This window comes from Erpetoichthys calabaricus, chromosome 18, assembly GCF_900747795.2.
Source record: "Erpetoichthys calabaricus chromosome 18, fErpCal1.3, whole genome shotgun sequence".
Lineage (NCBI taxonomy): Eukaryota > Metazoa > Chordata > Cladistia > Polypteriformes > Polypteridae > Erpetoichthys > Erpetoichthys calabaricus.
Window position 1 is genome coordinate 65,715,308 of NC_041411.2, and position 134,731 is coordinate 65,850,038.

Genomic DNA, 134,731 nt, shown 5'->3' on the forward strand with positions numbered 1-134,731 from the left:
TCGCATCACTTGTGTTATTAGTGGTTAAGAGGCTAAGAGAACCATTCTGGGCATCTCTCTCCTTGGAGGATTTATTTTGCCAATGTGCTCACATCACTTGTGTTATTAGGAGCTAAGAGGCTAAGAGAACCACTCTGGGCATCTCTCTCCTAGGAGGATTTGTTTTGCCGATGTGCTCACATCGCTTGTGTTATTAGTGGCTAAGTGGGCTAAGAGGCTAAGAGAACCACTCTGGGCATCTCTCTCCTAGGAGGATTCATTTTGCCAATGTGCTCGCATCACTTGTGTTATTAGTGGCTAAGAGAACCACTCTGGGCATCTCTCTCCTAGGAGGATTCATTTTGCCGATGTGCTCGCATCACTTGTGTTATTAGTGGTTAAGAGGCTAAGAGAACCATTCTGGGCATCTCTCTCCTTGGAGGATTTATTTTGCCAATGTGCTCACATCACTTGTATTATTAGTAGCTAAGAGGCTAAGAGAACCACTCTGGGCATCTCTCTCCTAGGAGGATTTGTTTTGCCGATGTGCTCACATCGCTTGTGTTATTAGTGGCTAAGTGGGCTAAGAGGCTAAGAAAACCATTCTGGGCATCTCTCTCCTAGGAGGATTCGTTTTGCCGATGTGCTCGCATCACTTCTGTTATTATTGGTTAAGAGGCTAAGAGAACCACTCTGGACATCTCTCTCCTTGCAGGATTCATTTTGCTGATGTGCTCACATCACTTGTGTTATTAGTAGCTAAGTGGCTAAGAGAACCACTCTGGGCATCTCTCCCCTAGGAGGATTCGTCTTGCCGATGTGCTCACATCACTTGTGTTATTAGTGGCTAAGAGAACCACTCTGGGCATCTCTCTCCTTGGAGGATTCGTTTTGCCGATGTGCTCACATCACTTGTGTTATTAATGGCTAAGAGAACCACTCTGGGCATCTCTGTCCTTGGAGGATTCATTTTGCCGATCTGCTCACATCACTTGTGTTATTAGTGGCTAAGAGAACCACTCTGGGCATCTCTCTCCTTGGAGGATTCGTTTTGCCGATGTGCTCACATCGCTTGTGTTATTAGTGGCTAAGAGAACCACTCTGGGCATCTCTGTCCTTGGAGGATTCGTTTTGCCGATGTGCTCACATCACTTGTGTTATTAGTGGTTAAGAGGCTAAGAGAACCACTCTGGACATCTCTCTCCTTGGAGGATTCATTTTGCCGATGTGCTCACATCACTTGTGTTATTAGTAGCTAAGTGGCTAAGAGAACCACTCTGGGCATCTCTCCCCTAGGAGGATTTGTTTTGCCGATGTGCTCACATCACTTGTGTTATTAGTAGCTAAGTGGCTAAGAGAACCACTCTGGGCATCTCTCTCCTTGGAGGATTCGTTTTGCTGATGTGCTCACATCACTTGTGTTATTAGTGGCTAAGTGGCTAAGAGAACCACTTTGGGCATCTCTCCCCTAGGAGGATTCGTTTTGCCGACGCGCTCACATCGCTTGTGTTATTAGTGGCCAAGAGAACCACTCTGGGCATCTCTCTCTTTGGAGGATTCATTTTGCCGATGTGCTCACATCGCTTGTGTTATTAGTGGCTAAGCGAGTTTTCTGTTTCCTCAGAGGCAGAGCTCTTACCCAGACTCCACCTCTCACTTCCGGGCCAGACACACTTCCACGCGTAAACGTTTATATATAAGATTGGTTAAATTGCTTTTTGGCTTTTTGGTTTTCCAATTGAAGCACAGGCAGGTCAAGTGACTTGCTCAGAGTGACACAGTGACAGTAGCAGGATTTGAACCCAAAACCTCAGGGTTTGAAGTCCAACCACCACATCACAATGCCTGCCATAACTATTGTGTTTGTTATGGGTAAGTTGCAGTATACACCTTCCATATGCACTGGGATGCATCATCAGTAAAGTTCCTTGGCTCTTTAGGTGTTTCAGGTCTTTCAGTATCATATAACCTCACCCAGGTGGCCCAGCTGGGGTTGACCACACGCCAGCAGTAACCTCCCATGGATTAGCTCTCTTGGTCCACACCTAATGACTTTCTCTACAGCTTCTACCACTGCTCTTATGGACCTTTGCAGCCCACCATTATCCCCAGTCAAGATCCTGCAGAGCAACAGCCTGTGAAGCCCAAACAGCCCATTTCAGACAGCTTACAGACAGTCTGACATCCACTAATCCGTTACTTTGCTACAAGCACCTGGCATTTTTCTTTCTTTCTTTTATCATTTTCCTCTTCCATTAGTTCTCCCCAGGGCATTGTGAGTTTGAGTACGATCTACTGTTGGGTGGTCTCTGAAACAACGGCCATGTCCAGATGGAGTGTTGTTTGTGTGACATGGTCTCGAAATCTTAGCTGCTTGCCAGGATCTACACTTATCTGACAGTCTGAGGATGTGGTGAGGAGACCAGTCCTAGATTGTGACTGAGCATGGGGGATTCTCTCCTGTCTTAATGAAGGAGATAGTCTTCTTCAGTGGACAATGGCATCTGTTGATGTGGATTGCAGCACTTAATCTCTTCAGGAACTGCCTATAGCACCGGGTCATGACAGCAACACTAACAGCCTTCTCAAAGTGACATTGAGCAGCTACCAAGGAGGTGTTCTAATAACCTATTCTCAGCACAACAATGGCAAGCAACTGTCCCACTTTCCCTGAGATATGGAGGTTCAAAATACTTGGTTTTGGCATTATAAACAACTTTGACAAAAAATTAAATGAGATGGTGATGGGTCTGCCAGATTTTCCCCAGTTTAGCCAGAATTAGAGAGCACCCTCCCAACTTGTCTGTGATCCCACACTCTTACTTTCTTGTTCTTCCTCTGCACCTGCTTGGACCTGAAGAAGATGTGGTCTTCTTTTGCCTTGGATCTTCTCTGCCCAGGTGTTAGGGAAGAGACCTAGGGCAGCCCTCCTTTTGCCACTGTTCCTACTAGAGCTTTCAACTTTTAGCAAAATTCTGCCATCGCCACTGGTCATTTCTTGCCCATTCATACTTCTTTTCCAGCTGACGATACCTTCAAGTCCCTGGAATATGTGTACTGAAGTGATTCCCTTGTTTGTGCCACCTTAAAGTGATGCTCTCCTATAGTATGAAGCTTGTATTTTGTGGGTGGTACCCCAAGAGACCTAACCCTAACCCTAATACTGACATCACCACTTCTGAGCCCTCCTTCTGGCTGCTTAGGTCAGAGCAGAGGAAGCCCAGAAGTGGTGCAGTGACATTTTCTGGAGCGAATGCAAGTATCATGTTTTCAAAGTCAAAGTCAAAGTGAACTTTATTGTCATCTCAGCCATATACAAGTATACAGATAGACTGTATATTGTGAAGCTCAGGGTCCACAGTGTAACAACATGACGTGCAAATAATAAATTAAAAATAGAATTAAAATTTAAATTTAAAATTAAAACACAAACAAGACAAGACATTGCGCAAAGACAAGACAAAGACAAAGAAGTAGCAGCAATATTGATGTGTAAGATATGTAATATAATAAATAATAAATAATAGATATAGATAATACAGAAATTATCAGTGTATGATGATAGTTGTTTAAGACGTGTAAACAATGACAGGTCAGAATGTTTCAAAGCAGAAGGATAACAAGAGTGTCAAAATACTTAAAGGTCAGTATGAGATCTTCAGTTCTTCTCTACTTGCACACTCGTCTTTGCAGGACAGTGGCTCGCATGTATAAAAGTTCTCTTTTTCGTGGTGATTGAAGCCGTGTGGAAGGTCCCAGGGGGCAGCCTGGTGTTAAGGAGTCTAACAGCTTGGGGGTAAAAACTCTCCTGCAGCCTGGCAGATCTGGCTTTGATGCTGCAGTATCTTCTCTTGGATGGCAGAAGTGTGAAAAGTTCATGTGAGGGGTGTAAGGGGTCCTGCACAATGCTGCAGGCCTTGCGGACACTGCGTTTGTACAACCCCAAATCAGAAAAAGTTGGGACAGTGTGGAAAATGTGAATAAAAAAAGGAAAAAGCAGGTTATAAATTCTCCTCAAATTTTATTTCATTGCAGACAGTATGAACACAAAATAATTCATGTTTTGTTTTGTCAACATCATTTGATTTGTAAATAAATATCCATTCTTGCCATTCAGGCTTGCAACACATTCCAAAAAAAGTTGGGATGGGGGCAATTAAGGGGTAGTAATGAGGTATAATAACTAAATAATGATGTGATTTGAAACTGGTGATGTTAACAGGTGATTGCAATCATGATTCGGTACAAAAGCAGCATCGAGGAAAGGCCTACTCCTTTAGGAGCAAAGATGGGCAGAGGATCGCCAGTTTGCCACCAAGTGCGGGCAAAAATCTTTGAAATGATGAAGAAAAACGTTTCTCAAAGACAGATAGGAAGAGATTTGAGGCATTTCTCCCTCTACAGTGCATAACATAATGAAAAGAATCAGGGAATCTGGAGAAATTACCGTGCGCAAAGGCCAAGGGCGCAAGCCTAAACTGAATGGCCGTGATCTCCGAGCCCTCAGATGGCACTGCATTAAAAACCGTCATTCATCAATAAATGATATAACTGCGTGGGCTCAGGACTACTTCAGGAAGTCACTCTCAAGCACTACAGTACGTAGCTACATTAGGAAATGCCAGCTAAAACTGTACTGTGCCAAAAGGAAGCCCTACATAAATAGTGTCCAGAAGTGCCGTCGACTTCTCCGGGCTCGGAGGCATCTGGGATGGTCCATTGTGCAGTGGAAACGTGTATTGTGGTCAGACAAATCGTTTTTTCACATCTTTTTTGGAAGAAATGGACGCCGTGTGCTACTGACCAAAGAGGAAAAGGACCATCCAGACTGTTACCAGATACAAGTCCAAAAGCCAGGGTCTGTCATGGTATGGGGTTGTGTCAGTGCCTTCGGCAAAGGTAACTTGCACTTCTGTGATGGCACCATCAATGCTGAGAAGTATATCTCAGTTTTGGAGAAACAAATGCTGCCTTCAAGACGACGTCTTTTCCAGGGACGCCCATGCTTATTTCAGCAAGACAATGCCAAACCACATACTGCGCGGATAACAAAGGCATGGCTGCGTAAGAAGAGGGTGCGGATGCTTGACTGGCCTGCCTGCAGCCCTGATTTGTCTCCTATAGAGAATGTTTGGCGCATTTTGAAACGAAAAATGCGTCAACGAAGACCCCGTACTGTTGCGCACCTCAAACGTTGTTTGCAGGAAGAATGGGACAAACTAACACCTGCAACACTTAGTCACTTGATTTCTTCAATGCCTAAACGTCTTTTAAGTGTTGTTAAAAGACAGGGGAACTGTACAAAGTGGTAAATGCTGTACTCTCCCAACTTTATTTGAAATGTGTTGCAAGCCTGAATGGCAAGAATGGATATTTATTTACAAATCAAATGATGTTGACAAAAAAAACATGAATTATTTTGTGTTCATACTGTCTGCAATGAAATAAAATTTGAGGAGAATTTATAACCTGCTTTTTTCTTTTTTTATTCACATTTTCCACACTGTCCCAACTTTTTCTGATTTGGGGTTGTAAAATATGTCCTGTGGTGAAGGGAGAGGCACCCTAATAATGTTCTCTGCTGTCTTCACTATCCTTTGCAGGCGCTTGCGGTCGGATATGTTGCAGTTGCCATACCAGACAGTGATACAGCTGGTCAGAACACTCTCAATGGTGCCTCTGTAGAACATGGTGAGGATGGAAGGGGGAAGTGTAGTCTCTGCTGGGCTTTCTTGATTAGTGATGAGGTATTATGCATCCACGTAAGATCCTCAGTTATGTGCACACAGAGGAACTTGGTACTCCTAACAGTCTCCACATCTAAACCATTGATGCTGAGTGGGTTGTGGGCAGGACGTGATTTTCTGAATTCCATGATTATCTCTTTTGTCTTGTCGACAATGAGAGATAGATTGTTGTCTTCACACCATGCGGGCAGCCGTTCCATCTCATCTCTGTATGCTGTTTCATCATCTTTGCTAATCAGTCCCAGCATCGTTGTATCATCCGCAAACTTGATGATGTGGTTGGTGTTGTGCGTGGCTGTGCAGTCGTGAGTCAGCAGGGTGAACAGCAGTGGACTAAGCACGTAGCCCTGCGGCGCTCCAGTGCTCAGTGTGATGTTGCTGGAAGTGTTGTAGCGCATCCGAACTGACTGGGGCCTCTCTGTCAAGAAGTCCAGGATCCAATTGCAGAGGGTGGTGTTCTGGCCCAATCTGCTTAGTTTTACAACCAGCTTTTGAGGGACGATTGTGTTGATGTTTTCTTTGATTTGAATGTTTGGCTTTCAATCTAATCTGTTCTGGACTTTGAATTCTGCTTAGGAGTTGTGTTTTTGAGACTGGAGACAACTCATTTTACTGTTTAAGCAGTTTTACTATGTTTTCCATCCATCCATCCATTTTCCAACCCGCTGAATCCGAACACAGGGTCACGGGGATCTGCTGGAACACAGGGCACAAGGTAGGAACCAATCCCGGGCAGGGTGCCAACCCACCGCAGGACAACTATGTTTTCCTATTCTTAACAAATCTATTTGTTTATAACAATTATTTTGTGAATTGCTTCTCAGGAGGCACTTTGAAATTGTGAAACAATTTGATTATTTTATTAGAGCTAACCCCTTTCAGGATTGTGTAAGCCAAAGCAGGACATCAAGCTATGTGGGGATGTAGGGTTAGGCATGTTCTAGGCAGGCAATGGAAAACTTGTCCTGGTTTGTGGAGATGAATGCCTCACCTTCATACTGACAAGTCAGGATGTGTCAAGCTGATAGACACTTAGGGCCGGGATATATTTAACGCTACGCAACACGTACGATTATGGACGCTAGTGTTATGCAAGCAGTGTACAGTCTACATGTGTGTGTGTACTTTATGAAAATCTGGAGGATTTTACCAGGTGGCAGTACGAGACATCATTGTGGTAAGAAAACAACATCCAGTTTCGCTGTGTTGTAAGCTGAAAGATGAAAGGTGTAGAACATATAAATTCTTTGCATTCTGATGCTGTTGCAAAGGAGCAAAAAAAACCAGAAAAGACCACAACAGCAACACAGAAAATGGTATGTGAGACCTTTAAATATACCACGTCATTTCGGTGGGGAATATGCAAGTCTGCAGATTTGCTTCACCACATTGAGCCACTCATCAAACATTGAAGGAAGTGCATTATTCCTGTTGGAGCTGCAATGTGGCTTGTCATCAATGTTACGTTATCTTACAATAGCCAAATCCCCGCTTGTTTTCTTGGACATTTTCTACTTTGCATGGACATATCTGGCTCAAATTTGCCATTTTTGTCTTACACATTTTTACATCCATTTTGAAAGAGCTGGCAATTTGATACCAGCTGTTCTGACAGGCATGTTTGCCTGAGTTATTGATAGTAAACAATGAGGCTGACAATGTGAGTCAAAACTTGAAAACGCATGCCACCCAAATGTTTGCTGGTACTGTAACTCACGCACACGTTGCGTTAACATCAAAAGAGCGCTGGGAATGCGTAGCAGCCATGATGCATGCACATAAGCATTCTGAGCATTCAGTATATACCGGATTTACCCAAATAGACTGAGGGTTGTAATAAAGTCAAACGGTGTTTCAACAAACATTTGCATACTTATGCATTCAGGTTTTTTGTTTTTTATAATATTACCACTAACGGTGCACTACACGAATACACTTGACTTGAGCATTCCTAGTCTTCATCCTCTTTCTCTGTACACTTAGCATTCTTTTGCTCAGAGGTTGATGCGCTTGCTGCTTCCTGAGCAGCTCTCTTCTTTTCTCCACCCTGGCGGCCCGCTTCTTCTCTTCTTCCGTCTGCATTTTTTCCGTTAAGATTCATTGAGTCAATTACTTAGTACATTTTCTTTAATTTTTAACATAAGCTGGCACTTGCGTCTTCAATCTGCCTCAAGAATGATTTAAGATATGACGACATAGGGGAAGTGACGGCGAAGGAGGTAGGGATGAGAACGGCGCCCGTACACATGCACCACACGGCCGCCCTGCTGCCCGCTGCTGAGAGTTGATTCTACAATAAAATAAAATAAAAAGAGGAATAACCTTGGAGGTCAATCATCACCCCGATAGTAGACGTCACGCAGTACATATGTACCAAATTTGAGGTCAATAGTTAAAACTGCTGTGGTGGGTTGGCACCCTGCCCAGGATCGATTCCTGCCTTGTGCCCTGTGTTGGCTGGGATTGGCTCCAGCAGACCCCCGTGACCCTGTGTTTGGATTCAGTGGGTTGGAAAATGGATGGATGGCTAGTTAAAACGGATTGCGAGTTACAGGTGATTTAAAATCCTGGACAGACAAACGAACAGCCACGGTAGCGTATTATATATACAGATTATTTTTCTAAACAGTTCCTGTATTCTGCGGTGGGTTGGCACCCTGCCCGGGATTGGTTCCCTGCCTTGTGCCCTGTGTTGGCTGGGATTGGCTCCAGCAGACCCCCGTAACCCTGTGTTCGGATTCAGCGGGTTGGAAAATGGATGGATGGATGGAGTTCCTGTATTGTTTTCACCTTCTTTGTATAGATGTCAATTTCACAATAAAGGTGGAAAAAGTTCTGTTTTTATATCCGCTGTAAATTACAAAGTAGTGTGGTGGAGACTTGGACTTTAGGGACTTCACATCTCAACGTGATGTTTTTTTGGACAATCCAGATAAACAGGATGGTTGATCTTCTTAGGATAAACAGCCTGTTCACTTTACAATTACTTGAATGTTCTTGAATGACACAAAACTTGTTCTTTGCTCACTAAACATTACAGGTCTTGTCTCCAGAGCAGTAAAGTGGTAGCATGAGCCAAAATATGACCACAACATTTTACTTTTACATTTTAATTCTTATTATACTTGTAAGAGCCATTTCCTAGTTATATAAGATTCATGAATGTTTTACTAGATGATGATGCATAATCTATGGGAGGTTTCTAAAACCCCCATAAGTTGAGTAAAATTAGTATATTCTAGCTATTTCTATCTGTGATGATTAAACATTAATCTTCAGTTAGTGACCAGCCTTGCCATGTGTAAGGCGGAGAGGGCACAAGGTTTTAAAACGTGCCTGTGCCTACGGGCCTAAGGGCCTATGGACCTTTTGAGTGTGTGAAGTAACATGTAAGAAAATAGCACTTATTTAAGTGCAGGACCGTACGCTTATAGTTTACAGAAGAAGAAACTAAGAATCTTTAAGTATATAAGAAGTTAAGAATATTTAAGTACAGAAGAAGAAGTAAAGAACCTTTAAGTACAAAAATAACTAAAGTTTCTCAAGAAAAGCTAAGTTTAGAGAAGATATATTTTTGTGTAACTACTTTTTTCTTGTATGGATTATTTGCTTTTAATTTTCACTAAATATTTTTTTTTAATTTTATTTATTAATTTTATTGTAATCATTCCATACAAATAGATCAATTTATAACAAAAAAAAATTGAAGACAAATCAAACCCCACCCCTGAGAAGGAGAGCTTAGCCAAAGGAGAATTGCTTAGGGGGCGGCACAGTGGTGCAGTGGGTAGCGCTGCTGCCTCGCAGTTGGGAGACCTGGGGACCTGGGTTCGCTTCCCGGGTCCTCCCTGCGTGGAGTTTGCATGTTCTCCCCGTGTCTGCGTGGGTTTCCTCCGGGTGCTCCGGTTTCCTCCCACAGTCCAAAGACATGCAGGTTAGGTGGATTGGCGATTCTAAATTGTGTGCTTGGTGTTTGTGTGTGTCCTGCGGTGGGTTGGCACCCTGCCTGGGATTGGTTCCTGCCTTGTGCCCTGTGTTGGCTGAGATTGGCTACAGCAGACCCCTGTGTTTGGATTCAGCGGGTTGGAAAATGGATGGAATTGCTTAGGGCTTTTTAATAAGGCAACAATAAACAAAAGAAAGGAAGAAATATATAAAGGTAAATAAAAAATGGAGAAGGGAATTAAATGCGGTAATAGTTACTGTATTTCTCTTATTCTAAAATAATATTGATTAGATCCTGCCAGGTTTTAAAAAAAATTCTGTACAGATCCTCTAACTGAGAATTTGATTTTTTCCAATTTCAAATAATATAAAACATCGTTTTCCCATTGACTTATCAGAGGAGAATTAGGATTCTTCCAATTTAACAAAATAAGTCTCCGTGCCAAGAGTGTAGTGAATGCAATCACCGTTTGCTTGTCCTTCTCCACTTCAAGTCCGTCTGGAAGAACACCGAACACAGCTGTTAATGGGTTAGGAGGGATTGTGACACCAAGACTGTCTGAAAGGCACTTAAAAATTTCAGTCCAAAATGATGTTAGTTTGGTGCAGGCTCAGAACATGTGACCCAGTGAGGCAGGAGCTTGGTTGCAGCGTTCACAGGTTGGATCCTGCCCTGGAAACATTTTGGACAGTTTTAAGCGAGACAGATGAGCTCGATATATAATTTTTCGTTGAATAATTCTATGCTTTGTGCATATTGAGCTCGAGTGAATTCTCTGCAGTGCTACCTTCCACTCCTTTTCTGATATATTGATTAAGAGATCTTCTTCCCAATGTCCTCTTGGGTCTTTGAAAGGTAGGGACTCTAATAAGATTTTATGTAATGCAGAAATGGTGTTTAATTCCTCAAAATTGAGCAGTATTTTTTCCAGCATGGTGGAGGGTACGAGGTGAGGAAAATCGGGCAATTTCTGTTTAACAAAATTTCTAATTTGAAGATAGTGAAAGAAATGTGTAGCTGGGAGGTTGAATTTTCACTAAATATTTTTAAAACAAACTTTTGGACTGAGAGATTTCTTTCGGCGTGTGTTTTACCTGTGCTTGATCTCGCCTTATACTTCGGCGGCTACAATACTCGTATTTATTTTTAAGTCCATCCATCCATCCATCCATTTTCCAACCCGCTGAATCCGAACACAGGGTCACGGGGGTCTGCTGGAGCAATTCCCAGCCAACACAGGGCACAAGGCAGGAACCAATCCTGGGCAGGGTGCCAACCCACCGCAGTATTTTTAAGTCTTAAAGTGTAATATACTCCTAAGGGTTTGTCCCCAACAAGTGTACATTGTAGCATTATTTAAAATCATTCAGTGATTTATCTGTTATGTCAAATGGGAAATAAGAAAGAAGAACATAACATTTTCAGTAAAATGAGACATTTAAATTGCAACAAATAAATCGTTGTAAGATATACGCAATACGCTCCCACTATCAACATTAGCTACTTTACAAGACTAGAATAACAACTGTAATAAATCTCACCAAATAAAACAAAGCCAATGATGGGCATCACATTTATTATCAGGGACCCTTCCAAAGCACTTAGGTTCTGTATAAAGTGAATGTAAACTGACAATGAAAAGTAGCTGAATATGAATAATTCAGCTTCCCACACTTGCTAATTGGTGCCACTTAGCATAAGATAAGCGCTCTAACATCTTACATTTTCTTATTATTATTTGTAAGGCAGAGGAAAACAAGTAAAAACTCTGACCCTCTAATTATTCTCCTTCTATATGGTGTTGCAGTAAAGCCATTATGGGTACTCAAGGTCAGTTGTTATTTAGTTTTATTGTATTAATCACCTGAACATATATTGCCATCTTGTGGCACCTAGCAGCTAGGATTCTGTTCACATACAGATGCTGTAAATTTCAGTGATATGGTGGTCTACTTTTTCTTTCTCTCTAAGGGACAATTTAATGCATCAATTAACTAACAGAACTTTAAATGAGTTGGAGGAATCGGCAAAGGAGCCAGGAGAAAGACCAACGGAGGAGATGATGAATGACAAGAAGATGACATTGCACGCAACACATGAGAGAAAAGGCACGCCCTCATCGATCTCTATAAAAGACTTTGATGAGAAATGGACAATGCAGAAGGGGAGTAAAATGAAAAAGAATATTAATCTCATGTGTAAAACATGCTTAAAACAATGGTGCTGGCAAATACAGTTAAGAACTTGGAGTGTCAGTAAAAATCTAGTAAAGGTGCCACAATATTAAGGCTCAACCTTGTGGTACTCCATTAAAATAATAAGAATGTAAGAAATGTTACCAACCCGTCCATCAAGCTTAAATGGTGAGTTGATTGCTATGTTGCCCTAACAGCTCATCTGGGCATTTTCAGGGCTCCGCTTGAAATGATTGACTACATAGTACTGTATCCTTTCAATTTCCTTTTCCCTTCGTGGAAAAAATCTCCCTGGTTTCCATATTGGGCATATCTGTCCATCTCTCCATCTTTTATCTTATGAGCTTAGTTTATTTTAGTTTATCGTAGAAGGTGGGAGGGCAGAGTATGTCCAAGCAGCTTAAGGAGCAAGGAGGGAACCAACATTCAGATGGGGTTCATCAAATTCACACACAAATTCACAGTAACTACCAGGCCACTTTACAGATGCCAATTAACCTAACATGCATAACTTTTTGAATGTTAAAGCAAGAGTGGGTGGCTGGGGCAGACAAAACTTCACACCAACACAATGAAGATGTGCCAACTCTTTATAAACAATGGCCAATGTACTGAAAGCATTTTAACTTCAATTTACACCAGTGTCCATGTGATAATTTACACCAGTGTCCATGTGATTTGGTGATTAACTGACAGAATTTTGCTGGAAGGGACATATTAATTCCTTTGAGGTCTGGTTAAGCCCCCCCATGCACCCTCTTATCTTTCAGACTGAAGACGTCTCTTAACCTACTGTGCTAGAGTGAAATATTATGTCCTTCATTGTTTTTTCTGCACAGTTTGTAATATATTTTTTTTGTGAACATGGCAACCACATAATAGAGTCTGAAGAACAGAACTTGAGTATAATGTCTTCTGATTCATGTCCAACAGGTTTACCAATAAAATGTAATGTTATATTGGCTTTTTCAGTTGCTAAAAAGTGGAAGTTGATTACTATTTTAATGTGTTAACACAGGCAAGGCTTGTTGCCCTCAGGTGGAATCAGTTTAAAACTTTACAACCACGTGCAGACCAGTTGGCACATTCCTTTTAAAAGCTGTTTGAATGTTCATTTTATATTGAAGCATTTGCAGAAAGGAATGGTTAGGATGCCACGACAGTAGAATGCTAAACAAGATCTTTGAACATCTGGAGGAAAGTCAAAATCTAGTCCTGGTTTTGTTTACGGACGGACGTACTGTATTAGCAGTGCTTTCACTGCTGTTAATCTCCATCTGTTCACTGACAGCTTTCACGATTCCTTCCTAGGCTCATGTTTGTCTTGTTTTTAATTTTTTATTCATTATTTTTGAAACAATTCTTTATTAATTTTCTTCACTTCTGATCGCCGCTATTTTGTGACTTTTAGCTATCTAACATCTGTGCTTGCTATTGACAATGATCCCGGTATTTTTGTAAATTACATCACCAGCGCGACGGTTAAAGTTTGGTGCAACAGTAATAGTTGAAAGAAATGAATGCAGCGGTCAGCTGTGGTGCTTTCAGTGCCCTGACTGTTTTCTTCTCCAAATGCTGTAGGCAGAGCCGGACTGACGTTAACAATCAGCGGGGGCTCTCACGGTGCCCTGCTGTCTGGCCCGGCCTGGCATTCAGAGCAACCGGTGAAATAAACTAATGGTGAAATTATATAATGTGATTATACTGGAAAATGAGCCTGCGGTGGGTTGGCACCCTGCCCTGGATTGGTTCCTGCCTTGTGCCCTATGTTGGCTGGGATTGGCTCCAGCAGACCCCCGTGACCCTGTGTTCGGATTCAGCGGGTTGGAAAATGGATGGATGGAAAATGAGCAGGCGTTATTGCTCTGTAGTGGGCACAGATCCTTTCGGTTTAACATTGGAGGGTTTCTTTTCTGGTTGGATGGTTTCTTGTTTTTGTTCAAGTCTTTATGTGCGTCTCACACTCTGACAGTTAAACAGGAGCGCTATGATGAGAGGTGCGTATGTCTGGCGCTTTTGCGATTAAAGTTATATATGAAGATTGTTTAAAAGTTTATAATATATGGATATTGGGTGATTTGTGTGTTTAAATGTACCTGTTACTCTTTATTAGTATTTGGATATTGTATGGGTTTTGACATTTGTATGTATTTTGTTTCATTTTTGTTTCAAATTATAATGAAGTTAGAGTTAGGGTTAGGGTTGAAATGAAGTGTAGAGTATGGTCACTTTTTTAACTTTTTTTTCCATTATTCCCTTAGAGCACAGGTGTCAAACTCCGGTCCTCGAGGGTCACAATGGCTGCATGTTTTCATTCTAACCATCTTCTTCATTAGTGAGCCGTTTTCACGCCTAATTAACTTCTTTTGCTTTAGTTTTAATTAACTTGACTCAGGCCCCTTAATTGTTTCTTTTTCCTTATTTAGTAGCCAAACAATACTGAGACATCAAACAAGCCACCATATGACAGAAAAAACAGAAAAATCAACAGATTTGGAAATGTCTGCTGTGGCAGAATGAGAGCAGCAACAAGCCATTGAATTAAAAAACGGGCTTAATTAACAGCAAGAATCAGCATCTCATTAAGAGACTGGTTGGAGTTTGAAATCCCAGTTTAGCTGGTCATCTGTTGATTTGTTTCACATCTCATTTCTGTTTGGCTGCCATTTAATGAATAAACAAATCAATTCAGAGCACTGAATCCTTAAAAACAGGGCTATGAAAATGAATGTAAAAGGAGTTAATTAGCAGTGAAAACTACTCACTGATTAGGAAAAGGGTTAGAATGAAAACCTGTAGCCACTGCGGCCCTCCAGGCCCGGAGTTCGACACCCCCGCCTTAGCGTGACTGACACGGAAAGTTTTATTTCATTATTTTATTAATGAAACATGTATGTGAGTGGAATGATTTGTGTGTTTAAATGTACCTGTTGCTCTTTATTTCATGATGTTTGTTAATGAACGTGTCTTGTTATTTTAGTATTTTTAAAGTGCGTCTCTCACGCTCTGACAGTTAAACCTGATGCCAGAGTGACTGAAAAGGCTGCGCAAAATGTTTCATTGTTTTTTGATTACTAAGTGCATTCTTTAAAAAACGCTAGACAGAATTCTGTGGCACTGAGACATTTTTTTGAATATTTTGTCTATTGAACAAATTCAAAGTGGTCTTTTTCGACCAACACTTCAAACTTTGTGGACGAGTATTCAGCATTACCATCCAGACACGGACAGCGGCACAGCTGTGGAGATTCCAGACTCCCAGTTGAAACTGCACACATAATCTATGGATTCCATTGTGGATTCCACTGACAACTACTTTTTGTGGTTCAGTGCTTTTTGCACATTTGTTTTGATATAAATATTACAGAGCTACATTATTTATTTATGGAGCGTTTACATTTAGGAAGTGTTGTTCCACACTTTATCAGAGGTTGTCTCGAGACTAATATTTAAGATTGAAATGTATGTGTAAAAGCTGAATCTACTGTCTCCTAATTCATAAAAACTTCCAAGACAAAATGGTGTTTGTTGGTTTTTTGAGTCTGTGCCTGTACAAGAAAACTGATGTATCTCGTGTGGCCTGGCCTGGGTTAGACTTGGGATTCATGGCCTGAATAAGCTTCCCTGTCTGGCCTTGGCTGTAGAAGTGCGTAGAGCATCAATTCAAAAGTCCCAGTGTCCACGGCTGTCCAGAGTCCAAAGTATGGTAACACTTTTTGTAACCTTAAGATAATATTTATTTGGTACAATAAACCATCCATCCATCCATTGTCTTCCGCTTATCCGAGGTCGGGTCGTGGGGGCAGCAGCTTGAGCAGAGATGCCCAGACTTCCCTCTCCCTGGCCACTTCTTCTAGCTCTTCCGGGAGAATCCCGAGGTGTTCCCAGGCCAGCCGAGAGACATAGTCCCTCCAGCGTGTCCTGGGTCTTCCCCGGGGCCTCCTCCCGGTTGGACGTGCCCGGAACACCTCACCAGGGAGGCGTCCAGGAGGCACCCTGACCAGATGCCCGAGCCACCTCATCTGACTCCTCTTGATGCGGAGGAGCAGCAGCTCTACTCTGAGCCCCTCCCGGATGACTGAGCTTCTCACCCTATCTTTAAGGGAGAGCCCAGACACCCTGCGGAGGAAACTCATTTCAGCCGCTTCTATTCGCGATCTTGTTCTTTCGGTCACTACCCATAGCTCATGACCATAGGTGAGGGTAGGAACATAGATCGACTGGTAAATTGAGAGCTTCGCCGTACGACAGACCGATGCAGAGCCCGCATTACTGCGGATGCTGCACCGATCCGCCTGTCGATCTCACGCTCCATTCTTCCCTCACTCGTGAACAAGACCCCGAGATACTTGAACTCCTCCACTTGGGGCAGGATCTCGCTACCAACCCTGAGAGGGCACTCCACCTTTTTCCGGCTGAGGACCATGGTCTCAGATTTGGAGGTGCTGATTCCCATCCCAGCCGCTTCACACTCGGCTGCGAACCGATCCAGAGAGAGCTGAAGATCACGGCCTGATGAAGCAAACAGGACAACATCATCTGCAAAAAGCAGTGACCCAATCCTGAGTCCACCAAACCGGAGGTACAATAAACCAATCAATGTCTATTTAGGAGGTTATTCAAGCAAAGCCTATTAAATACACAGACCTCAGTGATGCACTGATTATTGCTCTTCACTGCTGCCTACACTTCTATTCTTGGAGGTCGAAATTTTGGAAGGGAAGTACCATTGGGAAATACTGCTACCCCTTGCTGCAGATATTAAAAACTGGCCTCCATTTGATAAATTGTATGGTGGTCTACTTTCATTTTGTATCCCTTTCCTTCCTTACTGCCACATGTCTGTCCTTCTTGAAGTTCAGCACTCTGTAGACGTGGTGAGCCTCCCTGGAAAAAGAGTACAATTAAAAGTGTGCTTTATGCTTTTTGATATTGTTTTAAATCAGTCTTTTTCTTAATTTTCTTTTTACTGTTGAAGATATTCATCCAGTTTCTTGCATATTTTCAGCCACTTAACAAATAACAAAAAGCCGACCGCATAACAACTCAACTGTGACCTCACGCCTTTCTGCAACACTACAGAGGATCTATTACATGCTGCACAAGTGTCTCACTCCCCTGAGTCTTTTAATATAATGTTACCCTTTGTCATACACATGCACATGTGAGGCAGCTGAGGGACCAATCAAAGGTAATTCCACGCCAGGCCAGGGGACAGCGAGGTGCACTAATCTTTCCTCTGATATTTCTGCAGCCCTGAGTCTGGCCCCAAGACATCACTTCCGGTCCCGACCCCAATGTACTCGGTTCTGTTTTGGACTCGAAACTGTGCCCTTTTTCAACCAGGGATTAAGTATACGGGTGGCTGCCCCAAACTGTTTTCTGTGTGTTAAGGCTGATTATTTCACACCTTATAAAATATGAAGAAAACAATTTAGGAGCTGTTCTTATCCACCTTCTAACTCGTAATGTTGGTGAGTTCACTTTGATTATTGCTGTTCTTTTTGTTGACTTACTGGATTTTTTTGATTTTTCTCTCTCTCTGGATTTGCATATTTGGGATTTGTTTGCCGCTGGATTGTCTGTATTTAAAGCAAATCCTTCTGTGCCTTTTGTACTCTTTGCAGCTCCTTTTGCTACAGACCGTATTTTTACAATACACGTCATTTTACATTTTGTTTGCCTTTTATGTTAAATTTGAAGGTTGACGATGACTCTTCCTCTTGTAGGGCTTTTTGCAAATGTTTTGGGGACTTTAAAGTATTTTGGCCAATTACTCATTTTAAGGACCTGCACCTCAGCTACTTTTGAGGTCTCAGTTTGGGATTTTGTTTAGAGGAACTCCCCAGATCATGACACATGATTTCAGAGATAATTGTCCTGTTTATTCTGTTATTATAAGAAATTCTAAATTGTCTGTATTTTGCTCAAGCTTTAAGTGCATAAGTTTCCTTGGGCATTTTCTTTGAGAGTTTGCTCACTCAAATGTTCACAGTACTGAATCCTAAAGGGGGTGGGGGGGGTATTACTTAAGTGGCATATTAACATGTCTGTTCATTGGTAAGGAAGATTCTTATGGAGCACAGAAGTGAAAATGCCAGTGAAGGAATTGCTCCCATTTTGCCGTCAGTGTCATTGGCACCCACGTCTCCGCACTGCTCATTGTTAAACATCAACATTTGGGTTCAATAAAGGGAACAAATAAAAAAAAAAGTTTATATCTGCCTTAATTGTGTCTACTGTATTTGTCTGTGTATCAGTGTGTGTCCATTGGTTGCTATATCTTTGTCATTCCAGCAAATGGTACATCACAAATATTGCTTTTACAAATGTCATACTAAATGGCATTTAACAGAGAACATTAGAACACTCTAGACGAGAACAGGCCATTCAGCCCAACAAAGCTCGCCAGTCCTATCCACTTATTTCTTCCAAAAAAACATCAAGTCGAGTTTTGAAAGTCTTACTGTCTACAACACTACTTGGTAGCTTATTCCAAGTGTCTATCGTTTTTTGTGTAAAGAAAAACATCCTAATGTTTGTGTGAAATTTACCCTTAACAACTTTCCAACTGTGTCCCTGTGTTCTTGATGAACTCATTTTAAAATAACAGTCTTGTTATTGCATGTAAAGCACTTTGAGCTACTTTTTGTATGAAAATGTGCTATATAAATAAATGTTGTTGTTGTTGTTGTTGTCTTGACCCACTGGACTAATTCCCTTCATAATTTTAAACACTTCAGTCATGTCTCCTCTTAATCTTCTTTTGCTTAAGCTGTAAAGGCTCAGCTCTTTTAATCTTTCTTCATAATTCATCCCCTGTAGCCCTGGAGTCAGCCTAGTCGCTCTTCTCTGGACCTTTTCTAGTGCTGCTATGTCCTTTTTGTGGCCTGGAGACCCAAACTGCACACAGTATTCCAGATGAGGCTTCACCAATGTGTTACACAGCTTGAGCAGAACCTCCTCGGACTTGTACTCCACACATCATGCTATATAACCTGACATTCTGTTAGCCTTCTTAATGGCTTCTGAACACTGTCGGGAAGTTGATAGATTAGAGTCCACTACGACTTCTAAATCCTTCTCATAAGGTGGACTCTTGATTTTCCGACCACTGATTGTGTATTCAGACCTAACATTTTTACTTCCTATGTGTAATACTTTACATTTACTGACATGAAATTTCATCTGTCACAAATCTGCCTAAGCCTGTATGCTATTCACGTCATTCTGTAATGATACAACGGATTCCAAATTATCTGCTAATCCACCTATCTTGGTATCATCTACAAACTTAACCAGTTTGTTACTTATATTCCTATCTAAATCATTTATATATATTAAAAATAGCATTAGCCCTAGCACTGACCCCTGCTGGTCACCACTCTTAACATCGGCCAGTTCTGATGAGGTTCCTCACACAATCACCCTCTGCTTCCTGTGTCTGAGCCAATTCTGCACCCATCTACAAACATCACCTTGAACTCCCACTTCTTTTAGTTTGATGCCCAACCTGTGATATGGCACCTTATCAAATGCTTTCTGAAAGTCAAGATAAATAATATCATATGCTCCACTTTGATCAAATCCTTTTGTTGCCTCCTCATAGAATTCCATCATGTTATTAAAACATGACCTCCCTCTTCTGACCCCATGGTGACTGTTCAGAATAACTCATATCCTTGCCAGGTGTTGCTCAATCTTATCCTTATTAATTCCTTCCATTAATTTTCCCGTGATGCATGTTAAGCTTACTGGCCTATAGTTGCTTGGATCTGCCCTGTCATCCTTTTTATATAATGGGATGATATTTGCCATTTTCCAGTCCTTCGGAATCTCTCCAGTGTGCAATGACTTCCTAAAAATATGTGTCAAGGGTTTATACAGGGTGGTCCAGATCTAATTATCTAATTATGCATTACATGTAAAACATTTTTAAACCTGTTCCACTGCTTCTCGACTTATCCCAGTGTATCCTACTTAGACATTGTCGCATCTGGTCAAAATTAGCCCTACCAAAGTTCAACTTAATAATTTTAGTCTTTGCATCTGCACTCTTACAAAATACTGAGAATTGTATTATATTATGGTCACTTGACTCTAGAGGTTCAATCACCTCTACACCCTCAATTCTATCTTGATTATTACAAAATACTAAATCCAGACAGGCTTCACCCCGTGTTGGTGCTTTAACATGCTGTGTTAAAAAACAGTCACTGGTTACTTCTAAAAACTCCTGCTCTTGTGCTCCTCCATCTGCAAGGTTATCCCAGTTAATATTTGGATAATTAAAGTCTCCCATGACTATAATATCTCCCTGTAAACTTGCCTTTTTGATATTACTAAAAAAATGTGTTTGTGTGTTGAAATTACTGTCTGAATTGGGTGGTCTATAACACACTCCTAAAATAAGACCTCTTTCCCTAATATTTTCCAGGCAAAGCCACACGTCCTCACTAAGATGGGGCTCATCATCCAACTGAAGAGGTCTTGCATTTAAATTCTGTTTGGCATAAACAGCAACCCCAGCTCCTTTTCTGTTCTTTATTTCGCCTTATACAATTTCTTGTATTAGGAAATTGTTAGTTTTCGCATACCCCTTGGGGTCAGAGCGCAGGGTCAGCCATTGTACAGCGCCCCTGGAGCAATTACAGGTTAAGGGTCTTGCTCAAGGGCCCAGCAGAGTAGGATCTCCTTTGGCAGTGGCAGGGATTCAAACCAGCAACCTTCTGGATACCAGCGCAGATCTTTAGCCTCAGAGCCACCACTCCGCCCAAACTGTTCTGATAGACTGTTCTCTCTATCCTTCCTAAAAATTGTGTATCCCTCTAAAAAAAAAAAAAAAAAAAAACACGAATTGAAAATATGAAAAATACTGTACATCTATTGAAACCAAAACAAATTAACTTAAACTACATTCTGATACTAGAAAAATAAATATAGAGTTAGATAAATGTCGATAAAAGTTAAGTAGGTATAATAAAATATGCATCTACGATATATCATTAATTAAAAAAGAACAAATTGATATTGGTGGGCTCCTTTCAAAAAAATGTTAGGGGGTCGCGATTAAAACTGTTATGAAAACTCAGGTCAAAAATACTTAAAGGTTGAGAAACGCTGCATTAAATTGTGTCTTGTCTTCTTTAAACTCAGTAGAATATAAGGATTTACAGTAGTTTCTAAATGTCCATCCATCCATCCATCCATCCATCCATCCATCCATCCATCCATCCATCCATCCTCTTCCGCTTATCCGAGGTCGGGTCGCGGGGGCAGCAACTTGAGCAGAGATGCCCAGACTTCCCTCTCCCCGGCCACTTCTTCTAGCTCTTCCGGGAGAATCCCAAGGCGTTCCCAGGCCAGCCAAGAGACGTAGTCCCTCCAGCGTGTCCTGGGTCTTCCCCGGGGCCTCCTCCCGGTTGGACGTGCCCGGAACACCTCACCAGGGAGGCGTCCAGGAGGTATCCTGATCAGATGCCCGAGCCACCTCATCTGACTCCTCTCGATGCGGAGGAGCAGCGGCTCTACTCTGAGCCCCTCCCAAATGACTGAGCTTCTCGCCCTATCTTTAAGGGAGAGCCCAGACACCCTGCGGAGGAGACTCATTTCAGCCGCTTGTATTCGCGATCTTGTTCTTTCGGTCACTACCCATAGCTCATGACCATAGGTGAGGGTAGGAACATAGATCGACCGCCACCTTACCGTGGTGGAGGGGTTTGCGTGTCCCAATGATCCTAGGAGCTCTGTTGTCCGGGGCTTTATGCCCCTGGTAGGGCCACCCAAGGCAAACTGGTCCTAGGTGAGGGATGAGACAAAGTGCGGTTCAACAGACCTCCAATGATGAGTCTCTAAATGTGTGCATTATATTTTTATGGTCAATGATTTTGTCTCCTTTTGTGTAGGTGATTGCTGGGATTGCATTGCGAACTTCTTGCTTGTGGATTTGTTGAGATAAAAGCTTATTAGCTTTCTCTCCGTGTTCATAGTAATGATGTCTTAATTTAAAAATGAGTTATTCAGTTTCTTTAGTTGTTAAGAGGTTGAGTTCTGAATGCAGAGCCTGCCTTTTCCTATGAAGAGCCTCACTTGGACACCTGGCATGTTCTTGATCTATTCTAGTAATTTCGCTGGTTAGCTCTGAAACCTTCTTGGTTTCTAATTTATTTCTGTAGGAAAGATATGAGATAATCTGTCCTCTTAAGAAGGCCTTCAGGGTTTCCCAGAGTATTCCTGCAGAAACCTCTGAGGATGTATTTGTCTCTAGAAAAAAAATGATTTGTTTTGATATAAATTCTGTACAGTTCTCGTCTGTTAATAAAAGTGGGTTAAGAAACCATCTGCGAGATGAGTATGTGGGGCATAATGATTTTATCTTCAAGATCAGAGGGGCATGGTCAGAAATAACAATAGTGTCATACTTGCAGGATTTAATCGTAGGCAAGAAATGGTTATCTACAAAGAAATAATCAATTCTTGAGTAGTAATGATACACTTGTGAGTAGCAGGCATATGTTCTTGAGTTTGGGTTTAGAAATCTCCAGGGGTCTGATAAGTTGTGGTCAGTTATAAACTGTGTAATTGTTTTTGCAGTGTTAGATGTCATCACCCCTGTGACAGGAGACCTATCTAGGTCTGGATTTAAAACACAATTAAAATCCCCAGCCATTATAATTTTATGAGTGTTCACATTGGGAATGGATGCAAATACATTTTGGATGAATTCCATATCATCCACATTAGGTGCATAAACATTTATCAAAATCACTTTACAATTAAATTAATTACCCATGACAATCATGTACAGTTAGGTCCATAAATATTTGGACAGAGACCACTTTTTTTCTAATTTTGGTTCTGTACATTACCACAATGAATTTTAAATGAAACAACTCTGATGCAGTTGAAGTGCAGACTTTCAGCTTTAATCCAGTGGGGTTATAAAAATGTGAGGCAACTAAAGCATTTTTTGAACACAATCCCTTCATTTCAGGAGCTCAAAAGTAATTGGACAAATTAAATAACTGGAAATAAAATGTTCCTTTCTAATACTTGGTTGAAAACCCTTTGCTGGTAATGACAGCCTGAAGTCTTGAACTCCTGGACATCACCAGATGCTGGGTTTCCTCCTTTTTAATGCTCTGCCAGGCCTTTACTGCAGCGGCTTTCAGTTGCTGTTTGTTTGTGGGCCTTTCTGTCTGAAGTTTAGTCTTCAACAAGTGAAATGTATGCTCAATTGGGTTAAGATCAGGTGACTGACCTGGCCATTCAAGAATTTTCCACTTCTTTGCTTTCATAAACTCCTGGGTTGCTTTGGCTGTATGTTTTGGGTCATTGTCCATCTGTACCATGAAACGCCACCCAATCAATTGGACTACATTTAGCTGGATTTGAGCAGACAGTATGTCTCTGAACACCTCAGAATTCATTCGGCTGCTTCTGTCCTGTGTCACATCATCAATAAACACTAGTGTCCCAGTGCCACTGGCAGCCATGCACGCCCAAGCCATCACACTGCCTCCACCGTGTTTTACAGATGATATGGTATGCTTTGGATAATTAGCTGTTCCACGCCTTCTCCATACTTTTTTCTTGCCATCATTCTGGTAGAGGTTGATCTTGGTTTCATCTGTCCACAGAATGTTTTTCCAGAACTGTGCTGGCTTTTTTAGATGTTCTTTAGCAAAGTCCAATCTAGCCTTTCTACTCTTGAGGCTTATGAGTGGCTTGCACCTTGCAGTGCACCCTCTGTGTTTACTTTCATGCAGTCTTCTCTTTATGGTAGACTTGGATATTGATACGCCCGCCTACCCCCTGGAGAGTGTTGTTCACTTGGTTGGTTGTTGTGAAGGGGTTTCTCTTCACCATGAAAATGATTCTGCGATCATCCACCACTGTTGTCTTCCGTGAATGTCCAGGTCTTTTTGCGTTGCTGAGTTCACTAGTGCTTGCTTTCTTTCTCAGGATGTACCAAACTGTAGACTTTGCCACTCGTAATATTGTAGCAATTTCTCGGATGGGTTTTTTCTGTTTTTGCAGCTTAAGGATGGCTTCTTTCACCTGCATGGAGAGCTCCTTTGACCGCATGTTGTCTGTTCACAGCAAAATCTTCCACATGCAAGCACCACACTTCAAATCAACTCCTTTTATCTGCTTAATTGATAATGCAATAACGACGGACTTGCCCACACCTGCCCATGAAATAGCCTTTGAGTCAATTGTCCAATTACTTTTGAGCCCCTGAAATGAAGGGATTGTGTTAAAAAATGCTTTAGTTGCCTCACATTTTTATGTAATCGTTTTGTTCACCCCACTGGATTAAAGCTGAAAGTCTGCACTTCAACTGCTTCTGAGTTGTTTCATTTAAAATTCATTGTAACAATGTACAGAACCAAAATTAGAAAAAAGTTGTCTCTGTCCAAATATTTATGGACCTAACTGTATGTCCCTTCAGGATCAGATACAACATCTGATACTAAAAATGAGACAATTCTATGTATAAGAATTCCCACACCTCTATTTTTTTTTTGGCAAGCTGGAATGGACATTTGGCCAGTACAGTCTTTTGGCAGCCGGAACTAATCCTTGCTTAACCCCTTAACCGCCCTCTGCCGGATATATCCGGCACCGTTGTTTTAAAGCTAACGCCATACTGCCGGAATTATCCGGCACATTTGCCTGTGGTTATATGAATGCCTGGCAAGTAGTATAACTGACGGTTTGGCGTGGGTATTATTACTACATTGTATTTCGACAAGTCTGTGGTTGTTTTGGCCGGTCATGTGACGTGATTCGCATGTAACAGCTGTGAATATGGCGAAACGTAAACTGACTTCAAGTGAGGCTTTGCAGGCGATTTTGGACAGTTCTGATCATGATTGTAGCAGTTCTGAAGAAGATTTTAGTGACAGTGATGAGCAGCAACGTGCGCTGCATGATACTGTGAATGAAGACGCATCGGATGACGGCGCTGAGTGGGTGTATCCCCAGCATCTCAGCTGGGCTGCTGCCCGTGGTGAACTACCTTTTCTGCATTCGTTTGAGGGAACATGTGGCTTTATTGTTGATGTAAACAATTACACTGCTGAGCAGTTTTATGAGCTGTTTGTGTCACCTGATTTGATCAGACATTTTGTTCATCAGACAAATCTGTATGCAGCACAGTTTATTGAGAAAAATCCCAATTTACCTCCACATTCCCGTGTTCGTGCTTGGTTTGACACTGATGAAAACGAAATGAAAAAATTCATTGGGATTTTGATGTTGATGGGAATAATCAGAAAACCAGATATTGAGATGTACTGGTCTACAGATCTTATGTATGCAACACCTATTTTTGCAGCTGTCATGACACGTAACCGATTGTCTTTGCTGCTGAAATTCTTTCATTTGAATGACAACAGAAACGAGCCAGATAAGAAAGATCCAAACCGCGACCACTTGTTCAAGCTACGTCCTTTGATTGATCATTTATTTGAAGCATTTCAGTTGCCCTACATGCCAGGACCGTCAGTTGCAGTTGATGAAAGTTTATTGTCGTGGAAGGGCCGCTTACAGTTTCGACAGTATCTACCATTGAAAAGGGCACGGTTTGGTATCAAGATGTTTTGCTTAGCTGAGAATTCAGGTTACATTTATAGATTTCGTGTATACACTGGCAACTTGCACAACATTTAGTGGTCAATACTGCTTGAATAAATGTAAAAAATGTAAAAAAAATGTAAAAAAGTAAAAAAACGAAAATTGTTCAGATTTCGCCTGGCGTGGGGAATATTTAGGGAGTTGGCGGTTAAAGGGTTAATAAGTGGGTCTCCTGTAAAAATACTATTTTAGCGTTTAGACCTGTTAGGTGAGAGAATACTTTCTTTCTTTTTAATTCATGATTCAGGCCTTTAACATTCCAGCTCACAAAGTTAACTGTCCTGTCTTGGAGACATTGATTCTGAATTAGTGATGTCATTTTGTAGTCTTAACTGGAAGTGAGACAGCTTTGACCTTAATTTCCAATTTTCCCAGGGGTTATTGCCATGCAGTCTATTGTTACGTTGGTAATTGTTACGTTGGTAATTACATAATTATAAGGATTAAAAGGATAGATTAGAGATAGCTTGATCTCTTTCTCCCCCCCCCCCCAGTCCCCCCACCCCCCTGTTTTGCCTCCCCACATGAGGCTGAACCCCACAGTCACAAAGTCCCAGTCCTCTGACATGCCTAGAAACAGAGCACGTCCAAAACAAAACAAGCCCCCCAGCAGCAGTGTATGTGAATTAAAATTGAGATATCTATTGCTAATACAGTCTAAATACTATAAGCATAAAAAAACAATCAACAGTCTTGAAATGTTAAGATATTAAACCCAGGGAATGGTGTTAAAAAGTGGCCCTGGATAAGCATAGTAAACCCTAATACAATAATAACAACAACAATAAACCAAGGGTATGATGTTTAACAGTCTCCTTTAGAACAGTAAAAAAAGGGTTACTAATTTAATTTCTTCCACACATACATAAATAAACATGTATAATTGTGTATAATTGTAATCAAAACAAAAACAGATAGTGACCGAGAAGGGAAAAGGATGTATAATTACGGTACCAGTGTCATTGCAAGTGGATCAGACAGCCATTGATATCTTCTTTACGATACCATGACTGGGTGCGACTCATGATTGTATTTCAGGAAAGTGTCGCGATCAGCTTTCTTAACTCTATATCTGCTTCCTCCGTAGTGGTAAATATGTAATGTTTGCCTTGAATATCCACTTTCAGTTTGGCGGGATACAAGAGGCTGTATCTGACATCGGCTTTTCGTAAGTGCTGTTTAATATTATAAAAAGAGGCACGTTTAGCAGCTGTTGAGGGTGAGAAATCAGGGAAAATACGAATGAGGTTTTTTTCAAATATAATCTCGTTTCTGTCTGAGAAGTGACATTACATTTAATTTAGATTGTAACTTCTCGAAACGCACATAAAAGTCCTAGGTTTAGAGTTGTTCAATACCCGTATGTGATAAGCTGCAGCTATCTCGGTGTCTGATTTAAAGTCCTCTCTAATTATTTTGAAGAATAGTTCAGCTACGAATTTCACTGGGTTTGGACTTTCACGATTCTCAGGTAGACCTTCAATTCTAATATTATTCCTTCTGCATCCATCTTCTAGAGCAGCAAGTCTGTCTCTGAGTTTTTTGCATTTGGAATTCGCAGCTGTTGCTTTTCCATCAGTGGTGGATGCTAAATTTTTGGCTGTTTGAATTCGAGTCGTGAATGTCTGCTTAACGTCTTCCAGCTGAGTGGCAAGTGCTCTCAGTTTAGACGCATTTTCCTGAATGTGCTCAATTTTTTCTAACATACATTTAAAGGCCGCCTCAAAGCGATTATATACATGTTTCTCCGAGTCTTTATTATCCTGCCGCAGCTCTTGCAGCTCCCGCCGCAGCTTCTCACTTGCCTTGAGCATACTATTTATTTCTTTCTTTATATCTTTCTTTATCTCTTGCTTGAGGTAAGCGATCATCACCTTCAGTTCGGACAGATCATTTCTGCTTTTGTGCACTGTAGGTGAAGTGGTGGGCTCTATTATAGGCGATGTTCCTGGGACGCGAGGACTAGGTGAAAGCATGGGACTGCAAGGTCTTTTCCAGTTTCAAGTGATCTTCTGGAATCGGTGAGCTACCGTGACCTGCATCACTTGCACATTCGCTCCCATTTTTGTTCTCAACTGGAGACGATGCAGCGGACCGTGGTCCCGAGGAGTTTGGGATTTCACCTCTCTGCTTTAGGTCAGTCTCTGATAGGCCGTACCTTGAACTTGAACTTGGACTTGCCTGTCTAGGCTTGGATGTAGCTTTAGGTTTCATTTCTGTTTCTTTCTGAGCCCCTTTCTTGCCGGTCATGTTTATTTATGCTTGCATATACTGTAATAGAACCCTCGGGTTGGGTAAATACAGGATAACTCAGGATAACTTGGAATAATAAGAAATAATAGAAAAAATAACACCGCTGCTAACGGAGCTCGGCTTGAGATGTCCATCTCCTGCAAAGGACGAGATTAAAACCTGTATTTTTTTTTAATAAATCTGCTAATTTTTTTTTTATATACAGTACATTTAAGGCACAACACTGGAAAAGCTAGTAAAGCCGTAACACAATTCATTACTCAGTAATCTTTACTGTTGGCACAATGTGTTCATTATTAATTGTACAATTAGTCTAAAAACATTTAACTACATAATAAGTACCTTCAACATTCAGTCTATCATGACTATAATTATCCTGTATATCTATTTGTAAGGCTTTTTCCTCTCTTTAATCACAATTCAGTGGGTTGAATATGGCATATCTTACAGAGTACTGCCCCCTTCAGATAATTCAGGTGAAGAAAATATGCAGCTGGGCCCTCAATGAATAGCAGTAACATTTTAAACTTCACAAATTCAGTTTAAATATATTTAAACTGATGATATATATATATCGGAAGTATTAAATGAATATTAAAGGTAAAATTTAGTGATTTTATTTTACAGTATTTAATACTCTGTGTATTGTGGATGAAGAAGCTGACAATTTTTTTCTGACATCAGCACTTCAAGCTAATAAAGGTTCTAATCAATGACCCCCCCATTCTTACCCTCATATTTCCTATTCTATAGCCAGTGACACTTTCATGGAGTCCATGTGCTTTAAGTTAGCTTATTTAAAATATTTTTGCCCAGGGCATCACACAACTTTGCCCATTGCGCTAATATCTCACATTTGTAGCACAACTATGCCTCATGTCTCAGATTTTTAAATGATAAAGTCCAAATCAATGCCCACTTGATAAAAACTAAAGGCATGTTATAAAGTACCCAGGGTTCAAATGGTTGACATGAATTGGACAGGGACAGGGCCTCAGAGGAGGGAACATACCGTGTCCTAGCACTGATGATGGAAGATGTCATCCCAGTGTAAAGGAAATAGGACTACCAGTGGGTAGTGTAGAGTGGTCATACCTGTCTAATCGTACTCAGTGTGTTCATCTAAAAAACTCTCGATCACGATCCCTCCTAGTCACCATTGGTGTTCCCCAGGAATCGGTGCTTGGCCCCTCACTGTTTTTAATAATATCTACTCCCTTTAGGGGGCATTTTTAAGAAATTCGGAATTGATTTTCATTGTTATGCAGATGATACTCAGCTCTATATATCTACAAAGCCCAAATCTGTCCTTCCTCCTTCCTGCCTCAATGACTGTCTATTTGAGACAAAATCTTGGTTTTCCTCTAATTTCCTCCAACTCAATAGCCATAAGACAGAGGTTCTCCTCATTGGCTCCAAGTCTGCTGTATCAAAATCTAATAATTTTTCGCTTAATATTTATGGTACATCAGTCTATCCCTGCCCTCAGGTTAAGAGTTTGGGGTCATCTTTGACAGTATTCTGTCTTTTGAATCCATTTCAATAATGTTTATGGTCATCTGTTTTCTTCTCTGTAGCACTGAACGCCTGTGACCCTCCCTCACACTAAATAGCACTGCCATCCTTACTCATGCATTGGTCACTTCCCATATTGATTATTGTAATTCTGTTCTCTTTGGTCTCCTACATAAGCTTCTCCCTAAACTCCAGCTTGTTCAGAATTCAGCTGCCCGTATTATAACTCAGACCTCTTCCATGCAACACATTACCCCATCACTTAAACAGCTTCATTAGCTTCCTGTAAAATTTCGCATTGATTTTAAAATTCTTCTACTTACCTTCAAAGCACTTCATAACCTTGCTCCATTATACCCCTCTGACCTCATACATGTTTATACACCTAACTGCACTCTCAGATCCTCTACTTCTGGTCTTCTCATCACCCACCCTGCACGTCTGATCACTGTGGGTTCCAGGGCATTTAGTCATAGTGCTCCTCGTCTCTGGAACTCACTACCACAAAACTTTCAGGACACAGATTCCCTACCTATTTTCAAATCTCATCTTAAGACTTATCTATTTAGAATATCTTACACTACACGACCGTAGGCTGTATTCTTATTGCTGTATTTTCAGTTCCATAGATATACAGTAGGTATATGTATATGTGTATTTGTACATTTATATTTTTGTTGGTTTTATGATTTTATTATCTGCACTGTGTCCTTGCATGTTTAGAAAGGCACCTGGAAATAAAAATGTATTATTACCAGCATGCCCGCGATTCTCGAAAGAATCGCAAATCCAAGAATGGCAAGTTCCCTACGACACTTGGAGGGATGAAATATCATGGAAGGTGGGTGCGTCCTGGGAAAGTTCATTTAATTAAAAAAAACATATTTATTGGAGCTGTGACTCAGTTGTAGGTGCCTTCGTTTATTGTTTTTAGCCATGCAGTTTCGATTTTGTGCTTCTATGGCTGTGTCGTCAGCGAGAAGTTGTTTGCTGACGGCGGCGGATTCGTGTGCTGAAGTGGCCATGTCGGTGAGCTGTTTCTTTTTGGAGCCGTGACTCCATTAGCTATAAGTCGTCTACTGTTAGGAATTATAATCGCACTTACGTTTAATACGGAGAATTTGTTTATTGATCCATCTGGTGTCGTTTCTGTGTTTTCTGTGGCTGGACTGTTAATAATGTACTACTGTAATACTGTAATGTGATTCAAATATGCTGTGTAGTCTGGACCTTTGTGGATTCCGTACTGTAATACTGTAACGTGATTCAAATATGCTGTGTAGTTCGGACATCTGGGGATTCAGTACTGTAATACTGTAATGTGATTAAAATATGCGCTGAATCGATTCATTTTTGTTTTCTCTGTGGCTGTGTCGTTAGCTATGGGCTCGGATTTGTATTTCCGTTAGTTGAGCTGTTTCGTTTCTGAGCCGTGACTCCTCTGCCTGTGGTGTTTCAGAAGCGCGTTGTAGGCAGCAGTGCACGTGCGCTTCAAAGTCTGGACGTCTGGGGATTCCGTACTGTAATGTGATTCAAATATGCGCTGAATCGTTTTGTTTTTGTTTTCTCTGTGGCTGTGTCGTTAGCTATGGGCTCGGATTTGTACAGCCTAAGCAAACGGCTGGGTCTGGTATATCTAATCTGTGTTTTCTGTGGCTGTGTCGTATGGCTGTGTCGTTAGCTATGGGCGGGCTCGTTGCAGTGCGGCAGTGCGCGTGCGCGTGCGCTTCGATGCACCCTGCGTCCATCCGGTTTACAACCTTCGGTTAGTAATATGGATTATAATAATATATTATATTAATATTAATTGACATTAATGCGGAAGAGAGCCAGGGAGAGTTGTCCGAGCCTGTCAGGTGTAAGCAGGGCTCTGTCACATAGAATAGATAGGTCCTTGCTGTTTGTTATGAATAAGGCAGTGCAAGAGTCACCACGGATCTCTTCCCTTTTAACTTTGCATTGGGAATGTAATACAGGAATACTTGAGGCTTTAGGAAAATGGCTCCACTGGGGCATGGGGGCAGGCAGTACCCCACTTTCCTTTAAAACAGGGGTGCACAACACCAATCCTGGAGGGCCACAGTGGCTGCAGATTTTCATTCTAACCATTTTCTTAATTGGGGCTAATTTTTACTACAAATTAATTTAATTTGATTGATTTGCTATTTTAGATTAAGACCATTTAAATCAGGGCTGAGCAGCATCGGTCCTGGAGGGCTGCGACAGCTGCAGTTTTTTGTTCCAACCTTTTATTGTTGATGAAGCACTTGTTGCTCAAGTGACATTGTTCTACTTCATTTTAGTTGTCTCACTTGTTAAGATTAAAAAGATGCATTTACTGGCTTTTAATGACTCCTTATTAGCAATAAGATACAAATTAACAAATATTTTCCATCAAACTTGTCTCCATTTACACCTGTGAGTATTCATCGCGCACTATTTGATTTAATAAAATACTCAGAAGGAAAAATTGCTCATCCGTTTTAGGCTTCAGATGATTCGGATGATGTATTAGAAAGGAAAAAAAAAAAACTTGGATTTAAAAATGTCCTGACATTGCAGAGTTAAAACTCTAATAAATCATAATATTAAATAAGACCTGTTATTGGCAAGGAATGTTTTCTAAGTAAGAGCAGCCACTGAGGCCCCTCCAGGACCGATGCTGATCACCCTTTTCTTAGAGGAATACTCCACCCCAAAGTGATCATTATTTTATGTTACTTACCCCATGTTGTTTATAATGATGGCTGAGGAAAATTTGCAATCTCAGAGAGAGGGGAGATTGAGATGGTTTGGGCAGAGGAGAGGTGGGGGGTACATTGGGAAAAGAATGTTGAGAATGAAACCACCAGGCAAAAGGAAAAGAGGAAGGCCAAAGATGGGATAGATGAAAGTGGTGAAATGGGAGCAGCCGAAAGAAAAAGAAGAAGTTCAGTTCAGGAGAATGCCTTTTTTCATGGGAATTTCCAGTCAAGTGGGTGTTTTGAGTTTTGCAAATGTGTCTACAATGGTTAATTTCTAAAAGACTAATTGTATTCTTGGCCTGAGGTTCACTATATCACCATCATGACAAACATTATGGTTAATATAAAACCTAAGTGTCTTTTACTACTTAGTATGTTTCTCTATTATAAAAAAAAATCTTGGGAGGGGGACTAGGGAGATGAGATGTGATCTTCTTGGAAGACACTTTAACGTCATGCAAGACAAGGCAGTGAGACAACATTAAAAACAAGTTCATGGACATCTAACCTAGCAGTTGTTGGAATTCTTTTGGCTCCCAGCTCTTAAAACAACGACCACTCCTCCATACTGTGCATTAAGCCCCCACCCCTTCTCAACGTGAGCGGCAGAGACGCGAAGTGGCAAAAAGACAGCTGCTGTGCAGGCTTAGAAATGATCGATGCGCAGCGCGACAAACAGAACACGCAGCTTGTCAAAAGTAGCAGCAGAAACAAGCCAGCAGATGATCCAACCGCTTCTACTTAGCGTGCGTTCAGACCCCCCCCCACCCCCTTAACAATGCGAGAAGTGTTATACGTCCTGCGAGAAAGAGATTTAACCACGCCCTGGGCCGGAAATAAAGGACAAGTATTGTTTTTACAAAAGTTTTAAAGTAAAAGTGAAAATAATGCATATGTAACAATTCCCATGAAAATAACAATCTCTTTAAACCCAGGGGTGGGCGAGCGAAGTCAGCAGGGGGCGAAGCCCCCTAGTCTCTCAATAAATTAATGATTCTGAGTGTATCGTTAAATATACTTTTAAATTATAGAGAATTCTGCAGTGGGTTGGCACCCTTCCCAGGATTGGTTCCCTGCCTTGTGCCCTGTGTTGGCTGGGATTGGCTCCAGCAGACCCCCGTGACCCTGTGTTCAGATTCAGCAGGTTGGAAAATGGATGGATGGATTATAGAGAATTCAAATATATTTTTGTTTTCTTAAAATATTCTGTTTGAGCTGTGCTATTAGTTATGTTTTACATTTTTAGAGTGATGCAGTTTTGTTTTCCACTAGGCACTGCCATTTTTCCCTGATGCTATGAATTGTTGCTAGGGTGCATATAATGGTGGTACTAGTGCATTCATTGTCTCACTCAGCCAGATGTATAATATATACGTCTGAACAGAACCATAAGTAAATTTTGCTCAAAATTGGGTGGGAACAATTAGACAGCTCACCAAGTGTCACATTTCTCTACCAATCCAACACTTCAAGAAAGTGGCAGCGAGTTTAGAGAGGAGATTTTTGGACTGCAAAGAGCAATGGTGCTCTTATTAAGCTGCTCTGACAGATAGCAAGGTTCTATTACAATAAACTGTATCCAGCAAAAAAGACTCCTGAAAAGAACCCTATTAAACATATAAATGTGTGTTGTGTGTGTGTATGGAGTGCACACTGCTTTCTGTAAAAGACATTAATGGACTCGCGATAAAAGTGGTCAATATGTTGTTGCTGCTGTGCACAGTTATGAAAATAAGTGTCATATGTAAGGCTGAAAGAACTGGCAGCTACATTCATGAAAATATCCATCCATTTTTCAACCCGCTGAATCCGAACACAGGGTCACGGGGGTCTGCTGGAGCCAATCCCAGCCAACACAGGGCACAAGGTAGGAACCAATCCTGGGGAGGGTACCAACCTACCGCAGGACACACACAAACACACCCACACACCAAGCACACATTAGGTCCAATTTAGAATCGCCAATCCACCTAACCTGCATGTCTTTGGACTGTGGGAGGAAACCCACGCAGACACGGGGAGAACATGCAAACTCCACGCAGGGAGGACCCGGGAAGTGAACCCAAATATGAAAATATGAATAGCAAAATATGAATTCAAATGAAACATTGTGTCATACCTCAATAACAGGAGATGAACAGGACTGCCGTTAAGAGAGTGCATAATGAAGAGTCACAGAAGTTGCAGATTTCAATACTCAAAACACACAAAAATATGTCCAACGACACGGACACCACTCCAGCAGAACTACAGATGAGGTTGCACAGCATTCACCTTCTAGACCACAATGCTCATCTAAACTCTATTTGCTGTTATTATACCATATAGTGAAGCAATACTCAAAATGACAGAAACACAGCAGACAGAAGCCACTTCTTAAACATGCAGTAGTCCATGTCAGAGTGTCTGTCTCATCTGTTGCCATGCTCATTACAATATATAAATTAATTATTATGTTTCAGTTACCTTGTGTTACTGATTTCCAGGATTGGTAACAGCAATCTTACCTTTCTATATGCCCTCAGTGTCAAGTATTCCGGTCAGTTTCCTTTTCTTCCTCCCTGTCTTTCCACAGTTATCTTACATATTTTTATAATACATGAAATGGGACACTGCAACTCCACTCTAAACGTTTAAAGTGTATGGACTGGAGGAAATAAAGGGTGGGATTTTAGGAAGAAAGCTTGTAGGCATACCCTTTTCAGCAGCGGATTTCACCGCTATTCACGGCAAACATTTTATCAGTTCTCTCCAGATGCATATTCTCTCTTGAGAAACATATCTGGGCCTGTGAGTCTAGTGCAACTATATAAAAGTGTACTAGGCACTTTGTAAAGTATTCCAGAATTTTGGTGCATTGAAACAGAAAGCTACATCACCAGACATGTACTTAAAAGCAGAAACTGAATGAGATATTGGGACAGCTTAGCTATTAGTAAAACAAGTAGGCTTAACGGATTGAATGGTTTCTTCTAGTTTTTTCAAATTTCTTACGTTCTTATGTTTTGAGGATTCCTTCTGATTGTGCTGGAAAAAAGATCAGAAGTTTCAGAACTGCACCAAGAGTGACATCTAGAGGTTTACAGAAATCATAGCAGCAATGTACTTCAGAAGGTGGAGGAAGCACACCTACAACCCTTTGTTGATTGCAAAGTTTCAATCGGAAAGGTGCAGTCAAAGTCAAAAAATGCTCTGTGGGTTCATTTTGATCTCATAGTAATCACATTGTCATTGAAATGATACAATTAATGTACATGTTAGTATGCTCAACAATTTTCTTCAACTAAACAATGTCAAAATGTGTTGCCCTAAAGATGTTATTTACTTCCATTACAGCATCCTTCATGAATAAATTGTAAGCCACCACTGAACAATAATTATAGGCCAATTTTTTTGCTGGGAGGCAAAGTGAAAGATGAATATTTTTCCATCTGGGTTTGGGGAATAAGAGTGCTAAGGGGCAAAGAGAATCATAACAGGGTTTAGAGAATGTACTTTTTCAACTGGGCAACATAAAAGAGGATTTAAGGAATGTGCCTACAGTATTAATGACACATTTGTTCCTCTACAGAAGAATAGCATAGTATTTACCTTATTGTCAGATAACAGATGAAATGTTGCCACACTAAAGATCACTTTTGACCACTTCTAGACTCCATATTTAGTCAACATTGTCTCCTTATAAAAAAAGTCCAATCACTAGTCTCCAATTCTCTTTTATAGTTTCTGGGGTGTATGATGGATGATAACTTCAAAGCAGTCAGAGTTTCTTGCATTTCAGACATCAACAGCCACATGGTAATGGGCATCTGATACAAGCTTCAGTACACTTTTCTGACAGCGTGCAACAGTAAAGCATTAACAAGCATCATAGCCTTCGAGTCAAACATCCCATCCCTGTACTCCATATGTAGTTCCACTTATCCATTCAGAACAAGCTCCTGTAAGCTGAATGATGTAGTAGTTTTGCAATTACTCTATAGCCAAAATACATTTCATTAAAATTAATGTGAAGGGATTTGTATATGAATAAAACCTAGCATTTGATGTTTTATTTAGTAATAAATCTTTGATGTAATATTCTGCATAAAATGTCTGAAAAAAAATTCCAATCAAGAAAAAAATATAAAACAGATAGATAGATAGATAGATAGATAGATAGATAGATAGATAGATAGATAGATAGATAGACAGATAGATAGATAGATAGATAGATAGATAGATAGATAGATAGATAATGTGTCCCCAAGGGGGAAATTAAAAACCTTAGAGAAGGCAGTAAGATGTTCATATCTGCCCAGATGCACCACAGATTTGCATTTAAGGCATTAATATTTCAGTACAGCAGGGGCCTCATGTATAAATGGTGTGTATGCACAAAAATGTTGCGTAAGCCTGTTTCCACGCTCAAATCATAATGTATAAAACCTAAACTTGGCATAAAGCCATGCACATTGTCACAGTAGCTCCAACCCTGGCATATGCAAGTTCTCCGCTCAGTTTTGCAAACTGGCGGCACCCAGCGTCAAAGCAGTGCTACTGTTCCAATGTGGTTTCCCTTTCTTTTTTAGATCCACATCCCTGACGCGGCTTTATAAATACACTGAAATTAACCGCATATTGTTTATTAGTTTGATGCATCTGATTGTAATTAACCTGTAACAATATAATGGTCCATAGAATGGTCAAACTATTCTAAATACCATAACTGCTTTAGCGTTGTTACTCTCACTGCACCTTCTTCTTCTTCTTTCAGCTGCTCCCGTTAGGGGTTGCCACAGCGGATATCTTTTTCCATATTACTCGCACTGCACCACTCGGAGTATTTATATCACTGTATCCGAGTGTGAATCACGGATCTACAGCAGATGATTGCAAAGTAGATTATTGGTATACAGCATCAAGCACATGCTGTCTCAGCCATGCTGCCTATTGAACTGCTCTCGTACGGCAAACGCTTCAGAGCCTTTCCTCACAGTTCAGAAACAGTTTCACCCCAAGAACTATAAACACAATCAATCGGTCCATCAAGTGCTCCTTGTGGAACGCTTTCTACTTAAAATTATAATTACCTCACTGTAAACTTGCGATACAGTTATAATATTGCACAACCTGAGCCACTTTATAAAGCGCGTATTTACATATCATGACGATATCATTTTTAAGATGAAATGCAGGAAAATATGTTTATTATATTATACAGGTAAAATGTTAACATCATTTAAATAATCTATATTGTTAAAAATTAAACATGTGAGGACACGGTGCCGCAGCGCTAGCGAGGAGCTGGCACTCCGTTCACAGATTGTTCCTGCCTCACGCTGTATTCTTGCTGGGGCTGGCGCGACACTGGAAGGATAGAAGGATAGAATAATTAAACATGTACTATGAAGATATTTCGATGTTCCTTAAAAGTTTTGAAGAATGCACCATTTCTACAATATATAAAATTTTATTAGAGTCCCTTCCTTTTAAAGATCCAAGAGGACAATGGAAAAAAGATCTCTTAATTAATATATCAGAAAAGGAGTGGAAGGCAGCAATGCAGAGAATTCACTCGAGCTCCATATGCACAAAGCATAGAATTATTCAACTCAAAATTATATATCAAGCTCATTTGTCTCACTTAAAACTGTCCAAAATGTTTCCAGGGCAAGATCCAACCTTCGAACGCTGCAACCAAGCTCCTGCCTCACTGGGTCACATATTTTGGGCATGCCCCAAACTAACATCATTTTGGACCAAAATTTTTAAGCGCCTTTCAGACAGCCTTGGTATCACAATCCCTCCTCACCCACTAATAGCTGTGTTTGGTGTTCTTCCAGATGGATTTGAAATGGAGAAGGACAAGCAAACTGTGATTGCATTCACTACACTTTTGGCACACAGACTGATTTTGTTAAATTGGAAGAATCCTAACTCTCCTCTAATAAGTCAGTGGGAAACCGATGTTTTATATTATTTGAAACTGGAAAAAATCTAATTCTCAGTTAGGGGATTTGTACAGAATTTTTTCAAAACCTGGCAGGATTTAATCAATAATATTTTAGAATAAGAAGAAATAATTATTTCCGCATTTCTTTTCCTTCTCCGTTTATCTTTTTTTTCCCTATTAAACTCAATAATTTAGGCATGTTTACAAGCCTTAAGTATTACTCCATTGGCCATGCTCTTCTTCTCAGGGGTGGAGTTTGATTTGCTTTCAATCCTGTTTTTTGTAAAAATTGATCTATATGTATGGAATGATTACAATAAAATTAATAAAAAAAAAGTTTTGAAGAATAGGCGTTCGAAGCTTACAGATGGCTTAAAATCTATTACAGATCGGATTGTGTGGCAGTTGGGTATTTGGAGAAAGAAAAGTAAGGACAGGAATTGGGGGTTAATACGTTGAAAGAGACAGTACTGCTGCAATAAATTATTTCATCGAATGTTGTACACGGCGCAGCAAGCATCTTACGTGAGGCAGGAACAATCACTGCGCCACCGTGTTCCCATGTTTAATAACATGCTTTAACTCCTATCATCATGAAAATGACATCAAGTATACATCTCAGAATTTTAATTATTCAGAGAGCTGTAATGTCACGAATGTAATGGATTCTGTGTCCTGTCGGAGGAAGAGAAAGCCCATTTAAGAAACACATAGTGATTCACACACATAGAGCACATAAAAGAACACATACAAAACAAAGCATTTAACGTGGTACTTTTGCTACGATGGGATTTGAGAAACCAGTAAATTAAACGATTTTAACATGAAGTTTATGATGTTCTACTTTAATGACAAAATAACTACGTGATTAAAGTGGAAATTTCTAGATTAAAGTTGACATTTCGTGCTTTTTTCCCCACTGTGTGCCTATTTTTTTTCTCTGTACCTTAATAAGCTTTCATATGACACTCAGACGGTGAACTACGACTCGCCTTTTCACGGCGACTTTCTTTTTTATTTCGGGCACTGTGTGACTTTGTGAACTTGAGCTTTCAAGTTTCTCCAACACTCTGTCACTTGATCAACTTCCTTTTGTTGATTATATCACTGTTTAAACTAACAAATAGTACGTTTTTCCTTGCCTCCACTTGGCATTCTCTGAAATTCTTCTACTTTCCCCCGTGCTTTTGCCATTGTCTTTTCACAGAAGGCTGAGCTTAAGGGCTATTTATATTGAATTGCATATTCAAAGAGGCATAATTCTGAGAGGAATTGGGGCGGGTCAGCAGGCGCATGCACGTGCGTTGCTTTTCATGCTGACCGGGATTTATGTAGCAGAAGAACGTGGAAGTTAGCGTTCGCACAGATTTATGCATCTGGATTTTTTTTGAGCGTACGAACATTTCCGCTTTTGTCCGTATGCCATGTTAAAGTGTGAATTCTAGTTATACATGAGGCCCCCGGTACGGCTAGTTGTGTCCACAGGAGGAATATGTTTTTGGAAGCTCCATCTAAAGTTGCTTGGCTGAAATCTCCAGCACTCATCTTTACTGTGTTGATAACAGATTGAATCATTTCTGTTGATGAGTTTAAAAATAAGCATATAGAAATAAAATCCTGTGGTACCTCTTTATATTCCTTGCTTTGTACCGCAATAAATACAAATCATCGCCAATATACTAACAACCCAATTGTGCTTCACTCACTCAGAATATGGAACCAATGAAGGAAGTAATTTAAGATAGAGAAGCTTGTATCTGTGGCACCTTTACACGAGAACCACCTTTTATCCATCCTCTCAAATGTATGCAGTATTTAATGTCTGGAAAACATCCTGGATTAATTCACTTAGAGATCTGTACATAAACAACGTCTTTATATCCTGCGAACAATTACACTCCAAATTTAACTTTCCAGCAACACATTTCTTTCACTACCTTTAAATTAGAAACTTTGCTAAACAGAACCTGCCCAATTTTCCTCACCTCCCACCTACTTCTATGCCAGAAAAAATATTGATCAGTCTTGAGGATTCAGACAGCATTTCCGTAATATATAAAAACATTTTACAGTCCCTCCCTTTCAAAGATCCAAGAGTACAGTGGGAAAAGGATCTCTCACTCAACATCTCAGAAAAGGAGTGGAAATTAGCAATGCACAGAATTCACTCGAGCTCCATATGCACAAAGCATAGAATTATTCAACTCAAAATTATATATATTGAGCGCATCTCTCTTGTTTAAAATTGTCCAAAATGTTCCAGGGCAAGATCCAGCCTGCGAACGCTGGAATCAAGTTCCCGCCTCACTGGGCCACATGTTTTGGGCCCGCACCAAATTAACATCATTCTGGACCAAAACCTTTAAATACCTTTCAGACAGCCTTGGTGTCACAATACCTCCTAATCCATTAACAGCTGTGTTTGGGGTACTTCCAGATGGGCTTAAAGTGGAAAAGGACAAACAAACTGTAATGGCCTTTACTAGACTACTGGCACGTAGACTTATCTTGCCTCTCTTTCATTTTTAATAAATTTGCAAAAATCTCAAGTAAACTTTTTTCACGTTGTCATTATGGGTTGTTGTGTGTAGAATTCTGAGAAAAAAAAATGAATTTAATCTATTGTGGAATAAGGCTGTAACATAACAAAATGTGGAAAAAGTGATGCGCTGTGAATACTTTCCGGATGCACTGTACTTTTAGGCGGGCTTTTAAACTTTGCACTTTCCTCTATCCAGTGATGTGGGGAATGTGTTCCTGTCTTATATAGTTTGTTTGAAATAAATTTTTGAAATCTGCTCTTTGATTTTGAATAGCCCTGTATTAACATAAGGGACACATTAAATTTTAAACTGTGTAAAGTTAGCCATATTCTTGAGACAATTTACATTTTTGAGTGTGGAATGTACCATAAATAGTAAATAGGTTTATGAAATACCATTTTTTATCTTCCACATTCTTATTATAAAAGAACATAACATCTTTATCTGTGTCTTGCCATTGTCCAAGACCACTTAATCCTGAGTAAGCAGCCTATCCCAGCCATTCACAGGATGCAAGGCAGGAAAGACTCTACTGGGACAGCAGGACAGTTAATCGCAGACTGAGCACACACACATATAAGGAAATGCCGTATTAACACCGGTATTCATCTTAAAAAAAGGTTCAAGATTGCAGCAAACGAATTTTAGGGAAAAAAATACACTAGCAATACATTCCCCTTCAAAGTATAAATATAAATAAACGGGTTAAATCGATATCCTTTTTAAACCTTGCTAGCACCTGGTTAACAGGATGAATAATTTTGAAAGAATCTCTCAAATTTTATTGGCAATACAGTACCTTCTTGTGATATACATACATTTCCTTACAAGTAATATCTTCAGATTGAGAAAGCCGGATGTTTTTGGTTGAAGGGACTATACGCTTCTTAGAATTTTTCCTATGATAATTAATTTGCCTTCCGTGCTCATAAACGGTACTGTCAGAGCTTGTGACGTCATTGCCAGCCTCCCACACCTGAAGGCCACTAGCCTGTTCGGGATCCAAGCTCCTCTAAAAGTCCAGTCCACCTTTCACCTCCAACTCCGCTTTTCCCGTTCCAGGCCGGGAGGGCGGGGCCGGCGTCTGTGTGTTCCTGCTACAGGGACACCAAGATGGAAATGCAGGGGCTCTTTGCGGCCCAAAACACACAACATCAACAACATGGCGTCTCCTGCAGGGAGAAGCTGTCTCGGACAGCTCGCGATGCATCTAGACCGGCGGAAAACGAAGCGGATCTGTTCCATCGGGGCCCCCTTGGTAAGCAGTCAGTTGAGCCTCTCTTTCGCCCGCTGACGCAACATGGCTGCAGTGGTTTGTTCTCAACTCGGGGCAGCTGTAGTAGTGGCAGCGCGGCAGTACAAACCTACGCGGCGATCGGCCTGCGAAACGTGAATGCTTTGCCGTTGCCAAATGGTAAAGGACGGGAAGAAAAAGAGGGTGAACTGAAGGCGGATTTTGACAATGACGATACGGGAATTCAACTGGCTTTTCCTGTGCTGCTGGTAGAAGACGGCCACACGCAGTCACAGCAGCTCTTACGGCAGTTGCAAGATGGCGCTCCGTTGCCTTCCGCGCAGATACGCGAGAGTGCCGTGGCGTTGACTCCCATCGCTAAGGACAATGAGGAGTTTTACGTGGTTGTTAATGTGGTTCAGGAGGGAGACCGCAGCTACAGGAAAGAAGCGGGACGAGGGATTCCTAAGGTCAAGGATCCTGTCGCAATGCACGATGTGTCGAAGGATGTGACAGAAGCGCCCATAGCGGAAATTAACTCGGAAAGCGAGGCAGTAGACTACAGACGCGGACTGGGCTCGGTCACCACTTCAACCTGCCAGTCCAGCAGCTCGGAGGGCAGCCGGGACACAGCAGTACAAGGACCGCCCTTCAAGCATCGGGCCGGCTGTTTTGTCTTCGCGTCTGATTCGGTGGACAGCGATCTTACCGCCAGTTCGCAGCCCAGCCCGTTACCCGATGACAGCAGCAGCAGTCGCAGCCAACTGGAAATCCCACCAGACTTCCAGCAGACCACGAGTCGCTGCCGGGGAACAAACTCTGCTCTTGTAGAGCCAGCTCAGAATGGCAATCAGCTCTATAACACATTCATGGAGAATAGTCCGGACACCGGCATGCCAGATTATCCGTCTCCCCAAACAGGGGACACCTTTTCTGGCACTATCGCCATCAACAACCAGAACCTCGTTCTTACGATAGAAAACGGGGTTCTGACTTTATCCGCATCTCCGGACGGTGGCGTCCACATTCTGCAACAACATCATCAATTGAAGGAATGTGCCCAAATTAAGGACCAGCTACTACTAAAGAACGAGCGACATCCCGGTGACAGGGACACGAACATCAAAGTAGGTGAGCAAAGAAAAAACAACGAATGTGGTGACAGTGCACCTTCTGGGCATGACTCTAACCCAAACGTCAATGGTGACTCGGCCTTCTCTGATTCCATCGCTACCAAGGCATCTAGTAAGGAAGTGCCAGACGGGACTTTATTCTGCGCCCTATCGGAGTCCGATATGATCTGTGCAGAGGCCAAGGAGGACCTACACAGCAGTTTTGTCCTAACAGAGAACGAGGAATTGCAAATGGCTACCATGTCCAAAAAGGGGGTCGTCGTTCTGTATCACTGCACACAGTCAAACTGCAGCCTGGCGTTTGACACGAAGCATAAGTTGAAGCTTCACCTGCTTTCCCACACTGAGGATAAGAGACCCTTCAAGTGCACCGTGGAGGGCTGCAGCTGGTCATTTACTACGTCGTATAAACTCAAGCGCCACTTGCAGTCCCACGACAAAACGCGACCCTTCACTTGCGATTGGGACAGCTGCGGCCGAAAGTTCACCACAATTTACAACTTAAAGGCACACGTGAAAGCCCACGAGCAGGAGAGTAACTTTGTGTGCGACGTGTGCAGCGAGCGCTTTCGCACCTCCACCAAACTGACCATCCACCATCGGAGTCACTTTGAACCAGAGAGGCCTTACAAGTGTGAATTTCCAGGTAAGGTGCTGGTGTTCTCAACCTTGTGCATGTGTGGTTTTATTATATTTGATTAGCCAATTGTAATTGGGCATTTGATTCAGTGGACCCATTGATCACAGTGTTACAGTTGCTTTCACTTGTACAAGTCGAGCACATGTTAGTTGATTACTTGGAGCTGTAGACCAAAATCGAAGCAACATCTTTTTGATTTAGAGACAGTCATCGAATAAAGCGAACTGATAGCAACGTGTACTGAGAGATCAAATTAAAGTTAATTTAACTCAACATGATCATATTTGCTACAATTATGTGGCTATTGTTTTTTTTTTTTTTTTTCGTAAAGAACCTACCTTTTATTCCATTGGGGTGCAAGGGATCCCAACCCCTTTCTACAACTGGAAGAAAAGCTAAAGACTTTTAGTAAATTTGTTTGTAAATGCTTGGGGAATTTGATTCATGATACCTTTTTGATATACTGCCAAACTTGTCATCCAGCCTAAGTCACAAAAGCATTTTTTTTCTTTACTAATACAGCAGGTCAGTTTATTCAAGGTTTAATAATAATAACAGTACATTTTATTTGTACAAAAGGTGCAGGCGATGAAACTAAATCATGTTTATACAAGATTGTGTGACCTGTTGCAATTCTAACAGAACATTTGTCTGTTTTAGTGCTTGGGTTGATAAACTGTATGTGTTATTTGTAATGCATCAATTAATTGAGAATAACTATGGTTCTTATATTTGAGTAAATCGAAGCATTGTTTAGCCTCACATTAATTTACTGATTATACAAGTTACATGAACCCCTATTAACATGACTAGATTATGCAATTCAAACATTATATTTTTTTTAGTGTAGCTGTGGCCTCATGAACTTGTGTCATTCCAAATTTTTTTTATTGGTTTTCTCATGTTACTGGTGGTATGGAACATTTTAAAGATCAACATTGTAATTACCATATTTGAAATGTGTGGTGGTTTAATCTTTACTAGTGAAACACATGGACCTATGGTCTTAAATTCTACAAAAAATTAAATATAAACAACCGTAAACTCTCTGTCCATAGCTTAAAAATGTAACAACACTTACTTGATTATGAATTCTGAACATGCATATACAGTGTCTGGGGATTTTCAATAGATTGGCTTCTGGGGACCATGCTTTGATTACAGTAATCTTTCCTGCCCACCAGTAAAGTGCTCACTGGGTTTCTGCTACCTAATATGTTTTAAATTTCTAGAATTTATCATGTCATAAGCTTGTGATTAAGGCTTAAGATTAAGAGTCTAGCCCCATTCGTTTGCAAGTAATTGTGTGACAGATGGACAGGCTTTATATTTATATCATGTTACTATCTCACCTCTTTTATACAGTAACAAGGGGGGCTCCGTCCTCTGCTCGCCTCGCTCGCCTACCCCCGGCATTGGGTATCCTGAAATACATTAGTCGAGCTCGTTTTGTCTTGGAGCCGTGCCCGCTTTGCTTGCGGCATTTCAGACGCGCGTTGTAGGCGCCTGCGTTCATTGATTTTATCCAGGCGGGCTCGTGTTTGTATATCTGTCAGTTGAGCTCGTTCGTTTTGAACCCGTGCCTGCTTTGCTTCCGCAGTTTCAGACGCGCGTTGTAGGCGCCTGCGTTCATTGATCTTATCCGGGTGGTCTCGTGTTTGCATCGTTGAGCTGTATTGTGTTTGAATTCGGTGTAAAGCGCTCAGCGGTTTGTACAATCCCAAGCAGCACATTATTCCTAACTTCACTCCGCAGTAGTGCCACTCACAATATGTCGGTGACGCCTGCTCCTTCCGTAGTAGTGCCACTCACAATATGGCGGTGATGCCTGCGCCTTCCGTACTATCATTGTGGACCTGTGGGGCCGCCGTAGCCTCTTCCGTTTGAATCTGGGCTGCAGCGCAGAATCCTCTTTTTTGTGTGGCTGTGTCGTTAGTCGTTAGCTATGGGCGCGTTGTTGCTTCATGTCTCATTCACGTCAGTTGAGCTCTTTTCGTTTTTGGGCCGTGACTCCTTCGTTCGCGGTGGATACGACTTTGGTTGCGGTTTATGAGACGCGCGCTGTACACGCCTGTGCAGTATGTCTCATGGTCCCATCGCCGTGTACCTGCGTCCATGCCATCCGGTTTACCATTCTCGGTTAGTAATATGGATTCCTTAGTTGTGCAGTGGTTACTGCTGATGACCTATCACATATTCAAACTCCATTTTTTTTAATCCTGCCCTCCAGTTGCTCCCTATGGAGTACAGATCTTCTACCTACTGGAGTTTTACATGTTGTTACTTTTTTTCTTTTTCTTCCCCCCCCCCCCCCCCTATTACAAATATGTACCCTAAGTTCTTGTCTATAAGCCGGACTCATGTATTAGCCGGAGACCAAAAATCATACGAATTTTTAAAATAAAATCGTATCATAGATAAGCCGGACTCATGGATAAGCCGAACATACTATAACCTATAACTAATAGAAGGGAGGGAGGTCAGTGGTCTCACTCGCGCCCATTTAATTTCTTTAAGGGGGGAGAGAGTGTGAGATATTGGCGTCTCTCTCACTCCCCGCATGGCGCGGTTGGAGCGGCCGGAGCGCGTTCTTTCTGCTCTGGGCGTCGCCGAGTCAACACGAGCGCGTAGCGGTCATTTAAATTGTGATTTTATATGTAAGCATATTTAAATATATATCGCGGATTTCTGCGGACAATGGGTCTTTTAATTTCTGGTACATGCTTCCTCAGTTGGTTTGCCCAGTTGATTTCATACAAGGGACGCTATTGGCAGATGGCTGAGAAGCTAGATTGCTTACTTTTCTGTCAATCTTGCGCTGACTATCTGTGATCCTGACGTATGGGGATTGAGCAGGGGGGCTGTTTGCACACCTAGACGATACAGACGCTCGTCTAAAAATTCTGAAAGATTATCTTCACGTTGCTATCTTTTGTAAAGCTGATTCCTGAAAAGACATGCTGCACAGTGCTTCGCATACTTAAAAGGTCGAAGGGCACGTATTGATTTTTGACTGAAAAACAAACTCTCCCTCTCCCTCTCTTTGTCTGCTCCTGACGGAGGGGGTGTGAGCTGCCGCCTTCAACAGCTTTGTGCCGCGGTGCTTCGCATACTTAAAAGCCAAACAGACATATTGATTTGTTTCTTCCTTTGAAGAGGAAGATATGTTTGCATTCTTTTAATTGTGAGACTGAACTGTCATCTGTCTTGTCATGGAGCACAGTTTAAACTTTTGAAAGAGACAAATGTTTGTTTGCAGTGTTTGAATAACGTTCCTGTCTCTCTACAACCTCCTGTGTTTCTGCGCAAATCTGTGACCCAAGCATGACAATATAAAAATAACCATATAAACATATGGTTTCTACTTCGCGGATATTCTTATTTCGCGGGTGGCTCTGGAACGCAACCCCCGCGATGGATGTATAAGCCAGACTTATGTATAAGCCGATATTCTATTTTTTCATTTTCACAACTTTTTTCCTTAGATAAGCCGCGGCTTATTGACAAGAACTTAGGGTACATTTTAGGTCGATTACCAGTTCAAAAATTACCGAGCTTGAGTGAGTGTGTGCAAGTAGGCCTAGTAATGGACTCGCAAATGCAAGGTTGATTCCTTCTGTGCACTTCATATTGTCACTTTAGGCTCTGGCCCTCCATAATCTAAAAGTGTCTGGCTTCAAAAGATTAAAAAATTATGCTTATAGTGACTTTGCTTTTAATGCTCTCTATTAGGAAAGCTGGTCTTTAGAGAGAGAATTTGTTGGGGGCTTCTGTTACATATCAGTTAATATCAAGTATCATGCTTTTAGAGTAAAGAAATTCTTTTAAGTTTGCTTTATAATAATTTAAATGATCCCTTTAAAGCTTCTCTTGGTCAGTCAGTTGAATAAAAAATTGAAAAAAATTCTCTATACCACGGACCGCTTTGCCTCTTGGGTGGACACAATATTACACTCTAGGAAGAGTATTTATAAGGCATTAGTTTGTGGAAAGTCTATGCTCTGACATTTTATTTATTTACAGAGAGGATGATTTTTCTGCTTTTCAGGATTGGTTGTTGCAGCACTAGAGACATCTCCCATGGTGACAGTATGGCTAGGAAGTGCAAAGTATAGGATTTGTTAAATGTAATTTAAAAAAGAAAAAAAAAACTTTTTTTTATAAAATAAGCACAACACACACCTCTGACCTGGAATATGCAGATTTGCAAATGTTTGTTAAATGGCTTGAAACTCACCTTTCAGTTTACGCAAACCCAAGCAAGTATAACTGCTGTGCTGATATGTGATTAATTATTTTATTAGCACATATGATTTTGCAGACATTTTCATGAATGACAAAGGAAGGTTTAGTTTTTTTTTTTTTTTTTTCCTTAAAACCATGGCCAGCTGCGTGGTATCAGTGAATGGCCGTCTGGAATGACCATGTGGATGATCTAGCAACAGCAGAAACCTGAAGTTATCAGAACTTCAGTACAAGAAATGTTACCAGTTGACAACTTTGGAGCAAAAATGCTTTTGATAGATGATCCAGGATATCATGCAGAATATCCTATTCCATCAAGTGACACTATCACTAGCCCTATAGGGGGGGAAAAAAAATTGCTGAGGAGCTTCTAGAGCTGGAAACCCAGCTAGTGACAACCAGTAGTCTTGTATATGTAGCTGACTTTTGGACTGTGGTAACAGTCAAGATATACAATATATACAAATAATGTGCCACTTTAAAGGTGAGGAGTGATAGATACAACAATTGCTACTATGAACACAAAAAATTTGCAGTTACAGCAAGACGTACTGCTCGGTGTCATTTGACAAAGCTAACTGCTGCTGATGAACTGGTTGCTTGAGTCCAGGATATCACATGGAAATGATTCCTGACTATGAACATACGTCAATATGTTCCTTTTCTAAACAAAATAAAAATATAATTGCTCTTGATATTGGGTTTGCGTAATCAATTTATCTGGCATCCCGTGCTACAGTGTATCAAGTGATGTGGGCAGGAGCAGATGACCAAGAAATAACATCCATCCATTCATCCTCGGATTCTCTTCCGCTTATCCGAGGTCGGGTCGCGGGAGCAGCAGCTTGAGCAGAGATGCCCAGACTTCCCTCTCCCCGGCCACTTCTTCTAGCTCTTCCGGGGGGATCCCAAGGTGTTCCCAGGCCAGCCGAGAGACATAGTCCCTCCAGCATGTCCTGGGTCTTCCCCGGGGCCTCCTCCCGGTTGGACGTGCCCGGAACACCTCACCAGGGAGGCGTCCAGGAGGCACCCTGATCAGATGCCCGAGCCACCTCCTCTGACTCGATGTGGAGGAGCAGCGGCTCTACTTTGAGCCCCTCCCAGATGACTGAGCTTCTCGCCCTATCTTTAAGGGAAAGCCCAGACACCCTACGGAGGAAACTCATTTCAGCCGCTTGTATTCGCAATCTCGTTCTTTCGGTCACTACCCATAGCTCATGACCATAGGTGAGGGTAGGAACATAGATCGACTGGTAAATTGAGAGCTTCGCCTTGCGGCTCAGCTCCTTTTTCACCACGACAGACCGATCCGCCTGTCGATCTTACAGAATAACATACAAAACTAAATTTAAAATATTTTTTTTCTCTTTGCACTTATTACAAAAATGTAATAAACATGATCTGAATAGTTATTACCTTCAGTATTTGTAAAGAGCAGATCTAAACCTAACTCTTCCTACTCTGATCCTTCCTCAGTTTTCATCATCTCCAGGTAACCATGGATGGCGTCAACATACTCAGGCTTAGAAAGAGCGCTGGAGATTTTGTGGATTTTATTTAATGTTCGAAACAAGCTGCAGAAAGTCAAAAGTGCTGAATATCACACTATTGATTTTTAAATATCAAATCGAAAATTCAGTTTATTGCCCTGTCTTTAAAGCATTTGTACAGCACTGCCAATGCCAGGCAGTACATTATTGGCTGTTTTACGGGGGTTGAAAGCTTGCAATGCTTTGGAAATGTGAAACTGTGTTATTAAGTTGTCTCAGAGTCATATGATTTGTCTTATCATTGTGAGTTGTAGTCATGTAATTGGACATCCTCGAGCAACAAGATCACACTGAAACATGTCCAATCACTGCCGTTTCTAGTGATGTAGCAGTCAGGGGCCGCTAAGATTCACACCGTCAAAAATGATAGTGATTTATTTATTTTAATAGAGGAGTTCCCAGGAACGTCCCGAGCCTTGGATCGACCCGCACTCACTCACAAAAGAGACCAAATGAAGCGCACTGGGGACATTAAACAATTAAGTATATAATGAAATTAAATGAACTAAATGAAAACAGTAATACCACCCCTGACCCCTTCGGCGATATTACATTTAACATATAAACACAAACCCCATACAGCAAAGTCCATGTAAACCAAACCGGATGAAATGAGAGATGATGAAGTTAAGTCCAGCGATCTGTATGTTGAAAGGGTGAAAGAAAACACAGTCCTACCGGTAGTTATTGAAAGGATGAAATTGGACGGATGGTTCAGGAGCGCTCCACTCTTCTGGAAAACCAATGAATCCAACACAGTCCTCAGTGCACAGGTAGACAGACGATCCAGACCCCAACAAACGAATACAGTCCAGGACACAATGATTAATTAAAGTTCCAATAACAGCAGGCAGCACGACAGATAAACGCAACACACAACAAAACAAACCTTTTTTTTTTCCTTTTGCCCTCTGCCCTCCTTTTAACCTCCTTTGACCCCCAGCAGCCCCTGAAAGGACTGCTGGGAGATGCAGTTCTTATTTAGTAGCACTGCTACAGTGATCTCATAAAATCAGCCATTTTTGTCTCCAGTTGGTAGCAGTCTGTATGAGACACAACTGGATTAAATACAGTTTATAATCCTTAGATAGCCGTTGTTATTCTGTTCCAGCTATTCAAGGTTAAAGTCACAAATCTTAGTCTGAGGAGGGTCTTGGGATACTTGGCACAGGGGCATACTGTATAACTAATTTTTTTACACATCAGCACAAGAAGCTATATTAGATTGTGATTGTGTAAAGTGAGTAATATTTGGAGGATTTCAGTCATGCAACAGACAACTTGCAATTGTAGAAGTTTGCAGAAATCATACTTTTTCATTGTAATGCTGTATAAAGAAAATATGAGTTGGTTAAAGAAATGTTCTTGATTATTGGAATAGAAGATTGATCTCAAAAGAATTGCATCATTTTTTGAATATCATTGTGATTTTTTTTTTGTGTGAATATCATTATGCGTAATAAGTAACATGTGAAAATAATAATAATGCACAGTAATAGATTCCCCCCCCCCCACAGAAATTCATTTGCAGCTTTTCCCGACTTTCTTCATTTCTGTCTTTTCTATCCTTTATTTTCCAGGTTGTGAGAAGACATTCATCACATTTAGCTCATTGCACTCTCATAGTCGAGCACACTACAGAGAAACTGACCAGTTTTCCTGCACCTTCCCAGGCTGTGATAAACGCTATGATAAAGCTTGCCGACTGAAAATTCACTTGAGAAGTCACACTGGTATGGTTCGTTGAGCTTGTTTGTGCACAGAGATATAATGCATACGCAGATCTGGTCCCCAGTTGTTTAATTTGTTTGGGTAGATTTTCCTATGATATTGTTTTCATTTTGTATTAAAAAAAAATGTGGAAATCTGTCTAATTCTATAATGTCTTTTTGAACATAATTCACTTTATTTGGCTGCATGAAATTCTTGATTTTAATGAGCAAACTTTCATAGTATATTGAATACTGTTTATGCCTTCTGGGTGCATAATAACATCGCCTATGTTACCATCTGTGCTTGTAGGTGAGAGACCATTCATGTGTGACTTTGAAGCTTGTGGATGGTCATTCACCAGCATGTCCAAGCTGCTCAGACACAAGAGGTGGGTGCCATATAGTGCTCATACCCTACTGCTTTGGTTTTTTTTTTTTTTTGTTTATTATGAAGGTGTTTGAATACAGGAAATATGATGGCATGGTGGTTAGTGGTACTCCAATTTCTTCCAGCCTCTCAAAGATTGGTGTAGCTTGGTATACATGGGAGAGGCCATCAATGGACAGGTACTCAAGCCTCCTGCCCTTTACCTGATGCTGCAAAATAGGCTCTAGTACTTTATGAGAGTAAACTCAAATTGGCAAGATCAAAAATAAAGGGCTATTTAAATAATCACAACTTGACTATCTGTCATCAGGAGAGAATATTTGTCCAGAGTTTGATTTCTTTATTTCCTTTATGTTGGGGTTTCCATATATTAATATTTTGGCTATTTCCATTTCTTTCCCATCTTGACTGAGGACAAAACCCAGTGGGTATGTGAAGTTCTGGTGCTTGCTATGTTGAGATAAATGAAGTTTACGTGCCACTCCAGATTTAAGTACCACCCACTATTGTTTATAAAGTTTAAAATTGGTTTATTACCAAAAATACATAGTACATTATAAACAAGACACAGCGGTGCTAGACAAAGTCCATAGCAACTAGGTGGGGTATGGGGCAAAGAGGAATGTGCCGTGAGGAGAGTTTAAAGGAAATGAACTTTATAAGTTTAAACAAATAGAGGTTAAGTGGTGATATCATCAAAGAGTTTAAAATTATGAAAGGAATTAGTATTATATTGTATAGTAGTATTAGCAAGACTGTTATATTAAAAATAAAATCAGTTACACAAGCACTGGGAGATGGTTATAAACTTAAGGGCAGAAGAAATGTTCAAAAGTGTTTCTTCATGCAAAGAACCATAGACATGGAATAAATTAGCAAGTAGTGTGGTGGGGAGTGGTTTTTAGGGACCTCCAGTTCTCGACTTGATGTTATTTTGGACAGTCTAGTTAAATAGGATGGACTAGCTTGTTGGGCTGAATGGTTGTCTCACTGTTGGTTCAAATATCCTAAAGTGAGAGCAATATGATCAGATGCAATAGCAACTGCATAGCACCTACTTAGTTGTGTGTGTTTTTTTATTTCATTTCAGCTGACAACTCTTTTAATTTTATTAGTTATTACAAATATGTAAATCACTTTAAATGAAACGTACATCAAATATTTCCCTGTGTCTTATGCATTTGGATTGATTGGATCTTTTAAGGTTTCAGTGCTGTAATTTTGAGATGTATGGGAATTAAAAACAAAAAAAAGGAAATGTTATTGCAAGTCCAAAGCAAAAACAATTGTATGCTAGTTAAATCCTAGCTAATACTATAACACATCAATATTACAGTGTACTTGCAGTCAAAATAATACATATATTAAAAAATAATTTTTAAAAGCCATGCTTATATTAAGTTAAAAAGTAAAAAATAAGTCTCTCATACATCACTCGTAAAATAAAAGCGTGGGCGCTTTTTGAGTGTTGATTGATGAAAAGCGCCCGTGCTTTTATTTTACGAGTGATGTATGAGAGACTTATTTTTTACTTTTTAGTACACTTTTTAACTTAATATAAGCATGGCTTTTAAAAAGTGTATATATTATTTTCAACCTTTTAGTCCTGAAAAATTTTCAAATATTCTCGAATGAAATGTTCTAACCAATACTAACGCCATCTATTGGATAAGATTTCAATCTGTTACTAGCACCATCTATTGGTGAAATCTTGAACTATTCTTCATATGAAAATTTAATTTTTTAATTAACATGGATTAATTGATCAATTCGTGAAACTGATTATTGATTCATGTATTATCATCGGAAGTAAGTGTGCAAACTTTTCAAGTTATTTGGACAACAGGAAGTAGGTTAAATACAGTAATCCCTCCTCCATCGCAGGGGTTGCGTTCCAGAGCCACCCGCGAAATAAGAAAATCCACGAAGTAGAAACCATATGTTTATATAGTTATTTTTATATTGTCATGCTTGGGTCACAGATTTGCGCAGAAACACAGGAGGTTGTAGAGAGACAGGAACGTTATTCAAACACTGCAAACAAACATTTGTCTCTTTTTCAAAAGTTTAAACTGTGCTCCATGACAAGACAGAGATGACAGTTCCGTCTCACAATTAAAAGAATGCAAACATATTTTCCTCTTCAAAGGAGTGCACGTCATGAGCAGAGTCTGTCAGAAAGACAGAGAAAAGCAAACAAATCAATAGGGCTGTTTGCATTTAAGTATGCGAAGCACCACGGCACAAAGCTGTTGAAGGCGGCAGCTCACACCCCCTCCGTCAGGAGCAGACAGAGAGAGAGAGACAGAGTTTGTTTTTCAAGCAAAAATCAATACGTGCCCTTCGAGCTTTTAAGTATGCGAAGCTCCGTGCAGCATGTCGTTTCAGGAAGCAGCTGCACAAAAGATAGAAACGTGAAGATAATCTTTCAGCATTTTTAGACGAGCGTCCGTATCGTCTAGGTGTGCGAACAGCCCCCCTGCTCAATCCCCCTACGTCAGGATCAGAGAAAGTCCGCGCAAGAGAAAGAGAAAAGTAAGCTGGGTAGCTTCTCAGCCATCTGCCAATAGCGTCCCTTGTATGAAATCAACTGGGCAAACCAACTGAGGAAGCATGTACCAGAAATTAAAAGACCCATTGTCCGCAGAAAGCCGCGAAGCAGCGAAAAATCCGCGATATATATTTAAATATGCTTACATATAAAATCCGCGATGGATTGAAGCCGCGAAAGGCGAAGCGCGATATAGCGAGGGATTACTGTATTGTAATATTATATATTACAAGATTTGTACCAGACAACAAACAGGTGAAGTTAATATAAGCGAGGTAATAAAAAAGACATTGAAAATTTAGCCAATTACAGGGTCATTGAGGAGCTGTGATTAGTTGTACTTTAATATTGCTTTTCACTATGCTTGAATTTCTAAAGTATGAAAAACTAAACATAATGTTAATGTGTATTTTATATCAATTCAATAGAGGTGTTAAACCAATTTAACCATTTCTGAAACCCTTAAAATATAAAAGATCTCCTAGAACCATACAGTATTCTTGTCTTTTTAGTAGTAAATGTAAAGTTGTTTATTAAAAAATGTTTTGTTCAGTATCTTAAATTCAGTCTAACTCTTGAAAACTTAGTTTAAATGTGTTTATAAATATAAAATGAAAAGGCAATAGAGGATTTTTTAATGTACGTTATTTTATTTTATGGATTTTTTTTTTCCTCTCTCACTGAAGTTCCCTAATCGGAGTTGTTTAAAGCTGTCTTCGTCCTCTTTATAGATGGAGGAAAAGATCATTTTATGACAGTCTTTACCTGATTAACTGATTGGTCATGATTCAATGCTGTATTTTCCTTTTTCTTACTGTTTTGTAATTCTTGTTTCAGAAAACATGATGATGATCGAAGATTCACCTGCCCAGAAGAAGGCTGTGGGAAATCCTTCACTCGAGCAGAGCATTTGAAGGGCCATAGTATAACTCATTTGGGAACAAAACCATTTGAGTGCAATGTGGATGGTAAAGGATTTCTTAATTTTGTTACTGATTGCAGTAATACATCTAAAAAAAAAACAGTTATTAAAAATGTACTCAGTTTCCTTTACAGTGCATTTTATAACTAAGGTATAATATATATTATAGATCATTATAATGGTACAGGTTTTCCATAATAATAATAAATAGCAACTTTTTTTATTAAAGATAGCAATGCTTTGAAAATTTCTGTTTTCTTAAAACAGGATTATTAACAGATTTAATATGTTTGCCATGTCATCATAGTATCAGGATGGATGTTAATGAGTAAAGTTTTGTTCTTGATACAAAATAGGTCATACATTGTTTTTAAGCATATATATTACAAAACCGTCAAATACATGCTTAGTCATAGAAAACAATTTTTTGTTTATGGAAATAATCATTTACAGTGTAATGACTGGAGAGGGTGATGACGTTTTGTTTACATTTTATTTAAATAAGTTGGGACCAGTTAGGCATACTTGGGAAGTTCAGATTATATGTATTTGGACTAGGAATGTGCAATTATCTTTAACTAGGCCTAAATCTTTTATGTTTGTATTTAAAGAATGTGTACGCCCCAGCAATACCCCTCTCTTTTCTACTTTAATATAATTTCAATGCAATACAAAGTTGTCTTCTTTTGGTGTATAAATGTTTTTTTCTCTATGCATCTTATCCATTTTAATGGTGATTTAGTAGTTGCTGGTAATGAGCCATGCATATTTTATAGAATAACAGACAATGTCTTTGGAGATTTTATGATTGGCATTTTTTTTAATAATGCAGATGGTTGCTATTTTGCAACACTCTTATACACCAAAACTTAGGCCCTTTTCTTTATGGCATTGCTTTTAACTCCCATAGTAATACACTGTGCACATCTTGATTTATTAGTTTAGATGTAACAATCCTATTGATTACTGTTTTTTCCTTTGTTAGGCTGTTTTGCCAAGTTTTCTGCACGAAGTAGCCTCTATATCCATTCCAAAAAACATTTGCAAGATGTGGAGTCTTTAAAAACTAATTGCCCCATAGCCAGCTGCAATAAGCAGTTTATCTCTAAAAGTAGCATGAAGTCCCACATGGTTAAACACCATAACCTTGGACCAGGTAAGTGTAATTTGGTGATCCTTAGTTATTGGTTCTGTGTTGTTTCTTTGAAGGTTTTGATTTTATTTATTTTCCTGTCATTTCAGATCTTCTAAACCAACTGGAAATAAACTCTTTAACACCAAGCAATGAATTGACCCAAGGGGACCTTGCTAACATTGATATTACTTCACTCTTTTCCAGTGTGCCTGGAAGTGCTTCTGCAATCACTATGGACATGTCACTAGTTAATTCTGGGATACTGACAATCGATGCTGCTTCTGTGGGTGCCACTCTGGGAGGGAGCATTTCTGTTAGTGGCAATACTTTGACCCAAACGGTGGATCCTCTTATACTGGCGGCAGGACCAGACATCTCCCATGCTCTTGACAATACCTTGGCACTTGGCACCAGCAGTACAGTTTTACAACCTAGCACCCTTAACCTAGATGATGTGCCAACAGTAAATGCAGAGGCCCTAGGCTCTCTTGCTGCTCTGTCTGTAAGGACCGCAAACCAAGATCCGCTGCATGGGTTGACATCCAACAACACACTTGCCATTGACACAGCCACATTGACCCCTTCGAATAACTTGGGAGTGAGCCATGTGCCAGAGCTGCTCACACCAACAAAAGCAGAACGAAATCTTCTACCAAGTGCAGATGTTGTTGGGCAACAAGATAATAGCAAAGTGGTGACACAGTTTGTTTTCTCGAACCCCACTGGGAGTTTCAGTGCCCAAAAAGACATAGATCTAAACTCCGTGGCTAACTGTTCCTTTCTGGTAAGTAATAATCGATAGTGGAGTTGTGTGCTTAGTAAGTAAGCTATTGTACACAGTCTATGAAACAGATCAAAGACATTTAATGGGCTAAAATGTGCATCTCAAGTAAAGCTGTTTTGTGTTTTTCCCCCATGATCGTTTTTAGGTTTGCAATAATTCACAAATTACCCCGCTTATTTCACACTTCAGCTCATAGAGAGATAAAGCAATAATTTCACATTTAAGATATGTGTTTGTACAAACTAATAAGAGTTTGAGGAGGATGACATCTACTTGAAATAAATAATATTTTTTTGGCCTAAAATCAAAAATGTTAAAGGGGGAAAGAACTTATTATAATAATAAAAAAACGTGTGGTGCTTTCAAACCAGAACTAACACGACAGTCTCAACAGTGCCTCAGCATTAACTAGGCTAAATATTTGCTTGCCCTGTCCAGTTTTTAAGAGTAGTTAATCCATCTGCTGCATTTTGTTGTGTTTTACTGCTTTTATCTTTTTTTTTTCGGGGCACAAGTTGATTCTCTTCATCATGGATTAAGTAATTTATGTACTTCTTTTTAATCAGTGTGTAGAACTAGGGCCAGCACGAAATAAAAATAATACTATCTTGACATTTCCAAACATTTGTTAAGAATGTGTACATCTATTCTTTTGTTTGTCATATTATTGGAGGGGGATTTCACACCAGGCTTATAAAAGATGATGCCATCATGGAGAACCTGATGTGCACATTCTAATTTCATTCTCCAGCATTTTCTCACCTATGGCAGAAAAACACTGCTTAAAATCAATACAACAACTCAAATATTGTTACATCTGTATATTCCAAAATTATTTCAGGATATTTTCATTTAATCAAACTCTTAACAACATGCTCTTAAAATCTGGTTAGTCAGAGAATCTCTCTGTTAGGTTTTCTAACATTTGCTATTGTAAGATTTATATTTGCATCATTAGCTGGTCAAAAACTTAAAAGAGTAATCTTTAAAAGATGCATCAAACTGATTCAAATTTTAAATTCTGCACACTCCTATTGCTGTAATCTGTCCCTTTTTTTTACGTTTGAATTATTATCAAGGCTTTCTGCGTGAAATCAGGCGTTTCAGTCTTAAATTAATCCATTTTTTAAGAGCTCTTGTAAACACAGGTTTTCTTACTCTGTTTTCAGAGTATTTTACATGAACGGTCAGACTTTTGTTATTGCTTAGCCTTTGTACAAATTTATTGGACTGGCATTACTTGTAAAGCTTATCATTCCTTTCTTCAATACTAACTTGAAAGGGCCAGATTGAATCGCTTACATTATAGCTAAATTGCTTTGTTTTGAATCTTGCAGCAATTATATCTTCAACCTGTTATGTTTTTGCTTTCACAGTTTTAATTTCCAAAGCAGAAACAAAATTTTTACATTTATATAATTATTAAAACTTAACATTTTATTGCATACAGTACACAATACAGGGTGGTCCAGATCTAATTATGCAGATCCAGATCGTCTGGATGACTTTGATTTATGCGGAGACGATTCCAATTTGGCGAGAAGACGATTTTTCATGTCGTCAGTTTGCACACTTCTCGATGGTCCGGGATTTTTCGGGTGATTTTCTATGTAATAAACTTAAGTTATAGCGTAATGAAAACTGCATAATTAGATCAGGACCACCCTATATTGAATAAAATGCATATTTTCCACCATTTGCAAATTAAGAAAAAAATGTAACAATAATACTTACTCGCGTAGACATTTATATATAAGATTTTAGAAAAGTGCATGAATTTTAGCTTGATTTCTTTTTTACTTTACATTGTACCTTAACTTTCTGTTATTAAAAAGCCTGACTAGTCTTTTTGATTCTGTGCATATGCAGTATTTTTTTTTGTTTTGCCTTAGTGAAATTTTTTAGTTCATCGACTGTTCTTTGTTTTAAGGAGCGTGGAGGTTCTGCTAGAACAGATTATAGAGCCTTTCAGCTTGCTAAGAAGAAAAAGAAGCAGAAGGTATCTGGAACAAGCCAGGGTAATTATGTAGACTTTTTAATCATTTGGGAACTGCACTTGGTTTTTGTAATGAGAGTTTATTTAATTAAAAACTATGTGAAATAAGAAGATTCACATTTTAAATGTAGCAAGATGTTTTCTTTTTTTGTTCCAGTATCTTATAGGTAATTTCGTTTATTTGAATAGTGACAAAGATGTGTTTGTTTTAAAAAAAAAAAAAAATCCTTCTGTGGAATTTTTTTTCAGTCATGTTTAGCATTACTTATTTTACTTTTTCACTGTAGATATTTAATTATTTTTCATTTATCTACATAACCTTAACCTTCTTAATTCAAACTGAATACAAAGTTTTATGTGTCCTACAAGTTTAAGAGATAACTTGAACTTTTATTTATAATTAATGTATTGTTCAAGAACCTCTAACATAAATTGCAACTGTATGTCCTTTCGGTTAAATCTGTGACATATTTGCACAATTTGATATTTTTCACATTTTTCATTTCCTGCCACAAAGCTTTTCTTGGATTTAGGTCCATACTGTGACTCCTAACCCCAGATCACTTACCGTATATACTCGCATTTAAGTTCTCCCGCGGATAAGTCTTGGTTTGATTTTACCATATAATTTCAGGTATTTTGTAATGTCGGTCGTATAAGTCGAATGCGGAAAACTCACGCTATTGGTCCAAGAGATTATGATACGCTAACGCACAGGTGTCGAACTCCAGTCCTGGAGGGCCGCAGTGGCTGCAGGTTTTCATTCTAACCATCATCTTCATTAGTGACCAGTTTTAATTAACCTGACTCTGGCCCCTTTGTTGTTTCTTTTTATTTAATTAGTAGGCAAAGAATAATGAGACACAAAACAAGCCACCACATGACCAGCTCATCTGTGTCCATCTCACAGTATTTGAAAATAAAGAAAGGTGAAAGTCTCAGTAAGGTTGATCTCTCAGGTCACCAAAACATTTTGACAATGTTCTTAGAAAAAAAAAAATCAACAGTTTTGTAAATGTCTGCTGTGGTAGAATGAGAGCAGCAACAAGCCACGGAATTAAATAGCGGGTTTAATTAACAGCAAGAATTGGCTTCTCATTAAGAAAGTGATTGGAGTGGAATTGGTTGGAGTTTGAAGCCCTGATTTAGCTGATCATCTGTTGCCTCGTTTCACGTCTCATTTCTGTTTGGCTATCGTTTAATGAAGAAAGGAATCAATTCAGAGGACTGAATCCTTAAAAACAGGGCGATTAAAATGAAGGGAAAAGAAGTTAAATAGCAGTGAAAACTGGTCACTCATTAGGAGAAGGGTGAGAATGAAAATCTGCAGCCACTGTGGCCCTCCAGGGGCCTCATGTATAAACGGTGCGTACGCACAGAAATGTTGCGTGCAAACGTTTCCACGCTCAAAAAGCGATGTATAAAACCTAAACTTGGCGTAAACCCACGCACATTTCCACGGTACCTCATACCCTGGCGTACGCAATTTCTCCGCTCAGTTTTGCAGACTGGTGGCACCCAGCGTCAAAGCAGTGCTACTGTTCCTGTGTGGTTACCCTTTCTTTCTTAGATCCACATTCCTGACACAGCTTTATAAATACACTGAAACTAACTGCATATTGTTTATTAGTGTAATGCATCTGATTGTAATTAACCTGCAGCAATATAATGGTCCAGGGAATAGCCATAGTATTCCAAATACCATAACTGCTTTAGCATTGTTACTCACTGCATCTTCTTCTTCTTTCAGCTGCTCCCGTTAAGGGTTGCCACAGCAGATCATCTTTTTCCATATTACTCTCACTGCACCACTCAGAGTATTTATATCACTGTATCTGAGTGGGGAATCACAGCAGCAGCTGATTGGAAAGAGAATTATCGGTACACTGCATGAAGCAGACGCTGCCTGAGCCACGGCAAAACGCTTCAGAGATTTTCCTGTATGGACTTCGCGGTTTAGAAAAAGTTTTATCCCAAGAACTATAAATGCACTCAATCAGTCCATCAAGTGCTCCTTGTAGAACTGTTTGCACTTATAAGTACAATTACCTCACTGTAAACTTGCACTACAGTTATAATATTGCACAGCCTGCACCACTTTATAAAGCGCGTATTTACATATGATGACGATATCATTTTTAAGATGAAATGCAGCAAAATATGTTGATTATATTATACAGATAAAACTTTAACTTCATTTAAATAATCTGTATTGTTAATAATTAAACATGAGGACACGGTGCCGCAGTGATAGCTAGTTCAGGGATTGTTCCTGCATTGCGTTGTATTCTTGCTGGTGCTGACGCGACACTGTAAGGATAAACGGATAGAATAATTAAACATGTACTACAAAGATATTTCAGCGTTCCTTAAAAGTTTTGAAGAATCGGCGTTCTAAGCTTACAAATGGCTTCACGTCTATTACAGAGCTGATTGTGTGGCGATTGGGTATTTGGAGAAAGAAAAGTAAGGACAGGAATTGGAGGTTAGTACGTTTGAAAGAGACAGTACTTCTGTAATTATTTCATTGAAGGTCGCGCATAGCGCAGCAAGTCTCTTGCGTGAGACACGACCAATCACTGCGCCACCGTGTTCCCATGTTTAATAACATGCTTTCATTCCTATCATCATGAAAAAGATATACATTAAGTGTACATCTCAGTATTTTAATTATTCAGAGAGCTGTAATATCACGAATGTAATGGATTATGTGTCCTGTCTGAGAAAGAGAAAGCCCGTTTAAGAAATTCACACACACAGAGCACATAGAAGAACACATACAAAACAAAGCATTTAACGTGCTACTTTAGTTACAATGGGATTTGAGAAACTAGTAAATTAAACGATTTTAAGATGAAGTTTATGATGTTCTACTTTCATGGCAAAATAAACTACATGATTAAAGTGGAAATTTCGAGATTAAAGTTGACATTTCGTGCTTTTTTCCCCACTGTGTGCCTATTTTTTTTTTTTCTGTACCCTAATAAGCTTTCATATGGCACTCAGACGGTGGGCTACGACTCGCCTTTTCACGGCGACTTTGATATGTGACTTCGTTTTTATTTCTGGCACTGTGCGACTTTGTGAACTTGAGCTTTCGAGTTTCTCTGACACTCTGTCACTCGATCAACTTCTTTTTGTTGATTATACCACTATTTAAACCAACAAATACAGTGGAACCTCAAGATACGATCACCTCCGTATACGAGAAATTCAAAATACGAGGAAAGTATGAGCGAAAAATTCAGATCTAAATGCGAGCATTGGCTCGCGTAACGAGCCACGACCCAGGCTGTGGGTATAGCTCGCGGCTTAGCGAGGGGGCGTGGTAGCAGTTGCGAGCCGCGATCTGCGGTGTCTACGTTTCTCACTTAAGTGCACAGGTGGGAAACTGCTCACATCCATGATTGTTCCTGTGGCTGATGGGCTGCAGCTGCCATGTCCTCCCCGCATATATAGAGAAGCGCGAGCCGGTTAAGGGGGAGAAGAAGAAAGAAAGAGAGAGAGAGAGCGCGCACGCGAGCAGGCAGGAAGTTGGTGCGGGAGAGCGAGTGAGTGCAGGCTCGCGTGTAGCTGAACAGACGAGCCAAACAGCTAAAGCAGGACGGTGTAGAGAAGGTCAGCTGCATTAAGAGTGTCTCGCCTGTTGCAGAGCCCGCAGGTGAGACGCTAACAGAGAAGAAACACCGGGGATTGTCATCTTGTGTATTTTAAACCTCCACTTCACAACTGTTTTAAGGATTATTTATTTAAAGATTTATTGAATGCTCTACTGCACTTTAGACACCTGTTTTGATTCTTTTAATAATCAGTTATATTATTTACCAGTGTTATTTATTAAAGGTAGACTACAGTATATATAATTTATCAGTGTTATTTGTTAGGAAAATTGATTTTTATGTTAATATATTTGGGGTGCGGAACGGATTAACTGGATTTCCATTTTTTTCAATGGGGAAGTTTGTTCTAGATACGAGAAATTCGCTATACAAGCTCAGTGCTGGAACGAATTAAACTCGTATCTAGAGGTTCCACTGTAGTACGTTTTTCCTTTGCCTCCACTTGGTATTTGCTGAAATTCTTATATTTTCCCCCGTGCTTTTCCCATTGTCTTTTCACATAAGGCTATTTATATTGATTTGCATATTCAAAGTGGAGTAATTCTGGGAGGAGTTGGGGCGGGACAGAAGGCGCGTGCACGTGCGTTACTTTTCACGCTGATCGGGATTTATGTAGCGGAAGAACGTGGAAGATTGCGTACATACAGATTCCTGCATCTGGATTTTTCTGTGCGTACGCACATTCCCAACTTTGTGCTTACGCCATGCTATAGTGTGAGTTCTACGCACGGCGTTATACGTGAGGCCCCAGGACTGGAGTTTGACACCCCTGTGCTAACGCCCACCTTAGAGAGTAACCACGGGGCACACTGCCTTTTTTTTTTCCTATGTATTGTGCCTACTTGACCAGAGTAATACCCAAACTTTTCCGAAGCGACGTTTGCACTGATTTGTGTTTTTTGTATCTCACACCCTCATACACCTTTATCATCTGAGCATCCCTCATCTGTGATGGAATGTTCAATCAGAAGAAAATATGAAGCTGGTTTTAAATTAAAAGTCATTGAAGTGGCAAAAGAAATTGGTAACTGCACTGCTGCAACAACATTCGATGCGTCTGAGAAATTGATGCGAGATTGGAGGAGGCAAGAAGACATTAAAAAAAAAAAAAATTTAAGTGTCGCATTTTTGAATGGGTGTATAAGTCGAAGTCTGATTTTATGATCGATTCTTTCAGGTTTCAAGACCCAACTTATACGTGAGTATATACGGTAATCGTTATTATTGGTTTTAAACCACACGATACTTTTTATATGTGGTTTCACTCATTATCCACTGGGAAAAAGATTATCTCACAGTTCAAGGCCTCTTAGCCATTTTTTTCAGGTGGCATTTTTCCCCCCCTAAGTATTTCTATTCCTTGCTTTCTGTTTTACTTTTTTATTATTGGATGTGTTGATGTAGAGAGGAACATTCTCATAGTCTGTGGTAGCTTCTGGATGTAATGCACATGGTGCTGAGGCCACACAAGTCATTTTAGGCCTCATTAGACCATTGGTTATTCTTTCAATTGGTTCCAGAATTCCCCACATTTCTTGAAGCAGGCAGTAGTCAAGAGTTCATTCATGATTTTTTGCAGCCACAATTTTTGTTGTCAAGATTTATAAAGTCCTAGTGAATGGCTACAGAATAATTATTGGGGACTTGCTATAGGTATCTTGGTGTCCTCAATTAGTGCTTCAGTCTGAGATACTCCACTCTAAAGGGCACCTTGTTTGACAATTTGCTATTTTACTACTTCAATAACGAACTTCACTATGCTTTTGAAGTTTTAATTTTTTTAGTAGAATTATTTTTCTTCTTCTAATTGAGTTTTTCATTGCTATTTCAGATTTTATTTGAATATTCCTTTATCCTAAAAGGTACAGGAAGTATCTGACGAGATGTGGAAATTCTTAGAAAATACTATATTTAACCTAAACTCGGGTGAAACTCAAAAATCAAAGGTAGACTTTGATTTATTATGAATATTTGTGTTCTGCAGCAAAATGTTTGCAACATAGCCTAGTGGGATGTATATTTACACAAAAGGTCCATTTTCTATTTGTAATTAGTTTTAGAGGGATCTTTTTAACAATGTTTTCATTTTGACATTATCTCTCTTTGTTGAGTATAAGTAGCAATATCTAGGAATGTAACTTTTTGCAAGTTAGTATTCAAGAGTTTCCTGTGTCATTCTTAGGAGCTCCTCTTTCAAGCCAGAAGAAAGCAAAAACGAGCAAAGGAAATTCTACTCCAGTAGCCACTGTTAACTCAAGTGGTCAGTTTGGTGTGGGTGTTGTATCACCAAACACTGGGTTAACAATCAGGGATCCAGCAACAGGAGCTCAGTTTGTTCAAATTCAGTTGTTACAGGTAAGAGAGACGCATTGAATGTGCGACTAATGTGTTCTTTAAATCCATGTGTATTGATTAATATATTCAGTTTAATACGTGACATCCAGCTTGAGAGCAATGAATAGTTCAGTCTAATGTTATTGTAGGTCTACTGCTCACTTTGAATAAAACCGGAATATAAATACAACATTCTCAAACCCCTTTAAATCAATTCATGGTTATAGGGGCCAGAGCTCATCTCAGCAGAACTGGGTAAAGACATGGAAATAGCCCAAGTTAGGTTACCATACCCTTTGTATGGTACACTCAAGCACTCATCTACTTTTACACAGGGCTAGTTTTGGAATTGCTTCTAAGCAAGTTTGGGAGAGAAAAAAAAAACATGCAAACTAGGCTGTCAAATTAGCCAAAAATACAGTTTGAACATTCCAATTAAAAATAACCTAAGTTTGAATATCTTTAAATTACTTAACGATACTGGGTGTTATACATGTACATTTGTATGTGCCTTTTTTATACTTACAGTAATAGCTGCACAGCAAGAACAAACACCAGCAGCTAAAAAAAGTCCAGTGGTACTTGTGTATTTAAATAACAGTTGCCTGTCACAATACATTAGCAGCGCAAGGACGCAATCTTAGTGCTACAAGATAAACGCAATATCATCAAGCACTTTGTAGCTTGCAGAGGCAATGGGGGGGTATGGGGAGGGAGGATAAAAAAATATTAATAATACAGTGCCAGCACGTGTGGCTCTTAAGGTTTTGAGTTGCTTTTCTGACAAGGGTTACAAGAAATACAGGTCAGCTAGTAATACTGCAACAGGATGAGGATAGCGGACAAAGTAAAAAGCAGGCAGGTCAAAGGAGGGCTTGTTTTATTATTTTGGAGGTTCCAATGGGCAACAGCAGAGTACATTTAATAACATGGCATTCAGAGTAAAAAGCCTGTCAGCATCTGTGAACTCGCCTGGAAAAGCGATTGTAGGGCACAGCATGTTGCCTCTTTAATGCAAGATCTTAAAGCGTTGTGACAGAAGGAAAATCGGAATTGTGACCGTTATTTTCCATTTGCTTAGCATTAAACAACAGTTGGGAATCTCCAGTTTAAGTGTGAATGAGCCTGAATTAGGTGCAAATTGATACTTTCAGGGTATCAGAAAAACACTTGCGGAGTTGGAGCAAAACAAAAATAAGTTGTAAAGGGGTCTAGCATTCAGAAGTTTGAAATGGCTGATCATGAAAGTGAAGTGCAAAAACAAATTAGTAAAATACTGCAGCTTTACATATCCTGTTTGGAGTAACTTGATGCCAAAATTAGTGTGGGTCAAACAAAGATACAATCAAATGTCTGGTTTTGCCTTCGAATAAGACATTTTAAAATAAATTTGAATCCGTCAAATACTGTAGTTACGTTCAATCAAACAGCCCTAATGCAAAAATGGGGAAGATGTGCAGATGGACGATAGCGGGGTTCAGGATTCAGACCCAGAACACTGGTTTTGTGTTGGCAGCAGCATTAACCCATGCTGACTTAGAACAAAAATACACTGCAGCCAAAATATTTGAAATAGACATTCAGTATAAAGAAAATTGTGGGTTTGCTTTAATGATATGTGGATTTAAGAATACATATGTTGATATTTGTATTTTAAAATGTCTCATCTGTAAAGATGAATTCTGCTAATGTTATGCAATATAGTAAAAGAAAATTGATGCATATATTATGAAATAGGCATGGTTTATACTAGTGATTGCATTATTTATTTGTTTTATACTGGTATGAGCCTGGTCCTAAAGAAGATGCAGATAATGCTTGTTTACTTCTATTCGAAAACAGCTGTTAATAATGGAATTTTTATAAAACAATTATGAAGGAATCATTAAGCTAAAATAAGTTTTTACAGCATAATGTATCAATAAATTTTTACATTTTCTAATGCCACAGTCATATGGATTAAGTCAACATGCAAATAATTACCGGTTATTAAAATTAAAACTGTATTACCAGTATTGAGACCCCCCACCCACCCCCACTACTGTTGTTTCATCTTAAAAATGTGTTACAGTTTCCTGACATGACCCTACAATGTTTGCTTAGAAAAAAATTCTAATCGTAAATGAATCCTAAAGAGCTACAAACTACTATTGCGTTTTGGATACGCACTGCATACAGGTAGTCCCCAGGTTACGGACATCCGACTTACGAACAAGGACGCAGTTGCGATGCATGCGCCTCAGTAACTGCCGCTCTGTCATCTTCGGCCTGGGGATGCTGCAAGCAGTGGCTGGAGGGGGGCGATTTCACTGCTCGCGCAGTGTAGTGTCCCTCGGGCAGCTCCTGGAGGCAAGCGGTGACCCGTGGTCCATAATCACCGGGGCCACAGCTATCACTCGTGTACAGGATGATGGTTTGCTGCCCGCCCACTACACCGCCGCAGCTACTGCTCCTGACTGGACGCTGGCTGGATGGAGCGGAGGAGGGCGTTTTACTGCCCACCCAGCACACACGGCTGGTAATGCTGCAAAAGCGGTGACCTGGTTGTGGCTGAACGGGGGGGCGGGGGTAGCATTGTAGTGCGCCTCGGATGGCTGTCTGTTGAATTGGGGTTGGGCGATTCACTATCCGCCTTTGGCCGCAGCGTGTTCGTTCTCGGTGGGCGGACACTGCAGAGAGCATACTGTAGTGGAGGTGACTGTGAGGTGGGCTGGTGATGAATCGCCCCTCGCCGTCCTCATTCATTCTCAATAGCAAGCCTGCCTGTACAGTAATCCCTCCTCCATCGCGGGGGTTGCGTTCCAGAGCCACCCGCGAAATAAGAAAATCCGCGAAGTAGAAACCATAGGTTTATATGGTTATTTTTATATATTTTAAGCCCTTATAAACTCTCCCACACTATTATAAACATTTCACACACAATTATACAGCGTAAACCCTTTGTATTCTCTTAGATATTAGGTAAGATTCGTTGAAATTATGTATGTAAACACAGTTTACATACAGTAAAACCTAAATATTATTTTAAAGATATCGAGCGTCTCCGATATCACATATGTTACAGCCATTACGACAGGCAGGCCACCAGCAAGAAATACGTACAATGCAAGAAAAATTGTATACAGCAAAATGTGTGTACAGTGACACTAAACTATGTACATGTAATAAGTACTGTACGTAAATAATTAATTATGGTTACTCACCAACAATGACACGATGACTTGTCCAATAACGATGAGTTTAATTTTACTGCACAACAAAGGATAGCGTTACAGCTCTTCTAAAGGAGCCTCTTCAGGCGACTGTTTGGCACCGCCGTTGTACTTCTTCCATCACTCTTCAATCCAAATCCCTAAAGCAGATTCCATCCAGACTACTGCCTTATCACGTCCACTTGCAACTCGTTTTGCGCCCTGATTAAAGGACACTGCAGCCGTAGATCTTATATGCTTTTCCTCCTTTTTAAATAAAAAGAATCGTGGACTCATTGATGCTGTAATGGTGTCCTGCAGCGGTGTAGCTGTTTCCTTCCTTCAATATATCCAAAACTTTTACCTTTTCTGCAATCATTTGCATCTTCTGTTGGCGCTTGGGCACGTTAATGCTGAATGAGTGAGATTATTCTTTCTGGTTAATGCAGCACTCTGTCGCTGAGCCAATCAGCAGCACACAGGAACTTAACCGCATACTCTGATTGGGTAGCTTCTCAGCCATCCGCCAATAGCGTCCCTTGTTTGAATTCAAATGCGTCCCTTGTTTGAATTCAAATGGGCAAATCAACTGAGGAAGCACATGTACTGTAGACCGCAGACATCCGTGAAGCAGTGAAAAATCTGCGATATATATTCACACATGCTTACATTTAAAATCCGCGATGGAGTGAAGCCGCGAAAGACGAAGTGCGATATAGCGAGGGATCACTGTACTGTTACGCACATAGGAGGAAGTCGTCTCTTGTCAGTACATCAGACATGTTGACGGGTGCCTTCCTGCTGTGAATACGTGTACAGTGCTGTGCAGAAGAGCTCATCTTAACCTTTTGTCTTCACCCTTCAAGAATGTCTCTGAAACACAAATCTGATGCAAGTGCTGGTGATACAGTAAAGAAGAGAAAAACCATCACCACTGAAAATAAAGTAGAAATAATAAAAAGGTCAGAGAGGTGAAACTCCATCATTCATTGTCGGTCAACAATAGCATTTATTAAAATAATGTACCTGTTCCGACTTATATACAAATTCAACTTAAGTACATACCTACAGTCCCTATCTCGTACGTAACCCGGGGACTGCCTGTATTGTCTTTATTATTGGGTGTGCTTATTTCATTAATAAAAAGAAAAAAATGCATTCATTCCTTCTCCAGATAATTTCAAAACAAGATGGTGGGGCAAAGCCTATATGATAACTTTGGACATCAGGCAGAAAATGATCCTGCCTTTAAAAAAAGAACAAAAGGGCTGTTTCTTTTACCTTTATTTATTTCAAACATATAAAGGAAAAATACAACATAGTGTTGGATCAAAGGGACGAATGTCTTATGTAGTGTTAACAGAGGGTATTTCTTACTTTCTTGTATACATAGTATAGAGAAAGTATAGGAATTGTGAAAGAATTCAACCTTGAGATTTTGATGAGTCTTGACGTTTTAGGCCTTCCTGAGTCCAAAAGTACTGTTTTTGAAATTGTGTGTCTGTGTGTAAACACGATATCTCAAAACGATTTGACTTCAATCAGTGGGATTGTGTACACCTGCTTTATATCAAAAATAAGGAATCCTATCAAATTTAGGGCCACTTTGGAAACTGGAAGTGATACTTTAACTGAATACTTTAGCGAATTTTCAAGTAAACTATGGTTATAATTACAGATAAATGATTCAAATTTTGTATAGATATTTATAATGATAAAAAGCAAACCGATACGAAATTTGAGAAAAAATTACGCAGCCAGAAGTAGTATTTTATTTAAACAACCATCTATATTTTTTGTATCATGGAAATACAAATGTGCACACAATATTAAAAACTGTATTCAATATAAAGCATATTCTTTCAATAATTATTATTAGTTCTATTTTAATTTATACATCATCAGTTTAACAATGTGTAAACATTGAACATGCCTTATAAATGTAAAGATGTACAGTAATGGGAACAATAACCTGCCATGTCCCCATTTGGTAATAGATTAAAAAAAATGTTTCTATTTCCGCCATCATTATCATAATTAAATGTAACTAAGTGCAGTTTTACCTATATGATATTTGTCACAATAAATTGCTATAACACTTTTTACTTTGCATGTAGTCTAGGTAATGCATATGCAATCATGAAAAAATTCTACCACTGTTTTTGACCTCCCTAAGTGTGAAAATATCATTTAAATATAAAGTTTGATTATAAATAGAGAAATAATTGTGTATTATCAATTAATTATGATGAGAAACAAATGCATGATATTTGAGATATATTGTGCAACTGGAAGTGGTTCTGATAATATTTTCCTCTGTCTCAGCATATGAGAAAGTCAAGGGGAGCACACTCTCGATTTTTTTGTAATGATTTCCAAATGAATATCTAGAGAGCATCTTAATTGTTTTAAATATCTAAAAACAGCAAACAAATTCTGTAAAGAACAGCTGACTAGGATAGCGGTACTTAAAGTCTTGCTTGGATCTGCTAGTACTTTCTTTTGAAGTCTTTTAACAGCTAGAATTCAATGATGTTCCAGATGTTATTACATTCATTTGTGTGTTTATTATGGAGCTGTAAAAAGAGAAGCAATTCAAATATACCATAGGAATGTGTGGTATCACCAAAAATCCATATCATGGTATCATTAAATATGTAAATATAAGATGCCTGTGGGCATATACACTATATGGGGATAAGAGTGTATCACCCAAACGCCGAAATTGTATATTTTTTTGGTCATATTGCCCAGCCCCACTTGAAACATGCCGTGTTTCCTTCTCGATCGGTGTTTAACCATTTTACTTTGGTGCATTTATTTAGTTTTAATATGGAAATCCAATAATAAAGATCATTTCTTTTTGGTAATTTCTTTTTTTTTTTTTTTTCTACATTAATGACTCTTTGTGGTAATGCAGTCATGATGGACCATGCAAAACCGTCTGTTCTGTGGTCAGCAGTGGTGAACCTTGTAGCACTGGCTTTGTATAACTTGACTATTTATTTAATATATTTATAACAATTGTGATGATCTGTTTAAATATTCTGGCAGGATGACCCTTCAGGAGATGGAGACTTGGGCTTTCAACTCAGTTCCCAGTCATCAGGATCTCATGCCCAGCTCACCGTGGACTTGCCAGTCAACATATTACAGGTAGATGCAGTTCACTTCAGTTAGGATTTAGACCTGTTTTAACCAGTCTGAAATTTGATATGTGAAAATATTTTAAAGTTAAATTGTAGATTCTCAGTTTTTTGAGACTTCATAAGTTAAAAAGAATAGACGTCTGTCAAACAGATTCAAGTAGAAGCTTCAAGCAAGCTTTATAGGTGTGATTGAAGAAGGTATCATCCATCCATCCATCCATCCTCCCTCTTCTGCTTATCTGAGGTCGGGTCGCGGGGGCAGCAGCTTGAGCAGAGATGCCCGGACTTCCTTCTCTCCAGCCACTTCTTCTAGGTCTTCCGGGAGAATCCCGAGGCGTTCCCAGGCCAGCTGGGAGACATAGTCCCTTCAGCGTGTCCTGGGTCTTCCCCGGGGCCTCCTCCCGGTTAGACGTGCCCGGAACACCTCACCAGGGAGGCGTCCAGGAGGCATCCTGATCAGATGCCCGAGCCACCTCATCTGATTCCTCTTGATGCGGAGGAGCAGCGGCTCTACTCTGAGCCCCTCCCGGATGACTGAGCTTCTCACCCTATCTTTAAGGGAGAGCCCAGACACCCTGCGGAGGAAACTCATTTCAGCCGCTTGTATTCGCGATCTCGTTCTTTCGGTCACTACCCATAGCTCATGACCATAGGTGAGGGTAGGAACATAGATCGACTGGTAAATTGAGAGCTTTGCCTTATGGCTCAGCTCCTTTTTCACCACGACAGACCGATGCAGAGCCCGCATCACTGCGGACGCCGCACCGATCCGCCTATCGATCTCCCGCTCCATTCTTCCCTCACTCGTGTACAAGACCCCGAGATACTTGAACTCCTCCACTTGGGGCAGGATCTCGCTCCCAACCCTGAGAGGGCACTCCACCCTTTTCCGGCTGAGGACCATGGTCCCGGATTTGGAGGTGCTGATTCCCATCCCTGCCGCTTCACACTCAGCTGCGAACCAATTCAGAGAGAGCTGAAGATCATGGCCTGATGAAGCAAACAGCACAACATCATCTGCAAAAAGCAGGGACCCAATCCTGAGTCCACCGAACCGGACCCCCTCAACACCCTGGCTGCGCCTAGAAATTCTGTCCATAAACGTTATGAACAGAATCGGTGACAAAGGGCAGCCCTGGCGGAGTCCAACTCTCACTGGAAACGGGTTCGACTTACTGCCGGCAATGCGGACCAAGCTCTGACATCGGTTGTACAGGGACCGAACAGCTCTTATCAGGGGGTCCGGTACCCCATACTCCCGGAGCACCCCCCACAGGATTCCTCGAGAGACATGGTCGATCGCCTTTTCCAAGTCCACAAAACACATGTAGACTGGTTGGGCGAACTCCCATGCACCCGCCAGGACTCTGCTAAGGGTGTAGAGCTGGTCCACTGTTCTGCGACCAGGACGAAAACCACACTGTTCCTCCTGAATCCGAGGTTCGACTATCCGACGGACCCTCCTCTCCAGAACCCCCGAATAGACTTTTCCAGGGAGGCTGAGGAGTGTGATCCCTCTGTAGTTGGAACACACCCTCCGTAGGAGGTATCATTCAGTATGAAAATAAAATAATAAAAACAACTTCTTTTCAGCTATGAGTCAGTAGTTTGTTTTTACTTAGTTCCATAATCCTTTGTGTTATCCAGTACATGTTTCATTTGTCTAAGCAATTTTTTTTTCCTTTTTAATAGGAACCACCAGCGTCTAATGAGGATGATGCAGGGTCTGACAATTCTCAGTTTACTGGAAGCACAATAAACCTTCAAGATCTAGAATAACCTGTTTCTCCTTTAGAGGTAGACATAGATAGCATCTACAAAGTGTTTTGGTACTAATGAGGTCATTTTGACTTTTTAATTGTATAATTGCACATTTTTGTTCAAATTTTTTGTATTATAATCAAGTAAGAATGATTATTTGACATTTAATGTGAATGCTTACTCAGTCTCTCACAGTGCAATTTAGTAAGTAAATGTGTTTGCTATGTTGTACTTTAAGTAAATTCCATTCCGTTTCAGTCATTAATGCCTTATTGATGAGACTAAAGGGGTTACAGATACTCGTTAGTTTCATTTATTAATTTAATTTTTTATGTGCTCAATGTCAACCTTGCTATAAATCCATTGAGAAAATGTCTTTTTGTATATTTTCACACAAAACGTTTGAATTGCTAATAATAATTTTTATATATTGCATATGTTATTTATTTGTTTTGTAAAAAATGAAATATTTCTAAATACAATTATTATAATAAGTTTGTTTCCTATTTATGTTTTTTTTTGTAATATATATGGAAGCTATTGATGGGCTGGTCCCTTTTGGGAGCTCCACTCCTAATGTTGGTGCACACTGTAAATTACTTATTATGCCTAAAGTGATTATCAACACAATGACAGAAATGATCTGTCTTTTACCAGCATACAGTGGGTAGTTTAACAAAGAAAACGACACTATGGGTATATACAGTTTTATTATACCTTCACAGAAAATTACATTTTCATTGGTATCCAATAATAAATTCTAAAACTGTCCTATCCCTAAAGAGGTGGTGCAGTGTTTTTTTTTTTTTCCCCAAGTAATACTCATCTTAAGTGAATTTGCCTTTTCAGAAGCTGAAAAAGAAATTCTGTTCCTCTTTTTCCTTGTCAGCAAAAATCTGATTGTCATTTTCTTCTTGTTTGAGCGCAGGAGGCTGTGAACGATATATCAGCTTTCTTCCAGACTAAAATAAAAAAAAATGTTTTAATGGAAAATAACACAAAAACCTAAATAATAAACTTTGTTGTATTCTCTATATGCTGTTAGAGTACATGTGGTTATCTCTTAAATCAGGACTGGAAGCATCCATAAATAGGGCCTGCTATTTATCCGTAATTGGCACCACATCCAGCCACAGCAACAATATATTTTCCTGATAATACACCACTCTCTTTCTGTGATTTTTTTTTTTTTTTTTTTCCTCCCCCATTTACACAGTCGTAAGTTGCCAGACCTTTCACCTTAGAGACTTCCTATACATAATGGGTAAAATACGGGTACATTAATAGGACCTGCATGTGGAATATTCACACAGGTGCCACAGTGGTAGCGCTGCTGCTTCACAGTAAGGAGATTGGGGGTTTGCCTCCCGGGTCCTTCCTGCGTGGAAAGCTCTTTGAGTAGTGAGAAAAGCGTTATATAAATGTAAAGAATTATTATTGTTTAATACTTATTCAAAGATTGAATCCATAGTGGTGCCTTGTAGTAATTCATGCTTCTGTGATTTTCTCAGAATGAATACAGGTAAGATTATAGTTTAAACACAGAACTTTTCAAAACATTGAATGTGAGTAATACATACCGGCTTCTTAATATCAGCCTGTGCCCTTTCTAATGCTTTGCGAACTCTCTCCTCCTGGTGTTGTTTCTGCAGCTTCAGCTTTTCCTCTCTAAACCTGAAAAAAATGGAATTGTGTTATTGCTGACATCATTTTGTCATTCCTGCTAATGCTGCTGGAGTATGTGAATTTCCCCTTGGTGATTAATTAATTTATCTATCTATCCATCTATCCCTGCCTATTATACTTAAATGAATATCTATCTGTCTATCCCTGCCTATTATACTTAAATGAATATCTATCAGTCTATCTATCTGTCTATCCCTGCCTATTATACTAAAATGAATATCTATCAATCCCTGCCTAAGATATTCATTTTAGTATAATAGGCAGGGATTGATAGATAGATAGATAGATACATAGATATTCATTTTATTTTAGTATAATAGGCAGGGATAGATAGATAGATATTCATTTTAGTATAATAGGCAGGGATAGATATTCATTTTAGTATAATAGGCAGGGATAGATAGATATTCATTTTATTTTAGTATAATAGGCAGGGATAGATAGATATTCATTTTATTTTAGTATAATAGGCAGGGATAGATAGATAGATAGATAGACAGATATTCATTTTAGTATAATAGGCAGGGATAGATAGATAGATAGATAGATAGATAGATAGATATTCATCTATCTATCTATCTATCTATCTATCTATCTATCTATCTATCTATCTATCTATCTATCCCTGCCTATTATACTAAAATGAATATCTGTCTATCTATCCCTGCCTATTATACTAAAATAAAATGAATATCTATCAATCCCTGCCTATTATACTAAAATGAATATCTATCTATCCATGCCTATTATACTAAAATGAATATCTATGTATCTATCTATCTATCAATCCCTGCCTATTATACTAAAATGAATATCTTAGGCAGGGATTGATAGATATTCATTTTAGTATAATAGGCAGGGATAGACAGATAGATAGACTGATAGATATTCATTTAAGTATAATAGGCAGGGATAGACAGATATTCATTTAAGTATAATAGGCAGGGATAGATAGATAGATAGATAGATAGATAGATAGATAGATAGATAGATAGATAGATAGATAGATAGATAGATAGATATTCATCTATCTATCTATCTATCCCTGCCTATTATACTAAAATGAATATCTATCTATCCCTGCCTATTATACTAAAATGAATATCTATCTATCTATCTATCTAATGGACGGCTTAGTAACTGGGATGACTGAAAATCAGTAAAAGTGAAATAAACTTCAGATCCTGTTTAATTATGGTGATTTTAAATACAGTATGTATTATAAAAGGCTAACGTAAAATGTAATGCATACTTGTGGATGAAGAGCACGTATTTGTGAGCTTTGGAGTTGCCTAACTAAGGGAAGCCTTTTGTACTTACTGGTTGAATGCTCTAAAATGTGTGAAACTTGGGTTCTGGTAATCAAAACACAAAGGGTCAACTAAAAATGTTAAGATCGTTGTGGAACAAGAACAAACACAAAAACAATTCTGAACTCTTTGAAGGACTTTTTGTTTATATGTTATGAAGGGCTTGAGCTAATGTTGGGGAGAAGCAGGTTACATTCTGGTCTTTCTGTTTGTGGGTCCCAAGTGAGACTTGGAACTTTTATCTTGTTACTGTTCCACCGAACACTGACAAGAGAGGAAGACTTTGCGTTCATTTATGTGTAATATTGAAAGCAGATATATGTGGATTACTAAGAAATATACTTCAACTTTAAACAATCGCCTTTCTGCATCGTTGGCATATAACTTGGGTTAAACCATTTGGCCCATTCACCCATCTGTGTTTTTTTACCTTAAATGAGATATTTTAGTGCCTTGTTGCAGTGCAGGGCTTTTAATAATGAAGACACTCTGTGCCCAATTTAAAAATGACATACTGCAGAAAAGCAATGTTGGCTTACTCATTTAAAATGGTGATGCTAAACCCCCCTCAAAATAACAGTGGTGATATTTAAGGGAATGTTTGCTCATGCAAAAGCTTTTACACATTGCCAACCCTAACCTGTGCTGCATCTTGAAGCAGTTTTTTAATGGATAGTTATGAGTCAAAATGATCTGTTACTGCAAGCTGTAACTTCTTTGTCAATTGTCTTCCATCTTTCATTTTTTTGTACTTTTTGGTGTACATTCTTGGTTATAACCATTTTCTTGTAGTTATTCTGAATGGCACAAATAACACATAAAAATGAGTGGAGGATGTTCTGGGTTTGTCAAATAAAAAAGCAAGTACATGGAGTGAAGTAATGGAGAATTACAGGCCTACTAATAACACCTGTAGATCTACAGTCCTTAAAGTGCAAAACCTTAGACTTGATTATAATTTCTGATTACACATGTGCAGTGTTCTAGAGGATTATCAATAAATGGCCTTGCAGGGTCTGTTCTTTACTTATAATAAACGTTTCTGCCCACCAGGTTGCCACTACCTGAAATGTTTTGAAATTCCAGAACATTAGGTCATAGGCTTTTGATTAAGACCAAAGTCAAGGTTCTAGCCCCATTAGTGTGCAAGTAATCTTGTGACAGATGAACAGACATTGGCATTACAAATATACAGGTATGTCCCAACCAGAATGATCTCAAGCTCCCTGCATCTCTCTAAGTGGACTTTAGCAGGTTTGTGTTGTCATGTTCTAATTTATGGCCGACCGAGTTGAGGCAGTGGGTCATAGGTAAACGATAGAGTAGTGTTCTAGAAATTGCCAAAGCCAGCCACTGTATTTAATCTTTCTTAATTATTATTATTATTATTATTATTACAAAGGGTCTCATGCTGAGTTTTGGGGTGCCCTTTAAGGTTTGTTTTGAGTGAGGCTACCTGCTCCACCTTCCTTACACCAGTGTTTTTTCAACCTTTGTGGACTAATGACCCAATTTTGCCCTTTTTTAAATTCATTGGTGATCCACTAGCAGAAATTGCAAACCACCCCCTGGGTGAATCGAACTCCCTTAGAAAGGGGGAGACGTATCACGAAGTGCTGCCGGTTGCTTCAGCAGCACTCCAAGTCATGGCTCAGTAATTGACCAACACTGGCATTGTAGAACCAACAAAGGCCACCTGCGACCCAGTGGTTGGGGAAACACTACCTTACACGAACCTGGCGTGTTGGCGACAAGACTCGGAAGATTGGTTTGTGCTTCTCCGTACCCGCACTTGCAGTGCTACCGGTGACCCACAGAGCCTCAATTGCAATAATCTGTATGCTTTGTGGCTGACATACAGTCAATTTGACGTATGACTGAATGGCGTGGTAAGTCGTCGAACGTATCTGGCAAAACATAATCCTTTCTTAGATCGAGGTGACTTTAACTCACTTGAGTCGTCTCTCCTTCTCCTTGGATTTTGCCACTGCGTCTACTCTTTCTTGGGGCATGGTCTCAAGACTTTCAAAGAGCTCCTCCAGTCGGGTCTCGATGGATGTCAGCATGAGAAGCGTACTCAGGTTTGCATCATTGTCTCCGATGCAGGTCCGATACACCTCTTCCACTTGAGCATTCAGGTTGTTCAGCATTTCTTCCTGCATAGTAGAATCATTTATCAGAGTTAACAGAAGAGGATCAACAAATACAGTGCCTTACAAATGTATTCAAGGCCTCATGAAAGTCATCACCATTGTCTGGATTTGAAAGGATATACAGTACACATATTTCTCCAGTAAGTGTTTTAAGTGACAACCTAGGTATTGTATAGTTTACTTTTGAAGGTAAAGAAATAATTAGTCAAAAGTATATTTCTAAAAAATAAAAATTGATTTTTTTTTTTTGTGAAACCCACTTAATTCAGTTGATAGTTAAGAATCTATACTAACAGCTTTAAACATAAGGCAAGAGATACCACTGGAGGAGACTCCAGCCATCCCATGATGCTCATTCTGTACCAGTTTAGAGATCACAATCATGTTTTATGTGTCCTGGGCAAATAAGGAAATTAACAGAAAGTGATAGGAGATAGAGAAGCTGCAGTGTGCCCCCTGTTTAACAAATGTGGAATATGAAGATGAAAGCAGGATTAGTGAGAATGTAACCACGCCATCAGGATTCTCTGTTTATTTGCAAAGACTCCTGGGAATTTAAGGTGGGGGAAACTTGTCTTTAGATTAAATCTACTGCTCAAAAACATTAAAGGAACACTTTTTAATGAGAGTATAACACTTGTGGGCCGTTGATCTGGTCCGTTAAGCAGTAGAGGGGGGTGTTAATCAGTTTCACCTGCTTTGATGTTAATGAAATTAACAACAGGGGCGCTAGAGGGGCAAAAATGAGACCACCCCCAAAACAGGAATGGTTTAACCGGTGGAGTCCACTGACATTTTTCCCTCCTCCTCTGTTTTTTTCACTAGTTTTGCATTTGGCTATGGTCAGTGTCACTACTGGTAGCATGAGGTGACACCTGGACCCTACAGAGCTGGCACAGGTAGTCCAACTTCTCCAGGTTGGCACATCAAACGTGCCATTAAAAGAAGGTTTGCTTTGACTCCCAGCACAGTCTCAAGGACATGGAGGAGATACCAGGAGACGGGCAGTTACTCTAGGAGAGCTGGACGGGGCCCCTCGTAGAAGGTCCTTAACCCATCAACAGGACAGGTATCTGCTCCTTTGGACAAGGAGGAACAGGATGAGCACTGCCAGAGCCATACAGAATGACCTCCAGCAGGCAGGCCACGGATGTGAATGTCTTTGACCAAACAATCAGAAACAGACTTCATGATGGTTGTCTGAGGTCCTGATGTCCTCTAGTTGGCCCTGTGCTCACTGCCCAATACCGTGGAGCTCGATTGGCATTTGCTATACAATACCAGAAGGTCCACCACTGCCTGCCCTGTGCTTTTCACAGATGAGAGCAGGTTCACCCTGAGCACATGTGACAGATGTGAAAGGGTCTGGAGAAGCCATGGAGAACGTTATGCTGCCTGTATCGTTCAGCATGACTGGTTTGGTGGTGGGTCAGTGATGGTCTGGGGAGGCATATCCATGGAGGGACGCACAGACCTCTACAGGCTAGACAACGACACCTTGACTGCCATTAGGTATCGGGATGAAATCCTTGGACCCACTGTCAGACCCTAAGTTGGTGCAGTGGGTCCTGGGTTCCTCCTGGTGTACGACAATGCCCGGCCTCATGTTGTGAGAGTATGCAGGCAGTTCCTGGAGGATGAAGAAATTGATACCATTGATTGGCCCTCACGCGCGCCTGAACTCAATCCAATAGAACACCTCTGGGACATTATGTTTTGGCCCATCTGATGCTGCCAGGTTGCACCTTAGACTGTCCAGGAGCTCAGTGATGCCCTGGTCCAGATCTGGGAGGTGATCCCCCAGGACAACATCCATCATCTCATTAGGAGCATGTTCCCTGACGTTATCAGGCATCATACAAGCAGGTGGGGGTCATACAAACTACCGAGTACGATTTGGAGTTGCTGCAATGAAATTTTAGCAAATTGGACTAGCCTGTCTGTCGCATCATTTTCTTACTTTGATTTTGGGGGTGTTTATGAATTCAGCCCTCTGTAGGTTGATCATTTTCATTTCCATCAAATGATGTGCCATCCTTTCGTTCCTAACACATTACCCAGTCTAATATCCATAGAGATATCCAGCATGTTTTTTTTCCCATTTCCTTTAATTTTTTTGATCAGTTTATAATCAGTAATCCAAATTTGTTAAGTGACTTGACTCAGCAGTGGACTTTTGCTGGTTAGCAGAGTAGAGCCTCGAATACAATGGACAAACAGTGCTGGGCAGGTTGTAATTGTAACTGAATACTCTTGAGATTACAAATTTTAATAAACATCTCTGGCAATAATATGGCCTGAGACAGGGAGGCTTAGGACCATGACATAAATAGCTTAGGGAAATGCTTGATTAAAGATAAAGGTAATTGCAATGGGCTGGAATTGAAACCTAATTCCCTGCTTGAACGGAAAGTGTGTTAGCCATTACACCACCATCACAATCTGCACAGTGCTGATCTGTGCTGGTAGAGCACACTGTAGCAATTAATATTACTAATTCAAACCATAAGTTGCTCTCACACCTCCCTGATGGTGCAATGCCAGAATTATGTGTCAAATCGTAGTTTATGTTGCGATGTACCTGAGTACCAAATTTCAAATCTGTAGCTTGAGAAACAAAGCTGTGCATAAAGAAGAAAGGAATGGGACAAGTGGATTGTACCTGAGGTGTAGAGTATTTTGAGAGTGACTAAAACAGAATAGCTGTGAGTTTTACAAAGAATGTTTTTAACAATTTTAGAAATTTTTGAGCTCCCCCCCTTTGCATATCTCATTGCTAGATTGTTCCGTTTTGTTTAAAGACCGTGCAATCGCCACATGCTTTGTTAAGCCATTTACAGACTGAAACTGGCCCTCATAACTAGCCATAATGTGCTGTACCAAAGAGTGGCACCAAAAGACCAAAGGGTAAACTCTAACCTAGTGTATTGATGCAAACAATAAAGGTCCATAATACCTACCTGATCTTCTGGCTTGTACTGGCCAAAGGAGAACACTCGAGACTTGAGCTCCAGTTCAGCTGCTTTCTCCTTTTCTTGTTCAATGGCTTTGTTTAACTCGGTGATCTGATTCTCTAGTGCCATTATCTCCTTGTCCCTAATGCAAAATTAATAAAAGAAACCACTGAGTGTTAAGTTTTTTCAGTGGTAGAGGTGAACCCATGAGCATCCTAAAATGTGAGTCATATTGCTCTAAAACAGGCCTTTCAAACTCCAGTCCTGGAGGGCTGCGGTGGCTGCAGGTTTTCATTCTAACCCTTTTCTTAATTAGTGACCTGTCTTTGCTGCTAGTGAAGGGACAACACTGAAGATGTGACACTTTGATGTAAACAATGTAAAGTAGTCCGTGTACAGCTTGTATAACAGTGGAAATGTGCTGCCCCCTCAAAATAATTCAACACTCAGCCATTAATGTCTGAACCGTGGGCAACAAAAGGGAGTACACCCCTAAGTGAAAAATGTCCAAATTGTGCCCAATTAGCCATTTTCCTTCCCTCCCCGGTGTCATGCGACTCGTTAGTGTTACAAGGTCTCAGGTGTGTTAAATGTGGTGTTATCGCTCACACACTGGTCACTGGAAGTTCAACATGGCAAAGAACTCTCTGAGGATCTGAAAATAAGAATTGTTGCTCTACATAAAGATGGCCTCGGCTATAAGAAGATTGCCAGCACCCTGAAACTGAGCTGCAGCACGGTGGCCAAGACCATACAGCAGTTTAACAGGACAGGTTCCACTCAGAACAGGCCTCGCCATGATCGACCAAAGAAGCTGAGTGCACGTGCTCAGTGTCATATCTGGAGGTTATCTTTTGAAAATAGATGTATGAGTGCTGCCAGCATTGCTGCAGAGGTCAGCCTGTCAGTGCTCAGACCATACGCCCGCCGCACACTGCATCACATTGGTCTGCATGGCTGTTGTCCCAGAAGGAAGCCTCTTCTAAAGATGATGCACAAGAAAGCCTACAAACAGTTTGCTGAAGACAAGCAGACTAAGGACATGGAGTCCTGTGGTCTGATGAGACCAAGATAACTTATTTGGTTCCGATGGTGTCAAGCGTGTGTGGTGGCAACGAGGTGAGGAGTACAAGGACAAGTGTGTCTTACCTACAGTCAAGCATGGTGGTGGGAGTGTCATGGTTTGGGGCTGCATGAGTGCTGCCGGCACTGGGGAGCTACATTTCATTGAGGGAACCATGAATGCCAACATGTACTGTGACATACTGAAGCAGAGCCTGATCCCCTCTTTTCGGAAACTGGACCGCAGGGCAGTATTCCAACATGATAACGACCCCAAACACACCTCCAAGACGACCACTGCCTTGCTAAAGAAACTGAGGGTAAAGGTGCTGGGCTGGCCAAGCATGTCTCCAGACCTAAACCCTATTGAGCATCTGTGGGGCATCCTCAAATGGTCTCTAACATCCACCAGCTCCGTGATGTCGTCATGGAGGAGTGGAAGAGCTCTAGTGAACTCCATGCACAAGAGAGTTAAGGCAGTGCTGGAAAATAATGGTGGCCACACAAAATATTGACACTTTGGGCACAATTTGGACATTTTTCACTTAGGGGTGTACTCACTTTTGTAGCCAGCGGTTTAGACCTTAATGGCTGTGTGTTGAGTTATTTTGAGGGGACAGCAAATTTCCACTGTTATACAAGCTATACACGGACTACTTTACATTGTTTACATCAAAGTGTCACATCTTCAGTGTTGTCCCATGAAAAGATATAATAAAACATTTATAAAAATGTGAGTGATGTACTGACTTTTGTGAGATACTGTTTGTACAAATAATTATACACTGGTCAAAAGTTTTAGAACACCACTTATTTTTAGTTTTTATTGAAATTTAAGCCGTTCAAATCCAGTTTATAATCTGTAATGGTACAAATATAAACCGTAAATGGCCACAGATTATTAAAAAAAAAAGTTTAAGTTACCAAAAACTGAAAAATAATGTAAGGTTCAGAGTTATACAAAAGGGCTTTTACAGGAAACAAATAATGGGTTAAACGCTTACAGCTTTTCTGCTGCAATGGAAGATAATGAAGCCTTGAAAGTTGATGGAAACGATTCCTGCAGGTGTCCCAGCCTTTGTTGATTACTTATTTGAAAACTGTGTTGGAAAAAACTGCATTGCTTTTATGAAGCATTATCTGAACAATACTGTGTTGTATATTGCTATCACAAAGGTGAGAAAAAGGCAATTCACAAAGGAAGACAGACAGGCCATTATAGCCCTTAAAAGTGTAGGTCTGTCCATTAGAGAAATTGCAAAGAAAGCCAAAGTGTCAGAGAGTACACCGTCCTACGCCATCAAAATCTCAGATAGAAATAGGTCTGGCAGACCCAACACCACAACAGAATTAGATGACAAGTTTCTGAGACTCTACAGCTTGCATCACTGAACAGTGGTCAACAGGTAGAATCGACAGTAAATAGAAATTTTAGTGTTGTCTGATACCCTGATAAATTAATATAACATTTTTTTTGAAATACTGAATCTTACAGAGATGCCTTTCAGCTGTCCACAGAAGGGTTTCTCCACAAAGTAGTAGGATCTAGCATCCTGCTTATCATTTGAGAGGAGTCTGCATTTTTTAGATGTGTTTTTGTTTGTTTCCTTCCCTTCTTATGGGAAAAATTGCTTTTGGACTACAAACAAATTGGTTCACGAACAGACTTCAGGAACGGATTGTGTTCATGAACCGCAAGCACCACTGTACTTGCTAAAGTACTTTCTAATGTAATTAGGGCAGAAATTGGGGAGAGTTTATTGACTGTCATATTAATTTTCTTATTTATTCAATAGTAGTGAACAGAACATGGAATGATCTTTCTGGCATACGTAAGACTTGCTGTATATTTAACAGAATTCAAACTCACATGCTGTTTTGGGTTGAAGTCACGATCTGCTTAAACTCTTCTAGTGTTTCCTCTGTTTCCTGAGAATTCTGAATGTGAGACAAATTTTGTTCCTCCAGCTCAGCAAGGATATCCAAGAGTTCTTGGGGGTCTTGGAAATACAGTTCTACTTCCTGGATTGATAATGGTAAAAAAGAAAAACATTACTGAGCTAAAATATGTCATTTATAAATATCTGAAAAGATGACAGTAGTTAAGATAGTAGGCACTAATCAGTCAATTGCTGACAACACAGAACAGTACAGTATAGTGAAGGGGCAAGTATCACATAGCCTGCTGCTCACTGTTTGTCTATGCAGCGCCTATAATGTACTTTTATCATGGAGTACTAATGTCATCTATCACCATGATAAACTGCATAGTAAATATAGTATTTTCGATAGTTTTCTTTTTATATTTGTTCCTAATTTAGATCACCTTGCAGAGATTTGTTTTCACTTTGACATTAAAAACTCTCTTCCTGTTTATCAGTTGTAAAAAAAAAAAGCCAACTTAAACCCACTGAGATTTAATGTTGTATAACAGTAAAATGGGAAAACTTCCAAGGAGTTGAATATTTGTTATATGCGCTGTATACATAAGTATTATAGATGCCACATGGGCTGGACTGGCAGTATAGCCAAGAGGGGGAATGGTTCCTTACCCAGATGGGATGCTCCTAGAAGGCAGACAGACATCCCAACCAGGGAAGAGAGAGGAACCAGACTCAGAAGATATGGCCAGAACAGAGAGATGGACAGCCTACCAGAATTGGAAGAGGTCGCTGGGGACTTTCTATTCACCCCAGACGCTGGGTGACAGCAGCCCTCCATGAAGGCACCCATTTAGGAACCAGCAGGGAATGCTGGGAGATGTAGTCTGGCAATACAACCCTGCTGGGGACCATGGGTGTGGCAAGGGGGCACTTTAAGGAGATGTACTCCCCAATTTATGGGACTTACAGGTGATCCAGAAGTACTTCCATTAGGCAATCGCCCTGGCACCGGAAGTGCACCCGGGTCAGTAATAAAAGGGACCACACTCCCTTATCCAGGCGAGTTGGAGCTTGGAGGATGTAGGGCAACACTCAACTGGAGGAGGGCAGTGTAGTGGTAAGACAAAGAGAGCTATTGAGTAGAGCAAAACCTGTATATTATGTGCTTTTGTTACTTTGTGGAGGTGAATTTAATAAACCTTACATTATATGAACCTGAGACTCTTAGTGTGTTTGTGTTGGAGTTTAGGGTATGCTGACAGCCCTGGGTTCCATCACAGTACATAACAAATTTCACAAACAAGAGTAGACCATTCAGTCCATCACGCTCATTTGTTTAGCTAATAGCTAAGCTGTCCCAATATCTCCTCCAGATACTTGTGTTATTTTTTGACTTTGCCTCTTTGGATTTTGGATTGAGAATGTGTTTGTTTTGGGAATTTCCTTTTGTAGCCTTTCTGTGCAGTAAATCTTTTTTTTTTTTTTATAAAGATTGTATGTTTCCCATTATTACTATCTTGGACTTTGATGGTGAACCTCCACTAATATATAATTTTTGAAGGTTTTTGAGACATTCTGCTTGGGAACTCTTGAGATACACAACAAAAGCACCAATATCAAAAAATGGGTTCACTCTGTTGATTTATTCAGATGGTACTGAAGAGGGAGCAAGAATGAGAACAATGACGGTCCAGACCAGTTAATCTTTCTATGGTTAGCTCGACTGAACAGGCAACTGTAAATTGGCTGGTAGTAAGCAAGTAAGGAATTGTGAAAGAGTGTACCCAGAGATGCAATGGCCTCCCACCCGTGTCTGGTACCCACCTTGCTTAGATAGATAGATAGATAGATAGATAGATAGATAGATAGATAGATAGATAGATAGATAGATAGATAGATAGATAGATAGATAGATAGATAGATAGATAGATAGATACTTTATTAATCCCAATGGGAAATTCACATTCTTCAGCAGCAGCAAACTGATACAAAAAACAGACAATAACTTTAAATAATGTTAATGTTTACCCCCCCCCCCCGGGTGGAATTGAAAAGTCGCATAGTGTGGGGGTGGAACGATTTCCTCAGTCTGTCAGTGGAGCAGGATAGTGACAGCAGTCTGTGGCTGAAGCTACTCTTCTGTCTGGAGATGATACTGTTTAGTGGATTCTCCATGATTGACAGGAGTCTGCTCAGCGCCCGTCGCTCTGCCACAGATGTTAAACTGTCCAACTCCGTGCCAACAATAGAGCCTGCCTTCCTCACCAGTTTGTCCAGATGTGAGGCGTCCCTCTTCTTTATGCTGCCTCCCCAGCACACCACCGCGTAGAAGAGAGCACTCGCCACAACCATCTGATAGAACATCTGCAGCATCTTATTGCAGATGTTGAAGGACGCCAGTCTTCTAAGGAAGTATAGTCGGCTCTGTCCTTTCTTGCATAGAGAATCAGTATTGGCAGTCCAGTCCAATTTATCATCCAGCTGCACTCCCAGGTATTTATTGGTCTGCACCATCTGCACACAGTCACCTCTGATGATCACGGGGTCCATGATGGGCCTGGTCCTCCTAAAATCCACCACCAGCTCCTTGGTTTTGCTGGTGTTCAGGTGTAGGTGGTTTGAGTCGCACCATTTAACAAAGTCCTTGATTAGGTCCCTATACTCCTCCTCCTGCCCACTCCTGTTGCAGCCCACGATAGCAGTGTCGTCAGCGAACTTTTGCACGTGGCAGGACTCTGAGTTGTATTGGATATTTATAATTAGATTATAGCTTTTCTCAGTCTTGCACTGGAAAACCTAAACTAGGGTAATGAATGACACAGCATTTACGAACTTTCCGAGGTACAGTAATACACCTGGTGGAAAACTTCAATACTTTATAGGTTTAACGGTTAAGAGTATTTCTCGTGGAAATTTTGAGAATAGAAACAAGCCAAACCTCATCACTGTCAGAGGAAATTGCTTGATTGTCTTCTTTTTCCGAGGTCTTCATACTCCTATTTTGAAGAAAGCACAGTCAAACTATACTTTAAGTGCATGGACAACATCTGTGTTTATAATGTAACTAGTTTCTAAAGATACCCTATCCCTTAACACAGATAATTAATCCTTGAGGTCTTATTGCTGTAATTATGATAAGGCCAGTTATTAAACAGATACAAGTCAATTTGTTATGCTAAAAGTACAAATTCAACAATAAAACAGAAAACATGTTTGGGCAAACATTTCTTAAAGAACATTAAACATGCCATATTTAAATAACTTTGTTTAACTGTGTAAATGTGAATGTTCTGGATGGTAGCAAAGATTTAATGGTTGAACAGCTGTGCAACTATAGGAGTTGGATTGCCAGAAAGAAGAATGACATCAGTCAATCAGTGTATGTCTAACACCCGCAGACCCATCTCAAGATCCTTCTTTTCTGAATGAGGTGTAAAAGGAGGAAGGCAGTGAAGGATTCATGCCATGAAGAGTATCCTGCTGGATCACAATGGATTATTCAAGAGTTGTATTGTAGCAGAATGTGCATAGCTTGGGTAATGAAAGAGAGAACGGAAGCGGGCTTCTGAGGACTAAGGAGATGATCTGGGTACGACACACACAGTTACGTGAACTCTACACGATACCGGTAAAATCAATACTCTTGCTTTTGAGTCTCTGAGCCTCTCCTCTGTTCTTTCCTTGTATTACTTTGGATTTCTTTGGGGACATTATAAGAGGCCAGTTAAAATAACGTAAATAACATTCTGAGGTTCTAAGTGTTTAATGTATTTTTGTGGTGTATTTGTGATTATTGTCATTATCTCTTTTTTATATTTTCTAATTTGAGATCATTTATTGCTCTGTATAATTGTTCCATTTACCACAGGGCAGTCTTGAATTTAATTTTTTGTAAAGTATAGGGGTAGGGGTTAAATACAAGTTACTGGGGCTACCAATAGTTACAAGCAGCAGTAACCTTGATCTGTGAGCTAATAGTTTAACCTTTTTTGAGTGAGTAATTGAACATTGAACCTCTTACACAAGTAAGCCACACATTTCATCGAGGTTAATAAAGCTAAGGTCAATAACAGTACTTCAGATCTTCTTCTTTCGGCTGCTCCCATTAGGGGTTGCCACAGTGGATCATCTTTTTCCATATCTTCCTGTCCTTTCTTCCTGTACCTTGCTCTGTCACACCCATCACCTGCATGTCCTCTCTCACCACATCTATAAACCTTTTCTTAGAACTTTCTCTTTTCCTCTTGCCTGGCAGCTCTATCCTTAACATCCTTCTCCCAATATACCCAGCATCTCTCCTCTGCACATGTCCAAACCAATGCAATCTCGCCTCTCCGACTTTGTCTCCCAACCATCCAACCTGACCTGACCCTCTAATGTCCTCATTTCTAATCCTATACATCCTCGTCACACCCATTGCAATTCTTAGCATCGTTGACTCTCCCACCTCTAGCTCTGTCTCCGGCTTTCTGGTCAGTGCCACCGTCTCCAACCCATATAACATAGCTGGTCTCACTACCGTCCTGTAGACCTTCCCTTTCACTCTTGCTGATATCCGTCTGTCACAAATCACTCCTGACACTCTTCTCCACTCATTCCACCCTGCCTGCACTCTCTTTTTCACCTCTCTTCCACAATCCTCATTACTCTGTACTGTTGATCCCAAGTATTTAAACTCATCCACCTTCTCCAACTCTACTCCCTTCATCCTCACCATTCCACTGACCTTCCTCTCATTCACACACATGTATTCTGCTTGTTCTTACTGACCTTCATTCCTCTCCTCTCTAGAGCATATCTCCACCTCTCCAGGATCTCCTCAACCTGCTCCCTACTCTCACTAGACATCACAATGTCCATAACAGTAATAAACAGTATTAACAGTACTTCAAATACTGTTCAAATTCAGTCTGTTGTACATATATCTGAAACAGAATTAGTAGAAATAAGAAAATCTTAATACAAATAGTCAAATTAAATGGTGTCAAGGTAAATAAAAGCACTTATAATGCATTCCAATGATTAAGGTAAGAAATTGATCTTTTTTTATTCAAAATTGTATATGTATTATTCAGAGGGTGGGCAAAAGTAGGTTTATACAGTCATGAAAAGGTTTGGGAACCCCTCTTAATTCTTTGGATTTTTGTTTATCATTGGCTGAGCTTTCAAAGTAGCAACTTCATTTTAATATACAGTATGACATGCCTTATGGAAACAGTAGGATTTCAGCAGTGACATTAAGTTTATTGGATTAACAGAAAATATGAAATATGCATCAAAACAAAATTAGACAGGTGCATAAATTTGGGCACCCCAACAGAGATATGACATCAATACTTAGTTGAGCCTCCTTTTGCAAATATAACAGCCTCTAGACGCTGTCCTCCTATAGCCTTTGATGAGTGTCTGGATTCTGGATGGAGGTATTGTTGACCATTCTTCATACAAAATCTCTCCAGTTCAGTTCAATTTGATGGCTGCTGAGCATGGACAGCCTGCTTCAAATCATCCCATAGATTTTCGATGATATTCAAGTCAGGGGACTGTGACGGCCATTCCAGAACATTGTACTTCTCCCTCTGCATGAATGCCTTTGTAGATTTCAAACTGTGTTTTGGGTCATTGTCTTGTTGGAACATCCAACCCCTGCATAACTTCAACTTTGTGACTGATGCTTGAACATTATCCTGAAGAATTTGTTGATATTGGGTTGAATTCATCCGACCCTCGACTTTGAAAAGGGCCGCAGTCCCTGAACTAGCCACACAGCCCCACAGCATGATGGAACCTCCACCAAATTTGACAGTAGGTAGCAGGTGTTTTTCTTGGAATGCGGTGTTCTTCTTCCGCCATGCAAAGTGCTTTTTGTTATGACCAAATAACTCATCAGTCCAAAGCACTTTGATCCAAAATGAATCTGGCTTGTCTAAATGAGCATTTGCATACAACAAGCGACTGTTTGTGGCGTGAGTGCAGAAAGGGCTTCTTTCTCATCAACCTGCCATACAGATGTTCTTTGTGCAAATTGCTCTGATTTGTAGAACGATGTACAGATACATCATCTGCGGCAAGATGTTCTTGCAGGTCTTGGAGGTGATCTGTAGGTTGTCTGTAACCATTCTCACAATCCTGCTCATATGTCACTCCTGTATTTTTCTTGGCCTGCCAGACCTGCTGGGTTTAACAGCAACTGTGCCTGTGGCCTTCCATTTCCTGATTCCATTCCTTACAGTTGAAACTGACAGTTTAAACCTCTGAGATGGCTTTTTGTAGCCTTCCCCTAAACCATGAGACTCAACAATCTTTGTTTTCAGATCTTTTGAGAGTTGCTTTGAGGATCCCATGCTGTCACTCTTCAGAGGAGAGTCAAAGGGAAGGAAGCACAACTTGTAATTGACCACCTTAAATACCTTTATATCTCATGATGGACACAGCTGTCTATGAAGTTCAAGGCTTAATGAGCTCATCCAACCAATTTGGTGTTGTAAGTAATCAGCATTGAGCAGTGACAGGCATTCAAATCAGCACAATGACAAGGGGACCCACATTTGTGCACAGCCAGTTTTTCACATTTGATTTAATTTCATACAACTAAATACTGCTTCACTAAAAATCTTTGTTCGGAAAACACCGCAGTACTCAGATATTTCTAGGAAATGAAAGACATACCACTGTTATCTTTTTTGTTGAAAGGAGAGTCAATTATTACGCAGGCTGAAAGGGGTTCCCAAACATTTTCATATGACTGTAGTTGTGAGTAAGCAAGGCCGGCAATTTGAGTGTACCTAAGTGCACTGTGCTATTATGACATTCTTCTGAGTTAATAAAGTTAATAAAGCTATTGTAATAATCCTAACTTGCATGTCTTTTCCTATATGAACAACTGTAAACCTACTTTTGCCCACCCATGTATACCCAAATGTAGAATTGTGCTGTACCAGTTAACAGTCTACTCAGTTTAAATCATTTATTGTTTAAACATACTGTTTTCTTCCAGAGAGTGCCTTCTGACTACTTCTTGATGAATTCCTGGTGTCTCGGAACGAGACAGATTCCTTCCCTGAAGGTGGAGTCCGGCCATCTGCCCCTAAAATGAATGATATAGTTTTTAGACTGCAAAAAATGGGCTTTTGGGAAACTTAACTGCGTTTGTCATCATCTCATTACATCATTGTAGTTTATACAGTATGTATATTGTGGCCTATGAGGTGGTGCTCTTTTGATCCTAAGAAACAAAAATATAAGAAAAGCAAAGGTTTTATTGCAACTAAAGGCAATAAAGGTGGCTACAGGACAATAAAGACAAAAACACAACGAATGAGACACTAAAGCAAAATAAAAAAAAGAATAACTATCTGTGCTTTCTACCTTTCACCCTTCTTGCACCTCTCTCCTTCCTCCTGGCAAGTAAAACACCCACTCTCCAACCGATGCTAGGCTTACTGAAGTAATGGCCATTGGCCTCTTTTATACCAGATCCCTGGACTACTTGCTCAAATGTACCTCAACATCAGGCTTAGCCCTACAAAACCCCTGAAGGTAGTCTGCCCAGAGTTCCTTCTGGTGGCCTAAGCTATCCCATTCAGACTATGGCCCATTTTTAACTAAATGGCAAGACAGCCCTGCTGGGGCCTCAGTAGCGGCCTCCCACTGGCAGGAATTACAGGGATGGGGAATTTGAAAATGGCACCCGTGATTTGAGTAGATGTGTTCTGTGAATTGAATTACATACAGTAAAGTTAATAGACTGGTGTCTGCAACACTTCAATCCCTCTAAGTACTTGCTTGAAAAGCTGCCAAGAGGCTAGTAACGATGTCAGCACCACCTGCCTGAATAAACCTGATTTACTGATTTATCATGATTTATTTCAGTAATTCCATTCAAAAAGTGAAACTTGTATATTAGATTCATTCATTACACACAGACTGATGTATTTCAAATGTTTATTTCTTTTAATGTTGATGATTATAACTGACAACTAATGAAAGTCCCAAATTCAGTATCTCGGAAAATTAGAATATTGTGAAAAGTTTCAACATTGAAGACACCTGGTGCCACACTCTAATCAGCTAATTAACTCAAAACTCCTGCAAAAGCCTTTAAATGGTCTCTCAGTCGAGTTCTGTAGGCTACACAATCATGGGGAAGACTGCCAACTTGACAGTTGTCCAAAAGACGACCATTGACACCTTGCACAAGGAGGGCAAGACACAAAAGGTCATTGCTAAAGAGGCTGGCTGTTCACAGAGCTCTGTGTCCAAGCACATTAATAGAGAGGCGAAGGGAAGGACAAGATGTGGTAGAAAAAAGTGTACAAGCAATAGGGATAACCGCACCCTGGAGAGGATTGTGAAACAAAACCCATTCAAAAATGTGGGGGAGATTCACAAAGAGTGGACTGCAGCTGGAGTCAGTGCTTCAAGAACCACCACGCACAGACGTATGCAAGACATGGGTTTCAGCTGTCGCATTCCTTGTGTCAAGCCACTCTTGAACAAGAGACAGCGTCAGAAGCGTCTCGCCTTTGGACTGCTACTGAGGTGTCCAAAGTTATGTTCTCTAATGAACGTAAATTTTGCATTTCCTTTGGAAATCAAGGTCCCAGAGTCTGGTGGAAGAGAGGAGAGGCACAGAATCCACGTTGCGTGAGGTCCAGTGTAAAGTTTCCACAGTCAGTGATGGTTTGGGGTGCCATGTCATCTGCTGGTGTTGGTCCATTGTGTTTTCCGAGGTCCAAGGTCAACGCAGCCATCTACCAGGAAGTTTTAGAGCACTTCATGCTTCCTGCTGCTGATGAACTTTATGGAAATGCAGATTTCATTTTCCAACAGGACCTGGCACCTGCACACAGTGCCAAAGCTACCAGTACCTGGTTTAAGGACCATGGTATCCCTGTTCTTGATTGGCCAGCAAACTCGCCTGACCTTAACCCCATAGAAAATCTATGGGGTATTGTGAAAAGGAAGATGCAATACGCCAGACCCAACAATTCAGAAGAGCTGAAGGCCACTATCAGAGCAACATGGGCTCTCATAACACCTGAGCAGTGCCACAGACTGATCGACTCCATGCCACGCCGCATTGCTGCAGTAATCCAGGCCAAAGGAGCCCCAACTAAATATTAAGTGCTGTCCATGCTCATACTTTTCATGTTCATACCTTTCAGTTGGCCAACATTTCTAAAAATCCTTTTTTTGCATTGGTCTTAATTGATATTCTAATTTTCCGAGATACTGAATTTGGGACTTTCATTAGTTGTCAGTTATAATCAACAACATTAAAAGAAATAAACATTTGAAATACATCAGTCTGTGTGTAATGAATGAATCTAATATACGTTTCACTTTTTGAATGGAATTACTGAAATAAATCAACTTTGTCATGATATTCTAATTTTATGACCAGCACCTGGACCTTCGGTATTTTGCAAATCAGATCTTCCACTGTTAAGTGTAATCTATGCAAGAAAACAATTTACAACAGTAAGCAACACACTTGGAGACAGGTTCCTTACGGGACTTACTTTTGGCAGATGCTGATGATGCTGATTTTTTCCCTTCTTCCACTTTCTGTTCCTTTTTGACTGCCACCTTGGCTTTTTTTGGATTCTTTTTGCTTTTCTAGGTATTTCTGTTGCCATTCTTTAGGGGACATCTTAATGAGAAAATGTTTGTACATCTTGTAGTCTTTAAGGATCTCTTCATGCTTGGAAATCTCGCTAAAGTAGAGAATAAAAGTGGAAAAGACGGTGGGATTCAGTGTTTAAGGTAAGGCAGTGCTTCCCAAACTCAGTCCTGGGGACCCAATTTTTGTTCCAACCAACTTCTGTTATTAATTGGACTCCTAGCCCAATTTAGTGAGCTGTTATTTCCCAGTTTCTGTGTTTTGGAGTCAATGGAGAAATAACAAAACTAAGTTGGGTAAATTTGTATTAAAGTTTATTAAGCTCTTATAAGGGGATAGTTTTTTTTTTTTAAACTTTTTAATAATTTTCAGCCTGATTTTCATTCTGTTTTTCCAGTTGTTCTGATTGTTTAATTTATCATCTACTAATTAGTGGGTCTAAAGCTAAAGTTATTACAGCCTTTCATCATTCAGTGTTGTTTACCTGGCTTGTCAGTTCTGTTTGTTTTAATTATCATTATTAGGATACAATGAAGAGTGCAAACTGCACAATAAAATAACAAAACAATAAGACAACAACAAAAGAGAGGTAAGGGTTTAAAGCAAAAGTAGACATATTTCTAAATGTCTTATAAATGTAAAAATCATACTGCATTGCTTTTCTAAAGGCAGAATAAGAGAAGAGAAAAAACACCAACTACAGTTGTGCTTAAAAGTCTGTGAACCCTTTAGAATTTTCTATATTTCTGCAAAAATATGACCTAAACCATCATCAGATTTTCACTCAAGTCCTAAAAGTAGATAAAGAGAAACCAGATAAACAAATGAGACAAAAATATTATACTTGGTCATTTCTTTATTGAGGAAAATGATTGAATATTACATATTTGTGAGTGGCAAAAGTATGTGAACCTCTCGGATTAGCAGTTAGTTTGAAGGTGAAATTCGAGTCTGGTGTTTTCAATCAATGGGATGACAATCAGGTGTGAGTGGGCACCTTGTGTTATTTAAAGAACAGGATCTATCAAAGTCTGCTCTTCACAACACGTTTGTGGAAGTGTATCATAGCACGAACAAAGGAGATTACTGAGGACCTCACAAAAAGAGTTGTTGATGCTCATCAGGCTGGAAAAGGTTACATAACCATCTCTAAAGAGTTTGGACTCCACCAATCCACAGTCAGACAGATTGTGTACAAATGGAGGAAATTCAAGACCATTGTTACCCTCCCCAGGAGTGGTCGACCAACAAAGATCACTCCAAGAGCAAGGCGTGTAATAGTCGGCGAGGTCACAAAGGATGCCAGGGTAACTTCTAAGCAACTGAAGGCCTCTCTCACATTGGCTAATGTTCATGTTCATGAGTCCACCATCAGGAGAACACTGAACAACAATGGTGTCAATGGCAGGGTTGCAAGGAGAAAGCCACTGCTCTCCAAAAAAAAAATTGCTGCTCGTCTGCAGTTTGCTAAAGATCACGTGGACAAACCAGAAGGCTATTGGAAGAATGTTTTATGGACAGATGAGACCAAAATAGAACTTTTTGGTTTAAATGAGAAGTGTTATGTTTGGAGAAAGGAAAACACTGCATTCCAGCATAAGAACCTTATCCCATCTGTGAAACATGGTGGTGGTAGTATCATGGTTTGGGCCTGTTTTGCTGCATCTGGGCCAGGATGGCTTGTCTTCATTGATGGAACAATGAATTCTGAATTATATCAGAGAATTCTAAAGGAAAATGTCAGGACATCTGTCCATGAACTGAATCTCAAGAGAAGGTGGGTCATGTAGCAAGACAACGACCCTAAGCACACAAGTCGTTCTACCAAAGAATGGGTAAAGAAGAATAAAGTTAATGTTTTGGAATGGCCAAGTCAAAGTCCTGACCTTAATCCAATCGAAATGTTGTGGAAGGACCTGAAGCGAGCAGTTAATGTGAGGAAACCCACCAACATCCCAGAGTTGAAGCTGTTCTGTATGGAGGAATGGGCTAAAATTCCTCCAAGCCGGTGTGCAGGATTGATCAACAGTTACCGGAAATGTTTAGTTGCAGTTATTGATGCAAAGGGGGGTCACACCAGATACTGAAAGCAAAGGTTCACATACTTTTGCCACTCACAAATATGTAATATTCAATCATTTTCCTTAATAAATAAATGACCAAGTATAATATTTTTGTCTCACTTGTTTAACTGGTTTCTCTTTATCTACTTTTAGGACTTGAGTGAAAATCTGATGATGTTTTAGGTCGTATTTATGCAGAAATACAGAAAATTCTAAAGGGTTCACAAGCTTTCAAGCACAACTGTAAGTAAATGAGATCAATTATTATCACTAATTGTGAATTTGGCTGGAATAAAAACCTGCAGCCACAGTGGGTCCTCAGGACCGAGATTAGGAACCACTGAAGTAAGGTAAGCATGGCACTACATATGACATTTTCAGATATAGTAATACCTCAGTTAGCAAAGCAAATGTGTTCCAGGACTTTAGTTTGTTATATAAAACTTTGTTATCGGAGGTAAATGTATCATAGGAAGAATATAAATGAGACAGGGGGCTCCACGCGCTTTCATCTACCAAATCCTGTGACTGTGCATTCACTCTGCCAGGTGCACCTCGTACCTGTGATCAGAGGTAACAACTTCCCTAACTCCATGAAGCGGTCCATGCCAGAATCCTTAAAATCGTGTCAGTGGCTATGCTGTCGTGTCATTCGATTCTAGCAGAGAAGATGCGGCCCCAACTTGTAATTATGTGATTTCTATCTTCCATGCTTTGTACTGGCTCCTTTCATGGTTGAGGCCTAGCCTTAAAGATATTGCTTTACATTTTTTTACAACATACTGGACAAATTTTGTCAATTACTTTACAAAAGTATTCAAAGAATTTCAGTATGTGTGAAATATGTAAGCACTCACCTAAAATAACTTTGTCTTCTGGAGTACGCACATATTAACAACTTTATAAGGATGTTGCATGATGACTAGCACAGCGCTTTAGTGGATGGCTACTTGAACTTGTGTGGGTGCTGCGGTGCATTTTATTCTGACTTTGTTATAATGGAACATCCTTCTCAAAGAATTTATTAATTAAGGTAATACTGTACATTCACGTTTAATATTCAAATGAGGACTAGCAATTACTTTGTGTCACTCAATGGTGGAAACTGACACTGCTTTATTTAATATTCTAGTGAATTTTAAATTTTTTCTTGTCCTGCATTTTCCATGTGCTGTGTTGTACTTACATATGTTTTGTTAATAGCACACAAATAGCAGCAGGCCTTTTTACTTGCTTAAAAACTAGTGAGCAGGCAAGTGATATGGTCGAGTAGGAAAGACAATTGTCAAATCCCTGGGGCACAGATGGGGGTGATGCATAAGCAGCCTCACTGATTATGTAGTGACTGCCTTTGTAGCGTGCGGCCGGGGCCCTTGCCCGGCTGGGACACTTCCATACTGGAAGGACCGGGGTAGCCAGCATGGCCAGAGGTTATCACTAAATGGCATTTCCCCCTGGGTTGCAGTGGTGCCACAGACTCCCACAAGGCTTCAAGGGAGTTGGAATTTGGTGCAGCCCTGTTGGGATCCGCGGGCACCGCCAGGGGGTGCTGCAGCAGGATCTGCTGAGCCCACCCGGAAGTGCTGTCGGAAACTAGGTCATCAAGCACCTGGAGCACTTCTGGGTGCAGTATAAAAGGAGCCAGCAGCCACTACTCAAGGAGCCAGAGTTGGGAGGAGGAAGACGAAGCTTGACCGGAGGAGTGGAGGAGAAAGAAAGAAAGAGAGAAGGAAGAGTATTGCTGTGTGTTGTGCTAGGCTGTGTTGTACTTGTGGGAAATGGGGGAAGGCGTTTCCCACGAGGTAAAAAAGAAAAAGCACGTGTCTGCCTTGAACTTGTGTCCTACGCTTGTCTGTGTCGGTTGAGGTGGCGGTGCCAGCCTGGTATTCCACACCTTATATACAAGCCTCTGCCTTCAAGGGGGGATTGGTTGTGGCAGGTTAAAGTACATTGTTCTCTCTTCAAGGGGCAGGTAAAGTACAGGATGGCCATAAGTACAACGCTGATTAGATAGATAGATAGATAGATAGATAGATAGATAGATAGATAGATAGATAGATAGATAGATAGACTACCAATCAAAAGTTTGGACACATCCAGAAATGTTGTTGATTTTGGTCAAAAATCATACCTTTTTTATGAATATACCATTTTATGGCATTTTACTGTGATATGATTTGTCCAGTAAGTTCAGAAAATAAAAAGCAATATCTTTACAATATATCACAGTGAAAAGTGCTATAGGGTGATAGTGCCTGAATGATTGAAAGTAAAGTGAAACTCCTTAAAACAGACAACAAAATTATTTCATTTTTGTAATCAGCCTAATATCTTACCTCTTAATTCCAACTATCTTTGCAGAGATTCGTTTTATTTCAGATACTTTTTCCAGCTTAAATTTTGTTTCCATCTCAGCACTGTGGAAATATAAAATCATAGAAAAATTACAAATTTTGTGTATCTATCCATTTTCTGAAGATGCTTATTCTCCAACAGAACCCTGGGTTAGCATGGCCTATCAGTTGGTACAAGGCAGGAATCAACCTTACATTGAATGTTAGCTTAATGCAGGACTCTCTCATGGACAACATTAACTATTTGTGATTTGGGTGGAAACTAAGAGACATGGAGAAAATCTCCTCACACTAACTGAGATCATGCAATATTTACACAGAAAACAACTGAACTATGACTTGAACCCAGGTTTCTGGAGCTGTGAGGTAGTAGTACATAGCACTGCACCATTAAGGTACCCTGATTAATCATTTTATGTAATCAGAATTTAACATTTACTCATCATGAATATTTGCTTCTGCAATAGTTGCTTCTGTTGCAGTGAAATATTCTGAAATTCTATTAGTTGCACACTAATTAAATGTTTTGTTGACTTTATATAAATCAACTTTTGCAATAATAATAGAAATAATATATTATTATCATTAAAAATATCTACCTTTCCATTATTTAATGCTGCTTTTTTTTGTTCAAGAGTCCAGGGAAGCTGCAGTCTACCAAGAATGGGGCACCAATTTCTACTCTCTCATTGTAACAGGTAATTAAAGTTTCTGTGTAAATAACAACTGGTTAGGTAATGCACCATAAATAAATAAATATCCAAAATTTAAAAAAAAACTGTCACTGCAACCTGATTTTTGGTCAATGTTATTTTTTAAAAATCTAAGTATAAAGTGTTTAATGTGGGGTCTTTACAATTACACTGAATGGAAAAACTACCTTTTTAAAAGTAGCATCTTTCCAAGATGTGTATAAAAACATAATCATCACAGCCTTCAATATATTTAACCATAAAATTAAAATATATACTTCAACATCTGACCTTGCGCCTGTAAGGGAAAAGAAAAAAGTGCTTGAAACTGCCTGCCTGTTAAAGTAGAACATCTTGACTTCATTTGTACCAGCATATTCTTTTTCTAGAATTTGAGATCATATTTACTATTTAATTTTGTGTTTTGTTTTCTGGTAACAGCTTACATGTAAATAGTCATATTTCTTATCCTTAGGACTTTTATATTTAACTAGTTTGGGACTTCACATAATACTTAATTCAGGGATGTGTTTCTAGAGTTCACCATTTATCTAAAGCTGATTGGTGAAAATTAAAATATATTCAAACAACTTATGTAATTGAGCCAAGCTGATAAAAGGAAGTGCTCTGTATGATTTCTTCAGTCTGCCATGCTGCATTATCAAGAGCATGTGGGACTCCACCTGTAGATTTAAATAGAGCATGTCCATGTTTGGATTTCATTTATAACGATGACTCCAGACTCTTCTTTATTTACAAAGTGTTTTCTGCAACATATCCATTTACTGAAACAATTTAGTTTAAGAGTAATAGGACATGAATATCAGTCCTCAATGAGATGCTGGAGGTTTCACAAGCAAACAGCAGCTGCGTGTGAGCAGGACAGATCAGTTAATGGGAATCGTGTGAATTAAGAGGTCTAAGCTTCATTTGATTACAATCATATGAAAAAGTTTGGGAACCCCTCTTAATTCTTTGGATTTTTGTTTCTCATTGGCTGAGCTTTCAAAGTAGCAACTTCCTTTTAATATGTGACATGCCTTATGGAAACAGGAGTATTTCAGCAGTGACATTAAGTTTATTGGATTAACAGAAAATATGGAATATGCATCATAACAAAATTAGACAGGTGCATAAATGTGGGCACCCCAACAGAGAGATTCCATCAATACTTAGTTGAGCCTCCTTTTGGCCTCTAGACGCTGTCCTCCTATAGCCTTTGATGAGTGTCTGGATTCTGGATGGAGGTATTGTTGACCATTCTTTATACAAAATCTCTCCAGTTTAGTTCAATTTGATGGCTGCTGAGCATGGACAGCCTGCTTCAAATCATCCCATAGATTTTCAATGATATTCAAGTCAGGGGACTGTGACGGCCATTCCAGAACATTGTACTTCTCCCTCTGCCTTTGTAGATTTCAAACTGTGTTTTGGGTCATTGTCTTGTTGGAATATCCAACCCCTGCATAACTTCAACTTCATGACTGATGCTTGAACATTATCCTGAAGAATTTGTTGATATTGGGTTGAATTCATCTGACCCTCGACTTTAACAAGGGCCCCAGTCCCTGAACAAGCCACACAGCCCCACAGCATGATGGAACCTCCACCAGATTTGACAGTAGGTAGCAGGTGTTTTTCTTGGAATGCGGTGTTCTTCTTACGCCATGCAAAGTGATTTTTGTTCTGACCAAATAACTCATCAGTCCAAAGCACTTTGTTCCAAAATGAATCTGGCTTGTCTAAATGAGCATTTGCATACAACAAGCCACTCTGTTTGTGGCGTGAGTGCAGAAAGGGCTTCTTTCTCATCACCCTGCCATACAGATGATCATTGTGCAAATTGCTCTGATTTGTAGAACGATGTACAGATACACCATCTGCAGCAAGATGTTCTTGCAGGTCTTTGGAGGTGATCTGTGGGTTGTCTGTAACCATTCTCACCAATCCTGTGCATATGCCTCTCCTGTATTTTTCTTGGCCTGCCAGACCTGCTGAGTTTAACAGCAACTGTGCCTGTGGCCTTCCATTTGCTGTTTTCATTCCTTACAGTTGAAACTGACAGTTTAAACCTCTGAGATAGCTTTTTGTAGCCTTACCCTAAACCATGAGACTGAACAATCTTTGTTTTCAGATCTTTTGAGAGTTGCTTTGAAGATCCCATGCTGTCACTCTTCAGAGGAGGGTCAAAGGGAAGCACAACTTGTAATTGACCACCTTAAATACCTTTATATCTCATGATTGGACACACCTGTCTATGAAGTTCAAGGCTTAACGAGCTCATCCAACCAATTTGGTGTTGCAAGTAATCAGCATTGAGCAGTGACAGGCATTCAAATCAGCAACATTACAAGGGGACCCACATTTGTGCACAGCCAGTTTTTCACATTTGATTTAATTTCATACAACTGAATACTGCTTCACTAAAAATCTTTGTTCAGATAATACCGCAGTACTGCGGTATGCAAAGACTTACCACTGTTATCTTTTTTGTTGAAAGGAGAGTCAATTATTATGCAGGCTGAGAGGGATTCCCAAACTTTTTCATATGACTAAATAATTTAGTATATTTCAGGGAACTGAACAGGACAGAAACAGTATGATTTTCTGAATGCCATCATGTACTGTTTAAACTGTCAGTCATGACACATTTCCATGAATTGTCATCAATAATAGCTTCTGCTTTTCCTGTATCACTCCCAACTTTGGTTGTTCTGTCTTCCTCTTCAAACACCCATATATTGTAGCTCTACACTTAACATTGACTCTGCCAGATGTCACACACGTGCGCATGGGAGGCAGCTAAAGGGCTTGAGTAAGGGCAGTTCCGAGACATGCCGGGATGTGGCAGAGTGCACCGACTCTTTTTCTCCCTTTCTTGTAGACCATTCACGGGAGATTCCACCTGACTCTCGACGTCACTTCCGGGAGCGAGCCTATGGAAGGAAACCTTGCCGGCTCCGGCCCCTGTGATGTCACGTCCGGGCTCGAACCAATGGCTGAAGAACAGGAGCCCGATCCCTATGATCTCACTTCCTGTCTTCCACTTTAAAAGCCTGCACCTTTTCCCTATTCCCTCAGTTCTGTTTGGACTCGGTTTTGTGCACATCAGTGCTGTGTTATTATTGAAAAGCAACTTTGCAGCCAGGGTACCAAATTATACGGGTGGCTGCCCCAAACCTTTATATGACTCTGTCTCGAGTTTGTGACACAGAATTAAGTTTTTAAAAAATTTTTCTGCATAAATCTTAAATTATGTAGTGACATGATGGTTACCACATCTGCCTCACAGGCCCGGTATTCAAATCCTTGTGCCCAGGCATTGTCTGCATGGCTTTCCTTCTGATTATTGCAGCTGTCCTCCCATATCCCTGAAGGCATGCATGTTAAGTTAACTGGTGACTCTACAATTCCTTGCTGCGAGTGAGTGTAGAGGTATGCATGCGTGAGCCCTTCATGGACTGGCACTACATCCAGGATTGTTAAAACTTTACTCCGACCAGGATGAGAATATGTATATGAATCGTCAGCTATAACCACACTAATTCACAGAGGGCACTGCTTAATGATGTAACTAACCATAAGGTTCAAGAAAACTGGTATGGAAACAAAAGTAAGAAGTACATCAGGTTAGTTGATGTTTTTTTTTTTATTTAAGCAGCATTAAGATACATATTTAATTACAATCTTGTTATAATGGCATTTGAGAGTGGTGGTGTGTTGCATGTTCATCAGACATACAAGTAACTCTTTTAATGTACTCTGTACATGTTGTAAACCACTATCACTACTACTACCACCACAACCTAACTACTGTGCATGCCTTTCAGTTACTGTGGGGGACTGGGGCCCTCAGACAAAAAAACTCAGGAAGAACATGCAAACTCCCAGTGGTTGCTCTGGGATTAAAATCTAAGTCTCATGAAGCTGGAAGGCAGTGGTGCTTTATCCTGATTTTATTCATGCAACGTTTATTAAATCTTGCATTTCCATAATGTATTCATGTATTGTCACATATGTGCATCAAAGGATCACTACCACCCCGGGATACCAGGGGGCACAATTGCTGACTCTTGTGCCTCTTTTTCCACCCACAGCTCTGAGAAGATGCCCATTGAGGGCAACTGACTCCGCCCCTTCTGGGCCACGAGCTACAAAAGCAGGGCATTCCCAGAAGGAGGCATCTCATTCAGTACAGCTCCAACCCTATAGCCTCACTGAAAGCCATTAAACTGCTCCTAAGGTTACATTACTGATGCGCTGTGCAAGAAAGGACAAAGCCGGTTATACTTCCTTAGAAGGCTGGCTTCCTTCAACATCTGCAATAAGATGCTGCAGATGTTCTATCAAACAGTTGTGGCGAGCGCCCTCTTCTACGCAGTGGTGTGCTGGGGAGGCAGCATTAAGAGGAAAGACGCCTCACGCCTGGACAAACTGGTGAGGAAGGCAGGCTCTATTGTTGGCATGGAGCTGGACAGTTTAACATCTGTGGCAGAGCGAAGGGCGCTCAGCAGGCTCCTATCAATTATGGAGAATCCACTGCATCCACTTAATAGTATCATCTCCAGACAGAAGAGCAGCTTCAGCGACAGACTGCTGTCACTGTCCTGCTCCACAGACAGATTGAGGAGATCGTTCCTCCCCCAAACTATGCGACTCTTTAATTCCACCAGGGGGGGTAAACGTTAATATTTAACATTATACATAGTTATTGTCTGTTTTTTTCACATGTATTATTATCATTCTTTAATTTAATATTATTTATTGTATCAGTATGCTGCTGCTGAAGAATGTGAATTTCCCATTGGGATTAATAAAGTATCTATCTATCTATCTATCTATCTATTTTGCTTTTGTTTTCCTGTTACGCCTTTGTGCGCTTGTTTATTTGAGTAGACTTATTACTTTGAGTATACGGGGTGGCCTGGTTGGGACCCCAACATTTCCTCTTGACACTTCTCTTCCCCTTGATTAATGACAGTATTTAATTGCCAATGCAGAACGGACACTATTAGAATAAACACCTTGACGTTCATGACAGTGTTCAATACTTACTTTTTAATTGCTTCCACAGAGTTTCTGTCATTCTCTTTCAAAAACTCATCAAACATCGCTGCATCGTTCTCTAAAAACTGTTCGGCTTTTTCCAGCTTCTGCTCCTCCAGCATGGCCACTTCATCTAATTTGCGCATCTCATCTCGCTTCACTGCCAAGGAATACTGTAAGAAATGAATAATAATATTATGACATTAAAAATTCTCCTCCATTTCCCTCCAGGAAGCATTCTCTTGGAGCACTTAAACAGTCACAGGTGTGCTAAAAAGCACCTCTCTGGTCTTTTCTGCCCACTGCTATCAAGCAATCCAGTGCTCAAACCTGATATGCTTGTTAAATGTATTTTTATTGATTGATTGATTGATTGGCTGTATTATTTGTCCTGTGAGTCTCTATTCTTGTTTTTTATGCTTCTGCTGCTATAAGCATCTGAATTTCCCCTTGAGATTAATAAAGTGTATCTATTCGAATTGAATATAATTTTGTTCTGAGCTCTTCACTTTTTTGTACCCTTGTCCTGTAACATTTGTTCCCAAACATTCCCCTAGACTGTCGTTTACTCAATTTTTATATCATTTTATTGAAAGTGGTTTTGGATAAAAGCATCTGCTAAGCAAATAAATGTACAAAATTTAAATAATGACAGGCCAGGTAACCAAATCCAAACAGGGGAACTGTAATGAAACACTAATGAGCCCAAAAGCAGGTTTGCTTTTAAACTACTTTTTAATACTGTTTTTCCACTAAACAAAAAATGTGTATATATATATATATATATATATATATATATATAATGTGAATGGAAGAGAAGGTCTGTGATACGGTTTGCATATTTGCAGTTGGAGATCCACGAAGGGAGAAAAAACGAATCACGTATCATAAAATAGTTTTATTCCTGTCAGGGGTCTTCATCAGAGGATAATGCTTAGACTTACAAGAATCAAAGGCAATATATAGCATCACATTCAGTATGGGGGGGGGGAGAATGGGGGGGGGGTGGCGGTGACTAAGTCAGTATGATCGGGGGGGGGGGGGTTGTATAGTTTAATCATTGTTTATATGTCCTTCTTAAGTTGGCATATGCTGGGTTTATGTCCAAGTGTCTGTTGATGGCGTTTTCATCTGATAGCCAAGACTCGGCCAACTCTCTGGCGCTTTTTGTACTGGCCTTAAATTTTATATATATATATATATATATATATACAGTGGGTATGGAAAGTATTCAGACCCCCTTCAATTTTTCACTCTTTGTCATATTGCAGCCATTTGCTAAAGTCATTTAAATTAATTTTTTCCCTCATTAATGTACACACAGTACCCCATATTGACAGACAAAAAAAAAGAATTTTTGAAATTGTTGCAGATTTATTAAAAAAGAAAAACTGAAATATCACATGGTCCTAAGTATTCAGACCCTTTGCTCAGTATTTAGTAGAAGCACCCTTTTGAGCTCATACAGCCATGAGTCTTCTTGGGAAAGATGCAACAAGTTTTTCACACCTGGATTTGGGGATCCTCTGCCATTCCTCCTTGCAGATCCTCTCCAGTTCTGTCAGGTTGGATGGTAAACGTTGATGGACAACCATTTTTAGGTCTCTCCAGAGATGCTCAATTGGGTTTAAGTCAGGGCTCTGGCTGGGCCATTCAAGAACAGTCACAGAGTTGTTGTGAAGCCACTCCTTCGTTATTTTAGCTGTGTGCTTAGGGTCATTGTCTTGTTGGAAGGTAAACCTTTGGCCCGGTCTGAGGTCCTTAGCACTTTGGAGAAGGTTTTTGTCCAGGATATCCCTGTACTTGGCCACATTCATCTTTCCCTCGATTGCAACCAGTCGTCCCGTCCCTGCAGCTGAAAAACACCCCCACAGCATGATGCTGCCACCGCCATGCTTCACTGTGGGGACTGTATTGGACAAGTGATGAGCAATGCCTGGTTGTCTCCACACATACCGCTTAGAATTAAGGCCAAAAAGTTCCATCTTGGTCTCATCAGACCAGAGAATCTTATTTCTCACCATCTCAGAGACCTTCAGGTGTCTTTTAGCAAACTCCATGCGGGCTGTCATGTGTCTTGCACTGAGGTATATGACACAGTGGGTATTCCTTACCCACTATATATATATATATATATATATATATATATATATATATATATATATATATACATACATACATACATACTGTATATATATATATGAGGGACTTACAAAAAGTTTCCACACTTTTTTTTAACTCTATTAAGAATTTCAAAAACAAATGACTTTTCTACATAGTCACCTTCGTTTGAAATGCAATTTTCCCAGAGTTGTACCAACTTTTTAATACCCAAATACTACTCCTCCTGCCTTCACCGTTTCCAATGAAAATATAAGAGCGCAGAAACTTTTTCAACGTCCTTCGTATATATTTTAATGCTATCTATTTATTATTTACCAAAGCAATCATTTCAATGTTGTATTTACCTGCAAAAGAAACATTTCTCTTTTCTTTGCGATGTATTCATTTATGCTTTCTTTTTCTACATAGCGATCTGAAAGAAACATTAAAAAAGGACAAAAGGACAGTGAAAAAAAAAATTAGCTCAAAAAATGACTCACTGCATAGCGTGCACTTTGTCTTTCTTTATAAAGAATATACAAAGTTTACATTAAACATATAAAAATGTCTCTGCCATGTAAGAGTTTTTCTCTTGTAAACAACATTGTGTATTGAGTCAGTACATTTGTGAAGAGCAGCTGTCTATTTAAAAGTTTTAGCTTCATAAGAGTTTATAATTCAATCACATGAGCACCACTAGGACTCAATTCTGAAAGCAATAATCTATCAGTAAAACCTTTCGTCATGGCGAGCTTCCATGAAGTGTCATCTTTAACAGCTGCTGCAGTTTCGTCTTCAGCCTCGTCTGTAGCTGCCCCATTTTCTTCTCCAGACACTAATTCCCTTATAGCTGCACGCTTGGCATTGACTCTGCCCGTATAAGTTATTTTTTCGTGTATTTTCAGCTTCTTATTCTGTTCGTGTTCCTAGAAAACCGATAAGAACAATTAAAGCTGTAGTAGTAAAGCAGGGAAAGATTCTTATGAGGTGAATGCTTTCTCTTTAACTTCAAGTTCAGTTATAATTCTAACAGTGAGATAATGTAGTTATTTCAGAAAAGGAAGACCTACACTGATGAGCCAAAACATTACGGTAACCAGCCTAATATGCTTGTTGCTCCTCCATGTTCCACCAAAAACTGCTTTGAGGCATGGACTCCACAAGACCTCTGAAGGTCTCCTACGGTGCCTTGCATGAGGATGATAGCAGCAGATCCTTCTACTCCTGTTGTGAGACGGTGCCACCATGGATTGGACTGGTTATTCCAACACATTCCACAGATGCTCAGTTAGATTGAGATCTAGGGAATGTGCAGGGCCAGGACAACAGCTTGAACTCTTCCTCAAACCATTCCTAAACAACTTGTGCAGTGTGGCAGGATGCATTATTCTGGTGAACGATGCCACTTTCTTCTAGGACCTCGTACCTGTTATGCAATGATGTTTAGGTAGGTGGTAAACATCACATTAACAACCGCATGAATGTACAGACACAGGGTTTTCTAGAAAAACATTACCCTAAGCATCACCCTCCTTCCACTGGCTTGTCTTCTTCTCACATTACATGGTGTCATTTCATTCCCACGTAAACAACACATACTGTGTATGTACCTGGCCATCCACATGATGCAACAGGAAGCAGAATTCATCCATCAGACCAGGCAACCTTCTTCGATTGATCCAAGGTCCAGTTCCGACACTCGCATACCCAATTTGTAATGGTAGACATGAGTTACCTTGGGCATTTTGACTGGCCTGCAGCTACACAGTCCCATATGCAGTGAGTTTCAAATACAACATTAAAATTTCCTGCGATTTGCGCCACAGTAGCCCTAATGTTGGTTTGTACCAGACAGGACAGCCTTCATTAACCTCTAACATCAATGAGTCTTGTCTGCCCAACACCACGTTGGTTACTCGTGGGTTGTTTGGACCATTGTTAGAAGGCGCTCAGCATAGCTGACCATGACCACCCTACAAGCCTTGTCATTTTGGAAATGTTCTGACCTTGTCATCTGGCCATAACGATGTGGCCCTTATCCGTGTCACTCAGGTCTTTACACTTGCCCATATCTTTTGCATTCAGTGTAGACTATGAGTTCCTAAAGTCAGCTTACCAACTAATATATCCCTGACCTAAAGACGCGCCATTGTTATGAGATAGTCAACATCATTCGCTTCCTGTGGGAGTGGCCATAATATTTTGGCTCATCATTGAAGTATGTTAAGACAAACGTTTCAAGGTAACATCGTAAGTAATATTCACAGATCAAGGTGCTGGAAAGTGGCTCTGCAAACCTACGCACCTAGTTTTATATACACTGCATACATTCAAACGATGATCAGAGCTTATTGAGTAAAAGTCAAGTACTTCATAAATCAAACAAAATGCAGGTCTCAGTCCTGCACAGCACACCTGCCAAAAGCAAGGTGTCCTCTTTTCCACCCCACAAACTGGGTCAGTTCTAACTACGGCCCTTCCATGTTTGATGAAAGGAATTTGATTTTGCTGGAGATGCATTGGCATCACATGATTATCAAATATTAAAAGGGTTCATGCAATAGAATATGCATCAACCAGTAGGTGTCACAAAGTCTTATGGTTAAAGAAAGTGAGCCCATACTTACTAGCTTCTTTCGTTCTTTTTCCTTTTCTCTCAACTGGAAGATATCACAATCCCGTGGGATTTTGAAAGGGTTTTTGGAAGTGGGAAGATCGCCTTCTTCACCCTCTAAGAAAAACAATTTTGGCGTTTATAACATTCATCCATCCATTTTCCATACCAAAATTAAAACATATAAAATGTGCAATTTTCCAGGACCCTAAAATCGAGAACAAGTAGCTGGATAGATGGATGGACTTGAAAACAGACAAATGTACAGATGGAATAAGCATTGCTCTGATGGATAGATAACCAATAAGATGTACTGATAAACATATGGAGGAATGGCTGGATTAATTAATAAGTGAACTAATGAGTGGATTAATCGATAGATGGATGTACAAGCAGACATATGAAGGGGCTTGTGAACATATGGGCCGATGGAAGAATGAGTGAATGATGGAGTCAGAAGCAGACACAAAGCCTGTCTCAGCAGCATCAGCGGCAAATCAAGAATCAGCCCTGGCTAGGAGGCCAATACATCCGAAGGAGTACAAACACTCCTAGCTGGCCAGTTTAGAATCTCCCTTAACTTAGCTGGTATGTCTCTGGGGGTGGGAGAAACCTGGAGCACCTGGATTAAAAAACATTGCAGACAGTATGTCTATTGTATGTGGTGCCTTGCAGCTTACATTGTACTTGTACTTACATTTGCAGTACATTTTCCCAGAAATAAATACTTGTACAACTGCAGTCTGGAGTGATTTCTGGGACTTGATCAACATAACACTGTGAGTCACACATACAGTACGTGTCAGAGGATCACCTTCCAGGCTCATCTGAGGTATGTGATACCCCTCCAGGATGACAGGGGGTTCTGTCGCTAATGGTCTTGTCATCTTTTGTTTTTCTCACAGGGAGACACCCAATGAGGGCAATTAAGACCAAGAAGCCCCACCTCTTCTGGCTTGAACGATGTAAAAAGCATTGCTTTATGGACCAGAGCAAAGACCAGTGTGGAGCTTTCCCAAGTCTGACCTTACCTTTAAGAGAGATGTTTCCAAGACAATTGCCTCTATTTCAGGTGCCATGCCCTCAAGCGCTGGTTTCTTTTGTTTAAATCTATTTTTGTTCTATAGATTAAACAGTGCATCATGGTTGGTACCCCACTTTTTCTTGAAAACTGTTGTCTAGTTCGTCTGAGACAACAGACAATCTATAACCTTTTATTTTTCCCCTAAATGTCTGTATCCACATAGATAATATAAAATAATATTAACTAACCCAATCCAATTTTGGGTGATCAAGGATGGAGACTATCTAGACAGCATCAGCCTCAAGACAGAAGTCAGTCCTGGACAGGGAATCACCCACCAACCTAATGCACATCTTTGGAATTATGGGAGGATAGCTAAAGTTTCCGGAAGGAAAAACCCAAGTAGGCACTGGGAGAACATGAAAGCTTCACACAGACAGCAAGTAGCATCAGTGGAAAAAACTGCAGACTACTTAACCTTAACATCTGGCTATAAGGTAGACACGAGGCTAAGCAGGCAAGCAACTTTCAGTTGTTTGACCTCAAAAAGCAAGAATATTGAGCTTGAGTTGCAGTGTAAAGAATGCCTTATTACACGTAAACATTTGTTTTAGGAAAATTGCACAAAAAATACAAGTAACAAGTACTCAAAAATGTCAGTTATATGTTTGTACTGCTGCCCTGGGAGAAACAACTAAACCCCGGGATAAGCACGATTAGAAAACTGCTAATGTAAAGCAGTTCAATATATAAAATCTATCGGGCAACGTGACCAACGCTCGTCCTTTTATTGATTTCCCCACCACCAGTCCCAGCTTAGCATTAACAACAAATCATATTACAACACAAAGAAGAAGCAAAAGAATAACACATATATTATCTTACATGAAAAGAAACAAACAAACAAATACATAACAATCAAACCCCCCTCCTTTCTGGTTTAAACGCGCAATGTTCATAAATCATAGAAACCAGTTCAACCAAACGGAATTACTGTCCTTATTGTGCAGGGCAAAGAGAAACCATACGGGAATACGCCGGTCGTCGAGCCAGTAACAAAAAAGTTCAATCCTACCAGTCCAAGTATTCCAGCGAAATCAAAGGAAGAAAAAAAAAGGTCCGTCTTCAGAGACGCGTCTCCCTTGTGTCGCTGAGTCTTCAAAAAAAAGAACTTGTTCCAGCAGATATTTTTTCTTGGCGCTACCTCGTCTCTTCTCTTTGCTCCACCACAAGATGTCTCTCTTTCTCCCCTTCTTTTCCGGTTTTTAACCGCCCTGACCGAGTTATGACCTCCCCCTTAAAGGTATATTTACAGTATTCTTCTTTCCTGAAATGCACCCAAAGAGGCAGCAAACTGCCCCTGGAATAAAGCACATGTGGCATCCGCTACATGTTGTCTTAGAATTCTCAGGTAAAAAGATGGACATTTTTAAGGTAAGGTAGTTATTTAAGTGTCACACATGTGCGCATGGGGGACAGTTTACTGGCTCAATCAGTGTCATTTGTCAGCCAGACCAGGGGTTGGCGCTTTTCAACGGATCCTCTCTCCTCTTGTTCCTCTGCAGTTCAGCCGAAAGCCCTGCCTCTCAATGACATCAACCACCGGTGCATGATTTTTTTTACCACAGAAGACACAGATTTAGAACTTTATTAATCCCATTAGGAAATTCAAAAGGTAAGGTAATTCTACTCATTAATTGGTAGAACATTACATTCTTAAAAATAAAGGGGCCAGAGTGGTTCTTCAGAGCGATGGCCAAAGGGGGACCATTTTTGGTTTCCAAGAGACCCCTCCACATGAAGGTTTCAGAAAGAACCTTTATTTATTTATTTAGAACCATAACAGGCTCTTCTTCTTCTTTTTCTTTCGGCTGCTCCTGTTAGGGGTTGCCACAGCAGATCATCTTTTTCCATATCTTCCTGTCCTCTGCATCATGCTCTGTCACACTCATCACCTGCATGTCCTCTCTCACTACATCCATAAACCTTCTCTTAGGCCTTCCTTTTTTCCTCTTGCCTGGCAGCTCTATCCTTAACATCCTTTTCCCCAATATACCAAACATCTCTCCTCTGCACATGTCCAAACCAACACAATCTCGCCTCTCTGATTTTGTCTTCCAACCATCCAACTTGAGCTGACCCTCTAATGTCCTCATTTCTAATCCTATCCATCCTCGTCACACCCAATGCAAATCTTAGCATCTTCAAATCTGCCACCTCCTGCTCTGTCTCCTGCTTTCTGGTCAGTGCCACCGTCTCCAACCCATATAACATAGCTGGTCTCACTACCGTCCTGTAGACCTTCCCTTTCACTCTTGCTTATACCTGTCTGTCACAAATCACTCCTGACACTCTTCTCCACCCATTCCACCCTGCCTGCACTCTCTTTTTCACCTCTGTTCCACAATCCCCATTACTCTGTACTGTTGATCTCAAGTATTTAAACTCATCCACCTTCGCCAACTCTACTCCCTGCATCCTCACCATACCACTGACATCCCTCTCATTTACACACATGTATTCTGTCTTGTTCCTACTGACCTTCATTCCTCTCCTCTCTAGAGCATATCTCCACCTCTCCAGGGTCTCCTCAACTTGCTCCCTACTATCGCTACAGATCACAGTGTCATCAGCAAACATCATAGTCCACGGGGACTTCTGTCTAATCTCGTCTGTCAACCTGTCCATCCATCAAATAAGAAAGGGCTCAGAGCTGATCCCTGATGTAATCCCACCTCCACGTTGAGTGCATCCGACACTCCTACTGCAGACCTCACCGCAGTCACACTTCCCTCGTACATATCCTGTACAACTCTTACGTACTTCTGTGTCACTCCCGACTTCCTCATACAATACCACAGCTCCTCTCGAGGCACCCTGTCATATGCTTTCTCCCGGTCCACAAAGACACAATGCAACTCCTTCTGGCCTTCTGTAAACTTCTCCATCAACATCCTCAGAACAAACATCACATCTGTGGTGCTCTTACCTGGCATGAAACCATACTACTGCTCACTAGTCATCACCTCCCTTCTTAACTGAGCTTCCACTCCTCTTTCCCATAACTTCATGCTTTGGCTCATCAATTTTTATTCTCCTGTAGTTACCACAGCTCTGCACATCTCCCTTATTCTTAAAAATCGGTACCAGTACACTTCTTCTCCACTTCACAGGCATCCTCTCATCCTTTTTTTTTTTTTTTTTTTTACTGTATAGAGCCTGTTACAGAACTGTAAAAAAATAAAATAAAATTGAATAGATGGTAACAGGTTTGTGAAAAACCAATGGTTTTAAAAGGTCTCTTGGTGCATACAGTAACACAGGCTAAGTCCAGCTTGTCTTCATCTTTCAGTGTACTTCTAGGTTGCCTGCCGTACATTTAAAATTTCCTTTTTTTTTTCTTTTTTTCTACAAAAGAGAAACTTTTTCAAAGCACAAAGAACCAACTTCATGTGCAGGGAACCCTTCCCAGAATTAAATGGCGCTTTGTCAAACAGTGGTTCAGCAAAGAACCACACAACCCAGTAAAGAACCATACAGTGCCATTAAAGAACCAGGAGAACCACCTAAATGACAACAGGCCAACAAAGCACACCAGTCCTATCCACTTAATTCTTCCAAAATAACTTTTGTGGCAATGATGTGGCATGTCGATCAGCACATGCAAATAAGAATTTGACTGTACACGCTGTGCTGGTGACAATAATGACCTTGTAAACCAAGTGCCAGATCCGAATTCAAGAAGCTACATCTGTGATGCAGCGGCACTGCCCACCCTTAAAGTACAACAATGAACAAAACCAAATGCGACAACCCCCTGCATCATAAACCAGTGACAATATTAAAAATACGTTTCACATACTTAATCTTGTTATACCCAATAAATGAGGTGTCATAAACATGCTTATTTTTGTAATTGTTAATAAATGAAATGATGCTGTCTTCCTCCATTTTTATTTTTGTGTTGTTTATTTGGACATCTTTTATTTGCACCAGTCTTGTATGATCTGTGAAGATGAACCTTAGCACTGATCCTTGTGGCTAAATTAGTGATGCGCATACAAGAAAATTAAAAGCAATGATAAAAGGGACGGTGTACCTGAGATAACAGACTTTGTTTCAGCTTCCAACTTCACTGACGGCAGCGATGAGAGTGGAGCTGAGTGCAGGGAGGTCGTTCTCAGTCCTGCATAAACAATAAAACAGACAAATATAAAAATGAGGAAATAGGAAACACAAAAGAAAACCATCCAGATAGCATCTGGGAAACATGCACTTAACAGTTTACAGTATGCGCCTCAATGTATGCTAAATTCCTTAATGGAGGTCTGCATATTGTCATTGGGGTCAGCTCTGGGAACGGTAATAACCCGCCGCTCCAGGGGTTTTCATTCCATTATAATTTTATTTCTCTTCCTCCCTCTGCAGACTGGAAGAATGACGGCTTTACCACCCCTGACGTTACTTCTGGTGTCCGTCCACCTGCAGCCACCTCTTCCTGATGAAAGTCATCAAAGCCGAAAGATCTGCCATCTTAGGTCAGTTCTGTTATGAACTGTGAAGATGTTCTCACAATTGTTGCGTGTTTCCTTTGCCTTAAATTATTCAGTTATATGGGGTTACCAGGGTGGTACCCTAAATCTTTATCATGATCTTGTCTGGTCTCTTAAAATTCAGTAAATATTACAGGGAGAATCGAAAGAGGCCCGAATATTCTGTAATAACTCTAGCTAGGATGAAGCAATCTAAACGAAACAACATGCAATGTGTTCCTCAGTATACGGAGCTTCAAACAAGCTGAGATGCCTCTGTGTTGGAGCAATGAGGTGGGTGATGGACAGCCATCGCTATGTTTAACCACCATTTGCAATTTCTGGATACATACCACCCGTACCCCTTCACTCAGTCACTCGACTTCTCATCGGGATGGTGGTGTACAGTATTGAGCAGCGCATCTTCATGGTGCGAACCTATTGGGTCACCAATTCATTTAAGCGATGTCAGAATCAACTGGATGATCGTGAGTTAATGGAAGGTTACTTCTAGCAAGATGGAGCAATGAGTCACACATCAGCGAGGAGCATGGCAGAAATTGATCCTTCTTCAGCAACAGGGTCATTTTAAAGGGGCTTTGGCCACCATGGTCGCCGGATCTGACACCACCAGACTTCTTCCCTTGGGTTATGCTCAGAGAACATAACAAGCCTTGCACTGTAGAAGATTTGAAGGATAACATCCAACATGAAATTGCCACTCTTCCCTCCAAGACACTTGCTGATATGTTCAGGAACATGGAGCGCCACATCGAAATGTGTCTGGCAGAAAACGGAAAGCACTTCTGGCGTTGCATGTAATGCAATCGATTACACATACATCAATGTATAGAGCTTATTTGTTTGGTTCAGATTGTTTCATCCTAACAGGAGTTACAACAGAATGAATCGAGTGAATCTCCCTGTAGAAGTGCTGAAATACACTGCAGTTCAGTCCATTTCACCAACTGTTATTTCTTGCTCTAATCTTTATAACTGCACAAAGTGAAATGCCTCCATCTGTGCAAAACTTTTTTAAAACCTGGCAGGATCTAATTCATAACATTTTAGATTAAGCATTTACCGTATATACTCGCGTATCAGTCGGGTCTTCAAATCCAAAAAATCGATCATAAAAATCAGACCCCGACTTATACAGCCGTTCAAAAATGCGACACTTATTTTTTTCTTTCTTTTTACATCTTCTTGTCTCCTCCAATCTCGCAGCAGTTTCTCAGACACATCGAATTTTGTTGCAGCAGCGCAGTTACCAATTTCTTTCGCCACTTCAACGACTTTTAATTTAAAACCAGCTTCATATTTTCTTCTGATCGAATGCTTCATCATTGATAAGGGATGCTCTTACGATAAAGGTGTATGACGGTGGGAGATACAAAAAACATAAAACAGTGCAATCGTTGCTTCGGAAAAGTTCGGGTATTACTGTGTAGTCATGTAGGCACAATACATAGAATAAAAAGGCCGTGTGCACCGTGGTTACTCTCTCAGGTGGGCATTAGCATATCATAATCTCTTGGACCAATAGTGTGAGTTTTTCACATTCGACTTATACGACCGACATTATAAAATACCAGACATTACAGTAATCCCTCGCAATATCGCGCTTCGACTTTCGCGGCTTCACTCTATCGCGGATTTTATATGTAAGCATATCTAAATATATAACGCAGATTTTTCGCTGCTTCGCGGGTTTCTGCGGACAATGGGTCTTTTTACTTCTGGTACTTGCTTCCTCAGTTGGTTTGCCCAGTTGATTTCATACAAGGGATGCTATTGGCGGATGACTGAGAAGCTACCTAATCAGAGCACACAGTTAAGTTCCTGTGTGCTGATTGGCTCAGCGACGGAGTGCTGCATTAACCAGGAAGTCTCATCTCACTCATTCAGCATTAACGTGCTCCTGCTACTGCTTCAGGGGTCGTGTCCAAGCGCCAACAGAAGATGCAAATGATTGCAGAAAAGGTAAAAGTTTTGGATATGTTGAAGGAAGGGAACAGCTACACCGCTGCAGGACACCATTACGGCATCAATGAGTCCACGATTCTTTATATTTAAAAAGGAGGAAAAGCATATAAGATCTACGGCCGCAGTGTCCTTTAACCAGGGCGCAAAATGAGTTGCAAGTGGACGTTGTAAGGCAGTAGTCTGGATGGAATCTGCTTTAGGGATTTGGATTGAAGACTGATGGAAGAACAACAACAGCGGTGCTACACAATCGCCTGAAGAGGCTCCTTTAGAAGAGCTGTAACGCTATCCTTTGTTGTGCAGTAAAATTAAACTCATCGTTATCGGACAAGTTGTCGTGTCATTGTTGGTGAGTAACCATAATTAATTATCTACGTACAGTACTTATTACATGTACATAGTTTAGTGTCACTGTACACACATTTTACTGTATACAATTTTTCTTGCATTGTACGTATTTATTGCTGGTGGCCTGTCTGTCGTAATGGCTGTAACATATGTGATATTGGAGACGCTCGATATCTTTAAAATAATATTTAGGTTTTACTGTATATAAACTGTGTTTACATACATAATTTCAACGAATCTTACCTAATATCTAAGAGAATACAAAGGGTTTATGCTGTATATATGTTTGTATGTTTATAATAGTGTGGGAGAGGTTATAAGGGCTTAAAATATATAAAAAAAACATATGAACATATGGTTTGTACTTTGCGGATTTTCACCTTTCACGGGGGGTTCTGGAACGCAACTGTATATGGTAAAATCAAGCCAAGACTTTTCCGCGGGAGAACTTAAACACAAGTATATACGGTAAATTGAGGAAGTGGATTCTCTTCCCTTATTATTTATTTATTTATTAGTTTTACTCTGCTGGCCTAACTCCATTTCTCATGATGGGGGTTGATTTGGCTTGAATTTAGTTCTGCAGAATTTGACTTACTTGTATGGAATGTTATTTGCTTTTAATAAATTCAATAAAATGCTAAAAAAAAAAAAAAAGAAAAAGAAAATGCGCCCATCCACCCATCTGTAATTTAAATCAGCTCTTGCAGACTTCCATTAAAAGCATCTTGGAAGAGAGCTCTGTCAGGGTCTTGACACAGGGGCCAAAGAAAGAGTGGGGTCTTCGAGGGGATTTAAAGAAAAAATCATAGCCAGTCGAATGTGTCCAATTCCATTTCTTAGTTTTCTGTGCCAAATGCAATGAACTCCTTGTGCAGGATATTATCAGGAAGACTGTCTTGTTTGTGCATACACTTCCACAAGGAACAGAGAGGAAAATGAGCTGAATCCAGAGATAAGGAGGTGGGGAACTGGGGCCAATTCTTGTAGCGTTGAGCACAAGGCAGGAACTAACCTTGGACTGACAATCCGTCTGTTACAAGGCACACAAACGTACACTTGGGTCAGTTTGGAACAGAACACACATCTCTTTGGGTTATGATGGGATGTCAAAGTGTATGGAAAAAAAACTCCATTCCCACCACACACCCTTGGACCTTAAACTGGGTTAGTGAGTTAGGAAACAGATGGAAAACCTATGAAGACCACCTCCTAAAAAAAAGTATGCCTCCTTTGCAAGGACACATCTAAATAAACTACTGATGTCTTCCCCGCATTAACAGTAATGTAGTAAAATGGATTTGTTATGCACAGGTTCAGGTTAAACAAACATGAACCTGGAGTTGTGCTGCGTCAAGAAATAAATCGTTAGTTAATGATTTCATTCATTCATTTTCCATACCCGCTTACTCCAGTACAGGGTTAAGACATTTGGTGGTGGCCCAGTGGGGATCTGTCTAAGCACCACCACACATAAGCCAAGAACCCCCACACTAGATGGGCTACCAGTCCATTTTTGGACCCTCTTCCTAATTCCCAAGCACTTTTCCCAGCAATACTTAAGTAACTAAAGTTAAGCAAGTTATAGACAGAATTCTACATTGGAAAAGTGAAGACTTTATGCTCAAAGATGTTAAAATAAAGGATTGTGTCATGGAATAATAAGAATATACTGTATAAAAATACATTTGCTAAGAAATTAAAAACGCTGGTAACACTTTGAATGTGGTACTACCTGTAATGCATCCATTAGTCACATCCTGTTATGTAATAAGACCTGAACAAAGGCCTCTTCTGGTCTTGAAACTAATCAGCAAAATGTTTTCTTCATGATCATGGTATACTCAGTGGGCACACACTCAATGGACATGCAGTGGACACACACTCAGTGGACACACTTAACAGACACACACTCAGTACACACACTCAGTACACACACTCAGTGGTCACACATACTTAATGAAAACACACTGAGTAGACACACACTTAACATACACACACTCAGTGGTCACACACACTTAATGAAAACACACTGAGTGGACACACACTTAACATACACACACACTCAGTGGACACACTTAACAGACACACACTCAGTGGTCACACACACTTAAGTGTGTGTCTACTCAGTGTGTTTTCATTAAGTGTGTGTGACCACTGAGTGTGTTTATGTTAACTGTGTGTCCACTCAGTGTGTTTTCATTAACATACACACACTCAGTGGTCACACACACTCAACGGACACACACTGAGTGGACACAAAGTTAACATAAACACACACTCAGTGGTCACACACACTTAATGAAAACACACTGAGTGGACACACACTTAACATACACACACACTCAGTGGTCACACACACACAACGGACACACACTGAGTGGACAAACACTTAACGTACACACACACTCAGTGGTCACACACACTTAATAAAAACACACTGAGTGGACACACACTTAACATACACACACACTCAGTGGTCACACACACACTCAATGGACACACACTTAAGAGACACACACTCAGTGGTCACACACTTAATTAAAACACACTGAGTGGACACACACTTAACGTACACACACAGTCAGTGGACACACACTTAACAGACACACACACTCAGTACACACACTTAACAGACACACACACTCAGTGGACACACACTCAGTGGACATACTTAACAGATGCACACTAAGTACACACACTTAAGAGACACACACTCAGTGGTCACACACACTTAATAAAAACACACTGAGTGGACACACACTTAACATACACACACACTCAGTGGTCACACACACACTCAATGGACACACACTTAAGAGACACACACTCAGTGGTCACACACTTAATTAAAACACACTGAGTGGACACACACTTAACGTACACACACAGTCAGTGGACACACACTTAACATACACACACACTCAGTACACACACTTAACAGACACACACTAAGTGGTCACACACACTTAATGAAAACACACTGAGTAGACACACACTTAACGTACACACACAGTCAGTGGACACACACTTAACAGACACACACTCAGTGGTCACACACACTTAATGAAAACACACTGAGTAGACACACACTTAACATACACACACTCAGTGGTCACACACACTCAACGGACACACACTGAGTGGACACACAGTTAACATAAACACACACTCAGTGGTCACACACACTTAATGAAAACACACTGAGTGGACACACACTTAACATACACACACACTCAGTGGTCACACACACACAACGGACACACACTGAGTGGACTCACACTTAACGTACACACACACTCAGTGGACATACTTAACAGACATACACTCAGTACACACACTTAAGAGACACACACTCAGTGGTCACACACACTTAACATACACACACACTCAGTGGACACACACTCAGTGGACATACTTAACAGATGCACACTAAGTACACACACTTAAGAGACACACACTCAGTGGTCACACACACTTAATAAAAACACACTGAGTGGACACACACTTAACATACACACACACTCAGTGGTCACACACACACTCAATGGACACACACTTAACATACACACACTCTCAGTGGACACACACTGAGTGGACACACACTTAACATACACACACTCTCAGTGGACACACACTGAGTGGACACACACTTAACATACACACACACTCAGTGGACATACTTAATAGACACACACTCAGTACACACACTTAAGAGACACACACTCAGTGGTCACACACTTAATTAAAACACACTGAGTGGACACACACTTAACGTACACACACAGTCAGTGGACACACACTTAACATACACACACACTCAGTACACACACTTAACAGACACACACTCAGTACACACACTTAAGAGACACACACTCAGTGGTCACACACTTAATTAAAACACACTGAGTGGACACACACTTAACGTACACACACACTCAGTGGACATACTTAACAGACATACACTCAGTACACACACTTAAGAGACACACACTCAGTGGTCACACACACTTAACATACACACACACTCAGTGGACACACACTCAGTGGACATACTTAACAGATGCACACTAAGTACACACACTTAAGAAACACACACTCAGTGGTCACACACTTAATTAAAACACACTGAGTGGACACACACTTAACGTACACACACAGTCAGTGGACACACACTTAACAGACACACACACTCAGTGGTCACACACTTAATTAAAACACACTAAGTGGACACACACTTAACGTACACACTCTCAGTGGACACACACTTAACGTACACACACAGTCAGTGGATACAGGACTTACTTGACTGTTTCACCGAGCCAGTTGTCTCCCGAGAGGCAGAGGAATGAATGACAGATGGGGACGACATGGCAGGTGGCTGATTTGTTAGCAGATGTCTCACCTCGGGGATGTCAGAAAGACTAGGAAAGATAAACGATAAATACACTGTCAGCATTCATGTGAAAGGATCTTTCCCATTCTACTTACTCCTGGCAGGACAAACTCTCATCTTATACAGTAAATATCTGCCCGGCTTTCAGACATTTTAAAAGGCTGAGATGTTTTAAGATCTTTACTAAATCTTCCCAACGCAGCTCTCTATGCAGATGAAACTGTAAATTTAAATACCAAAAAATGTCTAAACTCTGAGGAGCGATGGAGATGGAAGAAACTGCATACAGGCTTACATGCCGAAATGTAGCATGAAAATGAATGCACTATTGCAGTTATAAAGAGACTCAGTCTTATACTTTCTGCTCTCCATGCAGGTTTTCCCAATCTGAGTTTCTGGATGTGTTTATTGCTATCTACATACTCCCTGTATATTCATTTCCATATGTTGTAAACTGCTTTCCAGATGGTGCAGAGCTTTGTGCTACAGGCTGTTTAAGAATATACAGGTATGTGCTTGATTTAAAGCTCTGATATCTGAAGTGGCATCCATGAGTTGTACACAGAGATGCAGACATAGGCATAGACATAGAGTTCCTGTGGTCAGATCCCTGGCCAAGACCACACTTGTGTGGAGTCTCAATATTCTCCATGTGCCAGTATGGTTTATATCCAAATCTGACAGTTTTTACCTCCTGATCCCAAAAATGTGCCCGTCTGGTTACCTATCAGTTCCACATGGGCCCAGTGTAAGTGTGTGCCCAGTGACATATGGACACCCCATCCAGGGTTGGTTCCCATCACACACCCAATACTGCTTGGAAAGCCTCTGGTCTCCTGTGACCTTAAACTGGGTTACGGAGTTAGCAAGCTGATGAAAAATGTATGAAGACCATCTCCAAAACAAAGTGTGCCTCTTCTGCAGGGATACATCTAAATAGACTAGTGACGCCTTACCCATATTATTAGTAAAGGAGAGCCTGAGTAACATGGATTTGTTTCACAAGGGCTCAAGTTAAACAAACATATTTTACAGAAGGATTAGAGTCACTCAGTGATAGTCCTAATACAAACTCCATCATTATCACAAAGCAGCTCCCAAAGAAACATTGTAGATACAATTACTGAAGGGCACCAATATAGAGAGAGTATTTGAAAGGACCAACCACTTCAACCAAACGTTTTAGCTCATATCTGTTACATTTCATAAAAGCACAAAAATGACAAATCACCCAGAGAACATCAGAACAATCATCAAGTCTTATTTTGAAAGTTCCTAAAAAAATCACTTCTGCTATCATGAATGGTGGTGACTGCTTTCTGTTAGCAGGTTTTATGTCCATTTCAGAACATGGGAGACCTGTGGATCTGTAAGTATAGGCAACAAAAGGTGTAGGAATTCAAAGAGAGGTTCTGGAGACCATCCAGCTGCAGCCTATCGGACAGGGGTCCATACAGTCCTGGAGGGATGTAGTGGCTGCAGGTTTTGGTAACTACTTTAGTTTAGGAACTGCAGAAATGCATCATATTAGGAAAAGGATATTAAACATAGAGCTGCCAGGCAAAAGGAAAAGAGGAAGGACTAAGAGAAGGTTTATAGATGTGATGGGTGAAGAATAATAATAATAATAATAATAATAATATTACTTGGAGTGCTTGTGACACTTACAAAGCATCAGCAGAGTGTGGCCCGCTGACAGAACTTCACTTTGGAGTAATCTGAGGTGGCTCACCTGAGACACATCTCTCTTGATATTACCTGTTGAATCCTTCCTATGAACAAGTCATGTTACCATCATGTCACGATAACTGTTTACTGATGTTTTGTAAGTGTTATGAAGACCAAAGTTAAGGTTTTCTCGCATAAGAGCAAATAAGTTGTAATTTTGCAGTACCTAAAGTGTTACTCACATTTTCATTCCAACCGGTTTAGTAATTAGAAGCCAGGGCTATCATAAAATGAAACTTGGTATAATTATATGGCTTGTCAGTGCCTTCATTCTTCCAAGCAGGGCTGGATTAACCATTAAGCAAAATAAGCACCTGTTTGGGACATGAAGGGAAGGGGGGCACCCCAAAAATTTCCCATTGCCAGGTTTTCAATGGGCCATAAGATGTAAAACTGCACAGTGTGCAGCTCATTCAGGTTTTATAAAAAGGGGTTCCCACATTAAATGAAAACAATTACATACATATAAATAAGAATAAAAAAATAGCAATAATTGAGGTTGGGAGGCTCCAATACCTTTCAAGTGCTTAGGGCCTCTAAAGGTTTTAATAAGGCCCTGCTTCCGAGACATGTTTTTTTTTTTTTAATACATTGTAAAAAAAGTTCTAAGGCTAAATGGGTTAAAATCCCCTCCCGGCTATCGGATTGTGCGCGAAGCCCAGCCCGCTGGAGTTTAGAGCGCTGCCTACATTAACGTCTGCATTGTTTACAAGACTCATTCAACTAACTACAAGTAAAAATAGAGTGGGAAAAAATCTTACAAGAAAAATGTGATTTCTGGTTTTTAGCCGCAGAGCGTAAGGGGCTTTAAGAACAGGAGAGGCATGAACTCAGAGACGAAAAGATATTTCTTTCATACTCTACAAAAGTGTCAGGCACGGGCACATATATTCTATTCAATAATAAACAGAAACACGCGTGAGAGACTGAGAAAGGTGTTAGTGAACGAGTAATCTCAAACAAATGTGCAAATTGTACGTACACTCAAATGCCAGGAACAAATTCTGCAAAAAAGCCTTCAGTTTAAAACGAACAACGGCGAATTCACAGGACCTGCAGCTTTCTGACAGGTGCTCGGGACCACACGTTAAAGTAGACATTTAGAAATAGATTTACCTTAAATTGTTTTTTTGTTTTATTGTCTCCTCATCAGTGGCATTATAGGAGTTTCATTGGGATCCTTTCGCGTTTTTCGGCGTCCATACACGTGCCAGAAAGCGAAGCTCCTTATTGGTCAGAGGGGCTATGTTTGTAAATCCATGGTAACTGCCGCGCCGTTACCTGAGCAACCTGAAGCCGAAGTTAAATTATGCTTTATAGCCAGGCTGGGAAATGTGATACAAGCTGTCTTACATTGTCTCGGTGTTAAACTTGCTTCGAATTCTGACTCAGTCACTGCTTGGGTTCAAGCACTCCGGTGTTGGCATGTTGTTCAAGTGCGTATGCGTGTGCATGTTGCTCGAAGCGTGGTGGGCACTGTTTTTTCAGCCTGGGTCTCGTCAGTTGCAATTGCTTATAACAGTATGGGTCGCCGCTCAGATGATCGTGCTCAGATCACACACCCCAAAACCCCCTCTGACGATCGAGCTCGATTCACCAAGGAAAGGCCCGTACATTGGAAAAAGTGAATGGCGACACCATTGAGAAACAATAGAGCAGGGCAAATACTGCAATCTCTCGCTGCCACTGAAACCAGTTTAACGGCTCGAACCAACTGAAAACCATTGACTTTGGAATGTGGGATGAAAGCCAGTGTGCTCAGAGTAAACCACTCAAAACATCCATTAATCCATACACCTTTCTAACCCTCTTATCTGGGGCAGTTGGAGCTTGTCTCAGCCAGAATTGGCACAAGGCAGGAATAACATCTGGACAGGGTGCCAGTCATTGGCAGGACAAAAGGAGAACATGAAAACTGAAAATAATCGAGCTGGGATTATATTATATTATATTATATTATATTATATTATATTATATTCCATCCATTTGCCAACCCGCTGAATCCGAACACAGGGTCACGGGGGTCTGCTGGAGCCAATCCCAGCCAACACAGGGCACAAGGCAGGAACCAATCCCGGGCAGGGTGCCAACCCACCGCAGGACACACACAAACACACCCACGGGCCAATTTAGAATCGCCAATCCACCTAACCTGCATGTCTTTGGACTGTGGGAGGAAACCGGAGCACCCGGAGGAAACCCACGCAGACACGGGGAGAACATGCAAATTCCACGCAGGGAGGACCCGGGAAGCAAACCCAGGTCCCCAGATCACCCAACTGCGAGGCGGCAGCGCTACCCACTGCGCCACCGTGCCACCCCTTATATTATATTATATTATATTATATTATATGTGGTATGGTCGTGCAGTTGGCAGCGCTTCTGCTGAGTTCAGATCCCATGGCCAGTCACAGTTTGAGTGAAGTTTGCACGTTGTCTTCATGTGTGTGTCCTAAAAGCCTGTGTGTTAAGCTAATTATCTATCTATCTATCTAATTAGCAGCTTAAAATCAGCAGCATGCTGGCGTGTAGATGAGCTGACTTGGTAATGGACTGGTGTCCTGTCTGGTTCAGTTCTTCCCATGCATACAATGCCACTGGAATGGGATCCTACTCTGAACTGGATCGAGTGGGTCTGAGGATGTTATAATGCCATATAAGGTTATGAAACCCACTTGATGTGTTTCCCACTCAAGAAGGCCAGAGCCTATCTTGACAGTATCAGACACAACACAAGAACCAGGGGTTGCAGTCCATTGCAGGACCAACTTGCACACACACACACACAGAGACACATGCACACATAAACTCAGTTTAAGGTCTTTAATTTAGCAAATGCATGTCTTTACAAAGGACGGCACGGTGGCGCAGTGGTAGCGCTGCTGCCTCGCAGTAAGGAGACCTGGGTTCGCTTCCCGGGTCCACCCTGCGTGGAGTTTGTATGTTCTCCCCGTGTCTGCATGGGTTTCCTCCGGGCGCTCCGGTTTCCTCCCACAGTCCAAAGACATGCAGGTTAGGTGGATTGGCGATTCTAAATTGGCCCTAGTGTGTGCTTGGTGGTTTGTGTGTGTCCTGCGGTGGGTTGGCGCCCTGCCCGGGATTGGTTCCCTGCCTTGCGCCCTGTGTTGGCTGGGATTGGCTCCAGCAGACCCCCGTGACCCTGTGTTCGGATTCAGCGGGTTGGAAAATGGATGGATGTCTTTACAAGGTCCTCCCTGCGTGGAGTTTGCATGTTCTCCCCGTGTCTGCGTAGGTTGCCTCCGGGCGCTCCGGTTTCCTCCCACAGTCCACAGACATACAGGTTAGGTGGATTGGCGATTCTTCAGAGCGATGCCATAGGGGAACCATTTTAGATCCAAAACAGGCTTCATGAAGTGAATAAGTACAAAGAGATGGTAACAGATTTGTGGAATACCAATGGCTCATTATTTTAAAAGGACTCTTGCTGAATACGTCCAGTAACGCTCACTAAAGCCAGGTTCTCTTAATCTGTTCGTGTCCTGCAGTCCACTATACATTAAACATTTTTTTTCTACATAGTAGGAAGTTTTTCAAAGCACAAAGAACCAACTTCATATGCAAAGAACCCTGACCAGAATGAAGTGATGCTTTGTCAAGCAATGGAGGTACGAGGAACCACACGACACAGTAAAGAACAACAACATCAGTGATTTATGTAACACATATTCATACAACCCTGCGGTGGGCTGGCACCCTGCCTGGGGTTTGGTTCCTGCCTTGCGCCCTGTGTTGGCTGGGATTGGCTCCAGCAGACCCCCGTGACCCTGTAGTTACGGATATAGCGGGTTGGATAATGGATGGATGGATATTCATACAAACCTTGTAGCTGAAAGTGCTTTACAAGATGAAATAAAAATGGAAGTTAATATAAAACATAAACAAGAGTAGGCAATAATAAAAAAAAATAAAAGGTAAGGTCAAATGGCCAGGAGGACAGAAAAAAAATCTCCAGTTAGGCTGGAGAAAAAATACAAAATTTGCAGGGAGTCCAAGGCGAAAAGACCACCCAGTCCCCGGTGGGCATTCTACTTAACATAGGTGGTCTACATCAGTCCTTATTGTTTGGAGGCATCACATGGAAGAAATTGTTGATGATGGTCATGTGGACATCTGGGACACCTGCCATTCAATCCATAAACACAGGGGGCAGCGTGGTGCTTTGATCAGGTGGTGGTGGAAGAACCAGAAAAATAAAACAGCAGAGAAAAGTAAAGATTAGTAGGGAACTGCAGAACCCAGAGGAAAATGATAATTCAATGCCCATATCGACTAACAGGGATACAACTGAAATGTAGCTACGATAAAGCCATTTTCAAATATTGAGTTTTTATCAGTTTTTAAAATTGTTCTACTGTATGAGCCTGGCAAAATTCTATTGGTAAAATATTCCAAATTTTAGGTGCATAACAGTAAAAGGTCGCCTCACCACTTCTTTTCAGGTTGGCTGTTGGAATTATAACTGTAGTGGGCTGGAGCCCTGCCTGGGGTTTGTTTCCTGCCTTGTGCCCTGTGTTGGCTGGGATTGGCTCCAGCAGACCCCCATGACCCTGTAATTGGGATATAGCGGGTTGGATAATGGATGGATGGATAATGGATGGATGGATGAATTATAAGCAGACCTTCATTTAAAGATCTGAGGTTACGACTTGGAGTGTAAGGGGACAGACATTCCAAAATATAGGATGGGGCCATAGAATCATATAGTGCTGTTAAAGATCCCCAATTTTGTAAGAATATAGACTCTCCAAACAACATCAAGTCAAGATTTGAAGGTTCCAAAAGTCCTTCTGTCCGCCACTCCAACTTGGTAATTTATTCCACGTATCCAGGGTTCTTTGCATGAAGAAAAAATCTCGAACAATTGTGAGAAATTTGCCACGTTTCATCGCATGCTTCTGTGTTCTTGTCGCAGCCAGAATCCACTGTGCTAATTCTCTTCATAACTTGAAATACAGTTAAGTCCATAAATATTTGGACAGAAACAACTTTTTTTCTAATTTTGGTTCTGTTCATTACCACAATGAATTTTAAATGAAACAACTCAGATGCAGTTGAAGTGCAGACTTTCAGCTTTAATTCAGTGGGGTGAACAAAACGATTGCAAAAAATTGTAAGGCAACTAAAGCATTTTTTAACACAATCCCTTCATTTCAGGGGCTCAAAAGTAATTGGACAAATTAAAGAACTGGAAATCAAATGTTCATTTCTAATACCTGGTTGAAAACCCTTTGCTGGCAATGACAGCCTGAAGTCTTGAACTCCTGGACATCACCAGATGCTGGGTTTCCTCCTTTTTAATGCTCTGCCAGGCCTTCACTGCAGCGGCTTTCAGTTGCTGTTTGTTTTGTGGGCCTTTCTGTCTGAAGTTTAGTCTTCAACAAGTGAAATGCCTGCTCAACTGGGTTAAGATCAGGTGACTGACTTGGCCATTCAAGAATTTTCCACTTCTTTGCTTTAATAAACTCCTGGGGTGCTTTGGCTGTATGTTTTGGGTCATTGTCCATCTGTATCATGAAACGCCACCCAATCAATTTGACTGCATTTAGCTGGATTTGAGCAGACAGTATGTCTCTGAACACCTCAGTATTCATTTGGCTGCTTCTGTCCTGTGTCACATCATCAATAAACACTAGTGTCCCAGTGCCACTGGCAGCCATGCACGCCCAAGCCATCACACTGCCTCCACCGTGTTTTACAGATGATGTGCTATGCTTTGGATAATGAGCTGTTCCACGCCTTCTCCATACTTTTTTCTTGCCATCATTCTGGTAGAGGTTGATCTTGGTTTCATCTGTCCAAAGAATGTTTTTCCAGAACTGTGCTGGCTTTTTTAGATGTTCTTTAGTAAAGTCCAATCTAGCCTTTCTATTCTTGAGGCTTATGAGTGGCTTGCACCTTGCAGTGCACCCTCTGTATTTACTTTCATGCAGTCGTCTCTTTATGGTAGACTTGGATATCGATACGCCGACCCCCTGGAGAGTGTTGTTCACTTGGTTGGCTGTTGTGAAGGGGTTTCTCTTCACCATGGAAATGATTCTGCGATTATCCACCACTGTTGTCTTCCGTGGACGTCCAGGTCTTTTTGCGTTGCTGAGTTCACCAGTGCTTGCTTTCTTTCTCAGCATGTACCAAACTGTAGATTTTGCCACTCGTAATATTGTAGCAATTTCTCGGATGGGTTTTTTCTGTTTTCGCAGCTTAATGATGGCTTCTTTCACCTGCATGGAGAGCTCCTTTGACCGCATGTTGTCTGTTCACAGCAAAATCTTCCACATGCAAGCACCACACCTCAAATCAACTCCAGGTCTTTTATCTGCTTAATTGATAATGACATAACGACGGACTTGCCCACACCTGCCCATGAAATAGCCTTTGAGTCAATTGTGCAATTACTTTTGAGCCCCTGAAATGAAGGGATTGTGTTAAAAAATGCTTTAGTTGCCTCACATTTTTATGCAATCGTTTTGTTCACCCCACTGAATTAAAGCTGAAAGTCTGCACTTCAACTGCATCTGAGTTGTTTCATTTAAAATTCATTGTGGAAATGTACAGAACCAAAATTAGAAAAAAGTTGTCTCTGTCCAAATATTTATGGACCTAACTGTACTTAAATCACATCACAGGTGCTGCTTCTCCATTTCTTCCTCCAGCTTGTCCTCACAGCTCATACTTCTCAGTCCTGGAATGAGCCTCATTGCACTTCTTTGGACTTTCTCTACCACTGTTATGTTGTTTTTGTAATATGGAGTCCAAGCACTTCAGATGAAGCCTCCCTTTACATAATTTAGGTATAACTTCCTGTGACTTGTATTCCAAACATCTTCAGGGCATTATATAACTTAACATCCTGTTAGCTTTCTCAATCACGTTTGTGCACTGCCTGGACATTGACAGTGATGAGTCCGCTATGACTCCTGGACCCTTCTCATTACGGGGCGCATTCAACTTTCAGACCCCCCCCCCCATCGTATATTCAAACCTAACATTTTTACTTTCTACCTGCAATACTTTATAATTACTTACAGTTGGGTTCAGAATAATAGCAGTGTGTTTAAAAAAGTGAAGAAAGCTCAAAATCCTTACAATAGGTTTTATTTCCATACACGAAAACGCAATGGGAACACTGCAAATTCTATTACAAATCAAAACATGAAGAAAAATTGATCAAATGTGTGTTATTGCTTTACAGAAAGTGAAGAAAATGGAATATTAGGCTGTTCAAATAAAATAGCAGTGTAGAGTTCAATTAGTGAGGTCGCTCATTCTGTGAAAAACAGGCGTCAGTTATGGCCCTTATTTAAGGAAGGAAGGCAGCAAATGTCGTACATGCTGGTTAGAGAGCATTTCTCTCTGAAAATCTGAGTAAAAGGGGTCATTCCAGACATTGTTCAGAAAAGCACTGTTCTTTGATTAAAAAGATGGTTGGAGAGGGGAAAACATATAAAGAAGTGCAGAAAATGATAGGCTGCTCAGCTAAAATGATCGCAAATGCTTTAAAATGGCAACCAAAACCTGAAAGGTGTGGAAGAAAACGGAAAACGTCCATTCAAATGGATCGACGAATAGCCAAAATGACAAAGACTCAGCCAATGATCAGCTCCAGGAAGATCACAGAAGGTCTAAAGTTACCTGTAAGTGCCTGTGTCAGTTATGTGAAGCCAAGCTGCCGGCAAGAAGCCCCCGCAAAATCCCATTGTTGAAAAAAAAGACACGTGCTGAAGAGGTTACAATTTCCCAAAGAACACATTGACTGGTCTAAAGAGAGATGGCACAACATTTTATGGACTGATAAAAGCAAGATTGTTCTTTTTGGGTCTAGGGTCCGCAGACAACCCCCAAACACTGAATTCAAGCTACAGTACACTGAAGACAGTGAATCAAGCATCATGATATGGGGATGGTGTCGGGCCTATTTGTCACATAGCGGGGATCATGGATCAGTTTGAATACCTCCAAATACTTGAAGAGGTCATGTTACCTTATGCCGAAGAGGAGATGCCCTTGCAATGGGTGTTTCAACAAGACCACGACCCCAAACACACCAGTAAATGAGCAACATCTTGGTTCCAAACCAACAAGATTTGATGTTATGGAATGGCCAGCCCAATCCCTGGACCTTAATCCAGTAGAAAACTTGAAGAAAGAAGAAATGCAGAAGAACTGTGGAATGTAGTCCAATCATCCCGGTTCACAGGTGCCAGAAGTTGGTCGACTCCATGCAACACAGACGTGCAGCAGTTCTCAGAAATAGTGTCATACAACAAAATATTCGTTCAGTGATTCAAAGGAAAGCAAAATCTCAAAACGTTTTTCAGTTTATCCAGTGAATGTTTCGAGTTTGTAAAGAAGAATGAAGACACTGCGATTTTTTGAGCAGCCTAATATTCCCTTTTCTTCACTTTCTGTAAAGGAATAACAGAAATTTGATCAATTTTTCTTCATGTTTTGATCTGGAATAGAATGTGCAGTGTTGCCAATGCATTTACATGTAAGGAAATAAATGTATACTACTTGTACTTATACTACTACAGTATTTTGAGCTGCTTTCACTGCTCTTATTCTGAACACAACTCTCCATTACATTTCATCTGCCACAAGTCTGTATGCCACCAGGTGCTTTTGTAACACTTCAGCTGATTCCACATCATCTGCCTTTCATCTTAGTTTGGTGTCATCTGCAAACCTAACCAGCTTATTGATTAAATTCTTGTCCAGATCGTTTATATATTTAGTTACAGGAAAAGCAAAGCAGAGCGCTTAGGGGAATGCCTCCAGAGTGAGCCCACGGCAGTCACCTTACACTCCTACATGCCAATTCAGTGCCCACCTTTAACTTGCTATGTGACTCTGTGGACCTCAATTAACATGCCTGGGCTTCAAATGAATACAATACAAACAAGTAAAACATAACTCGTTCAACCGTAGAAAAGACCATGGGATAGTGTTCGTTTTAAAAACGTCCACTGTAAATCTGTAATAGCGAAATACATCTGAAAACACCACTAAAAGGGCCACTCTTGGTGGTTTAAACTGAAACTTCATCCACAATTCGTTCAGGATCACCTCCTGGATTTTGCGTGGAGCTTCGGTCAACCATTCAGTCTTGCACGAGGCTGAAATTGGGTTACACTTTTAGGTAAATTTGGGTGTGTTTGTGTGTGTCCTGCGGTGGGTTGGCAGCCTGCCCAGGATTGGTTCCTGCCTTGTACCCCTGTGTTGGCTGGGATTGGCTCCAGCAAACCCCCGTGACCCTGTGTTTGGATTCAGCGGGTTGGAAAATGGATGGATGGATGGATGTAAAGATCGGGGTCTTCTATTTTTACCCTGGCGACCTAAAGGAGCAAGTGGATTAACGGAATACAGTAACTGCACTAAATTCAATGTCCACAAGATGTCAGCAGAGCCCCATTTTATTTCCACAGTAACGTGCCCGCCTCACAGCGTCCAGCTACGCAGCTCAGTCCACAGGGGGCCACAGTGGGTGCGGATTTTTGTTCCAAGCAAGACCTGCTTTTACATGGAACTTCTGTCTTTATTAGGCAAAAACCCTCATCTGCTGCATTCATTCTATAGAATGTGACACCATAATATTAACTTTTCATAGAATTAAGCAAAAATGAGTTCGTTTTCCAGGGTCTCGAGATTTTACTGTTATTTATTTTGCAATGCCGTTATTTCTCCACAGTTGAATATGTTGTTATTAAAAAAAAAAACCTGCTTTAGCATTTAGTGCATACTGTATGTCCCCTCTTCTTCAGATCTCATTATTTTTGGATTAAAATTTACTAAAAAGGAAAATGAAAACTGGACACGTGTTAATTGACATTTATAATGAAAATGCGACTTTCAGTTTAAATTGTCAACGTGACCATTTAATTCCACGAGAAGTCTAATTAAAAGCAGATTTTTATTATTATTATTAATGTATTAGTTTCAGTGAAAGCCGATTTCGCTTTGCATTACTTTTATAGCGGACAATTTCGGGCAAATAAAATAAATAAATAAATAAAATTACGGTGAAATGTGACACTACATAAATAACATTAAATGTGATAATGAGTACTTAAATATGTCAGTAAAGATGTTTTTTCCGCCAGTTTCTTTAAGCATTTGATGAATTATGTCTTCGTGTATTTATTTCGTGCATTTAGCCCCGAAACGAAAGCTGTCAAAATTTGAGGGGGTGGTCTCTTGCGAGGACTGTTTGTTTTTTTTTTTTTTTTGGATTGGCGAGTCGCCTTTGGCCAGCAAGTGGCACTTTAACAGCAGACTCTTTGGTTGCAGACCCCTACTGTTAAATTCGGGGTTTCTTGAAGTAAAGCAGACGCTCCACGCAGCAATTCTGGGCATGCGCAGGAGCAACAGACATCTCCGGTCAAGTAAAGAAAGCGCGTCCACGGGGTGATGAATAAATACACGCATAAAGAAATAAGAGAAACAATGAGAATTTCATTTTTTATCGTCACATTTCATGCTGCTATTATTTATTTATTATCAAATATTCCCGTACTTTTTTATTTCCGTATATATTTATTTATCCATCCATCCATCCATTTTCCAACCCGCTGAATCCGAACACAGGGTCACGGGGGTCTGCTGGAGCCAATCCCAGCCATCACAGGGCACAAGGCAGGAAACAATCCCAGGCAGGGTGCCAACCCACCGCAGGACACACACAAACACACCCACACACCAAGCACACACTAGGGCCAATTTAGAATCGCCAATCCACCTAACCTGCATGTCTTTGGACTGTGGGAGGAAACCCACGCAGACACGGGGAGAACATGCAAACTCCATGCAGGGAGAACCCGGGAAGCGAACCCGGGTCTCCTAACTGTGAGGCAGCAGTGCTACCACTGCGTATGTTTATTTATTTTTCTCCAAATAATATTTCACTATTGGGTACTTGTGTGCTTAATAATAAATGGTAGTTTAAATAGCCAGAACATTAAAATAGAAAAATTACATATATTAAAAAGCAAAAAATGAATTCCTGCCCACGTAACACGCATCAATTCTTGCTTCATTTTGTTAATTCTTTAATGCATTGAGTTTTTATTTACTGGATTGATATAAATAAACAAATAAAGCGGGAACTAGCAACTTAATTAAAACTGGAGTCCAATTAAAGAGAGAGGGTGACTGGGATGAATACCTGCAGCCAGAGACACCATGGGTCCCATCCGGACCGATCCTGAAAGCCCCCTGGCACATACGGGCTTGCCAGCTGGCAGTTTCAAGTGGCCACACTGGTTTCAGGGTGTCCCTTTTGGCCACTTTCCTAATTATCAGCCGACCCCTGCTACAGCTTTGTTCACTTTTCTTTAATCGATTTGCTTTTTAAGATTACAGACCATAAATTGCTTCTTTTTTTTTCTTCAGCTGCCAGCTAACAATAAGTAAAGAGCTGCTCAGGTCAAAAAGCCTTTGGATGATATTCTCAGTAAAAGAAAATAAACCAAATTAGAAATGTGGGATGTGTCAGAGTGGTCTGCCAAGCCACGTAATGAAATAAAGTGAGGCAGCAATAACAGCAAGAACTGGCTTCTGTTTATAAGTTTGGTTGTAGCAAAAACCTGAAGCTTCTGTGGTGATCCAAGAGCTGAGTCTGAGCCCCCTGCACTTTTACTGTGATGCTAAGGACTGCTCAAAGGTAAAACCTGTCACATTTCTCACTTTTTATTGGAATTTCTGGGAGTTAAAAAGCAAACAAAGTAAACATGGGCTAGAAATGAAAAATAAAAAAGCATAGGTATACATGATTTATTCATTCATCTATTTTCAGACCCGCATAATCTAATGCAGGGTCGTGGGAACAGATACTGTTTGCATTCTGTATATATAAATTAACTGAATTGAAATGGATTTCCTTCTTGTCGAATACCTGGCAGTGATACATTTCATCTTGTGGTTTGCTCAAAGTTCAGAATTATCATAAAAGAGATCCCACTGCACAATCCTTACCAAAAATAACAAAAATTGCATCTGGTGTAATGTGATTTTAAATGGTACATTGGGGAATAACAGCTCATATTGCATTGCAATTTACACAACATACAGTTATCTGATTTTAGTGTTTTACTTGCTCTTGATCCCTACACATTTTCAGTGATGAGCATTATATTTTAATTATGGTTTGGGAATTATGTGGTAACAATCTGAAGACATTATAGGGAGGATGAAAGAATGTAAGATGAGGAAAATGCTTTACGTTTAACAAGAAAAATAAAGTATTGACTTGTAGGCTAAAACGAGTAATAGTCAGAAAGCAGTTGAGCTGAAATACAAGTGTTTAGCCTAAAAAT

The 134,731-nt window shown here is 40.4% G+C and overlaps 2 protein-coding genes across 4 annotated transcripts; one reads left to right on the forward strand and one right to left on the reverse strand.

The window, feature by feature from the left end:
* Positions 1-41,554: 41,554 nt before the first annotated feature.
* si:dkey-156n14.3 (zinc finger protein ZXDC) lies at positions 41,555-73,291 on the forward strand. Of its 3 annotated transcripts, XM_028825347.2 has the most exons (10): positions 41,557-43,511; positions 50,881-51,033; positions 51,323-51,401; positions 54,789-54,919; positions 55,859-56,029; positions 56,116-56,792; positions 58,723-58,810; positions 64,591-64,763; positions 70,988-71,089; positions 72,775-73,291. In XM_028825347.2, the coding sequence occupies exons 1-10, from the start codon at positions 41,612-41,614 to the stop codon at positions 72,859-72,861; spliced, it is 3,561 nt and encodes a 1,186-aa protein (XP_028681180.2). In that variant the 5' UTR covers positions 41,557-41,611; the 3' UTR covers positions 72,862-73,291. The 3 variants fall into 3 exon arrangements, 2 of the variants coding, with proteins under 2 accessions (XP_051777380.1, XP_028681180.2); XR_003718978.2 differs by lacking the exons at positions 70,988-71,089; positions 72,775-73,291 and adding an exon at positions 64,240-64,354 and having other exon boundaries at positions 41,555-43,511; positions 64,591-64,745; XM_051921420.1 differs by lacking the exons at positions 58,723-58,810; positions 64,591-64,763; positions 70,988-71,089; positions 72,775-73,291 and adding an exon at positions 57,466-57,811 and having other exon boundaries at positions 41,555-43,511.
* A 243-nt stretch (positions 73,292-73,534) lies between these two features.
* cfap100 (cilia and flagella associated protein 100) lies at positions 73,535-120,741 on the reverse strand. Its single transcript, XM_051921090.1, has 14 exons — positions 120,584-120,741; positions 113,512-113,598; positions 108,402-108,505; positions 106,511-106,700; positions 106,140-106,207; positions 103,681-103,844; positions 97,916-97,996; positions 93,416-93,610; positions 86,830-86,887; positions 83,879-84,030; positions 80,953-81,088; positions 77,793-77,995; positions 74,424-74,517; positions 73,535-73,805 (listed from the first exon to the last, which is right to left on the reverse strand). The coding sequence occupies exons 1-14, from the start codon at positions 120,735-120,737 to the stop codon at positions 73,689-73,691; spliced, it is 1,803 nt and encodes a 600-aa protein (XP_051777050.1). The 5' UTR covers positions 120,738-120,741; the 3' UTR covers positions 73,535-73,688.
* Positions 120,742-134,731: the final 13,990 nt, after the last annotated feature.

Excerpts from the sequence above, each read along its gene's own strand:
- cfap100 (XM_051921090.1), bottom strand. The coding sequence starts at position 120,737 with ATGCTGACAGTGTATTTATCGTTTATCTTTCCTAGTCTTTCTGACATC. Across the intron at positions 103,845-106,139 it reads GAGAAATGTTTCTTTTGCAG|TATTCCTTGGCAGTGAAGCG; the intron begins GTAAATACAACA and ends CATTTCTTACAG. Across the intron at positions 93,611-97,915 it reads AAGATAGTTGGAATTAAGAG|CGAGATTTCCAAGCATGAAG; the intron begins GTAAGATATTAG and ends TCTCTACTTTAG.
- si:dkey-156n14.3 (XM_028825347.2), top strand. The coding sequence starts at position 41,612 with ATGGAAATGCAGGGGCTCTTTGCGGCCCAAAACACACAACATCAACAA. Across the intron at positions 51,034-51,322 it reads TCACTTGAGAAGTCACACTG|GTGAGAGACCATTCATGTGT; the intron begins GTATGGTTCGTT and ends CTGTGCTTGTAG. Across the intron at positions 58,811-64,590 it reads GGTATCTGGAACAAGCCAGG|GAGCTCCTCTTTCAAGCCAG; the intron begins GTAATTATGTAG and ends TGTCATTCTTAG.